The 144,179-nt window shown below is 37.5% G+C and overlaps 5 protein-coding genes and 1 long non-coding RNA gene across 7 annotated transcripts; 2 read left to right on the plus strand and 4 right to left on the minus strand.

Moving 5' to 3' along the window:
* Window positions 1-13,186: 13,186 nt before the first annotated feature.
* Window positions 13,187-62,312, plus strand: LOC310736650 (dynein axonemal heavy chain 11). The gene is made up of 82 exons (XM_083560372.1): window positions 13,187-13,592; window positions 14,368-14,511; window positions 14,956-15,152; window positions 15,295-15,487; window positions 15,574-15,673; window positions 16,177-16,388; window positions 16,515-16,748; window positions 16,832-16,999; window positions 17,399-17,515; window positions 17,592-17,729; window positions 18,434-18,558; window positions 18,678-18,873; window positions 18,976-19,080; window positions 19,208-19,603; window positions 19,690-20,022; window positions 20,142-20,399; window positions 20,548-20,717; window positions 20,943-21,165; window positions 21,376-21,492; window positions 21,661-21,747; window positions 21,861-22,019; window positions 22,156-22,239; window positions 22,904-23,062; window positions 23,292-23,414; window positions 23,513-23,635; window positions 24,337-24,561; window positions 25,051-25,142; window positions 25,243-25,369; window positions 26,020-26,172; window positions 26,362-26,595; window positions 27,975-28,106; window positions 30,666-30,826; window positions 30,929-31,085; window positions 31,194-31,339; window positions 31,429-31,545; window positions 31,932-32,070; window positions 32,205-32,297; window positions 32,456-32,650; window positions 32,828-32,905; window positions 33,022-33,154; window positions 33,271-33,398; window positions 33,548-33,696; window positions 33,805-33,955; window positions 34,511-34,642; window positions 34,793-34,966; window positions 35,643-35,847; window positions 36,889-37,054; window positions 37,140-37,242; window positions 37,344-37,583; window positions 37,994-38,155; window positions 38,277-38,461; window positions 39,175-39,337; window positions 40,058-40,181; window positions 41,487-41,629; window positions 41,746-41,907; window positions 43,021-43,254; window positions 44,490-44,636; window positions 44,732-44,845; window positions 44,968-45,111; window positions 45,632-45,814; window positions 46,649-46,750; window positions 46,900-47,034; window positions 48,383-48,556; window positions 48,773-49,008; window positions 49,165-49,287; window positions 50,808-51,012; window positions 51,168-51,332; window positions 52,809-52,949; window positions 53,068-53,238; window positions 53,950-54,072; window positions 54,287-54,480; window positions 54,679-54,827; window positions 55,160-55,287; window positions 55,450-55,677; window positions 56,605-56,796; window positions 57,628-57,747; window positions 60,101-60,340; window positions 60,431-60,613; window positions 60,766-60,881; window positions 60,993-61,105; window positions 61,514-61,654; window positions 61,756-62,312. Exons 1-82 carry the CDS (start codon window positions 13,371-13,373, stop codon window positions 62,001-62,003), a joined length of 13,401 nt encoding a protein of 4,466 aa, XP_083416498.1. The 5' UTR covers window positions 13,187-13,370; the 3' UTR covers window positions 62,004-62,312.
* Window positions 62,313-63,082: 770 nt separating this feature from the next.
* On the minus strand, window positions 63,083-109,365 carry rapgef5b (Rap guanine nucleotide exchange factor (GEF) 5b). Its single transcript, XM_083559244.1, has 26 exons — window positions 108,936-109,365; window positions 105,222-105,284; window positions 104,800-104,906; window positions 101,914-102,035; window positions 101,066-101,219; window positions 99,845-99,932; window positions 92,371-92,422; window positions 92,175-92,245; window positions 90,492-90,617; window positions 85,998-86,119; window positions 85,309-85,409; window positions 72,542-72,620; window positions 72,045-72,189; window positions 71,696-71,793; window positions 69,783-69,813; window positions 69,008-69,086; window positions 68,684-68,833; window positions 68,418-68,515; window positions 68,195-68,317; window positions 66,090-66,268; window positions 65,571-65,661; window positions 65,427-65,477; window positions 65,211-65,298; window positions 65,033-65,097; window positions 64,875-64,929; window positions 63,083-64,072 (listed from the first exon to the last, which is right to left on the minus strand). The coding sequence occupies exons 1-26, from the start codon at window positions 109,098-109,100 to the stop codon at window positions 63,954-63,956; spliced, it is 2,622 nt and encodes an 873-aa protein (XP_083415370.1). The 5' UTR covers window positions 109,101-109,365; the 3' UTR covers window positions 63,083-63,953.
* A 2,449-nt stretch (window positions 109,366-111,814) lies between these two features.
* LOC310723445 (ferroportin) lies at window positions 111,815-120,647 on the minus strand. 2 transcript variants are annotated; one of them, XM_083536502.1, is made up of 6 exons: window positions 118,833-120,643; window positions 117,744-117,863; window positions 117,492-117,614; window positions 117,087-117,341; window positions 116,250-116,906; window positions 111,815-112,490 (listed from the first exon to the last, which is right to left on the minus strand). In XM_083536502.1, exons 1-6 carry the CDS (start codon window positions 119,011-119,013, stop codon window positions 112,231-112,233), a joined length of 1,596 nt encoding a protein of 531 aa, XP_083392628.1. In that variant the 5' UTR covers window positions 119,014-120,643; the 3' UTR covers window positions 111,815-112,230. The 2 variants fall into 2 exon arrangements, 1 of the variants encoding a protein (XP_083392628.1); XR_014532689.1 differs by lacking the exons at window positions 111,815-112,490; window positions 116,250-116,906; window positions 117,087-117,341; window positions 117,492-117,614 and having other exon boundaries at window positions 117,722-117,896; window positions 118,833-120,647.
* LOC310723516 lies at window positions 117,506-124,298 on the plus strand. Its single transcript, XR_014532709.1, has 3 exons — window positions 117,506-117,623; window positions 120,658-120,717; window positions 124,174-124,298. It is a non-coding gene; the product is annotated as an uncharacterized lncRNA (long non-coding RNA).
* On the minus strand, window positions 122,062-129,625 carry LOC310723350 (sodium-dependent neutral amino acid transporter B(0)AT3-like). The gene is made up of 12 exons (XM_083536255.1): window positions 129,038-129,625; window positions 127,252-127,392; window positions 126,831-126,968; window positions 126,413-126,594; window positions 126,219-126,329; window positions 125,534-125,646; window positions 125,123-125,251; window positions 124,865-125,021; window positions 124,156-124,360; window positions 123,455-123,614; window positions 122,953-123,115; window positions 122,062-122,774 (listed from the first exon to the last, which is right to left on the minus strand). Exons 1-12 carry the CDS (start codon window positions 129,216-129,218, stop codon window positions 122,580-122,582), a joined length of 1,875 nt encoding a protein of 624 aa, XP_083392381.1. The 5' UTR covers window positions 129,219-129,625; the 3' UTR covers window positions 122,062-122,579.
* A 129-nt stretch (window positions 129,626-129,754) lies between these two features.
* Window positions 129,755-138,291, minus strand: slc6a19b (solute carrier family 6 member 19b). Its single transcript, XM_083536375.1, has 12 exons — window positions 137,927-138,291; window positions 134,808-134,948; window positions 134,478-134,615; window positions 134,120-134,301; window positions 133,026-133,136; window positions 132,732-132,844; window positions 132,479-132,607; window positions 132,232-132,388; window positions 131,378-131,582; window positions 131,085-131,244; window positions 130,643-130,805; window positions 129,755-130,404 (listed from the first exon to the last, which is right to left on the minus strand). Exons 1-12 carry the CDS (start codon window positions 138,123-138,125, stop codon window positions 130,252-130,254), a joined length of 1,851 nt encoding a protein of 616 aa, XP_083392501.1. The 5' UTR covers window positions 138,126-138,291; the 3' UTR covers window positions 129,755-130,251.
* Window positions 138,292-144,179: the final 5,888 nt, after the last annotated feature.

Here is a 144,179-nt window from a genome sequence, read left to right on the forward strand (position 1 = left end):
TGTGTGTGTGTGTGTGTATGTGTGTGTGTGTGTGTGTGTGTGTGTGTGTGTGTGTGTGTGTGTGTGTGTGTGTGTGTGTGTGTGTGTGTGTGTGTGTTGCTTGGAAAATTTTAATAAAGCTTTGGTGGAAACTAAGACTAATAAGTCAAACTGAGCAAGAAGCATTTTACATGTAATAATTAAAGCCGATATAGAACAGGCTGAAACCTAGAACCAGATCTTATAATATGATTTGTCCAATCCAACATGTCACTGAAAAAAAAATATTCTTCTCCTTATTTAAAGTGAAGATATGTAGCAGTGCAACACACTGTGAAGCACTGGCATGAACGAAAGCCATAATCAAAATTGTGAAATAAATTGCATTCAATGCTGTTATATGCTTACTACGTACCCATTAGGTGATAGATCTAAGCATTTCAGAATAAAAGAAAAACACAGCACAAGGTGGCTCAAAATTAAAATGTTCTTACCCAGCAGAGCTGTAGAGAGCGGCATTAATGCCAGTACTCTATTGAAATCTAAATGCACTGGAATCATTAGAAGCCTGGCCCTCCTTCTTCCTCTCTTGTCATTCATTGGGCAGGAAACCAGATGACTGCTGGGAAATAAACAGCACATCAGTGACTCTGCATTAATGTAAGACAGATAAGAGACTTTCAAGTGTTTTAGAACTATATAATTAGCCATTGCTTTCTTAGCATTTGAATGGGCACTTAAACTTTGAAAGCTCTCATTGTCTTGGGTTACTGCCCTATACTCTTAGCATCAGTTAAGCCTTCCATTCAAGAGGAAATCAAAGGTCCCAGCATTAAAATTAAGGAAAAGAGACCCCGTCTTTGTAAATCAAAGACAAGTGGATCTCAGCTTTTTTTTTGGTTTTTGTTTTGTTTTTACATCACTTTATTGTTATTTTAATGGTTTATCTTCAAAAGGAGCAAAGAACAGGAACCTTGCCTGGCAAAAATCACCTCACCTAATGCAATTATGTTTCCTTGCGATCACAAGGTAGTGTCAGAATTTGTAAACGGCATAATAAACTCTAAGAAATAAATTGCCTCTTGAACGTGCCTCTTTGGTAGTCTGAAAGGGGGCATTAAACAAGAAAATTATAACGATAATGATTTAAACTTGTGCTTACCATAAAAAAAATGGTCGGCATAAAAAAGACAGAGTTATTAAAACTGCGCCTGATATATTCCTCGAATATTGTACTCAATAGTAATTTTGCAAAAAGTGTGTCCAGTGTATTTCCCTGAGAGATATGTGCACATTATACATAAACACTAGCAATGGCACTGTGCACTTTATCATACTTTCTGGCCAGAGTATGCGAGCAGGTGGTCATGGCTGATGAGCAACAGGAGCAACATCCATGCTCAGGTTTTCTCTTTAGAGCCTCCCTAACAGTGAAAAGAACTTGCTGTGCCATCTGCATCCCTGGTTCTTCAGCCCTGTGCATCACCAATGCCCGCTAGGCACTAATGACAGAGGGTGACTTGTCACCATGCTGCACAAACGACTCCAGCCACTATTTATCATAACCTCCTATTTTCCTGCTTGTTCATGAGCATGATCGCTTGTTGAGAGCTTTTTTTTTTTTCCAGGACCACTTGAGTGGACATGGGTTTGGTGGATCTCAGCTGTGCCTGTGGCTGTTTAGGAGGGCAGCCTGATTAGGGCCTAATGAGGGGGTCAGCTACAGGACAAAATCTGCCTCTGCTGCACTCTCGGCCCTGTTGCTGATGGCAGGGCTAATCATGTGTGAAAAGCCGCCATGTTAGGGTGACAATGCTGTGATAACACATTGCTTTAGGGTCTGCAGAAATGAGGAGCACTAATGGTTCTTTCAGAGGTGGAACAGAGCATGAGCAAATGGTGGCAGTTCATGTCGTAAGGCTTGTTATAGAAAAAGAGAATCAGATTGACTGCCTGATAGGGCTGTAATATACAAAAATGGAAAACACAATATCACAATCCCCTAACTGTCCATCAGCTTCTATTTGCACTCCCATAGACAAGTGTCAGCAATATAAATTGTACAGGCTGTAGGCCAAGCTGCACTTGATGCAAAATAGCGGACAAAATAGTTCTGTATACTCTATATACAGACAGGTGACAAACAGGAAACAAACAACATAAAGTGTCTTAGTCAGGTGTCGGGTAACCATGAGCTGTCAAAGCAGCTTCGATGCACCTTGGCACAAATTGTCCAAGTCTCTGTATCTTGTCACTTATCTGCATGTGTATATTGTTTACATTGACAGCATAATCTTATTCAGGGTTTTTTTTATTAAGACCCAATTAAGGTTTCAAGGGCTGTTTCTCAGGAGTTTTAATACTAATAATTAATATCATGTTTATGTATTAATGAAGAGAGCTGCAGTAAAAGGAAGGGGTTGTAGTGTAAAAGGAATGGGTTGTAGTTAAGATTTCAATACATCAGTATACAGTGAATGGCTTGGACTTTTTATGTAAATAAGCATATATATATATATATATATTAAATAGTGCATATGATTGAATCTTTCCTGCAGTGATTAATAAGTTTCAGATGGCACCATTTCTTTCAACTCTAACTGATTCAGTGTGTAGCCTCTCATTTCTAAAACAGCAATGTTGTCCTGTGGTCATGAAAAAGATGTTTTCTATGTTTCAGAAAGGGCACATGATTGCACTGCATTAAGAAGAGGATTAAAGGGATTGCTGAATTACTGGCATTGGGTTAAGAACTGTAGAATACATTGTAAATATCTGGAAAAATGGGTGAACTGTTTAGTTTGTGGAAAAACCTAAATGATTGTGAATGATTTCACCACTTGGTGAAATCACATCATAAAAATGTACCATTCTACTAGTAATAGTGACTGTAAGATCATTTACACGTGCACAATGCAACAAGAACTCAAGATTGTGACTAGATTTGTTGTGAGGTTAAAAAAAAAAAAAAAAACTACTTCAATTTGGTAGGGAGCTTAAAGATTGCACTGTGGTACAATGCAAAAAGATCATGTGTCTGATTCCAAACAGGCAACATGGGAAGTGCATAAAGCCTACTGTACATGTTTCTAGAACCAACTTACCAACTTTATAATCTGGGGTTCTTCAGTTGAACAGGTCTAGGCTCAGCCACCTTATGCGACAATAAAATGAAGTCAGCCGGGTGCCTGAATATACTGAATTACAAGGATTCCCCATCAAATATTTTTTCTTCCTTGATGGCACCTATTTATTCAGGAATGACAATTCCAAGATTCACTATGCTCAAATTGTTTAAAGAGTGGTTTAGTAATCACATTTACACAAAACTAGGTAATCACAGTGTTCTGATCTTAACCCAGTGGAAAGCTTTTAAGATGTGCTGGGGAAGATGGAGTTGTTTAACTCTCATATAATCAGTGAAAAATTTCATTAGTCAGAAATGTATGCAACTCTGGGCAGAAGTAAATGCTCTAACATTGCATTTGAAACAATGCTAAGACAAATGTGTGCCGTAAATGTGGCGCAACAAAATATTTTTGTGTGCTATTTTTTTTTTCGCCAGCCAGTGTATATGCAAACATTTTCACCCCAAGAAATAAAAGAAAAGCAAAGAAAAGGAACCCCATCACCCTCTTGACAAGCATAGCTGTTTGCTAACATGGCACTCAGTGAATGCTCTAATTTGAGCAGTACTTAGAGTCACACTGAGCATGAGATTATAGCACATTGACAAACAGGCAGGAAAGATGCCTGAGAAGTGCCGAGGGCTTTCAACTGAATTACATGCACATTTTCAACTCTCAATAGGACTCTATCAGGAATTAAATGCAAGTGATTGATGACAATCCTTCTTTCAATCCGAGGATGCAAAAAAGCAACACTTTTTCGATATCATACAAAAGTACATGTATATCATTTAAATTTTAGATGATGTACCATATGATTTTTTTTTTATGTTTTTTTTTTTTTTTTACATCCTTTAAATATCTCATATAAATCACTAGCTAGACAAAACAAAAGACCTTTCTTTCTTGCAGACTGCATAGCGTTTGAACTATTAGCAAAGATCAGTGGGATGGTCACAAATTCTACAAACATTTAGGCTTCAGTTATTATGAACCGAGTGAAACTTCGACCTAGTTGAAAGGACAAGCTGTCAAAGCAAGCTTTCATGTACTCAGAGCAACGGTAATAACTGTCTAATGGCTTGTGAAGTGACCAAATGACACAAGCTCTCATCTCTCTCTTTCTCTGAATACCTAAAATACTCTTTACATAGAGCAGACTATTGCTCCATTTTACACTTTAGCCTGTACATAAAAATCCTATGTGAACTCATAATATAGTAGAGTTAGTATAACTCTATAATAGTAGACCAAAATGTCTCTTAATCGTAAGGAACCCTTAATTTTTTTTTATTATATATACATATGGGCAAGGACTTCTTCCATGTAAGAAATGGAATCAATTTCTAAAAGGTCAAAGGGTTCTGCTTTATTGACCCTTACACTAATTAACCACAAAGGGAGCACAAACTTTTGTTAATCTCTATAAATTCTTCGGGCTGTTGATCTTGACCCTCTGTACATTTAAAAAAAAACCTGGAGGCTTTACATTTTTTTAACTAAAATTCGCTTATGGAGATATGACTGTCTCAAAATGGTCAGCTTTTCCCTGCACTTAATCTTGAAATAATTATTAAATGACATTTTATTTGAGTCCACTGTTTTTTCTAGCTTGTGGACCAACAGTATTGACCAAGGGGAATAAATTATTTCCCTTTTTACCTGCCTGCAAATCACCTCCTGCCAGTCCTAGTTTTGTTCTCGAGGCCAATTAGCGAGCCCTACCTTAGCCTGCAGCTAAAAGGCTACTAAAGGGACTATAGAGGGGCATCCACCTGAGAGGTGTGGAGAGTTCCCCACAGAGCATTCATTTGAGAGGAGGGAGGAGGTGGGGACAGGCAGGTTGGTGGACTTCTGAAGCTTTTACCATCATACTAAAGCTTCATTGTGGCTGCTGGCTGTTTGATCTTAAAATAATTTACTTAATGATCTCACGGTGGGAGCAATTGGTGCTGCTCGATTACTCTGCCAAGTCTAATGGACAGACGAGAAAGAGAGAGAGAGAAAGAGAGAGAGAGAGGGACAGAGAGGGGGAAGGAAAGTGACAGAAAGAGGGGAGGACAGACAGGAAACGGTGAGGATTAAACACTTCAGGCTGGTTACCAGGGAAATTTCCCAGCCTTATAGAACACGGTGAGTTTAGGATTTGAAATCCACATCAAAAGCCACCCCTCCTCCACCCGCCCATACAATCAGTAGGCTGCAAATCTGTAAAAAAAAAAAAATATATAAATTCCTTGGTTGATCAATTTATCAAAAAAATGTATCAATTCTCTAAATCTAATAATACAAAGTCTTTTTTCTCACATAGTCAATTTGGTGTAAACATTGTGCACATTCTTAACCAGAGTTTATTCTGGCTTTGGTGTAGGCATGTGTGTCAATAAGCTGACTGACAGGAAAACAGAGAAGATATTAAGTTGGTTCAGCCATTTTTCCTGCTCCAGCCTCAACAGCATGTGACATCCTAGTCGATTGATTTTTAACTGCAACAGAAAACTAATCGCTGTAACGACAGGGCATAACGTGCACACTGGCACCCCTTCATTTAACACTGCAGCTCAAAATTCATAACCACAAGCGCTTCTTCATAATTCACCATTTTATGTCAGTGAATGAACTGCAATTACATTTAATGGCCAAGTTAAGAACTCATTTTATTTCATGAAGGAAAATCGAATTAAAAGCAGAACTTAATTATTTGCCTCTTACCGAGGGTATGTAAGATCAAAATGTAGGAGACTATCCTGTTTTTATTACATGTATTGTAGTAAAGTGGTGTTAACTTTCTGTTTATTTAAGCCCAGCGTCTTAAAGTCTCACAAAAGATATTCAATAGTTCAGTTTAGTTCAGGAGAATGAAACCCAATTTCACACATAGCACTGATAAATATCCAGAATAAAGGCTGGAGTGTATTCCATCAAAATACATTGACACAATAGAGTAAAATTCAAACCCAGATCAATTCAACACATGATGAAGAAAAAAAAAAAAAATGGATTAGATATTGAATAGAAGGTGACCAGAAGCACAGATTTGGTCATCCAGATCAATCTGAAGAAAAGCGGATAGGCCATTCATGATGTCAATGTAGAGTTAATATACAATGTAAAACAATCTATTTAAATTACAGTTTTAATGCCTATTATATATTTAAATATCTGTTTGTTTTTTTTAAGGCAGTTTATAATCAGATACTATTTGTAGGTCCCCTGGTGGTCTAGTGGTTAAGATGCAGCGCTCTCACCGCTGCGACCCGGGTTCGATTCCCGGTCAGGAAACCAACCCCAGCCACTCTTAGTGCCGGTCCCAAGCCCGGATAAATTGGGGAGGGTTGCGTTAGGAAGGGCATCCAGCGTAAAACATGTGCCAAATCAAACGTGCGGAGGATCCGCTGTGGCGACCCCTAACGGGAGAAGCCGAAAAGAAAGTTTTTTTTTATAATCAGATACTATTTGTCTCAGTGTCTGTGGTGCTGCTGCACCATCACATTGTAATGAAAACATAGAAGTGCATTTAAAGACTCTGTAAAGATGACAACTAAAGTTGTACAAAAAAAAAAAAAAGAAAAAAGTTTCAATTAATTTGTGAATCATTCACACAATTTAGAGCTTGAGCAGTGGAAAGAGGCTCTTGTTTGAATCCAGCAAGTAGCTTATGGAGATGTTGCTGATAATAAAAGTAATTTTCATAATAAACATACAGTTCTTGAAGTACAAATTTGACATTAACATTGGTTTTCTGTAAGTTAATTAGTTTATAAGTATAGAGTGAGGAAAGGCAGAGTAATTATATTAGAACTTTACTTCTGGATGTGATACATGCAGGTTTTGCCAGATCGCCAATCATATATGTATAAATTATTTAGTAATGACATGTTTTCAAATCCCTGTTTATCTGTTGCCCTAACATGCTTTCTTTTTCTTTCTTTGCTGAATGTCATTAATCTTTTTCCAGTAAACCCTCTAAAGGTTTTATGCTGAACAGAGATACTTTATCAACAAGTGATTTACACTAGGTGCTTTCATAAGGTGACACATTTCTGAAAGAATGTAGTCATATCTGCCAAAATGTCTGGAACTGTTCCATTCACAAGCCTGCTAGTAAAACTCTTATAACACTCCCAGCTCAGATCCCCCAAACACACACACACACACACACACACACACACACACACACACACACACACACACACACACACACACACACACACACACACACAATGACATCTTCACTCCACCAACCTATGGCAGAAGTCAAAGTGTCAGGCTTTTAGGCTGACAATAGATGTGCACTTGAACATTCAGCTCGCTCTGAGTGTAGAGAGGAAAACAAACACTTAAACAGGATTGGATCACTATTCAGCAGTGGTGGATGAAGAACACAACCATGTACTTGAGTTAAAGTAGAGATACACTATTGCTCCAGTAAAATTGCTCCCTTTTACACTTCAAAAGTACAACAGTATTTGCCTTCAAATGTACTTAAGTATTTAAAGTTCTATGATTTATTATGGCTATAATTTCCTATGATAATTTTTGTCACAAGAATCTTGCTTAATTAACTTAGTTTATGTGAAAAGACTCTAATGGTACTCTCAGCACACCAATCTATTAATAGAATTATATTAATGAGTCAATCACTGATTAATATTTATTAAAGTCCATAACCTTTTCAACAACTTCAGAAGTTTAAAGTCAGAAGTTCCTTCCATCATTTTTTCCTCTCAAAATGTTCTGCTTGCTGTTGAACTGATGTTGAACTGTATGTTGGTGCTAAGTGGGTACCAACAAGTTAAAAACACAGCAAGGGCTCTACCCTGTTCCGTGGCTTGACCAGTTAAGTTTTTATCCACTCATAACTAAAAAGGAGCAACTGATTGAGTCAAAAGTAATATGTTTGACTCTGAAATGTACTGATGTTAAAGTAAAAGTCTCCCCAAATGAAAATACTTCAGTAAAGTTCAGATACGTGAAAATCTACTTAAGTGCAGTAACGATTTACATTTACTTCATCATTGTCCAACACTGGTATTCAGGAAGGCAAAAAGCTAAGTGCTATGAGATTTGTGAGGACCAGCTAACGCTTTTACATTTTAATTATTCATTGGTTTCCGTGTCACCAAGGATGACTTTTTAAGTAAAGTAAAGAAATTTCAGTAGAAAGTCTTTGGTGCCACCACCAATATTCTTTCTGCCACTGAATACCACAGACATTTTATTGTTTTTTTTCTTGTTTGTTATTGATTTTTTAATCTTCAAGCACAATTACTTAACATTTAAACAGGAGATTTTATCCTTGTTTTTATTGCTTTATATTCAGTAAGCTACTCGCTATTATAATTCATTGTCTCTGGTTCCTTCCACTCAAAATACAGTTAATATATTCTCCCGGTTAACTAAGGAGACTACATTAATTAGAGGCACACTTTTATCACAGTATAAACCTAGCCCTAACCCTAACTGTATATTTTCTACTTAATTCTCTGATATAAATTGGGAAAAACAGATGACCTTTGGCATTTCTGTCAGCATTACCCATGATCCTCTGCCTCTGTTGCTACGGAGACAGAGCCAACAGCAGGCAGTCGTGCTGAGTGACACAAACAAAAGGGGGAAATTCGTGTCCATGAACACGAATCAATAGAATAAAGTTCGTGACTATATCCGTGCCATGATACTACGTTGTTCATTAATACAGTAACAAATAAATGCATTAAAATGGTACAGTAAATTGTGAAAAAGATATATAAAACTCTACCTTTCAAACATATGCGTCTCATCAGCAGTACATTCACCCAACATTGTTTGTTGATGCTTCATGTAATAGAAAACCTTCGTTGCTGTTCTGATGCATTTTAAACATTTATTGACCGACTCTGGGTTGAGTTGGTGAATGTTGGATGAGACCATTGAGGGTGCATATTAAACTTTTCCCACTGAGGCTCAGTAGCATCTCTGATCTCCCTCCACCAAGCTGGGGAGCACTGGCTCATAAATCACACTGTGAACTGTGAGTGGAATAGCTCATCGGTCCAGGATTAGGAGCTCGAAAGGCCACGTGTTCTCTGACTAATGCCAAACAGAGCTCGGAGAAGGATGAAGAAAGCCCAGAACCGGTGTCAGAGAGATCTTGGGCCACACTCTGTCATCTCTAATGGGAAAGCAACAACAGTGGCATCTGCAAGACGTGCATGGCTGAGATTAAAGCATGCAATGCATATGTTTTTGTGTATTTTGTTCAAATTAGCTTATTATTTCATAATAGGTGTTCTTATGGGAAATAGTTTCTTGTATTAATTACTAACATGTGTTAGTATGCGGTGATACTGTGGGAGCTTAGTTAATGCTGCCTTTTGGGAGTAGAAGCATTGCAAGTGAGTTCTTAGCACATGCTGATCTGCACACACACCCCACACACACACACACACACACACACACACACACACACACACACACACACACACACACACACACACACACACAATTATAATTTCTATTTATATATATATATATATATATATATATATATATATATATATATATATATATATATATATATATATATATATATATATATATATATATATATATATATATATATGCATACATATACACACACACAAATAGCAGGAAGAACCTGTCTGGTCTGGAGAGAGAAAAAAAATAGCATTGTGATGTTCGAACTTGTCCTATTGCATGTGTTAAAGGGGCTTTCATTAGCCTATCGTGGAAGCATTTAAATCTGTCATATCTTCTGAGAGGATCTCTTAAACCGAGTGGAGCAGGAGGGGTTGAATCAGCTTCCGCCCGGGAGGGCGCATCCATCAGCGCGCGCTCGAGGCTGCAGCGCTGCCGCTAATTTGTCCCTTTTTCCTCTCCAGCTTGCCTGCACTGCGGGGAGCGCGCGCACCAGCACACTGCCGGGGGCTGCTGCGACCTGTCCGCTTCCTCTGTGTGTGTGTTTGTGTGTGTGTGTGTGTGTGTGTGTGTGTGTGTGCGCGCGCGCCCGTCGATGTCCATCAAACGTTTGTAAAACAATCTCTGTATAAGTTTTCATTTTTTACCTTGTTACAAACTTTTTGCAACCAAGGCCCTCGTCAAGTGAAAAAAAGACCCCACAGTTCACACATCTATTATATGAACATAACTCAACATGTTATTTAAATTGCTCATTGGCAATTAATGGAGTCAAATAGGGTTTCTATTCTTCTTCTTCTTTATTTATTTTAACTTCTGAAATGATGCCTGTGTATTAAAAGAACTATTTTTAAATTATATTAATGATTCGTAGATTATAGACTTGTTTTTAAGTCATTCAGGTTTAGAATAAAGTTTATAACGTGATTTGTAACTACTCAAGAATAATATATTAGTATTTAATAGTATATTAGTATATTATAAGAATAACTATATTAACCTTGATAAATGTGATTTCCAGTTAGGGTAATGATATTTATGTAAAAGAGAAAGAAATTCCTGGACCCCATAACGTTTATGAGGACCCACAGATCCCACATAAAAATATTATTGCTCCAAAATATACTGCATTTACATACTATTTACTGTTTTACTCCAGATAGGTCTGACTTTTTTAGATAAAACTGTAAAGTCAGCTTTAAATTAATTATAAACATATCTTAGTAAAATGCTAGAAAATGAAAAAACATTTTATATAATTTGATAATATTCAAGAAACATCTCACTTGGAAGTAGAACTAGAGAGGATTTTATTCAAATACATTTTAAGCAATGCATCCTGTCAACATTTTAACAGAAATATCAGGATAAGTGACTATATATAAACATGAAAACCTGATAAAACCTCCTAATTGCCCAGTCATAAATAATACTAGCTAACTTAACTAGCCAGCTAGCTGTAGTTATCTGAAATCCATCCCATATCTACCCTGAGGATAATATATAACTCAAGAAATACTTCCATTATTTAATGAAACCAGACTAACATTTATTTACACTATTAGCAGTATAGTAGTTACAAGATAATTCATAGTTATTATTAAATAATATGCTTTAGGCAGAGGCTCCCCACCTCTGGGTTTATTGTGAATAATAACACATTAATTAAATGGTACTGTTCCCACACAGGCACCCATGAATAAAACAGGGCTTACCCTTCTCCTAAAAACTACAATTACAATTATTTTACAATTAATAACTGAATAATAATTCAAACCCTGTGAAAATATAAAAAAAAATCAGAAACGTGGTTCACTAACATTAGCTTTGCTGTCTAGCCTATAGTTTCTGTGTAGCAGCCACATTATCTTCTAATCCTGGATTGTGCCTATAACTGTGGAGCTTATTTAGTAATATGGAAGAAGAAAAAACACTCTGTTTATGGGTTGCTTATCACTCTTCAAATCAGTGTTTTACAGAACTATTGACTAAGTTTGTCTTTTCAGTAAAGAAATGTGCATTTGCGAAGTAGAGGAACCAGAGGAACCACTTTATACATATTGCTCGATTACAGCCTTACACTAAAATATAAACCTCACCTCTCCTCACGAATCAACATTTCACTACAATACTACAAAATACAAAAAAATCAACTTGTGTACAAATATTTGCTTTTTAATTAAACACATGAAATGTCGTTTAGATCTGTTGCTACAACGCTGGGAAACTGGTCAATTCTGATCTAATCTTCACAGCTATTGTCAAAGTGGAAACAAGTTGTAAGGTTCAACGTATGGTCTGTAGAAAAACTCATTCAATCCGATTCAGAGTAAGGTTTTAACTCTGTGAAATCTTTTCAAACGCATTGGATGTCACAGAAATTGACGCAGGGACTGTCCTGATTTGAGCTGATACAGAAAATAAGATTTGAAAACGATCAATCTTAATGTTTGTAGCAAATAGTAAAGTCACACAAAAATTCCTATGCCTGGGGTCTCTCTGTTACTGTAAACAAAACCTGGAGTTTTTCACAGAGTGAATTCACCTTGCATGTATAAAATATTGTTTGTTGTCAATTCGTATTTCAGCAGTTTTTGTATGTCATAAAATAAGAATTAAATAAGAATAAATAAAAAAAAACAGGGTTTGCATGATAAATTTCCCATATGCATGTAGCTCGGCAGTAGGTTATTTATATTTTGGTTCAGTATAGTATTGTTCCATTTTGAAAGAATAAACTCACTGCAACAAGATGAGACACAGTCACAGTGGAAAGGTTTTTTTTTTGTCATATTGTGTGCAACATATGAACATATTTCTAGTCATGTTGTAAATGATGTAAATGGCGACATTTGCGATAAAATGAAAGTTTTGAAGGGAAAAAAAAAGCTTCTCACAGAGCAGTGCAGTGAAACGGAGGAGGAAGGACTGCCCTCCTGAGGACACTTCTGATACTCGGGGCAGAGTTTCTTTTAAACTGTTGTACATCACAAGTTACATTAAAATAAACAAATAACCAAGTCATCAAATACAAGTTATTTCATTTATTTTAGATTTAAAAGTCCATACAGTGATATAGTTAGTAATCCATGTCTCATTTTCGTTACATGTAGTGCAACCTTTGACTATTATAGATTAGATTATTGAAACTAAATATGATTCAACCTTAATTATAGCTTTGTAGTTCATCCAAAAATTTGCAAAACAAAATGTCTCTTTATTTCAGTATTTCATAACTTGTAGACTAAATTTCACCCCTGTTAAAGAAGTTCTGAACTTCTTCACTGGGGCAACCCGGAAATGTTTGGTTAAATGGTATATTAGGCCCCTAGAGGGCAACAGCGGTGCACTCACAGTCCCATGACTGTGCGTGTAACTTATCTGTTTCTTTTATTATATTTTTTCAATAATAAAATGTATTTGATAAGACAAAAAAAAAAAACAAAAAAAAAAAAAACAATGCTACAGAGTATCAGGACTCCAAAAGGAACTCAATGTAGAATGTTATGAAAAAAAAAAAAAACAACCTGACGCCTCATGAATGGAAGACATTCTTGGGAAGAAGCCCTGTCCCCACCACAGTGGGTTAAAACTATAAAAGCAGCTATTGGACAAACCCAGTGTGTTTGAACTAGTGCCTAAACGGGGTCTATTTCTATGGCAACGGAACGCTATCCCGCCCCTCACAGCGCGTGCGTTTTTCTTTATTTACCCCTGCATCTCGCGCTTTGGCCAAAAGATTAGCAAAATGTATTAAAAACAAATAAATAGTACACAGCGTTCTTCATAGTTTATTGTCTAGTGAAATAGTTTTGGTCAGGTTTGGAACGGTTCTGGGACAACATGTTTGAAGAGGATGAAGAAGCTGAGCCTGTGTTTTCTGATGACGACAGAGTGCAGTTCATGGGCGAGAAGATTTGCCAGATGTTGAAAATCAAAGCAGAGTCCTGGAGAAAGATGGTGATGATGGAAGAAAACCAAATCCTTCTCACTGACTACTTTGAAGCACGAGCTAGGTTTTTGTTTTTCACTTTTGCTTCAGGTGTCCTCACTGTCTCCACTAAGGTAAGTGTGGCCTGTGCTGGAAAAATGTTTGTTTCCTATGAAAACATGCTACCTGTAGAAATCCTTGTGTTTCACTGCTTCTGCACCACAAAACTTAACAATCTGATATATGATTATTGATTGGAAGGTTAGAGGTTCAAGCCCCAGCATTGCCAAGCTGCCCTGTTGGCCCTTGAGCAAGGCCCTCCAGGGACACTGTATCATGGCTGATATTAATTTCCTCTCCAGGTGTGAACATGTTTAGGATGTATTATTTGGCAGTTGTCTTATCATAGATCCACCATGACCCTGACCAGGATAAAATGGTGACAAATTATACAGAATATTTTCTCTAGGTTTGAAATCTCCCAGCTGGCTAGGATGTAATCTTTGATTCACCTCTCAGGATCAGGCAAATCTTTCCATACATAATGTATCCACTTTTTATGTCAAAGTCTGACTGCTGCTTTTATCAAACGAGAAGAATCATCAGCTGTGGCCAAATGTGATATCCTACGATGTAACACAGCACATAGTTCTCTGTAGTTAAAGAAAACGTCAATGGAAAAACAAAGATCCCAACTTCATGGCAATCTTAGCGGATTTAACGCAGTGATCAATGTGCCCTTCGTGAGCTAGTTGTAGTGCCTCAGTGGTTCTGGGTTGGTTCTAGCATCAGCAAATCTTTACTGTAAATATAATTTACACTTGTTTACTGTAAAAGTACTGGTAAATTTTACAATGTATTTATACTCTCTTAATGCTACATGACATACTCTTGTTGTGTGTGCACCAGGTTTCTTCTCTCCACGATTGCAAGAGGTTGTATGTCCTCAAGAAGGAAAACGTGCCCATCCTTTGTGAAAACTGCAGGAACATATTTGTCTTTGGCGTGCTGTCACCGTCCATGTTTCTACAATTGTCAACAAGTGTGGACCAGGTAATGGACAATTACAAGGAAATCTAGGTAATGTTAGAAGCCAGTAGGAAGTAGCACATTTAGTTTTAAAGCTCTAGTGTACTAGGTTCGAATCTGAACTCGGGTACCTTTGGCATTGGGCGTGTTTGTGTGGATTTCTTTGGGTTCTCCAGATTGCTTCCCCCTCTCAAAAACATGCCCGAAAGGTGTTTAGGTATGATAAATTGCCCCAAGGTGTGAATATATCTTTGGAATATTCTTACCTCTTGGCAATTGTCCCATCATGGATCCACCACGACCTTGAATAGGATAAACTGGTAACTGAAATTATACTAAATATTTTCTCTAGCCTTTTTTTTTTGGTTTAAAATCTTCCAGCAGGCTAGGATTTTAATAAATGTCTGATTCATCTCTCTGTATCAGACATATCTTTCCATGCATAATATGTCAATGTTTTATGTCAAGGTCTACCTGCCACTTTTATCCAACAAGGAGAATCATCAGCTGTGGCCAAATGTGATATCCCAGGATGTAACACAGCACATAGAGAATTTATCAAACAAGGCCTCTGTAGTTAAAGGAAAAATCTATGGGAAAACTGTGCTTCCTGTGCCTACTCTGACAGAAAGGATAGAAGACTTTTCAGAAGCATCAATTGTTTTGTAAGATGGACTTTTATACTTTTATATATTATCAGTGTTGATGAATGTGATGTACATGTAAATGTATATGTGTATGGCACATTTTGTAACATTTTTCTTTTCAGTCTGCAATAACACAGTCCTTTAATTTATACACATTCAGTCAAGGCTGTCATGAAAGGAGGTCCATGATGCATGCAGTTGAGTCCATGATCATTAACTGGGCCCATCTGATACAAAAAGTCTTAAAAGAAGATTCTGCTGAACTCCTCTTAAAAGGGCTGAACCCAGGACCGAGGACTGAACTGGATTTTTGGAGGTCAAGAAGAAACAACATAGAAAACATACATGAACAGGTTTGTGCAGCTATGAGCATTTATACAGCTTTTACTCACATCATTTATTTGTAATGATGCAACTGATTTATGTCTTCTACTCTCAGCTTCAGAGTCCACCTATTCAGAAGATGGTGAGAATCCTGGAAGTGGCAGACAGCAGCTATTACCCATCTTTTAGAGCACTCACAAAGGATGTCTATGATGGTGATTAGGTTCAATCTTACATGATCTTTTTTTTATTATTGCATAATGGCCTGTTGCAACAAGCTTGTGCAGGTAGTGTAGCAAAATAACCAGTAATGCATGCACTTTTTGCTAGGTGACTAGGCTCCTGGTCTTGGCATGCAGTCCATTCATGTTCTCCTCATTGCTTTGTGGGTTTCTATGGGTTAAGCACTTCCTTTTTACCTTCAAAATCTCCTAGTAGGTGGATCGAATCCTTTAGATTGCCATTAGGTGTACGTGTGTGTGTGTGTGTGTGTGTGTGTGTGTGTGTGTGTGTGTGTGTGTGTGTGTGTGTGTGTGTGTACACGCATGGTGTCTTAGAAAGGATTAGCATCCCATTTAGTATGTACTTCCTATACAACACAAGTGGTCAGGATAGGCTCTAGACCCCTTAACCCTGACTATTACAAAGCTCTTACTGACCAATAAATGAAATATTATTAAATAACTGACACTTGTATATAATACATTTTTATATAAAGCATTACAGGAAGCAAGAGATGTGGATCTTTACCTGGAGCAGCTTCAGCCAGTCTTGTCCTGTTTTGAAAAGCGGGACTTCTCATCCATCCACACATTTATACCTCCACTCTTTCATGTTATTTTCCTGATTTGGACTCATTGCTCATTCTACCGCCAGCCTGCTCGAATTGTAGTTCTGTTTCAGGAGCTGTGCAACCTCTTCATTCAGAAGGTAATATGCTTGTAATTGGACTGCAGGTTGAATTTACTATTACATTTGCTTGAATGATCTACAAAGCAGAATATTGATGGTTTACAATCAAGCATTTGTAAGCATTTTCTCCTTTTCATCAACCAGGGTAACTCACACCTGTGTGGACAGGAGCTGGTACGAGGAGAGACAGAGGAAACCCTGGAGAAGCTTCAGGCTGTTAGGAAGCTTATTAGATGTTTTAAAGAGACATTCTATACTTACAGAGAGAAGGTGGCAATCTGGGCCAGCTCCAGAGGCGTACACAAGTGCTGGGATTTTCCATCTGCTTTGGTCTTTAGTCACTTTGACTGTTTTACGGCTCGAGTGCAAAAGTTAGAGGTGGGATACTTTTTTGGGTTTGTGGCACATTTAAGGTCCATTTCCAAATGAATCAAACTAAATTATGGATTTGTATGTTGCAGGATTTTTTCTTCACCATCATCAAGTTACAGAAATTGGAGAAAGTAATTTTTGGTGGAATCAAAGGAAGAATGTACACTGAACAGGTCTTTCTACTGTACTCTGAGTTTCAGCAGCTTTGCAAAGGAATCATGGACAGTGATCATAATCCTTTAGATTTAGCATCTAAGGTATGCTTCTATAACCAGTGAACGGTTTGTTGAAAGTGTTATAAAATCTAGTGTTAGAGTTGGGGTGGGTTGTCTAGGAAGTATAATATAATAATAACTATAATAATACAGCCTCACTTGATAAGATATGGTGTATAGTTTGCATCATATGAGCATCTGTTCCATGGTGATATTCTGGTTTATTACAGTAGCAACACAGAAAGAGTCCTGTTAATAAAGGATACAATATGCTTTCTTTGTGCCTCTTTTTTAAATATTATGAAAATATATTTCTTTGATATCAAATATTAAAAGATATTGGTACTGCAATATACCTAGACAATTGGTAGAGAGCACATTTTTACTATTTTAAACACAACACCGAAATTACATGCATTCTCTATTTGTTTTTATGTGAAGGATTTTGATGAGGATTATACACATTTTAAGGAACAGGTTGCAGACTTTGATAGACGGCTTGGCAACATTTTTTGCTTGGCCTTTAGGGACTGTTCAGGATTGGAATCTATTTTTAAAGTAAGTTCCTATCAATAGTCACTTATAAAACCAAAACTGATGTGTAAACACTGACACTTTTTTTGTTTATTCAAAGCTGCTAGCTGTGTTTCAACCTCTCCTGGACAGAGGGATCATTAAGGAAACATTCACACCCAATTTCACCAAACTGAGGCACCTTCTCGGTGTTGAGCTGGAAACTTGTAAAATTCTACTTGACGCTCAACGAGAGCAGGTATTGCTCATATACACGAGCACAATAGGTCATATACATATACCGAGCACTTTATTAGGAACACCTCCTATTTCATGCATTTATCTGATGAACCAATCATATGGCAACAATGTGTTACATAACATCATGCAGATACAGGCCTTTAAAAATGTTCACAACAATCATTATAATGAGAAAAACATGATCTTTTCTAAGGCAGTAGGTTCCACTGCTGTCAGTCAAAACAAAAAGCTTGATTTGCAGTGTGCACAGATTCACCAAAACTGGATAGCTGTAGACTGGAAAACTGCTTGGTCTGTTGAATCTCGGTCTGCTGAGCTACACAGGTGGTAGAGTCAGAATCTGGTGCTAGCAGCATCTACGAATCCATTTTGTGTCAAAAGTGCTGGCTGGTAGAGGTGGTGTAACAGCGTAAAGAATGTTTTATTGGCACACGTTAGGTCTGTTAATTATATCTGTTCACAGCATGAAAGTGCACTTGAAAGTGCATGTCATGGACCAGAATCTCAAACGAATGCTTTCAACAACTTATGGAATCCATGCCATGAAGTATTGAGGCTGTTTTAAAAGTAATGAGAAGCCCTACCTAGTATTAGTATAATGTTCCTAATAACGAGTTCATTGAGTGTATATACTGACAATAGTGATTAGCTTTATACACTCCGAGCTTATGAAAGCTGTTATTGTTTGATGTTTGTCTCCAGAGAAAGAATTGTACAGCTATAGTGTGTAAGAACATGCCTGACATGTCAGGTGCTTTGAAAGGAGCCAAAATGCTGAAAAACAGAATCCAGACCCTGTGGCAGAATTTCCAATTTGTGCTTGACATGTAAGTCCAGAATTTCATTTACAAAATATAAAGAAAACATAAATACAATTTACACATTTGCTTCCTGTTTTACGTTATTGTATACATTTCAGTGATAACTAATGAAGAAATGTTTCTAGGAATTTGGAAACAGCAGACCTGAAGCTTTTATATAAAAAATATTTGGAGATGTCCTCACTGCTGGATGAGTATGAAAAGCAAGTATACTCCGATTGGTGCAGTAATGTTGAACAGGTTTGCCAGCTGAACCTTGACCAACCCCTAATCAGGAGAGATTTAATTTCTGGTTTCTTATCAGTGAACTTCAACCAAGAGGTACAGCCCATTATTATAATACATCAGAGTACTTACAAATTGTTTTAACTCGAATTCTGGTTAAAAGCAATTAAATGAATAGATTCATTCTTGTGACCTAAGCTTTTAGCTGTCCTGAGGGATGTTAGATATCTTCGAATGTTGGACCAGACCTGTATTCCTTGTGCTGCCTTAGAGGTGTATGAGAAGAAAGACATGTTTCTCATGGTTTGTAATGATTCTTATAAATTCAAATCTGTAGATACAGACTTTGTTGTCTCTTTGAATATATGCAACATTTTGTATTTAGTTTGTATTTACTGAGACCTTTTTCTTCATTCTAATACCTTGACAGTGCGTGAGTAGTTTGCAGTTGCTGGTCCAGCTGTACAACAAGGTACGCCACATGGCTGTGGAGGCAGAGGTTTCCCTTATGAAAGCTGAACTGGAGGCCATAGACAAGCAGCTGTATTGGGCTGAGACTGACCTGACATGGCAAGACCAAGCTTGTTTGAACTACATCTGCCAGGTAAAAGATATGGTATATAAACTGGAGCGCAAGCTTCAAAAATCCAGGGACAATTTGGAGATGATAAAAGAGCTGATGAAGGGATGGAGCAAGCAGCCAATCTTCTGCAGGAAGGACAGTAAGAAAGACACACTGCTGATGCTAGAGGACAGAGCAGCAAGTGTGCCAAGGAAATACAGTAGCATCAGGAAAGATGGAGAGACCATACACAGTCTGTTACAGGTAGGAAGTGACTTTATAGATGTGGCTACTTAAATTTTTCTCTAAATTGTTATTTATGCATAGAATATTTGTTTTATTTTCTACAGGAGAACAAAAACCTCTATACAGCAGATGACGATTCAGAAGCATGGAAAGACTATGTGGTGTATGTGGATGAAATGGTAGTGGAAGGCTTTTTCAATGCGATCACTTACTCTTTAGAGTTCTTTGTTAACAACATGGAAGGATCTGTTAGACAGGCTCCACTGCTAGAGGCTCAAATGGTGCTTAGTGCATCTGAGATTGTTTTTAGACCTTCTCTGGACTTTAGCGCAGAAGACGGCCTTTATGAGTTAGTCAAGGGACTGCTGCAGGACGTGTTCCAAATGTCCACTCAAATCAAAAGGGTGGCCTCTCCTCTTGATATGAAAGACTATCAGGTTAATATTGTTATTTTATTTTGTTCACGTTTGGTTGTTCATGTTCATACATGATATAGCAGTGATTTAACCTCATTGTAACATGAATGCTTAAATGAATGTCTGATATTTATTGTTAGGGTGATATGGATGATATGCTGGATCTTTTAGACCTACGACAGGAAGTGATGGAACGAGTAAAAGATGCGATCATGAAAGTTTCCCATTATCAAAGCTCGTTTGAAAAGTATACGCACTTGTGGTTGGACGATCGGAATGAATTTCTGAAGCAGTTTCTCCTATATGGACAGGCTCTTACAACCGAAAACATGGAAGCATTTGGGGAGGCTATAGATTTACCAGAGAATCCACCCACAACTGACAAGTTTAAAGAGCAGGTAAAATCTTTTCATTTTGCATAGTTTTCACACAGACATAAATATAAATTCTGTTTTATTGAATGATTTTACGAATAAATTAAAGGGCATCTAGCTATCTAGCAAGTTGGCTATTTAAGTATACATATTTTTCACATTTCTTACACAGATTGACCATTATGAAGAACTGTATGTACAAGTGAGCAAGCTTGAGGATTGGCGAGTATATGACGGCTGGCTTAGAGTGGATATCCGTCCGTTTAAATTGAGTCTTTTAAACACGATAAAAAAATGGAGCTGGATGTTTAAGGAGCACCTCATATCATATGTGACTGAAAAGTGAGAAGAAACCTTGCTGTATTTTCCAGTGAAAGTGAAACCATATTATTAAATACTAAAAAAAAATAGACTCTTTAATGTATTCTTTGACTGTTATCTGCAGTATTTCCTTATACCATGTAAATAGGGTTTACAAGCAGTTTACATTTTTTCATGAGTGACATGAATCTCCCACACTTTTCTTACATGTTTCTCTTTATTTGCTGGTTGATCATTTCTCTGCAGTATTACAGACCTTGAGGAGTTTATCCTCAGGGTTGACTCAGGGTTAAGAGAGCCAGTGAGTTTTGGAGATTACCAGGCCCTGGTGCAGGTGATGGGCTGCCTGCTAGCTGTCAGATCAAGACAGCCCAGTACAGACCAGATGTTTGATCCAATCACAGCTGTGGTCAGCTTGCTGCAGCAGTATGGAGAGACACTCCCTGATAATATCCACACTCAGCTAGAGGTACCAGTCTACATATGCCTATGGTAGTTCTAATACGATAACAGGATGTTTCTTAATCAGTTTCTTACCAGAACACTTCACTTGTGTGAGCAAATATTAGCGTAGATGTATCTTGGAGCCTTTGGTTCACATTGTAGTGATTACATTTATTTAGATTTGTGCAGTATGACGTAATATTTGTCATCGCTAGATTTTCTTTTCTTTATTAAGGAGTTACCTGAGAGATGGAATAGCATTAAGAAGCTGGCTTGGACAGTAAAGCACGAGGTCGCGTCTCTGCAGAATGCAGAGGTGGCAGTCATACGCAAGAAGTATGCAGCGTTTGAGGTATATGATGTTTTTTATTTAGATTTTTAAGTATGATTCATTTTAAATCAATAGAATGCCTATTTAAAAATAAAAGCATGTTCCTTACTTTAAAATGATCAGTGCAAATGATTATTAACAACCTTTTTTTATTCTCTCATACTTGATGATTTATATCACTCCTGGCAGATAAAACTGCGTCAGTTTGAAGAGATGTTTCGAATGGAAGCTCCCCTTCACCGCAACACTAAGAGCCCTTACACTCAACTAGATAATGTATGCCAATTCCTGTTTAAGTAAAATCATTGTAATCATCTTTATTCCACCCACAATTCAGAATATTTCTTTGCACAATGACTTTGACCTGTCTTTGTTTTATGGTTCCTCAGTGGAACAGCGAGGTGGGGAGACTGGAGCAAGAGGCAGTGATGCTGCAAGAGTCTTGCAAACTGTTTGAAGTGAGCAGCCCAGATTTCAGGCAGCTCGGATTTTGTCGGAGACAGATCATCGTGTTAAAGCAGCTCTGGGACCTGCTTCTGTGTGTTCAGGTCATTCAGTCACATTTATATTAGCTGTGGTTTTATTACTATTCCAAAGCTGGGACTTTTTTTTTTTGTTTTTGTATTTGCATCCTGTCGTTTAATGTGTCTACACTAATTATCCTTTCAATATCTTTCTCCACAGAGTATTATGGATGTCTGGAGAGAGACACAGTGGAGAGAAATTAATGTTGAGCAGATGGATGCAGAATTAAAGAGGCTTGCAAAAGTGAGCGACTGCTTTGGTATTTTTCTATTTGCATTCATAATCAGTAGTAACCTGTATTTTATCAATGAGCTTGTGATGTAAGTCTCCCAGAAAAAGGTAAATCTTTCTAATCTTTTTTTTTTTTGCCACTGGGTAAAAGGTTTAACTGAATGTTTTGATGATTAGGAAAGGGTTGTATAAGATGTTTTAGTTTTCCCAGTGAACAGGTCTCATGTCTATTACATGGCTATGGGGATTTTTTTACTGTTTTACATATCATTTACAACCATTATTATGAAAAAAACATCTGAAAGAATATCTTTTTGAATATAAATATTCATTTTGGTAGTATAGTTTATAGGAGTGGAGTAGAGTTGCATATTATTATGGCTGTTCTGGTTGCTTGTGCAGGCCTAATACCTGACTAAAATACTGTATATTGGGTTTTTTTTTCTATATATTGTTTTAATTTGTCACAATGTGTTTATCTTGGCTAGATTAAAATGATTAAATTCAGCTGAATTTTGTTTGAAGAATGTCTGGACCGAGGCAGCTCAGGTCAGAAATAAATTTGATGTAGTATGTAAGAAGGTGAAACCTATGCAGAACAACACATGTTCTGTGATCTGAAGGAAAGTCCTTTTAAAATTATGAATTTGAAAATCAGTAAATGTGTATACTCCAGGAAATGCAGAGACTTGATAAAGATGCCCGGGGTTGGGATGTGTATGCTGGACTGGACCACGAACTGAAAGATCTGTTGACTGCACTACGGGCTGTGACTCAGCTACAGAATTCTGCTATGAGAGAGAGACATTGGGCACAGCTGGCAAAGGCCATAAAGGCAAGTGGATTGTAGTAATAATAATAATAATAATAATAATAATTATATATATATATATATATATATATATATATATATATATATATATATATATATATATATATATATATATATATATATATATATATACATACTAAAGATATGTGATTTACAAAACTGTAATTTGTAAACTACTATTGTAACTTAAATCGAGATTGTACTAAGATCACATTGTGGTGTGTTTTCTCAGATTGACTTTACCGTGACAGAGAAAACAACTCTTGCAGACTTACTGATTCTGCAGCTACACATGTATGAGGAAGAGGTGCACAATACAGTGGCTAAAGCGGTCAAAGAATTGGCCATTGAAAAGGTTCTAATTCTTTGGTTCATGCATGTTAACAACATCCGTGATACACACCTGCTTCAGTATAGAGTTGAGCAAATATATGTCTCCTTCTTTTCGAATAGGCATTAAGTGAGATCAGTAAGACATGGTCCCGGATGGAGTTTACTTATGAAGAGCATTTCTGTATCTTGACACCTGTGCTGAAGTGCGATGATGAACTCATTGAGAAGCTGGAAGATCATCAGGTATACTGTAGTCTAATTGCTTTATTGTTACAATAAATGTAACCTGGATCCTGAAGATCATATATTCATTGGGATGCAGCAGAGTAAAAGCTGTGTGTTTAGATGTTAAGCTGAAATGAAATGAGCGATAATTTATATTATAGTATGGTATTTTTAAATAGCTTATCAGGAGTGCTCGCAAGCGGTTGCCGGGAAATGAGTACTGTGTTTAGGGCTTATGTGCCTTCTCTGCTGTGCTGAGGCGAGGGTGGACAGATCTTCTATTGTCAGCCGCCTTCATTCAAACGTCTGATTTATGGTGTACAGACCATGCATTAGTGTCTTTATTCACAAGCTGCATGCGTAGGGGCTAGATCCAGCCAAGCACAATGCTTTTCACAATGAGTCAGCCATATCTCAAAGCTCTTTACTCCCACATGGAAAAAAACAGGTCAAACTAAGCCCCAGGTTGTGAGAAAATTGTTAAACCCCAAAAAAAAAAAAAAAAAAAAGTCTAGCATCTTGAATTGGTGCTTTAGGTATAGCAAGATTTTAAGTGGTTGTGGGAATATCCAATTGGTCTTTTTCATCAGGAAGTTCCAATTTTAAAGGAAATGTACTGATGATCCCAGGACACGCATTAAAATGATATTCATTCTGACATTTTGTACAGCACTGTACATCATCATCATTAGTGTTTGTGTAATCTTGTTTCATATCAGGTACAGTTGCAGGCCATGCTGCAGAGTAAGCAGGTGGAGTTCTTCCACAGGCAGGTGCTGGATCTGCAGGGCCAGCTGACTCAAGCTGACACAGTGTTACTCATTTGGTTGGAGGTGCAGAGGACATGGGCTTACCTCGAGAGCATATTTATGGGATCGGATGACATTCATTACCAGCTCCCTGAGGAAACACAGCGATTTCACACTATTGACCTTGACTTTAAGGTGACATCACCGACATTGAGAGGTCATACGTTAGTGTTTTAAACTAAAGAAAATATGTCTAATGTGAATATGGGCTAAAACTGTAAAATTCTAATCCATTGTTTTGCTTTTAAATGTCATCCAGTCTGAACGTTATCATAGGCATCACTAATGCTACATACTGAGGTTACCAAAAATAAAAACAAAAAAGAAAATTTAAAAAAGACAATACTTAGCTTTAGCTAGGTTTTTGGAATTAATGGCTTTTAGAGATACACCTAACTTGCTTACTTCATCATGTTAAAGTATTCTAGGCCCAGGGATGCTTATCCTCAATTTTGAGTTTGCAGTCTGGTGCCTTTTATACCTTTTAAACACTCAAATGATTTACACTCCTGCATATAAGGATCTAGAACATGTTCTTTTATTTTTTTCAGTATAAACTGTGCGCATGATGAAACTGCTAGCATGTGACTGCTAATTTTTAACTCCCATTTATTTTGTGTTTAGGACCTGATGTTTAAAAGTGCAGAAACAAAGAATGTGATTGCTGCCACCAAAAAGCCACATCTTTTGGGGATACTTGAGGATTTGCAAATAAGGTTTGCCTCTCAAAAGTAAATTGTAAAGATATCTGCTACAGTTTTAGAACATAATATGATGATAAGACATCAGATGATCAGTCACGTTTTTTCCATACAGACTTGCGGTGTGTGAGAAAGCACTTGCTAAATACCTTGAAAAAAAGAGAATAGCTTTTCCTCGCTTTTACTTCATCTCTTCTGCCGACTTACTGGATATTCTCTCCAAAGGCAACCGGCCCAAAGAGGTACAGTTCTAGCAAAAGAAAAACCCATACCCTTATAAGCACGCACATTAAATTAACACATCTAGGACATCATACTTAATCATTCATCTCTTACTAGAATATAAGTCTCATACAATTTATGGAGATTCATTCCAGAACAGCTTTAACGTTGAGTAGAATCCTCCATTCTATTTTGTACATAGTCTATCTGCAGCTTTGATTCATTGGTGCTGATTATAATTTTATATAAAAAAGAGTTCTCCCTTTCTTCTTGTGACCTTTATATGTTTTGGTTAAACTTTTTTTGTTCATAACACTAATAATTAGAAGGGCATTATTTCTCACCAGAATATGATTATGATCAAAGAAAGACATTTTTACACTTGGTTTGACTCTGACCCCGGTCAGAACTCTTCCTAAGCAGATCCTCCCACATACCTGCTAGTGTTTAGTTTCAGGCATTCAACCATATCAGGGTCAGAGTGCATTGTCTTGCTCTCATTGTGAATTGATTATAATTAGAAGTACCAGTACATCTGTAATTCCATCATTATGCATGCATCATTATATCCTTTCTTTGTCTGCTTTTGCTCTTGCACTACATGTGTTACAGCAAGCAGCTTCTCTTGATCTGTTAAAAATGAGTCAGTGAGCTGTATTATTTTGTTCAGGTCACCCATCATCTGGCTAAGCTGTTTGACAGTATTGCTGACCTGCATTTCTGTCAGGATGATCACAGGATAAAAGACATGGTGGCTGTAGGGATGTTCAGCAAAGAGAAAGAATATGTGCCTTTCTATTCGCAGTGTGACTGTACAGGTCCGGTAAGTCTTGTATCTCCATGAAGATATCACGTGGCCATGACTTTTTTTTTGAGACAGGAGGTCATTTTTGTAGCTGTATATTTTTCTACATATTTTTGTAATTATTATTACCTCATAAGATTTAAGATGTTTTATCTCTTTTAAAGTATTAATAGTGATTACAGGTACTTTTCTAATGTTCTGTAATAGGTTGAGCTGTGGCTGACCAACCTTGAAGAGACGATGAGAGAAGCAGTGAGGAGGCACATAGCTGAGGCCGTAGCTCAGTATGAGGAACGGCTGTGGGAGCAGTGGGTTCTTGAGCACCCAGCTCAGGTTGCTCTCACTGCTTCTCAGATCTGGTGGTCTACTGATGTAGGCCTGGCTTTTCAACGCCTGGTGGAGGGCTTTGACACAGCACTGCGGGATTACAGCAAGAAACAGGTGAAAATGATCTGACCTTAGTTTTTAATTAAACGTATATTGTTGCTTGTGTTTCCAGTGTAGAATTTACGTTATATATTGTAACCTACATTAGAGTAGATAGCGGTACAAGTAAAATAAAAACGTCAACAAGATGTTAAGTACGCGTATATTAAAAATGAGTCCTTGGACAGACACTTGATCTTTATGATTACTCAGCATCTTATATATACCATAAAGCGGTAAAAATATCTATGGATTCAAGTGTAAATATTGGAAACAGAACTGTTATCTAGGTTGCACTAAACACAGTAGCAGCAGCATGAGGGAAGAAAGCTCTTAACAAAATAATATAGCTTTCAGTATCTACAGTATTTTCTTTTAATTTCTGATTTCATCTCAAATCAATCTCTTTATTTTCTATTCCTAATCTGGTAACTAATGTTGATTTTCTTTGTTAAAGAATGCACAATAATGTAGATCTGAACACAATTACATATGCTAGACAGTTGGCCAAACCTGAAATGCAGGTCTTCTAAATGGCATTGTTACCAGGCCATGATCTTATTATGACTCATTTATTTTCTCCTGTCTCTCATATCTTTTGCAACAGTGCCTACATTCACATTAGAGATAGAGCTGTTGCAAGGAAGAGGAGTAGGGGGGGGTGGGCAGTTGATGGAAATTCTGCAAGCTGCAAAATGCTTTTTCATCCTCTCCTGTGATGAAGTGTGTATTGCTGAGCCATGTAGGCTGTAGTAAAGCAGTGAGGCAGTCCTCACTGTCTCTGCAGTGTCAGGAGCCGTCTGTCTCTAGAAGTATGTAAGGTTAGCATGTCCTTGCACAGCACAGCTTGCATAATCTAACGCTTTTCCTCCGGGCCCTTGAGTGAAGTCACTGTCAGACATCACAGTGATAAATGCAGCCCAAGCTGAGCTGCTTTTACATCTAATATACAGGGGCTGGGGGTGCGAGATTATATTGCATTTGCCTGTAACAGAGATAACCACACACACACACACACACACACACACACACACACACACACACACACACACACACACACTTATGTATCTAAACATCCCTCTACAAACACTCAGATAAATTCCTCCACAAATATGCACAAACACATATACACAGTAACACCCTGTTGATAAATGAGCTCCATGCTCATTTGGCCTCTTGACTGGAATATATGACCTTGCTCCATAAATGTGGAGGGATTTCTCTGATGAGTATGTGACCCTGAGTGCCTGTCGCTGCTGTTATTACTATCCACTTCTCTCTGGCATGTAAATTGATATAATTACTGTAAGCACAGGCCACAAAGCTCACTGTATGCTCACACAGCCCATTACTGTGCCCTCATAATCTCTGAAATATCTCCCCCACATCTTCAGATTGCTCAGCTTAACTCCCTGATAAACATGTTGTTGGGAGAACTGAGTCCAGAGGACAGACAGAAGATCATGACACTCTGCACTATCGAAGTCCATGCCAGAGACATAGTATTCAATCTCATCGCACAAAAGGTTTGGTCATGTTTATAATGGGTCAGTAGTAATGCTTTAGCAATGTGTATTTGTTGAGTAATATATTTAGATTTGTGTTCATTTATGGTATAGACTCATAAGAAAGTATTCCCTTATTTGGTAAAGATGGGGGAACATTTCTGGTGTTTTTTTTTTTTTTTTTTTAATCTGAGACCAAAAATATAAAAGAACCTTTTACAAAAAGGAATTGTCTAAGAGAATATATTACTATTATTTAAAACTATTTAATTACTATTACTGCCACAGGTCAAATAAAATGACACAGAATTTAAAAAAGGGAAGCCTAATTCTTTGTGGAAGTTATTAACTCCTAACACTACTCTAAATGAGTTCTTCATTTAAGAAAAGTACACTTGGAGGGTAAACGTGTTAAGCTTCTAGCACAGGCTCATAGACAGTGCTAATATTAAATTAAAACATAAAAATCTGACACAATTAAGTAAATATATAAACAATGAAACATTCCATAATTCACTTGTACATATTCTTTGGTTAAATAAATATATAAAAATATAGTATACATTTTATATATATATATATATATATATATATATATATATATATATATATATATATATATATATATATATACAGTGAGGAAAATAAGTATTTGAACACCCTGCTATTTTGCAAGTTCTCCCACTTAGAAATCATGGAGGGGTCTGAAATTGTCATCGTAGGTGCATGTCCACTGTGAGAGACATAATCTAAAAAAAAAAATCCAGAAATCACAATGTATGATTTTTTAACAATTTATTTGTATGATACAGCTGCAAATAAGTATTTGAACACCTGTCTATCAGCTAGAATTCTGACTCTCAAAGACCTGTTAGTCTGCCTTTAAAATGTCCACCTCCACTACATTTATTATCCTAAATTAGATGCACCTGTTTGAGGTCGTTAGCTGCATAAAGACACCTGTCCACCCCATACAATCAGTAAAAATCCAACTACTAATATGGCCAAGACCAAAGAGCTGTCCAAAGACACTAGAGACAAAATTGTACACCTCCACAAGGCTGGAAAGGGCTACGGGGAAATTGCCAAGCAGCTTGGTGAAAAAAGGTCCACTGTTGGAGCAATCATCAGAAAATGGAAGAAGCTAAACATGACTGTCAATCTCCCTCGGACTGGGGCTCCATGCAAGATCTCACCTCGTGGGGTCTCAATGATTCTAAGGAAAGTGAGAAATCAGCCCAGAACTACACGGGAGGAGCTGGTCAATGACCTGAAAAGAGCTGGGACCACCGTTTCAAGGTTACTGTTGGTAATACACTAAGATGTCATGGTTTGAAATCATGCATGGCACGGAAGGTTCCCCTGTTAAAACCAGCACATGTCCAGGCACGTCTTAAGTTTGCCAATGACCATTTGGATGATCCAGAGAAGTCATGGGAGAAAGTCATGTGGTCAGATGAGACCAAAATAGAACTTTTGGGTCATAATTCCACTAAACGTGTTTGAAGGAAGAAGACTGATGAGTACCATCCCAAGAACACCATCCCTACTGTGAAGCATGGGGGTGGTAGCATCATGCTTTGGGGGTGTTTTTCTGCACATGGGACAGGGCGACTGCACTGTATTAAGGAGAGGATGACCAGGGCCATGTATTGCGAGATTTTGGGGAACAACCTCCTTCCCTCAGTTAAAGCATTGAAGATGGGTCGAGGCTGGGTCTTCCAACATGACAATGACCCGAAGCACACAGCCAGGATAACCAGGGAGTGGCTCTGTAAGAAGCATATCAAGGTTCTGGTGTGGCCTAGCCAGTCTCCAGACCTAAACCCAATAGAGAATCTTTGGAGGGAGCTCAAACTCCGTGTTTCTCAGTGACAGGCCAGAAACCTGACTGATCTAGAGAAGATCTGTGTGGAGGAGTGGGCCAAAATCCCTCCTGCAGTGTGTGCAAACCTGGTGAAAAACTACAGGAAACGTTTGACCTCTGTAATTGCAAACAAACAAATATTAACAATGACTTTCTCAGGTGTTCAAATACTTATTTGCAGCTGTATCATACAAATAAATAGTAAAAAAAATCATACTTTGTGATTTCTGGATTTTTTTTTTAGATTATGTCTCTCACAGTGGACATGCACCTACGATGACAATTTCAGACCCCTGCATGATTTTTAAGTGGGAGAACTTGCAAAATAGCAGAGTGTTCAAATACTTATTTTCCTCACTGTATATATATATATAATATGGTAAAAATATAGAATATTTGAAATGTGGTCATTTAAACAAAAATGCTAACATGTAGAATGTTCCAAAACTTTTTAGCAGTAGTTTATAATAGAATATATGAATAAGAATTTACTACATGACCAAACGTTTATAGACATCTGACCATCACTCTTATATGTGGACTTTCCTCAAACTGATGTTTTAAAAATAAAAGCACACTGTGTGATGAATAGTTGGCCTCAAACATTTTGCCATATAGTGTATTTCAACAGAGAGGAGTTGGATGACAATTTTTACAAGCTATATAAGCGGGTTTTGGCTGTGACTTAAGCAGTTGTCCTCCATTTCTTCCAGGTAAGCAGTGCCAGTTCTTTTGCCTGGATATCACAGCTGCGTCATTATTGGGATGAAGAACAGAAGCACTGCTTTGCTAACATTTGTGATGCTCAGTTTCTGTACTCCTATGAGTATTTGGGCAATACACCACGCTTGGTGATTACTCCTCTTACAGACCGGTACTGCTACTTCTGGACGTCTCTTAGCCAATGGCTAATAATGTTTAATTAGTCACAAGTGTTGCGCTGCCCACTGAATGGTGATGCTATGTTCGCACACAGGTGCTATGTGACCTTAACCCAGTCTTTGCACCTGATGATGAGTGGAGCTCCAGCTGGCCCCGCTGGCACAGGCAAGACTGAAACTACTAAAGACCTGGGCAGGGCCCTTGGTGTGATGGTGTATGTCTTCAACTGCTCTGAACAGATGGACTACAAGGTAATGGCATTGTCAGTTGTTACACAAATAACTGCTCTGTTGGAATCAATCAGTATTGTGTCGTTCACTCACCATTGGAATAGTGTTCTGATCCGACGCTTGTTTTAGTCCATAGGAAATATCTTTAAAGGTCTGTCTCAGACTGGCACATGGGGCTGCTTTGATGAATTTAACCGCATTTCTGTGGAGGTGCTATCAGTAGTGGCAGTACAAGTGAAGACTATACAAGATGCCATTCGTCACAAGAGGAAGAGGTAGGAATCTGCAGGCAACTGATTCTGTTTTACTTATTCATACTGTATATCCAGATCAAGTGCTTAAATTAGGTTATTTTTTTCTCAAGGTTGTTCTTTTTAGATGAGGAAATGAGTTTGAAGCCCACAGTTGGGATTTTTATTACCATGAACCCAGACTATGCTGGACGAACCGAGTTACCTGAGAATCTCAAAGCGCTCTTCAGGTACAACAGTATCCTCAGATATAAACTGACAAATGAATAAATATGAAAATAAATGCATTTGAAAAACATGGTCAAATATTTAGAAGTAAAAGGAAACTTATGAGGAAGAAAGTTGTAACATGAGTTATACTAACATTATGTTTAGTAATGTTCAGCATAATTGTTAATTTGTTCTAATTTTGTAATTAATAATTCGATTAGCAATAGAAGTAATATAGCCAGATTTGGTTGTTGGGCAGGATAGATTTATGATGTGAAATTGACTTACCAAAATTTTTTTTACATTACTAACATAAAATAATGATTTACCTTTGCACCATCATTTCTATTCATAAATGTTCTGCTTCCTGAGATCTAAATTTTGTGAATGCTAAATGGTTTTGCAGGCCGTGTGCCATGGTGGTGCCGGATTTGGAAATTATATGTGAGATTATGCTGATGGCTGAAGGCTTTTTGAATGCAAGGGTCCTGGGCAGAAAGTTCATCACCCTATACAACCTCTGCAAGGAGCTTCTCTCCAAACAGGTGCACTGAAATGCATATTGTCATATTAGTGAATGACAGTAATTATGTAAATAATAAGAAGTTGAAATGTTGAGATCAGTTACACTGTATTGGAATCTCGACGATAGTAACCATGATTTACTGCAATTGGACAGAACCATTACGACTGGGGCTTGCGTGCCATCAAGTCTGTCTTGGTGGTTGCTGGCACTCTTAAAAGGGAGGATAAGACAAGACCAGAAGATCAGGTAACGTTTGTCTCTAAAAAACTAATTTTAATAATTTACTATAATTCAAAATAATTCAATAATTCCTGATTTGATGCCAATTGCTTGGCTTGTACAAACACGTGGTCCATGGTTGGAACATGAGACATAGTTGACATTTGGTTTCTGCACATGAATAGGTATTGATGCGTGCTCTGCGTGATTTCAACTTGCCTAAAATTGTCACTGAGGATATCCCAGTGTTCCTGGGTCTAGTTAGTGACTTGTTTCCCGGCGTTGAGGTGAAGAGGCGAACTGATCATGATTTTGAGCAACTGGTTCGGCAAAGCGCCCTGGAACTCAAACTCCAGCCAGAGGATCCCTTCATTCTCAAGGTTTAATCTTACATATATGTCTTTTAGCAATTCTGGGAAATATTTCAAACACATTATCCAGTTGTAAAATAAAAAGAGTTTAATAACACAGAGATAAAGTAACTGTCATTCTAAATAGTATTTGCATTTGTCCTTCATGGACAGACTTAATTGAAATGCAGTGGATATTTGTTGTAGGTAGTACAGCTTGAAGAGCTTATGAGTGTCCGTCACTCTATATTTGTGGTTGGAAATGCCGGCACAGGGAAAAGCCAGGCAAGTGTGTTTATTACATTTTTCTAAGATTAGTCGACCCCTAACCCCCACCCTTCGATGTATATTTTGTTGCTCAACAGCCAAAGCTGTTTAATTAAATCCTTGTTCTCTGACAGATCCTGAAGACTCTCTATAAAACTTACATCAACATGAAAAAGAAACCTGTGTGGAATGATCTGAACCCAAAGGCAATAAGTAGAGACAAACTTTTTGGTTTCATCCATCCTGGAACTCGGGAATGGAAAGATGGTGCCTATAAAATATTTCTTTAAAATACTTTATATCGCAGTTTGTTTTGTGTGATGTTGAGACTGTACATTCATGCTAAAAAGCTGTGATTGATGGTGACCTGTTTCGTGTGGCAGGCTTATTATCATGCTTAATGCGAGAACAGGCCAAAAACTCTCACCCTGGTCCTAAATGGATTATTCTGGATGGAGATGTAGACCCCATGTGGACTGAGTCTCTCAACACTGTCATGGATGACAATAAGGTTTTGTTTTGTTTGCCTAATGCTTTCTGATAGATTTGCTTGTAAATTGTGAATAACTATAACTACTAATTGCAGAAATGTTTTGCGGGGTTATAGTTCATGATGCGTAACCAAACATGTATAACAATTCTGCTTTCTCTTCTACCCAGGTGCTAACTTTGGCCAGTAATGAGAGGATTCCTCTGACCTCCTCAATGAGACTGGTGTTTGAGATCAGCCACCTGAGGAATGCAACACCAGCCACTGTGTCTCGAGCTGGCATCCTATATGTTAACCCACAAGATCTCAGCTGGAATCTGTGAGTCATTTATTCGAACAACAGTCTGAACGATAATAGTGTATGAATATGTGCAATATATGATATAATATATCATGATTATGACCCTGATTCCTATACTTTCTGTAGTTACGTGACTAGTTGGATTGACAGAAGAAAGCACCAGACTGAGAAAGCCCACCTCACCATCCTGTTTGACAAATATGTTTCTCGTTGCATAGAGCAAATGAGAAGCTCTTTTAAGACTATTATCCCAATCCCGGAAAACAGCATGGTACAGGTAATAAAAAAAAACACATAACCAGGCCTGTCCACTTATTTTCAGACCACCTGGACAGTTGATTATTCGTGCAATCATTTTTTCACCCAGTCAAGTGGTTGCAGTGCATAGTAGTGGATCATAAAGTGGTTTTCTGCTTAATTTGCCCATCCTCCTCAAAGTCTGATGTATTGTGCTTTTCTGATCAACACGGTTGTAACGACTGGCTTTTTAAATTACTCTCAGCAGACTAGTCTAGCCATTCTCTTTTGACCTCTTTTATCAACAAGGTGTTTCCTAGAGAATGACTGTTCATTGGATGTGTTTGTTTAACACAATACTCTATATAAACTCTAGTGGATGTTGTGCAGGAAATCAGAATTTTTTTAATTACTCAGATGAGGCGAATTCTCTATCACATTTTGTTCGTTCTAATGTTTGAAATGAATGAGAATCTTTTAACTTGTATCTGTATGCTTTTATGGTATGTAGGTATACAGGTGTTCAAGTATACACTGGGTGTATATTTAATACAAGTAAGCATTTTTATGATTTTCTGTTATCTCTTTCTTTGAGACTCTGTGCTTGTTGCTGGACTGTTTGCTCACCCCTGAGAACGTTCCAACCGACTCTCCTCGTGAAATATATGAGACCTACTTTGTTTTTGCTTGCATCTGGGCTTTCGGTGGTGCTACATATCAAGATCAGGTAGAAAATAAATATGTTATAACTGTTACATGTGTTTTCTTCAATTGAGCATAATGTATTGATGTAGGCTTTATGTCTATAAGAATTGGTGTATCAAATATGTAAGGAAGTTTTACAAAGTTGAAAAATGGATGTCACATTTCTTTGCAGCTGCGCGACTACAGAGCTAAATTCAGTCAGTGGTGGACTAAAGAGATGAGAAGCATTAAGTTACCAGCACATGGCTCCGTGTTTGATTACTACCTGGACCCTCAGACCAGACGATTCTTACCGTGGATTGACAAAATACCGGCTTTTTACACAGATGCAGAAAAACCATTGCAGGTCATTCAAGTGATATCAAAAAGTTTTTGAAGTCCAACAAAAGTGTTTTTTTTTTTTCTTTCTGAAAGTCTTTTTTCAATTCCTGAATAGCATGCTTTGAATAGTTTTCTTTTGTCTACCAGTTTGACTCTTTGCTGAGAAAATTCACACCCCCGCAGCAAGCAGTTTTAATTTCACACAATAACAGGCTAATTTAGAGTACTTACCACATTAGAGAGGGTCAGTGAGCAAAGTGAAAGACAACAGCAGTCCTAGCCGTGAGGTTAGTTTGCTGTCAAATACAACTCAGTACTGGGTCTGATTACCAAACCAGGGCACAAAGAGAACACTCTCTCTCTCTCTCTCTCTCTCTCTCTCTCTCTCTCTCTCTCTCTCTCTCTCTCTCTCTCTCTCTCTCTCTCTCTCTTTCTCTCTTTCTTTCTCTTCCTCTCACACTCACTCTCTTGCTGTCTGATCTTTATCATGAGATCATGTTAGCATAAATGATTAGGCAAAATCCAGTTTATTCTTCCATATTTTGAAGGGCCATGTGATAGCTATATAACAAAATTCAATATAAAAATGTTTTAAAAGAATTTAAACCATTTATTTAAACTAAATTTCAGTAAGCCAAGCTCTTATAAAATGATACATATTTAATATTAGAGTTTATCTGTGCCATGATTTGTATATCCAGGCAATGCTGGTCCCTACTGCAGAGACGGTACGGTTACAGCACTTCATGCGCTTGTTACTGGAAAGCGCCCAGCCTCTGATGCTGGTTGGGGGAGTTGGCGCTGGAAAATCAGCTATGGTTAAACACTTGTTGTACACACTACCAGATACCTTTGTATCTGCCAGCGTGTCTCTCCATCACTACAGCACATCATCTACACTGCAAAGTGAGTCCTGTCTTTCCTCTTTAGGGCACTTTGAACCTCCTTTAAACAGGTAGCACAATGCCTCCTATTGGCCTATAATAGGAATTTCCATTTTCTTGCAAAATATTTAATAAGAATTGGCAAGTGAAAACTTTTCATTATGCCTTTTCATCACTGCCTTGAGTAAAAGTACTACTACTGTGAAATTACTTCACTTGAGTAAAAGTACAGAAGATTAAATGTCATTTGATGTAAAACTATTCGAGTCATTAATCAAGGACTTGCTATAGTTAGGGAATACATTTTTTTTTAACTAACCACATAAGCTATGCTGAAGATAACCTTGGCACTATTTTCAGTAGTATATACCAATAAAATGTAACCCTCAACTGGCTGCTATTAAGGTTTCAGTGGCTAACCAGGTTTAAATGGAATAGATGCCCCTTACACCTTATCCTGACCATCAGAGTTTTTTTTTTACTGCTAAATCACAGTTTTGGCTAGCTAGTTTTACAAACCGAGCTACATGTTTCCGAATGATTGATTCTGAGCCGTAAATGGCAATATAGTTTTTGAGTGAAATAATTTGCAGATCATTATCATTGCTGTTTCCTTTAAAGCATTTAAAACTATAGATACCTGATTAATTTGGCTTAGGATGCTCATCTATCTCCACTGTCCTAGACATCACTGCTGCTGACTAAGCATTTGGCACCTGAAGACTTGTGGCAGGAAAAGCTTTATTTTGATTGGATCTGGAATTATAAATAAAAAATTCCACATATTTTCTTTCAATTTGTATACAAACCATGAATTGTAATTTACTCTGCAATGTTGATCTACATAAAAATTTTTAGTTAAAGTTACACAACTTATTATTTAATTATACTTTACAGAACCACTACAGTAAAAACTGTACTTAAATACTGCCTTTAATGTACTTGTTATTTGTTACTACAATTAGTAATCAGCTAATTAATAGATTTTACTTAATACAAGTAAAATTATGCAGTTGTAGGCCAAGAGTTTCAAACATAATTGTATTATTTCCCTTATTTTCAGAGATGCTGGAGAGACCATTGGAGAAGAAAGCAGGCAGGAAGTATGCTCCTTCAGGAAATAAGAGGCTTGTCTACTTTGTTGACGATATGAATCTGACAGCCACAGACAGTTATGGCACAATTCAGCCTCACACCCTCATACGCCAGCATTTGGACTATAAACACTGGTTAGGAAAAATGTGTGTCTTTATATATGTCAGCTTTTATTAATATAAAGTACAATTTCTTATTCATGCTGTTGTTCCTTTTTAGGTATGACAGTCAAAAGCTGTCTCTGAAAGAGATACACAACACCCAGTATATCGCTTGTTTGAATCCTCAAGCAGGCAGTTACACAATCAATCCCAGGCTACAGGTACATTTTAAACTTTTTTTACTTTTATTGTTTTTTTTCTTTCTTTTTTACGTTTTAAATTTGTGCAACTATTAATTGCATCTGTCTTGTATCTCTTGCAGAGACATTTCTCTGTTTTATCAATGAACAACCCCACCCGTGAGGCTTTGATCTCCATCTACAGCTTTATTCTCAGCCAGCATGTACAAAGCCTGCCGTTCAACGCGGCTGTGGCCGCGAGTGTCACTTCTGTTGTACAAGCAGCGATTGCTCTACATGACAGAGTGATCCACCATTTTCTCCCTTCTGCTAACAAGTTCCACCACCTCTTCAGCCTGTGGGATCTCTCCCATCTCTTTCAGGTGAGTTGAGTAAATGCATTAACCATTTATTTATAAACTTGAAGTGCACTTGTTGAGAAGACATGTACACTTATTCATTTGTGCAAGTATCTAGTCAGGCAATTGTATGGCAGCACATACAGGTACAGGCTTTAGGTAATGTTTACATCATGAGGAAAAGAATCTAAGATCTGTTGGTGCCAGATGTGCTGGTTTGACTGTTTCTATACATTCTAAATATGGTTTTGAAATCTTGTTATAAACATTTCTGTTTCAAGAGCAAAGTAAGGCCCTACCAGTGTTCCTAAAAGTGTTCAGTGAGTGTAGGTACCTATGCAACTTTCAAAGCATGCCATCTTAACAACATAGACATAAAGAAATTAAAGCAGCTGCCTAATTTTGTATACAATTCTGTGTATGTGTGATTTCAGGGCCTGTTGCTATCTAGACCTGAGTGTATTAGGCATAGCTCTGATCTGGTCCAGCTGTGGGTGCATGAGTCAAGGAGAGTATATTCTGACCAGATGGCTGACACTGCTGACCTGCAGCTTTTCCACCGGCTCCAGGCAGAAGTTGTTCAGCAAGTGTTTGAGGTAAGTAGAACAAGTACATACATGATATACAGTATATATGTATTTTTAAACATCATATATAATGTAAACGAGCATGTCCTACATTTTCCTGCATTTGACCATTTTGTAAACCCGCTGTCAGAAGCAGCTTGAGCTACAAGAACCACTGATATACCTGCATAGTAGCAAGGGGGCCATGGTGCCTTGCTATTGTCCTGTAGAGGGATGGGAACAGTTAAGGAGTATCTTGACAACTGCCCTGGATACCTACAACCAGCTTCATTCCAACATGAATCTAGTGTTGTTTCAAGAAGCCATGCAACATGTGTAAGTGTTTTGAGAGCAGCCTTGTTTAGCATCTACTACAGTGAATAATTCTAATCAAAGTATTTTTCTTCTGGTGAATATACTGTAAGATGGTAGATATAAATTTGGTTCAATGTTAGTTTATCATGTAATGCATGTTTAAAGTCATTTTATTCCTGTGCTTTTGTGGGTTTTCACATGCACATAGGTGGATTGACTAGGATTAATTAGTTGTAAGTGTTAGTGATCTAATCCCAGTTGTTGCAGTGATATGGCAGGATTCACTAAATCACTCAATTGTTATAACTGCTTTGACCAGAAAACTAAAAAAAAAAATATTACAAAATTATATATACAAAAGGTGTCAAAGGTCTTCAGTACATTCAAACGATCCACACAAAAGTTTATTCTAACTACTGTAAATATGTGTCATAAATCAAAAAACACATATTATAAAGTTTACGTAAGTGTAATAAAATTTTTTATTTCTTTATTTTTTATTACATGTAAAGTAAATGCATGTAACAGAAGGTGAAACTAATACTGTATTTTGCAGGTGCAAATTAAAGAAGTAAAGTCTATTGTAGGACAACTCAGCTAGGGTGGTTGCAAAAAGAAAGTGTAAATAAATGAAGAGAATTAAGTTGAAATCTTTGCTAAAAATGTCATGCTGTTTGGTGTGGATATTTCATTTGTTCACCATTGCTGAGTTACTTTGTAATTAAACCATTCAGCTGTCGGATCAGCCGAATTCTGCAGTGTCAGCGAGGCCATGCTTTGCTGGTAGGCGTTGGTGGCAGTGGCAAGCAGAGCCTGACTCGTCTGGCTGCCTACTTCTCTGATATGAACACCTTCCAGCCAGTCCTGCACAAGGGTTACAGCATTCAAGACCTGAAGGTAGTTACCCCAACAGATTTCTGCGTACCTGCTAACCACTAGAGGCCTAAATGTAATAGATTGTGAAATGTTAGATCTTAGCCATTAAGTAAGTAATATCGGAATTGGTCATTGAAACTGCATTAAAAGTTTATCATACATGTTCAGAAAAGACCAAATCAATGCTGCAATAATATTGTGCTCTAGTTGTACAAACAGATATGACAGTTTCCATCAGTCAGAGGATAAATTTAAAATGGCAGTGATTCATTAACAGAGATCATGTTTTCTTTTAGACAACATTTCCCCTAATCAATATCCATTCCTGCTCTGTGCATACCATTGATCTCATTTAGTCCTGCCTGTACTCGACAACGAAGGACTGTCAGATACGATTACAGAGTCTGAGCAAATATTTCAATGCCCTATTGATGAGGCTGCTGCTATCGTTTAATTCATCATGGCGTGTGAATCTCGGGCTATTTGGGCCTGCTGCATTGATCAACACACTTAACACTCTGGAGACAGCAAACGCAGTGCCCTTTATACATTGTCCCATCATTCCCTTTATCCTCTCATGCATTTTCAGTTGTTTTTTAATTGACCTTTAAGACAGTGAACAACAGTAATCAGGTGGTAACTGAATGTAAAAATCTTAGTTAGATAGAAAACATATTTAATCCAAATAATATAGGTTTGTCCTTTTGTATAATCCTGTCTAATCCTGTTGTGCTCATTCAGGTGGATCTAGCAGGTCTCTGTGTAAACACCGGGCTGAAAAACCTTCCTACAGTGCTGCTGCTTACAGATGCTCAGATCCCTGATGAGCGATTCCTTATCATCATCAGCACCCTGCTCTCCTCAGGTCAGACTTGTTTGGTTTTTATCATACATTGCAATGCATCCTTATCTTATCAAATTGAAGCGTCTCTTCTCACTGCCCCCTGAGACACTCATTCCTCATACGATAATAAACACTCTCATGCCACACGGGGCCTCATTGTGTGCTTGTCTGATGAATGGGAAACACATGTAAATGTGGCTGTGGAAGTGAAGTAGATTAACGGTGACTGAGACAGGCTGCTATGGCATTGGATCAAACCTTCTAACACACAGATGGTGCTGCTCATCTGTCACTGATGTCAGACCCAGGGGTCAAAGACCTGCTCTCGGTTTGTGAATTAGAATAAAGCACTTGTTTTTTTTAAGGTTTTAAATTCTGAACGAATTTGTAGACCTGCAGTGAAAACATAACTATTGCTTGTGTTTTGCTACTGTTAAAAAGAAGTCTCTAAAATGGATGTCCATAAATTTTTAGTTATATAGAAAGAATGAAGGCTGTTTTGAAAACAATATATATATATATAAATAATATATTATAAAGGGAAGTATCCCTTTAAAATTTCTAATCCTCATTGACACATGCATATGTCTCATGCTTTGTGAATACACTGGTTGACTAAAGATACCAAATAGAATACCAAAGGAGGCTCAGTTGGTGTTAAGGCATCCAGTGTGTACCATGGGCACATTTTCCACACCATTACAGCACCACCACCAGCCTGAACATTTGACATAAGGCAGGTTAGAGCCACAAATGTTCGATGTTGATACAAAGCCTACCAGACAATCTGTATGCTGCAAAAAAACTGATATTTTTCAGACCTGTCAATGTATTTCCAGTTTATATCTGTCCAGATTCTGATGCAAGGTTTGACATATTTTTGTTGTCTATGCTGCTTTCCTCCATGGTTGTAGAGTCTCATCAGGACGGCATTTCTAACTGCAGTACAACTGCTCACTGGAGGAGATTTTCTTTGTAAATTTATTGTTTAAAATATGAAATATGCAGTTTCTGAAATATTTGAACCATACCATGATTACAAACAGTCACTGTGGTAACATAAAAAAAAAAACCTCTGACAATATTGCATGTTTTTTTTTACATGGATTGTACTTGCTGTAAAAAAAGAGTAAGTAAAAGAAATAAGAATAATTTTTGTTTATACAATTCCTCATACTTTGCAATGGCTATGTAAAAGCCATTTGCTTTTCATATCTTAATATCATATCTTAGAAATAATGATGGAATCAGTTTCAAACTAAAGCTGAGCATAAAGTAATGTTGTGTAAATTTTTATTTAATTTTTTTTGCTGTCTGCTTTTGCAGGTGAGATCCGAGAGCTTTTGTCAGATGAGGAGGTAAACAGTTCAGTGAAGGCAGTAAAGAGGGAAGTTCGTGAATCTGGCTTGTTAGACACCACAGAGAATTGCTGGAGCTTCTTCAAAGAACGTGTCTATCAAAATCTCAAGGTCTTACAACATGGATTGCCCCATGTAGTCTGAAATGGGTCTGATTACTTTAAAAAGTTCAAATAAGGTGTTTATTAATTTATGAATGTTAATGTGCTAATGTGTTGTGTGTGTAGGTGGTGCTGTGCATATCTCCTGTTGGAAACACCCTCCGAATGCGTGTGCGCCATTTTCCAGCTCTTCTCAGCTGCACTACAATGGATTGGTTTCACGAGTGGCCCCAGGAGGCACTGCAATCCGTCAGCCTGCAGTTTATAAAGGAACTTCCTGGCATTGAAGTGAGCTGTAATATAAAAATACAGTGGTTAATTTGGGAAATAATTAATAATAATATATATATATATATTTTTTGGACAGATATTAGACTTGAGTTGACGTTTCACGTTCGATTTTAACTTCTTCAATGTCGTCTCTTCAAACTATACAGTTTGTACGAGGTCCTTCATCATTAGTTTCACTTTAAAGTGAAGACAAATGGGTGATCACATGCACCATGAGCATTATGACAGACACAGTTTCTCTTTCATTCTCCCTCCCTCACAGTCGCTCTGTCTGTAATGTTGTTTTCTGTGCTCCAGTGGAACAATTACTAAGCAGGATCATTTATGCTAATGAAACAACAATGATTAATACACACAGACTGGCCCTCTAAGGAGCCACAGCTGTTTCAGGCATTGCCAGACTCTCTCTGTGTGTGTGTGTGTGTGTGTGTGTGTGTGTGTGTGTGTGTGTGTGTGTGTGTGTGTGTGTGTGTGTGTGTGTGTGTCAGATGACTCAAGACCAGCTGTTAGCATACAAATTCAAAATTCATTTTAGCGTGCATGTAAAAGTTTTGTTGGATCCATTTAGATTATTTTACTGATTAACTGAATTATTTTTATAGTGCAATAATTGTACATTTACACAGTGAAATTTGATATTTTTACTGTATCAAATAAGGTTTATTTGAATTGATTACATGAGGAAAAGTTTTTGCTAAAGGTATTTAAATATCACAGTCTACTGTATTTTGCCTCTAATGATCCATCTAAAGATGTACTGATTTTTTTATCATACATATATAAAAATATATAACACCGGCTCAATGAAAAATACATCAGCATGAATATTGCAAGAAAGTATGAGGTTATGAAATGCTAGCCACATTCACCTTATTCCATACACTGTGTTTCACCAGCTATAAGCTATTATTTTCCCAACCTAATCCCTCTCTCTCACTCACAGCACCTAAATTTCAAATTGAGTAAGTCCAGTATCCACAAACTTGGAGATGAATTTAGGATTTATGAAGATGATATTTCAGACCCGTCACAGGCAAGGATGTTAAAGAGTGCTTAATCCAGCCAGCTTCCACTCATGCACTCTCTATCTCTGCTTCTCCTTCTTTACAGCCAGCCATTCAGGAACCCATCAGTCTTTTCATGGCCCACGCTCATGCCAGTGTCAAGCAGGCGAACGAGCGCTTTCGGCAGAAGGAGAGGAGGCACAACTACAGCACACCCAAGAGCTTTCTGGAACTGCTCAGATTGTTTGGTGTTCTGTTGGAGAAGAGAGACATGCAGCTGCAACAGAGGCTTAGCAGACTAAACTCAGGTCTGCTGAAACTGAAGACCACCGCCTCACAGGTAATCTTCCCCAAATGAGTGCTGTAGTGCTGTAGTTCTGTAGTCTCCCAAAGCTGGAGGTGTGGATAAGTATAATTATTAGCATAAGAAAGATCCTTTAGAGCTTTAGAGGTCTGAAGATCTAGAGCAAATTACTTTCCATGCTTCTTTGAGCTCTTTCCTCTACAACAGGCATTAAAATAAATCTTTGCTTTGAATTCTAGCATGACAAGCATTTTTTAACTTTGAGGTTTAGTAGTTTAGCATTTTTCTCTACAAGAGGCTATATTGGTTATGTAACATCAGTGTTTTGCACAATCTAGGTAATGTAAAATACACCATATGTACTGTATATTTGAATGCACAGTTGAATTACAGCTTTCCACACTCTTGACATTCAAGCAGTCAGTTTCTCCAAATATTCACCTGAAATACATTCACCTGAAAAACTTGCCTCTTGTAAAACTTGTCAAAGGTGTTCTTTGCCAGTTGGATATTTCTTTCTGACCTCGCGATCCAGTTCATGCTAAAGCAGTTCAGTAGGATATAGGTGCGGTGAATGAGCAGGCCATTCCATGATAGATAACACTCCAGCTACCATTGCAGAGCTTTGGGTTATTACCATGTATGTTTAAACTGTTTCCATTTACCCACAGTCCAGACACAATTGGATTGTGTTAAAGTATGGAATGGTAGAATGTTAGTTCAGTATTCTTTTCACTTGAAATAAGTATCCAACCTTCCCCTCTCTAAAACAACCGCAATCCTTTTAGCTTCCACCTCCAATTTTTAAAACATTTTTTATGTTTTCTTTATATAAATATATCATTTACATTTTTAGCTTAAAGTATGCACTGACAATATGCATTTCAAATCCAATATGTGAAGTTAATTATGTTTGCTGCCGAAGGGACCTGAAGTAATTCACTTCTCCTGAATAAACACATCATAAAACCATTATAACAATATTGGGTCTTGTCAGTTAAACAAGGCTGTTGCTGGGTTTTACAAGATTTTAGAACAGTTGTGGGGTGACATGGTGGCACCTGCAGCTTCTGGGTTTTAGATCCAATGCAGAGATTTGCTTGTTGTCTGTATAAAATATGATGTTTGTGTAGGTTTCTTTAGGGTTTCATTTTTTCCAAATCTGTCAAAAAACAGGTGGTCTGGAGACCCTAAATATCTCAGAAATGGTTGTGTTTGGGAGGAGATTTGCTTTCCAGTGATAACATTGTGGTAATGCACATGTTTACTAGGTTGGAGAGCTTATGGCTAAACTGAACTCCCAGGAAGTGGAGCTGAATATGAAGAACCATGCAGCTGAGGCTCTGATTGCCAAGATCGGACAGCAGACAGAAAGAGTGAGCCAAAAGAGAACAGATTCTGATGTAGAAGAGCAGAATGTAAGCATTATTGTGTTTGTTTATTATGCCCAAATCCTGTTGTCAGTTTGTGTGCAGATGAAACATATATTATAGTTGTGGCTGTTTCTGTTCAGGTGGCAGCCATAAAGGCAGAAGTGACACAGAGACAGAGGGATTGTGAGCATGACCTGATTAAAGCTGAACCAGCTTTAGAGGCTGCCACTGCAGCTTTAGATACTCTTAACAAGGTGATCAGTACACATAAAAACAAATCATAATAAAATATTATTTAAGCCTTTACCTTTCTGTAAGCCATATTTAAATGTTGTGTCTGAGTGCTGCATTCAAAATTGACACTTTTACTCCACAGGTAAACCTTACAGAGTTAAAGACATTTCCCAATCCACCAGAGGCTGTAACAAATGTGATGGCAGCCGTGATGGTCTTGCTGGCCCCACGTGGCCGTGTTCCTAAAGATCGCAGCTGGAAGGCTGCCAGAGCTTTTATGGGCAAGGTGAGCTTGTCACAGTAAATCCCCTTTACCTCGAAAAAAAAAATCCCCAAAACACTATTCTGATTCATGTTTATTCTAACCCATATGCAAGCCTTGAACTTGCAGACCTCTATCATTATGAGCAGTGCATTAAATGTGCAACGTTTTTCCAGACAGGGCTAGTTCTGAATTGGCTATTAGATGAGTGAACTGCTTTGCCATCCTTGATGTGTACATAGGGTTGAAATATAATTTAATATAGGCGTCATGACTGTGGAAGATTTTAAAAATAATTTCAGCTGTGTATATTCAGACATTATGGAAAGCTACAAAATTATTCTATAGAAAAAGAAATATACTTTACATTTGTGGAGGCATTAATAGTTGATTATTTTAGTAAATAATAAAATAATTATTATTACAGTAGTTTATTTATTAAATGATTGAGACTCTGATAGAGAGACATCAGTCTGGATAAAGGCATCTGCTAAATGCTGTAAATGTAAATAATTAGCTAAATAACACAGACTTCTTCTTGCAGCTGGATGACTTCCTGCAGGCTTTGGTATACTATGATAAAGATCAAATACCTGAACAGTGTCTGAGTACAGTGAAGCAAGAGTACCTCAGTAATCCAGAGTTTCACCCTGAGCATGTTCGTACCAAATCCTATGCTGCTGCTGGTCTCTGTGCCTGGATTATAAATATTGTGCGGTACTATGAGGTGAGAACGGAAAACCAATGCTTTAAATTTTACCTGATAGGTCCATGTAGATTGTTTTTAATTTGGTTTGGTTTGGATTGTTTTTTTCTAAATGCAAAATATACATGTAACATACATTCACCAAACACTCACTGAGTACTTACTGAGCACACCTGTACACCTACTCATTCAAACAATTATCTATTTAGCCAATCATGTGTCATTGCATTGCATAAATTATGCACATACATCTCAGATAGTATCTTTGAGGCAGATTGTTTACAACAGCAGAAAGCTCTGTCAGGTTCTTCTTCCATCAGCCAAGAACAGAAAGCTGAGATTTTATTGTGCTCAAGCTTTAAACCAAAATCGGACAGTGGCAGGCTAAATAATTGTAGCCTGATATTATAAATCTTAATTCCTGCTGAGGCACACAAATGGTAGGGTCAGAATTTGGCAACACAATCATGATTCCATGGACCCCACCTGCCTTATGTCAACGGTTCAGGTGGTGGAGGTTGTGTAATGGTGTGGGGAATATTTTCTTGCCTTTTTAATAGCAACAAACAATCTCTTGAGTATTGTTGATGACTGTGTGCACACTGTATGTCAATTTACTGTCTTTAAATGGCTACTTCCAGTATGATAATGCACCACGTTACAAAAAAAAGTCGTCTTAAAATTTTTAATCCTGTCACCAGAAGAACACCTTCGAGATTTGGTAGAACTTGAGATTCATAGCTTAAAAGTGCACCTGTAAATTTTATGTGATGCAATCATGTCAACATGAACTAAAATTGCAAAGGAAAATTTCATGCAATGGGAAGGCCTACCCAGAATAGATTTGTTTTTCAGGTCTACTGTCAGGTTGTGCCAAAGCGTCAGGCTCTTTCTCAGGCCAACACTGAGCTGGACAATGCTACAGCTAAACTGCTCACCATTCGAAAGAAACTGGGTGTAAGTATTGTGTGCCATTCATGTTTAGCATTAATGTAAAACTACAGTTTAAAAAATTTGTATTAAGCAGGAACATACTTAAAATTGTAACCTGTATCCTGTGTATTAAGACATGTTCTTTCTTGTGTTTGTGTGTGTTTTATATTCAGGATCTCGACAGGCATTTGCAAAATCTAACAGCCCAGTTTGAGAGAGCAGCAGCTGAAAAACTGCACTGCCAGGAGGAAGTGACCCGCAGCAGACAGACCATCGTGCTGGCTAGTAGATTGGTGGGAGGCTTGCAGGTAGTACCATGAGCAAATAGGCTTAGGGTCAGCATCTGGCTACATGACATGCTTTTGGGGTACTGATACGGATTATAGTTTTGGCTAGAAACAGAGATGCTGAGTTAGGAAGGAAGGGTTGCACCATGACAAAACAGCAACTGAACTGGCCAAGAGGTCAGTGGACACTGGCCAAATGGAGGTGAGAAAAAAAAGGAGACCAAAAGCCTACTGGCCTTTTTATTTACTGTGCCAAAATTGCAAAATATGTATATGGTTGGCTTTGTACAAAATACAACCAGAACATTACAAGGTTATTAGATAATCTGGCATGTTCTACTGAATATACAAATCATTTTATTATATTTTATTTAACTGCAAGTATTATAAAAACAAAGGTATCAGTATAGAACTAATATACTTGATTCCAAATGAAATGTTATTACAGGTCAGTTGCAATTGATTTATTTATTTGCACTTCCTGTTAATATGTTAATAATAACTTTTCAGTTTTGTATCATGTCAAAAAGTATTATATATACAGTGTATGCTTACGTTTTTCCTATAGAACACTCAGACATTTGTCACCCGGATTATCCAAAATCTTTACCGGTGTTAATGTGAAATAAAATTAATGTAATATTTCTTTTAGTGTTTTTTTATTTCTTTCTCCAGTAACATTCTACTTCCTTATTCAGAGTAATGAATAGGGTTAGAATGGGACAGCTTGGCCTTTATGCATATCAAGACAGATGATTTGTCTTTATGCTATTGACCTGGAAGCAATAGTGTTTAGACTAATAAATCAGCCCATCTATATTTAATCATTAACTCACTGCAAAGACTCAACAGCTGTTGGAAATTAAAAACACTTCAGCCAGGACTGAGTGATATTCCAAGCAATCCATAATACATTAGGCAAAAAATGATAGTGATTTTTAACTGTCTGACAATTTATTATGTGACATGTTCTGCATGCTCGACCTGCATAGCCAGTGTTAGGCAAGATTTATCGCTGCGGTAGCATCTCAGCCATATTATTGAAGATCTAAATGAGGGTTAAATTGATGCGGAGTGAAAATGTAACTACACTTTCAAAGCCAGTTTATGCAATTTGCAATTGTATACTTTATTGCTTATGTTTTTTTAGTGTGTATGATCAATGGGGAGGGAACATAATCAACATATGAGACATACATTCATTTTCCTCCACCCGTGACAATTAATGCAGGAAAGTTGTCTTTGTGGATATTAACCATATCAGGTTCAGCTTATTGATGGATTTCTTTCTGCCATATAGTAACACTTCATGTCTGCTAAGGTTTAAGAAAATTATGAATTTTTTTTTTTCTCAACTTCCTGTCCCCAGTCTGAGAATGTACGGTGGTCAGAAGCTGCGCTGGACCTAGAGGCCCAACAGAAGACACTGTGTGGGGATGTGTTACTGGCTGCAGCTTTTGTCTCTTATGCTGGATATTTTACACAGCCTTACAGGCAGCAGCTTCTAGAATGCACATGGATGCCTTTCCTTGAAAAACTGAAAGTATGTGTTTGATGTATTGGTTATGTATTTTGACTGATTGATTGTTTCTCATTTCTGCAAAATGTTAAGGATTTTCCACCCTGTACAAAATGTAATTTAGTTCCACATACAGAATTCTATTGCTTTACTTTTGTATATGTGCATACCAAAATCATTGAAGCAGTGATCTGAATAGCATCACTGTGTGTTTTCCTCTCCTCACACCTCATGTTCCAGCCCCTCATCCCGCTGACAGAAGGCCTGGACCCTATCCTGCTGCTGGCTGAGCAAACAAGCATTGCCGCCTGGCACAACCAGGGCCTGCCGCCCGATAGGCTGTCTGTGGAGAACGCTGTGATCCTGACATGCAGCCAGCGCTGGCCACTCCTTGTAGACCCTCAACAACAGGCCAGCAAGTGGCTCCGCAACCTCTATGGACCTGGACTCAGAGTGCTGCAGCATGGAGAGAAAGGGTAAACAGGAATATCCTTTGCATCACCTTCAGCTTTTGCTGTTGATGTTCATCCACTGCATAGTGATACACAAGATTCATATAATTCCAAACTGACTATAGTATCATCATCCATAATTTTCTATTTCCCCCCTTTTTAATTTATTCAACTATCTAGATATCTGGATGTGATTGAGCAGGCACTGATCTGTGGTGAAGTTGTGCTGATTGAGAATGTGGAGGAAAGGCTGGATGCAATCCTGGGACCTCTTCTAGCCAGGAACACTACAAACAATGGAAGGCAAGAGATTGAGTTTGATAGTTTTTATTTATATTGACACGTAATGAAACTGAAACTACATTCTAATAGCAAAGTGTTTACATCTTTTTTTTTAAACACAGAAATATATTGGCTAGGTAATTATTTTTTTGCATGTCATGCTTAGGAGGCAGGTTTATCTGGGTTTTCAGTTAGGGTTAAAAAAGCCGATAGCCAGATGTGACTTAGTACAATATGATAGCTTACTGTTTAAATTGTAGATGAATTAGTGTTGCGTGAGTTGAATTGAAGTGGGGGCAGCTGTATTGATCTTGTTTTCGAGGCGGGTGATAGATGTGCGTTTGTTTGCTCATATTCTTTGTGTGACTTGAATATGAAGCAGCTTTCTTGAAGTGACTGATCAGCCCTTAGGCACTAGAGGGACTTGGACAGCAAGTGGACTTTTATCCACTCAGAGAGAGCTGGTGATTGTGGAAAATCTTTAGAGAAATACATTTTAAGTTGTGATGGAACTTTCGAAAGCACCTAGCTTTGGTTCTTGCCATTTATGTATTGGTGCTTTCTAAAATCTTGGACAGATATCACAAAATGAACTGCTTTTCAACACAGAGTTAATCAATGTTAATCATCAATGTTAATCATAAAAAGTGGTGTAACGTTAAATATTCGGCTTCATCAGCATTTAGTTATGAAGGTTACATTCTCTGTACCTGAAGTACTCTCACACCTGTGTCTCATGACCCGTGGCAGAGACTCCGTGTTTAATCTGACTATAAGTTTATTCCTGCGGGTGACCCACACTCCACTCTCCACCCATGATCAATTCAGTCCGGCCGCAGCAGCCGTGATGAATCTGGTGCGGTTCCACAGCTGAAGTTCATTAATAATTGGAATGTTGCAGAGTGCAAAGTAATGAATACTAATTATTCCTTTCATGTCTGACAGAGGAGCATGAGCCAATCCATCAGCTGGGACTTTAATTTGGTGGAGTAATGGTTCTATCAATAGTACATTAATTCCGTCTTGTGAAGATATAGAGTTGAAGCAAACGCGGGCTTTGGTGGAAGCTCTGGCGTAAGAACCAGGGCTGTTGGCTGACTAGTGAGGGGGTAATTAGAGAAAAATTAAAAGCCACCAGGTCTGGGCAGCCAGGCTTGATATAATTGAAATGCAGATTGGGATAAATATTGGCTGCTGGGAATATGATCTTCCAGGTTTTATTTAATATCATTTGCCTTTGGTGGCTAGCAGTTACATTTGTCATCTTTTTCTGTTTCCATCCAATTAGAGAGCTGGAAAAATGACACTAAAACGACATGCTGTTATAGATTGTAAACTATTTTCACAGGGTAATTTAGGTGGCCCTAGTTTGTGGAAAGATTTACAATTCTTTAGGGTACATTTTTGCTTTTAATAATAGAAAATGTTCATTTTACATTAACAGGTTAATATTTGTTTACCTTTATTTTCACCTTTTTGGTCATATGATCTTGTGTTTTGCACCTAGTTAATGTGATTTATGCTCTACGATGTGTCTACAGGTTTATCCGGCTGGGAGATAGAGATTGTGAGTATAACAGCAGGTTTTGGCTTCTTCTGTGCACAAAGCTAGCCAACCCTGACTTTCCTCCTGAGCTACAAGCCCAGACCACCCTCATTAACTTCACAGTGACGCAGGCTGGCCTGGAGGAACAGCTCCTGGGACAGGTGGTTAGCCATGAGAGGCCTGACCTGGAGACCATGAAGGTTTGTTTGACACCACCACACAACCAAACTGCATGCTTACTGATTAAATACTTGGTTATAGTCATTAAAAATTTTAAATAATTATATGCATAAGCACCAACCTAATCTCGATATGATTAAAGTTTATTTATAAAGTCAGTGCTTTTCCAATACAGTTAGAGCTGAGCACTCAGCAGAACATGTGTCAGATAGAGCTGAATAAGTTGGAAGATGAGCTGCTGAGCAGGTTGTCTGCTGCTGAGGGGAGCTTTCTGCGAGATGCAGCATTGGTGGAACAGCTGGAGAACACAAAGAACACTGCCGCACACATCCAATACAAGGTGGGAAAATCCTTTCAAGGAATTCATGGCCCTGGATTTCAAATATAGTATATACAGTACATCTAGAAGTATTAACAGTGCTTCACTTTTTCTACATTCCATATTCCAATATGGATTTATGGCATTATTTTCCTCAAGATTCTCCAAACAATAACCCATAAAAGAAGTGTGTTTGAAATCTTTTCAAATTTATTACAAATAAAAAACAAAACAAAAAATCACATCTACATAAGTATTCAGATACTTTGTTGCAGCACCTTTGGCATCAATTACAGCCTCAGGACTTTTTGAGTATTGCACACCTATTTTTGGGCAGTGCCATTTCGGTGCACAGCCATTTTCAGATCTCTCCAGAGATGTTCAATCGGGTTCAAGTCTGGGCCACTTAGGAACATTCACAGAGTTGTCCTGTAGCCACTCCTTTGTTTTCTTGGCTGTGTGCTTAGGGTCATTTCCTGTTGGAAGATGAACCGTCACCCCAGTCTGAGGTCCAGAATGCTCTGGAGCAGCTTTTCATCAAGGATGTCGACACTGCTGCATTTATCTTTTCCTCAATCCTGACTAGTCTCCCACTTCCTGCCGCTAAAAAACATCCCCACAGCATGATGCTGCCACCACCATGCTTCACTGTAGGGATGGTATTGGCCAGGTGATGAGCTGTGCCTGGTTTTCTCCAAACATGACTATTGGCATTCAGGCCAAAGTGTTTAATCTTTGTTTCTCATGGTCTGAGAGTCCTTCAGGTGCCTTTTGGCAAAGTCCAGGTGGGCTGTCATGTGCTATTTATTGAGCAGTGGCTTTTTTCTGGCCACTCTACCATACAGGCCTGATTGGTGGAGTGCAGTGATGGTTGTTCTTCTGGAAGGTTCTCCTCTCTCCACAGAGAAAAGCTGGAGTTCTTTCAGAGTGACCATGAGGTTCTCTGATCGCTCAGTTTGGCCGGGCGGCCCGCTCTAGGAAGAGAGTCTGTGTTTTCAAACTTCCATTTATGGGTGATGGAGGCCACTGTGCTCATTGGGACCTTCAATGCTGCAGAAATTTTTCTGTACCCTTTCCTAGATCTATGCCTCGATACAATCCTGTCTAGGAGGTCTTCAGACAATTCCTTGGACTTCTGGCTTGGTTTTTGCTCTGACATGCACTGTTAACTGTAGGACTTTATATAGACAGGTGTGTACCTTTCCAAATTAAGTCCAACTAACTTAATTCACCACAGGTGGACACCAAGTTGTAGAAACACCTCAAGGATGAAACAGGATGCACCTAAGCTCAATTTTGAGTATCATGGCAAAGGCTGTGAATACTTATGTACATAAGATTTTTTTTTTGTTTTTGTTTTTTAGTTGTAATAAATTTGCAAAGCATAGAGTTATTAACTGTATTAAATGTTATTTTTTTTTATGCTTGGCACAAACTGGATCTCAACATGACTGCCTAAGTTGGTATGTAAGTATGAATTTCCCGTGTTTCATGCAGGTCATAGAGGCGAGAGAGAATGAAATGAAAATCAATGAGACCCGTGAGCTCTACCGTCCTGTAGCACAGAGAGCTACTCTTCTTTATTTTATCATTAAAGAGTTACACAACCTTAATCCCATGTACCAGTATTCGTTTAAGGTAAAACTTCAGTATATTCATCCCATTTGTATCAGTATCTGTTTTGCCAGAAAGACAACAGAATTTACACAAAATTAAAGACTTAATATATTGCAATTTCTCTCATTTATATTTGTAGGCATTTAATACAGTATTCTACAAAGCAATAGAACAAACTCCAAGAGATGAAGATGTGGTGGCGCGTGTCCACTCCCTCACTGAGGCTGTCACTTACTCTGTCTTCATGTACACCAGCCAAGGCCTCTTCCAGAAGGACAGACTCACCTTTCTGACCCACACTGCCTTCCAGGTGATGGGGCGCGCCATACTGGCACATTTACCAACCCCTACCTCTCTGTCACCCTTACTTATCCAGTGCACTGCCATCTACATCAATCATTGCACTTTTCTTCCCCTACATTAACTTCAATTAGGCTCTGTCACAGGAGCGCACCCTGTTTCTATTGATTAACTCTCAGAGTCAAATCTTGCTTCTCCCTCAGGCTGTCAGCACTGACAAAGCCTTGACAGAAGGGATGGAGCAGGATGCAAATCCCTGTAAGAACAGCACCTGTTTTTCCTGCTGTTGTCTTTGTACATGTACTGTCATCCCCACAAACAACTTTAAACTTATAAAACCTGGGCCTGGTTTATTCTTTAGGATCTACCAAGTACAAGATAAGTTAATATTTTAAAGCCATAAAATCATTATTACGTAAAAAAAAAGCAGTAGAAATATAACTTTGGGTCTTTGGTTCGAAAAGTGAGCTTAATGTTCTTCTAAATTCAAAAATAATAATAAAATAATAATAATAAAATCCCAAAGGGCCTATGTGATTTTGTGCAGTGAAATCATCTCACACTATTATTCTGACAACGGCCTTGAATTCATATCAGCATTCCAATTCAACTAATTTATTTATCTATGTACAACAAATGGGGCAATGGTTCTTTACCAAACAAAGATACAAGTATCATCCCAAGTCACTGTATTGTAATCATAATGATCTGTTTTCATTAGATTCTCCTGATGAAAGGGTCCATTGAATCAGAAGAGCTGGATCTTCTTTTGCATTTTCCAGTAGAGTTCAGCAGTGGAAGTCCTGTCAGCTTTCTGTCTGCTCAGGCGTGGGGAGCTATCAGGGTAAAAAATATCGGAGTATTTAAAAATACTTATTACTGTATGTTGTCCGTTCTGGATAATGCAGGGTCACTCACATGTTGAAATATCAAATCTTTTGATATGGAAAAAAACAAAAGCATTATCAAGAGCTTATAATTAGGTAAAAATTGGCCTTGAGATTCATGAAGGTGCCTTACAGTATATGAAACTAACATCGTCTCAATACCCACCTCAGACTCTGTCAGCGCTGGAAGCATTTCGTGGTCTGGACCGGGATGTCGAAGGCTCACCTAAGCGCTGGAGGAAGCTGGTTGAGTCTGAGTGTCCAGAGAGAGAACGCCTACCTCTGGACTGGAAAAAGAAAAATACTCTGCAGAGACTCACTATCCTCAGAGCCATGCGGCCTGACAGGATGAGCTATGCTCTCAGGTGGGAATTTTTAGACAGTGTCACTGTACGATATACAAGCCTCAGACATAACCCTTTAGAAAGTAAATATTATTTGTAAATGACTTACACTTTTGCAATGAATGACTTTTTACTCTACATATATAGCCAACTGATTTACATTGGACAACTGATATCTAATACAAATATACCTTTTTTTCTGTGGCTATTTAATGGTAGAAACTTTGTGGAGGAGAGTCTGGGCTGTAGATATGTGGAAACAACCAGGATAGAGTTTGAGAAGTCTTATGAAGAGAGCAGTTCATCAACACCAGTTTTTTTTATCCTGTCTCCTGGAGTCAACCCACTAAAAGATGTGGAAACACTTGGTATGTGCTATAATAAATGTGTTGTTCCCACAAACATAGACAGTAACAAATTTTACCTTAACCCACTTTGAAGGTGAAGCTTGTCATACAATTTAAAGAAATATCTTTGAGGAAATGGTTTACAATATTGGCATTTAGTTTATACAGTATGTCTAGATACATTTTTGAATATTTGCATATTTTTTCACCCAGAAATGAAAAGAATTAGCCAGAAGTAATTTCCATACTTTTGTCAGGAATACACGGATTTTGAAGGTTGGCATGTGTGACAATGTGTTCTCACTCTGTGTGTGTGTGTGTGTGTGTGTGTGTGTGTGTGTGTGTGTGTGTAGGGCTGAAGCTGGGCTTCTCCATAGACCAGGGGAACCTTCACAACATCTCAATGGGACAGGGTCAGGAGAGTGTAGCTGAGAAGGCTCTAGAACTGGCAGCTACAAAAGGCCACTGGGTCATTCTACAGGTACTATACCACTCTTCTGCAACTCTTATACTCGATACATTTGGTATTTATGGTCCAACGGACTTGAGAATGCAATTTGTTTTAAATTAAATAATTGTAAATTTGATTCTTTAGCATAGAGACATTTTTAAAGAAAATAAAGGGATTCATTTTTTGTAACAGAATGTGCATTTAGTGGAGCGCTGGCTGGTTCATCTGGAAGGTCTTTTGGAAAATATCGGAAGAAAAGCTCACCCACAGTACAGAGTTTTCATGAGTGGACAACCTGCTCCCAGCCCTGAGGAGCACATCATTCCCAGGGGCATCCTCGAAAATGCGCTCAAACTGACCAATGAGCCACCTACAGGCATGAACGCCAGCCTACATGCTGCACTGCACAACTTCAGCCAGGTCAGAAAGCACCAGACATGGCTCAAAACCTAGTCCAAGACTGCTATATGCGCAGTGGTGTGGGAAAACTGGTCAGATTTCACTGGGGCTGAATTCTGGAAAAAGCCTGAATTAAAACCTATTGCTCATCTTTGTTTTGAGAAAACATAAATATATTTTATCAAAATGACAAAGAATATTTTAAGGTTATTTTGTTCTTGTCTTGGCAGCCTGCCTGCAAAGAGGCTTCTAGGTAACAAATACTAAGCTAAAGTCTGCCTAATGGTATCTAAAACCATGTCAGATTTCATCACAGTTTGAACAAGGTTTTAGATACTTACATGACAGAGTGATATCTAGAAGCCTAATCAGGAAGTAATCAGATGCAGTCTGTTGGAAATGTCCATGATGCTCATGCATTGTGACTTTCTCAAAACACAATAAAACAATAATACACTATGTATAATTGAGAGCAGTCAAGAATAGATAAACAGCATAATAAAAATTAATTTATAACCAGCCAATTAGTCAACAGAATAGAATATAACTAATATTAGCATGAACAGAGATTAAGGAGTGAAGGCACAGCAATGCTTATGCTTAAATGCTGTGAGTCTTTTTCCACTGGAAATGTATTATTTATTTTTTCATATTTTTTCACATAAATAATATGCTATAAAATGCAAGTGTTTTTCTTTGGAGTACATGCACAAGAGAAACATAATTATGCATAATTTGAGCAATCGAATTTCCCCCGGATGCCACACATATGAAAAACTCTGCATGTGCATGTAGACAATATATACACCCACATTCAGATTCAATTTTTTGTTTTGGCAATTTTATTAATTACAATACATTAAACACTGGAAAAGTGTATGCAAATGTTTATCAATACCACTTCATTCCATTATAACTCCTTGTTCATTTCTGCCTGTCTCTTGATAGGAAACAATGGAGATGTGCTCTCACGAGCAGGAGTTTAAAGCCCTCCTGTTCTCTCTCTGCTATTTCCATGCTTGTGTCAGCGAGAGGAGGAAGTTTGGCCCTCAAGGCTGGAATCGCTGCTACCCATTTAACACAGGAGACCTCATCATCTCCATGAATGTGCTGTATAACTACCTGGAGGTTCATTTAAAAGTAAGTACAATGTATGCCCCTATCCATGAGAAGAAAGTTTTTTGCTTAAATTATGTGCTGAAATGTGTTTGGTCATTTTTGTGGTATCATATGAAAAAAAAAACATGGCTCGTTTTATTCCTTTGTGAGATCGAGGGCCAGAAGAGTGTTTCAGTGAGATTTCAGAATATGTTTTTCTCTTCTCTGCATCATGCTGGTTGAAAACAATTATCCTGCCAGCACAATTCCCTCTCCCTTCAAAAAACCCCCCCAAAAAAACAAAAAAAACCGAATGTCCTTCATTATGTTAACCAAACACTAACCTGTACATGCGTATACAGGGGATTCATTAGGCGGCCAATGAAGCGTCACACTAAATGTAATTACACACACTGCGCGTGACATCTCGCACCACTCCATAAGTGATCACTGCAATTAGGCCTGATGAAGGAAGCAATTTGCAAAACAATACAGATACAAATGACTGTGAACTTCCAGCTTCTGTCATCAGCTCGTAGGCTTCCACTCACACTCTTTTCTCTCCTCCAGACGCCCACATCTCTGTGGGTTGTTTTTTTTTTTTTTGTCACACCATTCCAGTATGATCTGACATGACTAGCTGTCAGATCATAACACACTATGAAAGTCTGAGGACTACACCTGATACAATAAAAATAATAGTCTGTATAATTTACAAACAACGGAAACAGCTAACTTGTCTCATTTATCACATATTTATATATCAAATATATTTTATAAAATTCCCAGGTAGTAATGACAAAATAAATGTGTAGAATAGATTATGGCCCATTAGTTTGCACAATTCTAATTGTTTTTGTTTGTCTGGCTGAGGTGCCATGGGAGGACCTGTCTTATCTGATAGGAGAGATCATGTATGGAGGACACATCACTGATGGCTGGGATAGGAGACTCTGCCGCACATATATACAGGAGTTCCTCAATCCTGAGATGGTAAAATTAATTATGATAATTAGTATTAGAAATTATAATAATTCTCTCAGCAAAATGTTATATGTATGCAATGTATAACAGTATATTCTATATATAACTATACATAGTATATACACCCCCCCCTCCCCATTTCGCTTCTGGGAATGTTTTTGCTTCAACATTATAACGTCTTAATTCGTATCTTAATTAACGTCTTTTTTTTTTTTTTTTCCTAATTTGGTGCAGTTTCTCTGGTTGTTGAGTACTGTTAACAATATAATGATTCTAAAATATTATTAGCTTTCATGTATCTATAGCAGGCAATTTTCCTGGTTATTGCTTTCAGTTATGTAGGAAGGGGGAAAGCTATTACATTTATCAATAAATCCTTTAATAAATCATTTTATAATACATATACTCAGCTCACAAAATGTTTATTTCACAATGAAAAAAGTAGTTATTGTTTTCTATATTCACAGCTTTTTTTTTTTTTTTTTAACAAAAACGACATCAATTATTTGTATCCCTTTGGGTTGCACGAAATGCAACAGATGTTTGATTTCTAGTTTAATGTCAATCCATGACTTTCTGTTTCACTTGGGTATAAAAATGAGGTGACACAAATGTCAAATTCCCATTCCCAAATTCTTCATTCATAAACATGGAAAAGAATACAGACCACAGAAATTAAATAAAACAAAACTATCTTTATCAATCAGAACTGATTAAAAACAAGAGTTACATGGTCAAATATTATTAGGAAATGCAAAACTTAAGGTGTAAAAAAAAAAAAAAAAAAAAAAAAAAAAAGGTCTATTCTAAAACCTGTGGTATGAGCAAAAATTGAGAGTCTATAGGAGAGGATTGGGAAAAGTTCAGGTGTGCATATGGGATTGGTTTCAGGAGGTAGAGGGGGAACACAAAGTATCAAATGTAAGGGTGCCAATAATGATATATAATATATATTTTGTGATAAGGGTTTTACTAAGAATGTCATCCCTCAGTTATCAGTGTGTAAATAAGCTATTTAACTGCAAACATTTTATCCCATATAACCCTTTTGTGCATGTTGTATGCCAGCTTCTGAGGAGAAACTAGCATTATCCAGGATGAGTTCTTAATATTCCAGCTGAGATGACATTTAATCAGATAAAATAACTAAGGAAATATATAACATTCTGCTCACAAAGACATCTATGTAATAAAGTATGATTATATTACTTACAATTCGCCACAGCAGCGTGCGTCAATACACTACAACTGAAATATGATGCTTTACCAAAGCTGCAATAATCATTTTGGCAGGGTGATTATTGTAGCTGGCAATAAAATTACTTTTTAAAATTATTGTGTCTAAATAGAAACTTGTTCTTCTTGTGCAACTTCAAAGTTCCTTGTGTTGTTTAGTACAATCACAAAGCTCCCAGTCTGGGGCCCTGCTATCCAATCAGAACCAGTCATCCTAATAGAAGCCTAAGTACTAATCCTAGGTACTTCTATATAATCCATCAATAAGTCTTTTAGTAAATCACAGTCAGTTATTAAATAAAGCACTGACGTCTTTAATAAATCATTTCTTGAGTGCTAGTTAACAAATTCTAGTTTACAACAAGAAAAATGTAAACACCTTGAAACTTTGATAGTGATCAGTGCTATTGAAAATTCTTTAAACTAAGTAAAGTTATAGGCAATAAAACTATAATGTCTGGAAATAAATGCAAAAATCGAACAGAATGCAATATACTCAAGATATATAGGATCAATCTGCAGTGTTGGGGTTCAATGTTCAGTTTTAATTTTATTTATGTTTACTTTTTTAACTTTGGTTTGATTTAATTGAATAATTCCGTTTTTCATTTTTTCCTTCATTGCGTATATTTGTAATATCTACATGTGGATGTTTTTATTTATTTTATTTTTTAGTAAAAAAGGTTTAAAATATTGGTTGCTTAGTGGCACCTAGTGGTGTCCTATTGTATAACAGAAAACCTGATACTCTAATGTTTCGAAAATGTGATTGAATTAATGGTACTGTTATTTACAGGGAAATGTCTGTGACTGATCTTGCCACTTAACCTTCATAGTATTGATCAAATCTCACTACACAAGCTCATATTACTGTTGTTCTCATCTGAACAAGAAATTTTGGTAGTAATTTTTAGCAAGTTTACTTAAGGAAAATGAACAAACAAACAAACAAATGTGAAACAAAGAGATTGGATTTGAGCCTAATGTTGGCATTAGAGATTGTGCATGTTTGTTTAGGACATTAATTAATGATGCATATTGATCCTTCACTGTCCATAATAAATGCGTAAAGGAATATAAATACTGGGATATGATGCTGGTTATGTGTTTATTTTCCACTTTTTAGTTTGAAGGAGAGCTGCTCCTCTGCCCTGGCTTCTTAGTTCCTCCTGATCTGGACTACTCTGGCTATCACAGTTACGTGGACGAGAGGTTGCCCGAGGAAAATCCAAGCCTCTATGGCTTGCATCCCAACGCAGAGATCGAGTTTATGACTGTTACATCTAATGCTCTCTTTAACACTCTGTTAGAACTACAGTGCCGAGACTCAGTGGAAGAAGAAGCAGCACAGAGCATGGAGGAGAAGGTACATGATTTATGTTCTTCATGCATCCATTCAGGACTGAATAAAAACAAATTATAATCACATTTTGATTTTAAATTATTCTGACTTCAGGTGAAACGTGTGCTCGATGACATTCTGGAGAAACTGCCTGAGAAATACAGCATGTCAGAGCTGCTCGCTAAAACAGCAGAGCGCAGTCCATTGGTTCTGCTCTGTTTGCAGGAGTGTGAGCGCATGAACCTGCTGATATCTGAGATCCACAGCTCTCTTACACAGCTGGCCCTGGCCCTCAAGGTATCTTTCGGACTTTCTGGTTTTCCATAAGAAGGATTGCATGAAGGACCCTTAAGGTGTTAACAAGCATTCTGTTAAAAGGCTGAAACGTTGTTGATTTCTCATTCAAAAATTCTAATATAATGTATATCTTGCATACTCGTATTCTTCAGGGTGAGTTAAGCATCTCTCTTGATATGGAGATTTTGCAGACGGCTCTTTACTACAACCGAGTTCCTGAAAGCTGGATCCGACTGACCTACCCCTCTACCAACACACTGGCCCAGTGGTACAGAATTCTTCAACCTGCTTTACATCCTGTTAAATGTATATAGTAGAATGGGAAGAGGAGATGTTTTACTTTCAGGATGGTGTGTTTTAAAACATTGCTCTACTCCAGGTTCAGCGATGTGCTCAGTCAGTGTCGAGAGCTGGACACCTGGACTCAAGATTTTGTGCTTCCGGCCGTGGTCTGGCTCCCAGGACTGTTCAGCCCACAGGCTTTTCTGACTGGTAAACAAGACTTCCCATTAACATACTTATTAATTTAGCTAATTAATGCTATGACTAGCTAAAAAAAAGCAGTTTTGCTCATGATGGCCTCCTCACAAGGTCAAATATTAGTAATCTTGTGGGAATATTTGATGCCTATGAGGTAGCTGAGCACATGTTCAAATGAAATTAGATTTTTAACATTTTGTCATTAACAGAAATGTTGTCAGTAGTTACGTTTCTCCATTAGTAGATTATGTTGTAAATGTAAAGGTTCACAGGTTGTCTCCTGGGCAGTGACACAAAACTCCTCCCAAAACCCCAAATTGTTATGAATTCCTCTTATTAGTGGGCATTATGTCATCATGAAGAGCAAAAAGAAAATTTGCTGACATGCACAATTTAAGAAGGTGATCTTTTGTGTTCCAGCGGTCATGCAGAGTATAGCTCGTAAGAACAAGTGGCCACTTGACAAAATGGCTTTGTCTGTGGATGTGACGAAGAAGACAAAGGATGATTACGGCCACCCACCTCGAGAAGGTGCTTACGTTCACGGGCTCTACATGGAGGGTAAGTGAGAAGGTCAAGCATCAGATAAACCCTGATAAGGTTCTATGGAAGATGATGTGCTGTTTTGAGGACAGCTCTGATTTTCTCGGTGTCTCCCCCAGGTGCTCGATGGGATACGTCAGCAGGGGTGCTGTCAGAGGCTGTGTTAAAGGACCTGACTCCGGCCATGCCAGTGCTGTATATCCGTGCACTACCTGCTGACAAGCTGGAGCTCAACAACACTTATGAATGCCCAGTGTACCGAACCAAGCTCCGTGGTCCCACCTTTATCTGGAGCTTTCACCTCAAAACACGCCACCCGCCTGCCAAGTGGGTGTTAGCAGGAGCGGCCCTGTTGCTTTCTGTGTGAGTCAACAGTCCATGGCACTATATATACATTGTAAGAGTTACTAAATGCTTCTTAATTTAAGAACATATCTAAGATCTGTATTTTTAATTAAATCTGAATTAATCTTAATATTTTTTCTAATGTTCTGATGTTATACAGTGGTCCCCCGGAACTCACGGGGGTTACGTTCTAAGACCACCACCCCTCTCCCCTAATTTACCTATGGTACCTTCATAAATTCATCTAGACATCTTTAATACAATAATGTGTTCAAAATATTTTTTTATGGAATTTGTTAAAGCAGTTTAAAATGTTATTCCTAACATAATCCGGCCATTTGACTAAATGAGTACAACTTCTATGGCTAATATAATATAATATAATATAGTGGGTTCATTAGCTTGTGTGTGAGAGATGTGGATGGATTGTGCAATCTTCCCACAGTCGCAGAGTGTGTCAAAGCTTTGTTGAAAGGACAGGAAAATGATAGATCAGCAGAGCAGGAAGGAAATGATAGGTTTGAGTAGGCCGTACCGCAGTGCCTCTTCTCTCAGAGAGCTGCAGCATGCTCACAGCAGGCAGTAATGGCACAGTGGGGGGGGGGGGGGGGGGGGGCGGCTCTGTCACAGCATCTGCTCGGCCATTTAGGCTCCTGCTCCAGCTGAGACAAAACAGTAAGCAAGCTGACTGTTACAATGCGTATGGAATGTGCTTTTTTTCCCCTCCTGTGGCCTCCTACAAGCCCTGATGCGTCACTCACATAGGATTTTTTTCCTTGAGGTTTCAATACCCATTATAAGTGTTTCATTTCAAATGAGAGCTATAATAGACTTCTGTACTCCACTCAGACAGTAACCGTGTGTGCTTAAAAAAAGTACATTTAAAGCCTGAAACCATCAACCAAGACTGGGAAAATAAAAACATTCACAGGCAGTGATGTAACAGTCCTAAGTTTTAATGTTTTCATTCTTTTTCTTTTTATTTTTATAAATTGACTAAAAAAGCAAATCATCATACAAATGGTGCTTCATGAAGGCCTGAAAACAAACATGTTGCCTTGCTGTCAATAAAAAAAAAAAAAGAAGAAAAAAATAGAGAAACAAAATTAATTTAATGTATTTACAATGTTTACACGTGTTAAACATGCACTTTTGATACTGGTCAGTCAGTGGCACTGCCAAATCATGTAGACCAGTAAAGTTTGAACCAAACCACACACTGCATTTCTCAGGTGAAGATCTACGGCCTCCTTGTTATACTATTACTGAATTAATCGGTGTTGCTGTTTTCCCCAAAGATGTAAATGCACATCTCGATTACATCAAGCCTCTGTTCTCATAGTGTACTTTTAAAGTGCACGATTACTGAAACCTTTACTTTAAATTTGTAGTGAATCTCGTTAGATACGAGTAAGTAATTTCATTTGTACTGGTTACTTATATTGCTACTGCTGCTAAGTCCTGAAAATAATCTTGCTACAGCAAACACTGCTGAATTCCGTTTTATTTTTCTGTTCCTGATTGTCTTATCTATTAACATTTTCATGCATATGACATGACTGTTTTAGGCTTGTCAATAAGAGATCAGTGTACTCCAATATATCAGTTGATTTGTAATACCCTTTTGATTGCCTTGGCTAGGTTAATAGCCATCCCAGGTTCTTTAGTGCCATTACACATTTATGCATTTGTAAAAAACTAAAAGGTCCTTGGCTTCTTGTGATTCTCTCTTCCTCTGAAGTGTGCAGTCTGTGAGGCTCAGTCTCTCCCCCTTGTGGCTCTCCGTGCTATTTGTGCCTCCTTCTCAGTGTCTTGGCACCAAAGAGGGATCATGGCACCACCTCTTTTCTAAGTCATTAAAACACATTAAGTAATGCGCGCGCGCGCGCGCACACACGCACACACACACACGCACACACACACGCACACACACACACACACACACACGCACACACACGCACACACCCACGTCCTAGACTTTTGTCTCCAGTCTGTGTGAAAGCTCAAACAGAGTCTGCTGATTGTCAATGATGTGTAGATAGTTGGTGTAGGCTTTAACTTCGGCACTCTCCTTCTGGGTCAACATGTTTCCTTAAAAAAAAAACAAAAAAACTCGTTTTACTGTAAGTGGTAACAAGTCAGTCGGCTCTTATACCTACTCCGAATCTTATTTATGCTTATGTTTATTAGTTGTACACACATACTACTCATAAGCTACCATTTTGAAAGAATGCCGCTCAGCTGAAGCCCAGTCACTGTTTGATGTTTTTGTAGTATATTATGCGAGTTTATTTATATGAAACTAAGCACAGTACTTATTCTTAAAGCTGTCCATGTTCCGAAAATAATTCCATTCAGACTTGTTTTTTTTTTTGTTTTTTTTTAATATATAGATTCAGAGGATACGTTATAAATGTATCCCTAAAAGTTTATCCATAATCATTAGACAACACAGAGGTGTTGATGGCAAAAAAAACCCTCCCCGAGACTACATGAGAATGAAACTGTGAGAGGAACCGGTGAGGAATCCATCCTAATATGGGTGGCACCAGTGCGATTCGAAACAAATCACTTCTATAACTGTGTTATAAGAGCTCTGGTGCCTGAAGGAAAAACTCATGTAGAAACAGTGAGAACGTGTGAGAACTACACAAAATCCTAAAGATAATATTTGAGCCTCTGTAGCTGTGCCACCTTACATTACTATTATTATTTATTTTTTTATCAAAGCTAAATATAGCAGTGATTAAATCACCCACTGATGTCATCAAACGTCATAATCTGTAATTATGGCTGCTGCTCAGTGACGGAAACACACTAATTTTTATAATTATTTTGCTAAAATTAACTTGAAAGTGGTGAAATATTCAAATGGAGCCATTCAGCAGCTTACCCATGTGGTCTGTCTGACAGTGCCTTATGACCCGCACCATGTCTGCCATCATGCGCTGGAAGGTGGAGTTGAAACAGTTTAGTATCACATAAGTATAAAGTGCGTTCTGCTGAGGTCTATGCAAATAAGTGATTGATTACAGGGTGACATTAACGTACCAGTTTCTCAAAGTTGACCAGATTATCAAGAAAGGTCTTGTTTCCCTCGTGAATGAATGTAATATCTAACCGGAAAACAAAAAAGGCTTTGTTCAAGGCTTTGAATTTTGCACCATAGAGCATTATTTTATGATATAAAAGTGTTTAACACTGAGCGAGATGAATGGTACAGAAGCACCTTTCAGTAGCAGAGGTAGAAAAGGGATTTTGGGAGACTTCATCTTCTTAAAGGCATCTCTGTAGGCTTTGTGGTTAAAGGATGGGTCCTGAAAATACACACTGTATTTTACTTGACAAGCTATATCTAAACCTGCATGTGTTTATTTATTGAATTTATGTGACTTAGTGAATTATGATATAGACCCCTGAACACTTTGCACTGCCAGTTACTCACTGTCAAGCTCTCAAGCTCAGAGAACAACTTTTTGAATTTCCCAGGAACTTTCTAAAAAATGACAGGAAAAATAGAGAATTATTATTATTTTTTGTACTATGAAAGAGCGTGTGTAGGTGTCGATCGTGTAATGTGTCCCCTTACCTCCCACGTGTGAGTCAGCCGGCTGACAGCTGGAGTGTTCAAACCCATTATAATGGCAAAGAACGAATTCAGGTTCTTCTGTGCTTTACAGCTAGTGGTGAGAAATAAGATTAAAAAAAAATTTTTCCAGAAAATGAGTCAAACATTGTCAAAAAAGTATACATACATTTTAATGACATATATTTGCTATTTATTATATTATATATATTAATATATTATACTATACAACATAACACGTCAGCATCATTCATGCTCGTCATTGTGCTGCGACTGTACTGTATGCCAAATAATAAGCTGTACGTTATTTATTATACACTACAAAACTGTATGTTTCATTTTACTGAGAAATTTGTACTTAGTTACGTATAACTGAACTCTTAGCGGAAGTGGTTTAGGTGACTGCTAAAATTTACAGTATGTAAAATATATTTTGGAATTCTCAGTCACATCAATGTGTGAATGAAGCTCTGAAGGCTTATATGGAGTTTTTTTAGAGTTGTGAATTAAAGGTTTACTTACTGGGCTGCGATCTTGATGAACTTCTTAAAGAGCTGCACACGTTTGCAGAGTGTAGGACACAGCAGCACTTCAGTCATCACCCACTGCTGAACTTCGTTGCAGCGCTGAAGCAGCAGCTCCAGCGCCGCTGAGTGGCCAGAACAGGAATCACGGCTCAGTGTAAAATTCACCAGTTCTTGCTGAGCAGGCAAAGTGGAAAGATGAGTGAATATAAACTACTGCAATAATGTCAAAACACACAAGATGTCAGTTGTCGAATAAGAAATGATTAAAACCAGATGAAGCATTCTGCTACACAAGAATATAAAACAGTACAGCTGTAAAATAGTCTAGACTCTTTCTTTCCCTTTCACTTACTACTTAAGAAAAAATGCAGCAAAAGAGAAACAAAAGCCTCTGTCCTAAACACTTTCTTGTATCTGAAAGCTTGTACAAGTTAGTAGTGCACAATCCTTCCAAAAAATGCTAATCATACACCACGAAGAACTCTACTGTGTGCTGTTACTGATCAAAATTCTAACTCCGAATTACTCTGAAGTACCCCTGTTCATTTTCCATAGCGATACAAAATGTAGTAAAAAAGTTCGATAGGGGAGGAATGCTTATTGTCTCAGTACTTTGGTAAAATTATGACCTGGTCGGTCAGTAGGTTTTTTAGGTAGGTAGGTAGGAAGGAAGGGTAGGTAGGTATTGCAAAGTACAGGTACACAGCAACGAAATACAGTTTAGCGTCTGCCAAAAGTGCAAATAGTAGCAACTGGGACTTACATTCTATGACCCCTCGCGAGCAACAAAAAATCGTAAGGTTTTGACTCTCCTTTTGATGGTTCCTTTTTCAAGAGGAATTGTACATGTACTGTAAACTCAACAAATATTGTGAATTACTTGTAATAAATGTTTTATTTACTACTTTAAACCAATAATACAATAATGAAATAGTTTTTCAAACATTTTTATGTAATTTTATTAGTACAAGCCTCTCCAGCCACTCTTCAGAGTTACTTGAGTTACTCTTAGTCTGGCTCCAAATGAAAAGTCGCGAAATATCGAGGTCTTAAGTATTGAAGTTCCACTGTATATGTACAGCAAGTAAATAAAAAGGCTATAATAGTAAAAAAATGTGCAGACACTTTTAAAAAATACTTTTAAACTATTTACTTTTTAAAAAAGTAAATAGTTTTAATATTTGTAAAAAATAAAAAAAAAAAGGTTCGGACATGTTGAAATCTTTGTGTCTATCAGGTGTATAGTGCATTACATACATTATTATTATTATTATTATTATTATTATTAAAATAATATCAGAACTGCACATTAGTACTCAGGATTTGGGAAATAACTGAAGTTTTTATTGTGCTGCTCAGACAGGTGTGTGTGTGTGTGTGTTTGTGTGTGTGTGTGTGAGAGAGAGATAGTACACACCAAAGCCAAGTATTCTCCACCACTTGATTATGTGTCACAGACTCAATATTTCACTCTTAGATTAATGTAGTGAGCAGTATAAATGCACAAAACCTACACATACATCATTTGAAATACCAAGAGCAAAGTCTTAATATAAAAAATACATAAATAATCATACAAATTAACTCGAAAGTGCAAGAAGCCGTATTTAAAATACACAAATTTGGTAGGTAATAAAAGAATCTGGCAGGTCTGCTGCCTGCATTACCCTGTTTACACAAGTCCCAGTTTGTCTATTTATTTAATTGTAATTGATATTGTTTGGTTTCCCCCTGCCTCCCTCTCCTCTAAAAATAAAAGAAATATCAGTAAAATAACAGGTAAGTACTGTGCGGAATCTGTAACATTGGATTCTACGATAAAATTATGTTATCGTCCCCTAATAGCAAAAAATATATATATATATACTACAAAAATATTAATATACTAAAAAAGTCTTGTGAATCAATCAGCTTTAGTTCTAGTGCTTTTAGGCAGCAGGCAAAAAAAGATACCAAAATTTAGCATGGATATTTACAGTATGAGATTTGCTCCTGAGCAGTTCTTTGAAAACGTTTCGTGTGTGTGTGTGTGTGTGTGTGTGTGTGTGTGTGTGTGTGTGTGTGTGAGAGAGAAAGAGAAAGTTGCCAGACCCATCATACCTCCTTCAGATTTCTAAAGAGACTCCAGTCACAATTGGTCAGAGCCACAGCTACATCCCATGTGTTCATACTCAGCATCCTAAATGTCGGCTGTTGCATCTGTCCATTATCTGTGATGAGGCTCTGCTCAGATGTCATAGGAGATGTAGCACACGGTCAGTGAGCAATAACTGAGTTATTTACAGGATGCACTTCAGTGGAACACAAAACAATATTCTCTTACAGGGATCTCTGTCAGGTCTCTTCTGCACGCACACAGTCTGCTCACAGCACCGAGGGAGTCGGAGTACACACACTGCTGCGGCTGGAGCAGCACCTTCCCTGAACACACACGGAGGGGAAACAATAAAGATTTTCGCCAGCAGGGGGCAGTCTGGTGTAACATTTCTCATCATAACTCCCTACATATTTTTGAACACTGATAAGATAATAGAGAGAAAAAACTAATGACACATTTATTGGTCCAGTTTTGATATTGTAGATTTGTACCTCTGGAAAAGATGACTGCCACCAGCACCATGTCGTCTTCTGCACACTCTAATCTCTCAGCCACTGCTGCCAGCAGCGCCTGTGCAGTTACCTCACTGTGGGTCCTCAGACTCACATATGAGTCCATGGTCACATAAACGTGACACATAACTGAAAACAAGCAAACGGACACACACACACGATTATTTTACAATTTTTTGTGTTTAATTCTGACCCATTTTAAATCCACAACTGCTTATATACAATGCTCTATCAACTGACCCTTTTGGGACTGTAGAAAGACACAGTGAGCCAAAAATAAAAGGGAATATTTTATAAGCCTACCTTCCTTATTCTGCCTCTGGGCCATGTATGTAGGCTGCCAGGTCTCTTTCAGACTCAGCTGGTGGGAAAGTGCTTTATTCTGACAAAGGAGGGAAAAAGCAGCATTGGGGATAATGATTGTATGAAAAATGTCAGTGTATCGAGACACGGCTCAGAGTAAGACTCAGAGGCAGAGAGCTGCAGGGCTGCAAAAATCAAATTAGGTAGAGATTTATTTGGTAATGAAACTTAAATTTGGCATGAGACATGTGACGTTTACTTTGATAGTTGTAATCTATTTATATTGTGATTCCATGATTGGGGTTTTGTGTGAGTGCCACAAGTAAAGTAAAGGTGCAGAACATTTTAAAAATTTAAAAAACACTTTATTTATGATGCTTTGTTTTTGTTTTTAGCTTTATGCCATTATTATAGATGTTAATGAGGCACAATTTGGTTTTGTGTACTTGTGTATTTACCTGTTACTTCAATCTCGCAGCAAAGAGAGAAAAAAAGTATAATGCAGCATTTTAACAAAGAAACCTTGTAGAAAAATCTGTCCGAGACGTGTGGACACACCTTTTTGTACAGCTACAGTAAATGCATGTTTTCTTGGAACCAGTACCGTTTCATTTCCAAAAAATTACCAGATATAAAAAAAACTCCCAATCATGGAATCAACTGAAGTTTTCACATTCAAAGCCTTTCAAAGTATAAACACCTTAATTTAGGAACAAACACACAGATTCTAGTTTAGGTTTAAATATGTGTAAGTGAAGTTTGAAGGTTCACTCACCTTTCGCTGGGGAGAATAATCATCCACCGTGCTGAGGAAGAAGAGACAAAATATTTTTTAAAAGATGTAGTTACATACCAAATCTTTCGATTATTAGGAAAAAAAGACATTCATCATCAAACAAAAAGCACACAAGGCTTTTTTTTTCGGAGCCTCCTTATGTTAGTATACGGTATCATTAACACTGTAATCATCATCATCACTGGAAGTTCAGTGTGCAGACAGCAATTTACACACAAGAATCAAATCTTGTCAAATCAAAATTGTATGTTTGTATGTATGTAAGTGTTTGAAGAGGCTCTGTTTAGAATAAAGTCCAAAAGAGGATGCTGTTACAGGACAGTAATCAGTTATAGGGGTGGAGTCAACATGAACATAAATCAGTCTTAGTGAAGTGGATTATTTTAATATCCGAATGCACTTGTTGCTTTATTCCATTTACTGCTTTCACACCACAACAATCCCCACAGTCATTTTTTAAAAACTAAGCTTCATTGTTTATGAACAATATTGCCTACATTTGTTCTGTTTATAGCTCCTGTCCATAAAACACCTATGTTCTTGTCATATTGCATTATAGCAGCAATAAACACTCGTTCTTTTTCTTTCCTCACAGTTATAAAGTTCTGGCACTAGAGCCTCCTTTCATAAATATCACAATCACCCCCTCTTAGGAAGCGTCATAATTAAGCAATTACACACATTTAAAAAAATCTGTTTTAATCTGTTTATTGTATCATCTAAAAAAAAAAAAGCCTTTGCATAGAAACGATAATATATTGGTACAAGTACACTGGTAAAAATCTTGTAGCCGAATTACTGTCTGACCAATCAAAATCAACTACTCTGTGATATACATTAATTGGTATATACAGTATACTAAATACATAACTGGCAAGGTGCTCGATTTACCTCATATAATTGGTTTATTGGAAAATGACTGACGCAGTTTACACAAACATGAAAACATGTCTATTTTTATTCCTGCCACAGAAATGCCATGTGAAATTTATTTAAGGTTCTTAGCATTAACCTTCTGATATCTGACTAGTCTCAGAGGAAATGGGTGCAGTACGGCTGTCTCACAAATAAAGCACAAAGCCTCCGTGGAGCTGCTGAATGCTGCCTGTTAGCTCTGAGAGCGATTGGCTGACAATCAGCTGATTTGGTGGCGTGTTGGTGAAAAAGGGTGGAGAGAAACCGGGTGCAGCCAAAAGGAGTGTTGGATATTAATCCAGGAAAATATTACGTCATCATCAATAACTACAGAAGCACTTTCAATACATGTTGGAAATGAATAAAAAAAATGTATAATACAGACCACCATTTTTTTCTACTAATATGGTTATTAAAAGACGCACTGTTTGCTTGTTAAGAATAAACAGACATGGCTGCTTTGCACCAGTGCTTATTAAACAAATGTGTAAAACAAGAGCATGCAGGCCATGGAAAAATGCACAAAGGGGTTAATTGAGGGAGGGCAGTTTGCCTTGCTAACATGCCTGATAAAAATAAATAAAAAATAAAAAAAATGAATTTGATTGGTTTTCTTATGCCATTTCTGTTACTAAATTCTTGAATTTTTGAGAACTTCTGCTCATATGTGTCTCCCAGACTACAGACCTAGAGAGAATACAGACATGGAAATCTTCACATTTTAGCCTGGTTCATTCAGAGATGAATGAATGAGATTAATCTTTCTGTTATATGAATAGGCTCACTTGTTTCAAATCCTCATGAAAACTAAAGAGTGACATGTCGAGTGCCCCGGCTCTGCCGTTAATTATGTACTTAATGTTCGGAAGCACATCTATCCTGATTTAGACTGGTTTTTAAAATGGCAGTAATGAATCCATGCTTATAGGAACCATTGTTTGTGCTGTACACAGCTCAGTGGATTGGAGAGCACCTACTGTCTGCGTTGCATGCGGAGAAGTTTCTGGAGCTCCTTCACCTCTTTCTCCAGGGTCGGGTATTCATAAAGGTCATCCAAAACGTAGCGGTACAGCATCTGGAATAATGAGACAAACCCCACTCTATTTAATCGAAGAAAGTGTCATGCTGTTTGTTTAGAACTGTAACACTCATTTGGCAATATAATATGAGACTGAAACCCCGAGCTACATTTACATTTTCACTTCGTCTCACCTCATTAGCCAAACATGCTGCATGTCCGGCACATCATCTAGCATTAACAATTCCGATCCTCCGGGAAGCGTGACATTTCCACACTGCCTGATTAACCACATTTATGGCTCCTACCTTCATAAAGACTTTGGTGTGTTCGCCCTCCTGCAGTATGTCATGACAGAGTGCGATCCACTGGGACAGCAGGTGCAGGACTTTGCGCTTCCTCAGCAGAGTCTCTTTAGCGTCTTCCTTCATCCTGCCTCGCTTTAAACCATAGGTGGGCAGCAGAGCAGTTAAGGCATCAAAGCAGAATGGCATTACAAAGCTACTACGTGCCTTTACACAAACGTAAGAATATGGAAGAGCCTGAGGGCATGCAGCGTTACTCCACCGTTGAGAAGAGTGCGGTTTAAATAGCCTGCTCGCTGTGCTTTCAGGAAAATACTACAGACTGGAATTGTGGAAAGCCAGAAAGAAACCCTATGCGCCATTGCATTTGCATACGGTGTCCCACACAGAAACCCTATGCACTGTAATTAGATATGCAAATATTATTCAAACAAGTCTGCTTATATTATAATACCTGCAGAGACAGAGATCATCAGATTATTAGGATAAGAAAAGGATATTGTCCTAGAAGTGCTTGGCAAAGGTCGTTGGTCGACATGAACACTGGGTAAGTCAGCAAAAAGTCCTCAAGGAGACTTTCTGAAAATAACAGACAGAAATTTATCACGGACAAATATCTGTTAAAGACATTCTGTCAAGACAAACTACTGTACACAATGTAAGACTGAAACTTGTATCATTTTGGAAAAAAACAGAAGAACACTAGTGCCTGCTTTTTATACAACATTAAAAAGAGACAATTTCCTACTAGAAAACATTCTCTATGTGTGGCTGCTTTGTGCCTGAAAGCACTTTTTCAGCAGTGACCTTGAGTTGAATTGAGGCTTTTCTTAAGTCTTGCACAGCCAGAAGTGATCTCTATCAAGAATGCATGCCTGGAGATGCTAATGCGAAAGTTTGGCTTAAGGGAAGATTGGGAGAAATCGAATCAGAGGAAAAAATACATTTTTAAGTTCTAAAGGCAATGAAATGCCTAATGAAGGCGGAGCTTAAAGAAAGTGTGGCATTTGGATACACGTCTTTTTGTCAGCAACATCTGATTGGCAGCAATGATACGGAACCAGATACATAAAGCGTGCAGGATGGCTGTGTTCAAGGACAGATAACTCACTGGATATAGAAAAACAAGCATTATCAAATTTGAACATGTTTTAACACTTCTGGATTCTCAAAACACATGGACTACAGAAAAATCGCCAGTGTTCGTGCTTGTTCTTGCAATGTCTCCAGATGTGTATCATTTTTAGGCATTATAGCTGGTATTGCACAACATAGGAGTTATCCCACAAGACTAAAGCTTTTTGAACCGATTTTATTCAATGAGTGGAGTTCACATTTTAACACAGACTTTTAATGTAGCTGTCCTGTGCACTGATCTCTCTCTCTCTGCTACCAAATCATCAGTTCTGCCTCTAGTGGGTAATGACTCCTCACAACCTTGCTCAGCTTTAATTTGCTCCTCTGGACTTTTAGCATGCTCCCACACATCCATCTATCCTTCAACCCGTCAATACTTCACACTGTACAGATCCATTAGGACGAGACAGCACATGTGCTCCCTCCCAAATCATTTAGTATGTCCTCAGTTCCCTTCCCCAAGAAACCTGCAAGAAACTCAATACCTGAACAGGAGCAGGATCAATTACAGAGCTTAAACTGTGTATAGCCTCAGATAAGTAAATAAAATTTTTTTATAAAAAATGAAGAAATAAAAGTATATATATGTGCATGTGTCTGTGTGTGTCTGTGTGTGTGTGTGTGTGTGTGTGTGTGTGTATTTCCTCATAAATCATTAAAATATAATGAAAGACAAAAAAGCATTTCAAACATAAGCAAAAAAGAATATTATTCAAACCCCCTTATTGGTGCAGAGATGAACATGTAACTATTTTATAATTTTATAAGATCTTCTGCTTATGGGAAAGCATGTGGCAAAAGCAAAAAAAAAAAAAAAAAACTATTTTCTTCTAATTGTCTTAACGGTCACAATAACCGAACAATAAAAAACAAAGGTGTCTAGTGGACCCCTGGTATGAAAAAACAAAAAAGGAATAATCATCCTACACATCGCCACAATCTTGTCTTTACATCTTGTTCTAACGGTGATATTTTTCACTGGATATTTTTATACCCTAATTCAGTCATTTAGTTTATGCTCGATTTTATAAAGAGTCAGAGTAAAATTTCTCACATACTATTTATGTACTCTGCAGTGAACTTTCTCTGTAACACTAACAACATTTAAGAATTTACATTAACACAAACCCTTTATCCATGTATATTTCTACCAATAATTGTTGCCATTGCTGACTTGCACATTTTGCACGCTCGTCAGTTTTCTCCTTAATCTGCAATATTTAATCCAATTTATTATCTCTAGCCATTAAAGTGTGTTGTTCATGATTTAATGTAGCTCTAGTAAATCCTTGGAATGCAGTGTATGATTTGACTAGGTATTAAAAACCTGTATTAAAAAATATGATCTGAAGTGGTCTGACATTTACTGTAGGCTATTATAAGAGTCTTCAATTAAAATTAGGCTGATTGCACAGGCCATTAAAAGAGTGAGTGAAGAGAGAGAGAGAGAGAGAGAGAGAGAGAGAGAGAGAGAGAGAGAGAGAGAGAGAGAGAGAGAGAGAGAGAGAGAGAGAATCAAACATGAGGTTCCATAGTGAAGGTGACTGATGACCTGACTTTACTACTGATGCTCTTCCTTAAGCTGAAAATCCTATTAGGCACACTGTGTTTGCTGGCTGATGTGTGTGTATGGTATGTTGGTGGTGGTGTAAATTCCACTTTAATTTCACACTCACTTCCCAAGCTTTGTGTTTGCATTCAGCTTCACTAAATCCCTCATACAATTATCACCATACCAACACTGTCTCTCTCTTTCTCTCTCTCTCTCTTTCAGTCTCACACACATAGACATACACATAAATCAAACACAAATCATAAAGTTTATCCCTCCCAAACACATACACACATGTCCATATATACCTGTTGTCATTAGCTCTTTCAAATTCAATAATATGATAACAATTCATTCCAATCCTTATCACATTTCAACGCTACACATATTTGTATCCGGATTGTCTATGTCGTTTAAGATGTCTCATTTAATTTGTAATCTAGACTAATCCTGCTAATCCAGAGTTCAATCCTGATCCACACCCAGTTTCCACTCCACACAGGCCATTTTGCTTGATATAGATCACTGTGTGGTGCTCTGTTCTTCACCAGACTCTGGCTCATTACTCCAGAGTGTGCTCATTTCTGTGGAATTATAATGAATTTTTTATAATCGAAGAAACTAAGAGGATCCCTGGGGAACACAGCTAAACCTTTCAAAGCTTTTAAAAAAAAAAGGGGATAAAATAGTAATAGCGATGCATTAATGAGTGCTTTTGCTGACAAATATGGTAATGGTGACACGATTTTCACATATGCATGACCTTCAGTGGCACGATACACAGGAAAATATTCTACAAGAGCGGGTAATGATTTCTGTGAAGATACAAAATAGAAGATAAACTAATCTCAGTTTGCACTGAATGAATAGATAAGCAATGTTTAGTCTTCTTACTAATCATCACACACACAGCCTGCATTTTTTTACATGCCTCACATATCTAGCTACAATTTTCTATACCCTCAGAACTTCTTCTTCTTCTTCTTCTTCTTCTTCTTTTGGCTGCTCCCATTAGGGGTCGCCACAGCGGATCATCCGTCTCCATACCACCCTGTCTTCTATATCTGCCTCTTTTACACCAACTACCTGCATGTCTTCCCTCACCACATCCATGAACCTCCTCCTTGGCCTTCCTCTTTTCCTCCTACCTGGTGGCTCCATCTTCAGCATTTTTCTACCAATATAATTCATGTCCCTTCTCTGCACATGTCCAAACCATCTCAATCTCGCCTCCCTCACCTTGTCACCAAAACATCCTACATGTGCTGTCCCTCTAATAAACTCATTTCTAATCTTGTCCATCCTCGTCACTCCCAACGAAAACCTCAACATCTTCAGCTCTGCTACCTCCAGCTCCACCTCCTGTTTTTTACTCAATGCCACTGTCTCTAATCCATACAACATCGCAGGTCTCACCACAGTCCTATAAACTTTCCCTTTCATTCTTGCAGATACTCTTCTATCACAAATCACTCCTGTCACTCTTCTCCACCCACTCCACCCTGCCTGCACTCTTTTCTTTACTTCCCTAACACACTCTCCATTACTTTGCACTGTTGACCCCAGGTACCTGAACTCCTCCACCTTCTCCACCTCTTCTCCCTGCAACCGCATCACTCCACTGCCCTCCCTCTCATTCACACACATGTACTCTGTCTTACTCCTACTGACTTTCATTCCCCTTCTCTCCAGCGCATATCTCCACCTCTCCAGGCTCTTCTCAACCTGCTCTCTACTCTCACCACAAATCACAATATCATCTGCAAACATCATAGTCCAGGGAGACTCCTGTCTGACCTCGTCCGTCAACCTGTCCATCACCACTGCAAACAGGAAAGGGCTCAGGGCCGATCCTTGATGCAGTCCAACCTTCACCCTGAACCAGTCTGTCGTACCTACTGCACACTTTACTGCCGTCACACTGTCCTCATACATGTCCTGCACCACCCTCACATACTTCTCTGACACACCTGACTTCCTCATACAATACCACAACTCCTCTCTCGGCACCCTGTCGTACGCTTTCTCTAAATCCACAAATACACAATGCAGCTCCTTCTGTCCTTCTCTATACTTCTCCATCAACATCCTCAAAGCAAATAAGGCATCTGTGGTGCTCTTCCTCGGCATGAAACCATACTGTTGCTCACAGATGGTCACCTCTTCTCTCAGCCTGGCTTCCACTACTCTTTCCCATAACTTCATGGTGTGACTGATCAACTTAATTCCCCTGCACATCTCCCTTATGCTTAAAGATCGGTACCAGCACACTCCTTCTCCATTCCTCAGGCATCCTCTCCCCTTCCAGAATCCTGTTAAACAATCTGGTTAAAAACTCCACTGCCATCTCTCCTAAACATCTCCACGCTGCTACCGGTATGTCATCTGGTCCAACCGACTTTCCATTCTTCATCCTCTTAATCGCTGCTCTCACTTCCTCCTTACTAATCCTATCTACATCCTGCTTCACCAACTCCACATCCTCCAACCTTCTCTCTCTCTGATTTTCCTCATTCATCAGCTGCTCAAAATACTCCCTCCATCTTCTCAACACACTCTCCTCACTAGTCAACACATTTCCCTCTCCATCCTTTATTGCTCTAACTTGCAGTACATCCTTCCCAGCTCGGTCCCTCTGCCTGGCCAATCGGTATAAATCCTTTTCTCCTTCCTTAGTGTCCAACCTCTTATACAGTTCCTCATATGCCTTTTCCTTGGCTTTCGCCACATCCCTTTTAACCTGCTGCCTACTCTTCTCATCACTCTGTCGATCCCACTTCTGTTTTGCCAATCTCTTTCCCCTAATGCTCTCCTGCACTTCCTCATTCCACCACCACGTCTCCTTGTCTTGCTTTCTATTTCCAGATGTCACACCAAGTACTTTTCTAGCTGCCTCCCTCATCACTCCTGCAGTAGTTGCCCAATCATCCGGCACCTCTTCACCACCACCAAGCCCCTGTCTGACCTCTTCCCTGAACCTCACACTACACTCTTCCTCCTTCAGTTTCCACCATCTTATTCTTCTTTCAAACCTTACTTTCCTCCTCTTCTTCTTCGCCTCCAAAACCATCCTACAGACCACCATCCGATGCTGTCTAGCTACACTGTCCCCTGCCAACACCTTACAGTCTCCAATCTCCTTCGGGTTGCATCTCCTACACAGAAGATAATCCACCTGTGTGCACCTTCCTCCACTCTTATACGTCACCCTATGATCCTCCTTCTTCTTAAAATACGTGTTCACCACTGCCATTTCCATCCTTTTAGCAAAATCTACCACCATCTGCCCTTCCACATTCCTCTCCTTAAAACCATACCTACCCATCACCTCCTCATCACCTCTGTTCCCTTCACCTACATGCCCATTAAAGTCTGCCCCAATCACCAATCGTTCTTTCCTAGGTACACCATCTACCACTTCATCTAATTCACTCCAGAATCTTTCTTTCTCCTCCATCTCACAGCCAACTTGTGGAGCATAGGCACTGATGACATTTATCATCATCCCTTCAACTTCCACCTTCACGATCATCACCCTATCAGAAACTCTCTTCACCTCCACTACACTCTTACTGTACGCTTCCTTCAGAATCACCCCTACACCATTTCTCTTTCCATCCACACCATGATAAAACAGTTTAAACCCACCTCCAATGTTCCTGGCCTTACTCCCTTTCCACTTGGTCTCCTGAACACACAACACATCTACCTTTCTCCTCTCCATCATATCAGCTATCTCTCTCCCTTTACCCTTCATAGTACTAACATTTAAAGTACCAACCCGAACCTCTACTCTCCTACACTGCTCCTTTTCCTGCCGTCTCTGTAGACGCCTTCCTCCTCTCCTTCTCCTCCTTCGGCCAACAGTAGCCCAATTTCCACCGGTACCCTGTCGGCTAACGATACCTGTGGCGGTCGTTGTTAACCCGGGCCTCGACCGATCCGGTATAAAATTCTAATTTGTGATCCGCATATTTGATTTGGCACATGTTTTACGCTGGATGCCCTTCCTAACGCAACCCTCCCCATTTACCCGGGCTTGGGACCGGCACTAGGAGTGCACTGGCTTGTGCCCCCCTAATGGCTGGGTTCTATACCCTCAGAACTACAACAATATAATGATTGTGCTTATAGGGCAACGTTATGTATGTTACTAATACTCGATTACACCATAATTAGGATCCAAAATAACCAGGAAAAGTTCACATGTTCACTGCTTTCAAAAATGTTTTGTAAAAGTGAATTCACACATTATATACATAAAAAACACATTGATGCTCATATTTAATTAACATACATAACCTTCTCTTGGGCATAAAAATGCAATGAAAATGAGTCGCATGTGGTGTGAATTGGACAGAAGGTCATTACAATATGCTCACATGTGCCATGTCCAGTGTATATAATAAATTACACATTCATTTTGCATAATTGTGCTCTCCAGACAAAAAGAAAGATCACATCCACCAACAGCAGATTGCATTTTGTGTATAATACAATAGGCTGTGCACCTTGGTAAATATAACTTAGTAGATGAAGCCAGATGGTCAGTCTATTTATCAGACTTTGAAGATGCCTTCTGTTCTTTATTTCTAAACAGAACATACAAGGTCCTCCTTCATATTCCAGGGTAATATCTGTGTATGTGAATTGGGAAAACTAGAACATCATAAAAGCCTATATAAAACTTGTAAAATGATTAAAGAAAACAGGGAAAACTTCTAATTAGTCACCCATGCACTTATAAATTGTGAGTGAAAATTACAGAATTTCAATGTAGTCTCAGAATTTAGGACCCCACTGTATATTTGACAAGAACCACCTGATGTATGAATCTATGCAATGTATCTACACAATGTTTTATGAGAAAGAAAAGAATTTTCATGTTCATTTGATGAAACAATTTTTCCCCTAATTCAGCTGAATTTTAGCCAACAACCAATCAATATTAGCTAATATCTAAATATTTAGAAAAATATATGAAATATATTAAGTTCTAATAAAAATAAAATTTCATATTGAAATGTTTTAAATACAAATTGCACAAATACATGTACAAATATTGGTGCTGCCATATTTCGGGGGTGGAAAGGTATTCAATCCACTGAATATTCAACAATTCTTAGACAGCCACAATCTAGAAATAGGAAAAAAAAAAATGCAGGATGTGAGGAGGACTGGAGACTGACAGAGGGATGATGAAGGTCAGAGCTCAGGGGCACTGCGATACTGTGGAGTCACAATGGGCGAAATAAGTGTGCATGTTACGCATGCAAACCCACGGTACCTCTTTTGGATTTTTTTCCTTAAATTGTCTCAATTTTCCCAGCAGTTAATGTGCTTGTGCATGTGTGTGTGTAATCAGTGACTCCAGTCTGACCTAAGCATTTCATTACGTTACACTGGCATCCATATGGACCTGGCTTACTGCTGTTCATTGACTGCTGCTCAGCAATTATCTTCAGCAGGCCTTGAGCAGCAGCCATCCAACCTGAACTCTGCTGCTATGGTGACTGAATTCATTACAGGAGGATAAAGGATATGTTGTAGCAGCATCTCAGCCCATAATACAGCCAATACTCCTTTTCATAGAGACTGTAAATCCAGATCACCACCTTTAGGGCTTTCCATAAAATCACTTCCAGAATCCCTTGCATAATTGTCTTTGCTTTAAATTAGAAAGTCTTTCGAATGCGCTTGTGGAATCAAAGCTTATGTCCTTCACTATAAATGAGGTATTTAAGACCATAGTTCAGTTTGTCAATAATCATCAAGGCTTGGACCGCATATTAAGAACTGACAGCTCCAATCTTAAGGCTCTGATTTATGAGCCTGATTTCACTGAGTTATATTATTGCCAAAGCCTCAGGCTTCAGTTCTATAAAGGGCAGATCTAAAAAAAATATTCAAAATATTATATTTTAGAAGATATCCTCACTCATTCAATGACAGTATGCTTGAACAGAAAAAGTAATCAAGTATAATTTAATAACCCACAATTATAGTTAGGGTTTCTCAAAGCGGCACTAGATTTACATCACTTGAACAAGAATGCGCTTTAAACATATGTATTTTTTATCAAGTATATTGGTTTTGTGGCCAATCAGGTTTTTTAAGAAGGCATTATTAACAAAAGAGATTATTATGAGCTTCTGTACGAGTTCTGGCAGGTCAAATAAATCTGTCTTCTCTTATCAACATAGTGCTTCCATTCACAGAACTGTCACTCACTCAGTGTTTGTATTTTACACCCATTTCTGTATATCTTAGTGTGAAATCCCAGGAGATCGGTAATTTCTGAAATAACACCAATAATACAAAAATACACAGAGAGCACACTTCATTCCTGTATTTTATGTGAACATTAACTAAATCTCTTGGCCTGAATATGAATGAAGTTTGTATGATTTGCTGACTGGATACCTTTTTGAATGTCCAGCCAATTCTATTACAGTGGACGGTGTGTATATACAAGCACAATAAATAAAAATGGCATTAAACATTTTTTTAATGTAGTTTAATCTTTAAAATTAAATATTTAAAAAGTTTAAAAATTTATGCTGTTGTGTTGTAATGCTGACCCTGGCATAACATGAACATTATGACTGCAGGATGTGTTTCATAAAGATGACCAATCGCTCCACTACACCCCAATCAATGCCAGCAAGCCTTGCCTATGTACTTTATCCAGGATATTCCTTTCAACACAATCCAGTTTGCCTGTAAGCACAAACAATGACAGCATGTAAGCCGGACAATTTTCTAAAGCACATCCTCAGCTGCGTGAAATCAATATTCCTGTGCAAGCACACCAAGAATGACAATCATGCACCGCATAATAGCACAATACTGATGAATCCTGTCTCTCTACACCTTCAATAGCCAACACTCAGAACTTATTAGGGGGAGCAGCAGAATCAGTTCTTCTGACTATTCATAAATTACATCAGTCTTTCTCCCCCACACAGCCTAGCAACACTGAGACTCGGTTATAAATAAATAAAAGGAAAAAAAAGTAACCTTCTTCTAATGATGTGGTACATTTTAAACTAATACACATACACAACCTTATGCATACAATATACAAAAACACACAGCATACCGTACACAACCACATATAAGAAGAGCATGATATGATTAGGCTAATCTGGCAACATTTGGCTATTTTATCATGAAGGTGAAAGTGATATAGTTCCTGTAAGAGCAGTCAAGGCTGAATCATCTGCAGCCATAAAGCACTTAAAAAGAAAAAGCTACAGCCACAGAGACTCAATTTGAGAGAAAAGAAAGTGTGTGTGTGTGTGTGTGTGTGTGTGTGTGTGTGTGTGTGTGTGTGTGTGTGTGAGTGTATGTGAGTGAGAGAGAGAGAGAGAGAGAGAGAGAGAGAGAGAGAGAGAGAGAGAGAATACAACAGCGATTAGCCATCAATGGCTTTAATCAGGTTAACACTCATTTAGCTGACCTGATGCTGAGTCTAGCACACCCCTATAAGCTAAAGTGAGCTCATTCTTTCTACATGAAACAGAGAGAACCAAGGCTGAAAATCCAACTGTATAATCCTGTGCAATAATATGAAAAATGAACAGTCATGTTGTTATAGGAAAATGAGTAATACATTTACACCATGTTTACACAAGATGATCATTTTCCAATACGAGCGCATACTGAAATAGTTTATTCCTCAAACACCACAGCAACTTACCTATGATCACTTAGGAATACTAAAAGGTTTTATCTGTTTATAGCAACATTCAAATGTTGTGCAAAACAGGAGAGAACGTATCATCCAGATACAGCAGCAATAAACAATAATCCTGTAACCTGCCTCTTTTGCTCTCTCCTAAAGTTAACAAGACAATGAAACACAGTTTGTCGTGTTTCCGAGCCTAACTGTTTACAAAGCACTGACACTGGAGACTCACAAAAGTGTGACATAAGCGTCTTGTCACAGAAAACTTCACCATATCTACAACTTAGTCTGTTTAACAGCATAAGCACGTAGGCCATAAAAATCCCTGTGTACGGTTCTACTATAGAAATGATAACATCAATATTTATGTGGTTTATCCTAAAGATGCCACGACTGTCAGCGCTTCTGACTAATTAGATATGAGAATATTAAAGAATCGTTTTGGTATTTTGGGATGACAAACAATATCTGGGGCAGCAACTGACAACGACAGAATGAACAGCTTACACCTTCATATTAAGCATCCACACATCACATATGTTCCTCAGTTCTGCTGAGCCCATGTATAGAGTTTAAACTACATGGTAACCGGGGTTCCTCGAGAGAGTTTCTGGATCAATACTGTTAGATTAAACATTACCACAGGAGAACAAGGCGATCAGCAGAACTGACACACATGGCCACACACAAACTCTTGCCACATTTTTCATTAACTTCGGCAGGTCGATATCCAAGAGCACTGAAAGCACACCATAAAACATTTACATACAATTCATGCTTCCAGTATGCATTTATTCTGTAATACCACTTGCAGGATTTTCCATATATTATTTTAAGAAAATGTTTTCAGAGTATTAGAATCACAACAGTTCCTGTGAAACTACATACACTATAATAAGCAACGGTATTGAGACATCTGTCATTTTCCAGCCATATGTGCTTTTCCCCAAACTGTTACCACAAAGTTACAGGCACACAGTTGTATAGGATATCTTTGGGTGCAGTATCAGTAAAAAGCTTCCCTTCACTTGAACTATGAGACCAAAGCCTGTTCCAGCATGGCAATGCCCTAGCACACAAAGCAAGCTTCATGAAGATATCCTTTACATGGTTAGGCATAAAAGATATTAAGTGGCCTGCTACAGAGCACTGACCTCAACCATAGTGAGCACTAATGAATTGGAAGGCTGACTGTACCCCAGGCCTCCTCATCCTACATCAGTACCTGACTTTACTACTGCCCTTGTGACTGAATAAACACAAATCTCCACAGGCAAACTACAAAATATAGTGGAACATCTTAGAAAAGCGAAAGTTAATATAAAAGCAAATGGGGGATAAATGTGGAATGGGATGTTGAAAAAAAGCACATATGAATCTAATGGTAAATTGTCCATGTAGTACCTTCTCGTCCTGTCAGGGCTTAAAGATCTCTCTTAACTGAGACAAACAAAACCTGGTGCAGAAAGCGAACACACGCACCCATATACACCCACAACAATCAGGACAGTGACCTTCAATTAACATCTTCAGCTTATAAACAAAAACAGAGGGTGTTACAAACTGTTTAATTAACACTAAGCTTGTGTCATGACGAGTATGATATGATTTATAACTCAAAATCTTACTAGGGAACTAGGGAACATTTTTTGCAGGATTTTATGTTTTATAAAACTGGAAGTGGTTTATTTTTGAAAGCAGGAACATATCTTTATATTTTCTTTAAGAACTACAACCATCCCTTTAAGACCGCCTTTAAGATCCTTTATGTTTTTTTGGTAAATGTGTTTTTATTATTTTTAAATCATTCAGTTGATAGCTATTGTTTTTTAATTTTTTATTTCATCATATTTCGATCAAACAAATATATTTCAAGTCGATGGATTTGTCCATATCGTGTATCTTAACAGAAAGACAATATGAATTATCTTTTCATATTAGGAAAAAGTGATTAAGGGACAATAATCAAGTCATCGGTAGCTGATGTTTATGCTAGTTTTCTAATAATGCATTTACCCTGATTTTCGAACGTGTGCTGTACTTTTTGGATCTCGTTATAGAAAATACGATTTCTTAAGATCTATGCTCCTAAATCACAGCCAAATATGGCTTGTGTTTCAGTCCCTAACTCTGTCCCTCACCTCTGCTGGAGGAAAGATATGGACAACTTCATCGGTACGATCACCAAAAATATTTCTAACATTAAAGCAGCTTGGAATGTAATAATAATATTAATAATAATAACTAATAATAAAAAGAAGAAGAAAAAGAAGAAGAAAAAGAAGAGGAAGAAAAAGAAATGAATTAAAATTATATTTAAGAAAGAGTTTTGTTGTTACTTTAATCTAAATGGAGTGTGTGCAGGAAAAAATGATCAGATATGTTAAAGATTATTTGATAAAAATAGAAGTGAAATCCAGCGTTACAGAGCTGGTTTCAGCAGAAGCAAACTCCTCCTTTCAGACAGACATCCAGTCATTACGGTCATTTACAGAGGATTTCCTGTTAATAGTGCAATGTTCAGTTTAACCCTTTCAACTCCCTGGAGCTGTCAGTGAATTCTGACATAGGACATTTTTGCCGTAATAGTTACACCACCGCTACATAAAATGTTATGCTTTACAGTAAATAATAACAAATAAAATAATGAGCTAGCCTCAGCAGTGCAGCACATAAACATCTTGCTTGTCTTTCAACTGAACATGGGAGACACAACTCTGCCTAGAGATATGCTTAAGTCATGAAGCAGGTACAAACCTTGCTCTGTTGACATTTTATGGCACACTCCTCATTTGTAAACTAAGCAAAAGTAAACTTAGTGCAGTTGAAGCTAAGCGTAATGTTCCAACTGGCCTCTCTAGGGTAACGTGTTTGTGATGAGAGCCCACCTGTCTGTCTTGCCTGAGGGCTCCCGCTGTCCTCTTCCAGCGATAGGTGGCTCAGCAGGTGCTCCAGAACCTTCTCGGGGCTGGCGGGCACACTGGCGTACCTGTGAGACAGAGACGAGTCACTGGAGTCTTCCTCCTCGATGGAAGACAGTGAACGGCTGCTGCTGCACCACTCCTCGTCCTCCGTGCCATCCTCGTCGATGTAACGGAAGTATGGGACATCGAAAGTAGGTATCGTCACCCGGTCACCACTGCTACTGTCCGAGCCACCGTCTTCATCCTCATCTTCCTCCTGCTCTACCAGCGCTGCCAGCATCACCCTGCCCTCCAGCAGACGCTTGCTGCCCATGCTAGCGTAGGCTCTTACCTATCACATTGACTCAGGAGCTCCGGGAGTGCCCGTTGAGTTCTGAGGACAAGCTGCAAGCCTTGACCAACTTCAGTGGGAAGAGCTTGCTATGAGAGCGCCAGTACAAATGCAGCACATACTAACCAAATGGGTGTTTGTTTAAAAAGAGAGAGAAAGAAAGAGCGTGAGGGAGAAGGGAAGGGAAAAGACAGAAAGAGTGATGCGAGGGAAAACGAGAGAAAGAAAAAAGGGAGAGGTTGCGAGAGAGAAAAAGTGTGTGAACTCACGAGCCTGTACGCACCCGTGTGCGTGTATGTGTGTGTGTGATCATGCAGCTCACCTCCTGGCAAGAGAGGAGGGGGAGGACGAGGAGGGTGCTTGCTCTGACGTAGTCCTCTGAAGCAGCAGCATCTCTTGACTCCGTTCTCTCACACACACACGGACTGCTGCGTCACCGAGGGGCTGAGGAAAAAGAGAGAGAGAGAGAGAGAGAGAGAGAGAGAGAGAGAGAGAGAGAGAGAGAGAGAGAGAGAGAAAGAGAGAGAGAGAGAGAGAAAAAGAGAGAGATAAAGACAGGAAGAGAGAGAGAGAGGTGGAGTGTATCACCAAGGAGATTCCATTTCCTCCTAATTTCCATCAATATAGACCCTCCTCTGAATACCCAAATTACACCAGCCGCATCCAACAGCATTTTATTGAATCATCCGCCAATACAATGATCACCACATTTATATTCATACAAAAATGTATGCATAGTTCATTAACAAAGGTGACAAATAATTTCTGTAGTCTGGCTACTGTAGTTTGTAGTGTCATGTATTGTGTAGTTTTTTGAGCTGTGTGCATGTTTGTGTGTCTGAGTGTGTGCACATGTGTGTGTGCGTGTGTGTGTGTGTGTGTAATTGTAAGTGTGCATTTATCAGAGGCGTTGCCCTTGGAACAAAGGAATCAGGAGGGGTATGGGTCATGCTATAACTCTGCCACCTTACCACTTGGGTGGTATCAATCTTACACATTCGCATAGTCCATCACACACACATGCCTATGTGCCCATTTATAACTTTTTATCTATTTATCCTCACCTAATCATGTATATACATACATATTGCAGATATCCAGCAAAAAAATAATGGCCCAGACAAATATGGGATGATTTACAATTTTTCTCTGGTGTGCTTTAAGCTAAAGAGATTGCTAGGAGATGGTTATATGTGCATTGCGCCTTGGGGCATTGTCATAATATATTCAGCTCCTAGCCTTGTCCTGTGTGTTTGAGGATGTTTATATAGCAGGGAGAGGACTGTTTAAATAAAAATTCTAACCTGTGTGGTGAAGAGAACTGCTTTGTGCAGCACATCAGCACATAAACTGGTTTGTTGTACTACTGCACTAGAAATATTATTCAGCTGTGTGTGTCATTGTAGTACTGGTAGTGGGGACAAAGAGGCATTTATCTCTTACTTAATTAAATGATCAGACTCATTGTTAAAGCTGAGAATCATTGATGCACCTGTGTGTGTGTGTGTGTGTGTGTGTGTGTGTGTGTGTCTGAATTTACATTTTAATGTGATATTTTAATGCATACTGCTCATGAACCATAGATGCCCTTCAGTCAGCTTCTGTGTGTGTGTAAGTGTGTGTGTGTGTGTGTGTGTGTGTGTGTGTGTGTGTGTGTGTGTGTGTGTGTGTGTGTGTGTGTGTGTGTGTGTGTGTGTGTGTGAGGACAGGTGTGATTAAGGTCTTCAGTGCAATTGGAAATTAGAGCAGAAAAGTGCATGCTCTTCCAGCCTGTCTGTCTGCTTATTTATACACGCTAACACACACACACACACACACACACACACACACACACACACACACACACACACACACACACACACACACACACACACACACACACACACACACACACAAAGTATTGATGAGAAGTACTTGCATCTAGTCCATCAGCTGCAAATTTTGCAGCTGCAACTAACCCACTAAAGTGGCTGTTATTGGAGCAATCAGCTTCTCCCCACCAAACAAACTCCATTAAAGCTGTCACAGACAAACACTGCTGTCTATAGGCACTGTGATCACTGTGAGATTTTATTCAGGACAGTAACACTATTAAAGAACACAATCTAGGACAACTCCACAAGCCCACAGCTCAACACATTTTGGCATTGGAAAAATAGTTGAATAGATAACAGGGCACTTTTCAAGAATTCTGTAATTGTTTTCATGGACTCTTAAAGGCTTAAACCTGCTTCCACCACAAAATGTGAAACCAGCCAACCAGCAACTTGTCAAACTGCTGATACAGTGTAACACATTATGAGAAAAGTGTTATCTGCCACCCTTCCATACACACAAGCTCACAGATGACAATTATTGGCTAGTTTCGCTCTGATTGATGGTGGTGGCACAATCAAAATTCAAACTTAAGATGGAAAGAAGATACAACGAAATGGTTTGGGACTTTTTTACTTTTCTAGTAATAATATCAGGATAGCTCTAGATGTTTGTTAGCACACTTCCCAGGTTCCAGCAGGAGGATTCAATTGTTTTTCAAAAAAAGAATAATTCGAGATCAAATCAGACAGACAGGGTTACAAAATATAGAAATTAAATATAATTATAAAATATGTTTCATTGGTACATTTTTGGTCTGTTTTCACAAAACATGCCTATAATTTAGAAGTTACTCGAACTAATCATTCACAGAGCGTGTTATTAGTGTAACATTAGTGGAAATTAAACCCTGTGACATCTGAAATATTCTAAAAGATCAATTCAGAGAAAGATCAATAGAAAAGACCACAGAGGTCATCTCTGTACTGAGCCTCTTGGGAAGCACTTACATCTCTATTGGTCTTATTTTGCTTCATCATTGAAGCTGTCAGATGGAATGATAGGGTCATGTACACCGCAACTACATGGAAGCTAATGCAGAAGATTAATACCTTATTGCATAACTATGACTAGTTTTATATGTTATGGTCTACGGCTCTTTCTCTTGTCTAGTCAGTTTGGATTAGACTGATTTAGAATGTCTGCTTTCTGCTCTCTTAAAAGGAAGAAACATGTAAACTATTTGAACCATGTTATGCAGTAGCTAAGCATTATTACATATTTCACTTCCCCACTGTGATCAGCAGTAAAGACATTAAAATGTACACTTCCATAACACAGTAACACTTCCATGTCTATGGGGTAGGTGGTAGCTCAGTGGTTAAAGCAATGGGTTACTGATCCGAAAGTCTGGGGTTTAAGCCCCAATATCACCAATCTACCACCCTTTGGGCTCTTAACCTCTGTGTTCTAGGAGCACTGTGAAATGGCTGAGCCTGCACTCTGACCTCAGCTTCCAAACCTTGCTGGAATATGCTAGGAAAGAATTTCACCTTTCTTTCTATTTCTCTTACAATATGAAACAAATAACTAATAGCTCTGCCATTAAATGTCTTGCTATATTATTATACAAATGTAAAAATAATAAATCAAGCTTCTGGTAATCAGGTGGTCAAATAATGTGCTGTGTCTGCCATCATCTTTTTTCATAAACAATCAATTCATGGAGTGAAGTTTGCAATCAATAGAGTTGATTCATGTTAAATCATATTTCACACCTGTCAAAACTAAAATACTGTGCCTATACGAAATAAATAATGTGCTGCATGCCAGTGTGAAGTGAGAGCTGAGAAGCACACAAAGGTCAACTTCTGTGCAGACAAGATTAAACCTTGACATCTGTTTAATCCCAGACTTTACAACAATGTTAGCTGTTGATGTCTGAGTAAAAGCAGAGATACCCCAGGACTGTATTCAGTATGAATGGTATGCACTTTTAAAGTGGGAGTATAAATCAAAAGAGCAGACTGCATTTACATTTCTGTGTACTTGACTATAGCCATCAACACCAGTGCAATGTCATGTTATAACCAAAGACAACATATTTGAATAAAAGAACATGCACTTTATCTGGTTCAATAGGATTTATTAGGGTAAATTATGAATTTTAAATAGAATAAAGAATACTCTGTTTCTTGCTATGCATCATACTGTATATGTCTATCTTTAAGTCAACATTTCATTATAAAAGCACTTTTTTTATATATTAAAGCAAAGCTTGTTAATTAAGTTGAATGTGATGTGTATGTCTATAATATACATAAAATTAAGATCGAACTAATACAGCCAATGAAAATATTTTAAACAAGTTAGATCATTTGTGCGATACATATTTGAAGAGGAATCAGATTCAGGTGGCAGTGCAAAAACAGAAACGTGTTAACACTAGTGTGTATTATTTTTTACATGTTTTGTAACAAGTCTCCTTGCTTCTGCCAGGGTGCGCAATAAATCTCTACAAAGGAAAGGTCGGCAAAAAACGATTTGAAGCCTGGGTATATTAGTAGGTAGACTTGTTTGATCCAGTCTTTGTGGCAGTTAGGGCGAATTTTGACAAGAAATGATGAGGTGGGAGCCCAATAAAATTGTCCAATCAGAAAGAAGCATGTGATAATAAACTTTGAGCTCAAAAAGTCCATGGAAAAAAAAAAAAACATTGTAAAAAAGAAAAACATGTAAATGAAAATCACAAGGTGTATTTCTTAAATAAAAACCATTTCTGAATGTTTTTTGATAATAAAAAATTCCAAACTGAACTTCTATTCATTCATATATACCTGCATCCTGAAATGTACTGTTTATTTCAGGATGCAGGCAAGAAAGCAATCAAGACATAGATTTTTTTTTTATACAATAAGTACTATTAAACATTAAACTCCATTTACAGCGGACGATGATGTCAAAATGCATCTGTAAGGTGTGTGTATATCCACTCACTCACCTCAGCTGGTCGTTCAGTGGGTTTAAGCGGGCTATGGAGGAGCCGGCATCCATCCTTGGCCAGTCTCTGAACTATTTCCATGCGACTCATGTCCTCTCTGTTGCGTAATCCAGGCCCCTGGCCCTGCTGAAGTGCAGGAGATACAGAGAACACATATCTCAGACCACAGTCCCATGCCATTGAGGTTCAGCACATCCAGTGTATCAATCCAGAAAACTGCTTCCTTTTTTTTTTTTTTTTAAGTAAGACAGAGTTCTGGTTTCTATAATCCAGTGCAGGGAGTCACATGCAACATCTTATACAGCTATAGGAGACTCTCTCTAGATGTTCAATAAGAGAGAACCTGCATTTGTCTTTCCCTTAGTCTCCCTCTCTCTCTTATTCAAAAAACAAGAGTGAGGGTGGCCAGGAAACATCTGCCAGTGGCTCCAGTCGTGAATAGGAAGTTTAACAATGTCCTGAAATTGGGAAATTGACCAGCATTGACTTTAGTAGGGTATGTTACTATGTAATTGTAAAAGGCAAAAAGGTGTAGAAAAATGCAGAGAATAGCAGGTCCGTGGTCATATACACTATATAATATTTTTCCTGCTTAACGGAATCATCTAAATATATATGAAAAGAATAAACTTTCAGAGAAACACACCAAAAAAGTGTTTATTAATCAAAGATGACATGTGGGGTCACATGGCTACATTGGGTCCTTGACCTGTTTAAGGTCAAATATTATATGTCTTAATACAAGAATCAGCTGAAAAAGTTAATGAATTGTGAGGATGGTAGAGGTTTTACAGTCTATAATCTATACAGTATTTCATGATTGCTCCCTTAAACAGTGCTGCTCCATTAACATACACACCTGCGCATATTCCCCCACCCACACATACCCATATGACCAGTAGGCTTCAAGGATGTAACACTTATGACCTCATCGTTAAGTATGAGGGAACCACAGAGGAATTTGTACTAGTCACAAAAAAAAAAAAAAAAAAAAAAAGAAATACAATCACTCCAGCCTATATAAAGGCGTTTAACCTCATACTGGGCTGAATTGTTAAACATAAATGAAACACTTGACATTCCTGGACACTTTGTCTATCTGATACACTTTGTCTGTCTGAATATAGACAACAATGAACAATATCAAGTGGCAAAAGGGAAATACTTGAAAGTCTTGCTTACCCTGATGTGTGTGAAAGATAGAGAGGCGTATTTTATTTCTGATGAGCTTAAAAACTCAAGCAACTTGTTCGTTTCAAGACACATTGATTATACACTTTATAGTAAATGCTATACTTAATAGTAAACTATACATATTATTACTATATATGGCACATGAACATCCATTAACTTGGACATACTAGACTGATTTTGCTGAAGGCCTGGGTTTCTAAAACAAATGTAATTTTTGTTGTACATTAATTAATTTTTTTTAAATCGAAATCTATTTAATATGAGTTCATTTAGAGCTTCTTAATTAAAAAATCTGGGTGTGAAAAAGTTTTCGTACAAAGTTTTACCAGGTGTATTTACAATATAAATCATTATGTATGACTTTATGTACCAACATCAAACATTGACATTGCTTTTGCTATCGATTTCTAAAAAGTGAAGTAGGAGAATACATGTATATATTCACACATATTTACATAGTCACACTAATATCCTGATTTGTATTTGTACCTTTTGCTTAGTGGAAGACAATGGGCAGGGTTGGAGTTCAACAGAGTGTTCTGGGAGAGCATCCCTAATCCCTGTAAAAAAAAAAAAAAAAAAAAAATTAAGAATTAATTCTACTTCGTGGCAGTAACAATAAACTACAAGAACATAAAAAAACATATAGTTAATCCTTTTGTTTAAAATGTAAAAGATTCCTTACTTGATTTGTACCTTCCTTTTCGGGCCAGTGCTGCTGTCAGTTCATTCTGCACCTGTTAAAATGAAACATTTAGCCGAGGAGCCTCCAGCATCATGTACAGCACATGTCTGACATTATTCACCCCAAGCAAGCTTAGAGAGCATGTTGCAAAGAACAGCCAGACTGCTGGACCAAATCCATTACAGTGTGAGTAGTTAGGGCATATCATTTTAGAACATCAGGTCATGTTGATAATCAGTTTCTGCTGCCTGGCCAGGATACAGAAAGCATCAAAAGGAGGATGAAGTCTCCCCCTTAAAGTTTTATAAATCAGAGATGGAGTCTTGCAGGAGGTGTAGCCTACTGTAAGAGTGGCCGCTTTGCGTTTAGGCACATACAAACTAGCTGTGGCAAAGAAGTGAAAGACAGATTGTTGTAATAACAATAACAACCGTAGGTCCATGGTTAAGTGAGGTCACTGCTGTGTGCTTATCTCTTAAGTGTTCATAGCCTTAATTGAATAAATCCAACATTCTTTGCCTACCGCTTGTGTTGTAATTTCTTACACAGGGAGTTCACAGCTCTTGTAGCTACATTACATGTATGATTCACATAGTACAGCAGCTAAAACATCACTGCATGCACATTTGAATGACAAGACCACCAAACATTAGGTTGAATCCAATGCTTATAAATCACTATATAATTAATAAGGGCTACCAACTAACGTGGTATATTTTTGGCTAAGTTACAGGAGCACATGTTTATGAAAAGTAAGACTTTTAAGTGCATGACAATGCAGGTATTGCATTGTTCTTGGTTCATATCTAAACTTGTCTGTGTTGCTGTCGGCATGAAGATCCCTGTTAGGCCCTGTCTGTGTGGGTTTTTCTTTTGGTTTTCCAGGTCAGGTTCCTTCCAACTCCCAAATAAACATTCAAGTAGGGGAACTGGTTACACTAGCACAGTAAATTAGTGTGCACAAAGCTCAGCATTGGACCGGTACCTTATTCAGCCTGTTTTCTTATCCAGCATGTACCGTTCCCAGGATAACTGAAGGATTACATTTACATTTGCGGCATTTAGCAGACTCCCTTGTCCAGAGCGACGTACAAAAGTGCTTTGAGTCTCTAGCCATGAATAAATCTACACTGGTACACTAGATTACCAACTTAAGATAAATCAGCCTACAACTCTTGATTTTTACAAAGCAAACTTGGAAAGTGCTAATTTAAGTGTTTCAGGAAGAGGTGTGTCTTCAAATGTAGTTTAAAGATATCCAGGGACTCCGCTGTTCGGACATCTAGGGGAAGTTCATTCCACCACCGCGGTGCCAGAACAGAGAAGAGCCTTGAAGTATAATATTACTAAATATTACTGAATAACAGATTACTGAAAATGGAGCAAGGACTTATCAGTACTGGGGGAAAATATTCTTTTTTCTTCAATAACCACTTTTATTTGGACCCAGGTGAATCTGGAGCCTATCCAATGAGCATGAAGTGCTAGGTGGACTGGTACCACCTTCTCTCAGAATGAGAGGTAAGTACACTTCAAGGCTCTTCTTTGTTCTGGCACCGAGGTGGAGGAATGAACTTCCCCTAGATGTCCGTACAGCAGAGTCCCTGACTATCTTCAAGCGACGACTGAAAACCTACCTCTTCCTGAAACACTTAAATTAGCACTTTACAAGTTTGTAAAATTCAAGATTCTACATATGTATATATATATATATAAAGTTTGTAATCTTGTGTACCAGTGTAGATTTATTCATTACTAGAGACTCAAAGCACTTTTGTACGTCGCTCTGGATAAGGGCGTCTGCTAAATGCAGCAAATGTAAATGTAAATGTAAGACGGGAGAATTTGCACCAGATTGCACCAATCCATTGCAGAGCACCTTTCACACATATAAACACACTTGCTCAAACCAATGGGAGACCTTGGAGCTGTGAATCAGAAATACTACCTGCTGTGCCACTGAGACACCCTGAAGATAAACATGTCCTTTAAAAAGTTTCTGCTGTTTCTTTCTTTCCATTCTCATGAGGATGGCCAGTGATATCTGTAAAGCCAATCTGTCAAGATAGACTTAAGGGCAAGTTTAAAAAGTATATTGCTAAAAAGAATTATTTAAAAAGAATTATATAAAAATATATTAACCTATTTTATAAGTCACTGCATTATAGCTTGTCATTGGGATGGCTTTTGTACCACAAATATATGATTATCACCAGAGACAATGAATTTACTATTACATTTTATGTGCCTGTGGTCCTTCATATAAATGTGCACTTGCTTTTCCAGGAGTCAGCAATATGCAGAAAAGTACAATTCTTTTTAGTAAAATAGTCTCTAAGGGTGTTATTGTTTAATATTTCATCTATTACACTATTGAGAAAATAATACATGTTTACAACAGTGGGCTCTTTTTATAAAATAATAGTGTGAATCCAGGTGTGTAACGGCAAGTAGTGAAAGCGAGTGAAACTCTGCTTAGTGGCTCATGAAAACTAATTTCCCAGGAGAACAAACAGCAAAAAAAACAGTAGAAGTTGACACATCTAACTGGTTTAGCATCGCCCACCTGGTTGCTTGTTTTTTATTAGAATTCATTTAAAATTTACTTAAAAAAAAATGCTTACCAACTTGCTTTAGTTTCATCACTCTAAATAGTTAACAGTCTATGTAAAAAAATAAAGTACAATTGTGTAATGTATGTTGCCTTATTAAAAGCTTAAGCACAAGAAAATTAGAAAGCTTTCCATTATAGTGCTTTATTTACAGATATTATCACGCATTCGCACACCTATGGAAGACCGAAGAGCTCTGACACCCTGATAACAATAATGTCCACTGTTTTTGTTAAATAATGAATGATGCCGTAGTAAAAGGGAGAGCACAAGAAAGCCAGGAGCTATTATGCTCCAAAAATCTGACTAATGCATGTGTGTAAAGATTTTATAAAGATGTTTCCCATCAGTCACTGTATCTCCGTATTCCAAGTCACATGCTACACCAAAACCTGTTTCCTGTTTCAGATATTAAGCGTTTCTATTTAAGTTAAAGTTAAGACTTTCATTTTGAACATGCTATATACTGTATATATGAATAGTCAAGGTTGTCTGTGCCTGTTGCCAGGGTGATTTCAAGCATAAAATCCCACCTTAAAAAACAGTCCTGCAACATTAGAAAGTGTGCACAGTATTGCATCTATAAAGTACAATCAGTGCACTTTTAGTCTCTCAGATTCAACAAGATCTACAAGTACATGTGGCTTTAATCATGGAGCCACTCAAGAACAAATAAGCATGTACTGTAATGCAGCAGTTTTAGTCAGATAGTATAAAAATGGTAATTTATCTAAACAGTGCTTATAGTGTTTTGGTTGTCCTGGTAAATCATAGAAAGTACTCGAGTAATTTGATTACAAAAATTAATCGACGCTTTGTTTAGTCCTTTAACTAAACAAAAAGCACTGTGTTTCCCACGGATCATTGTTACTGACGCACCGCCCGCTAAACTCTGGAGCGCTCTGGACAGGAAACACAGAAGACGTTGCAGAATAAAAAATGAAAGAACGTGGAGAAAACAGCGAGGGCCGAGGAGAAGATTCAGGCCAAAGAAAACACCAGATAGTTTCCAAAGATTGGAATAATTTCAATCTAAAACATATAAATAAGGAAACAGCACTTTACGTTGTTTTCTTTAAGTAATTTGATAGTGATTTTTATATTTTTATTTATATACTGTATACCCAGCCATTAGGGGGGCACAAGCCAGTGTACTCTTAGTGCCGGTCCCAAGCCCGGGTAAATGGGGAGGGTTGCGTTAGGAAGGGCATCCAGCGTAAAACATGTGCCAAATCAAATATGCGGATCACAAATGAGAATTTCATACCGGATCGGTCGAGGCCCGGGTTAACAACGACCGCCACAGGTATCGTTAGCCGACAGGGTACCGGTGGAAATTGGGCTACTGTTGGCCGAAGGAGGAGAAGGAAAGGAGGAAGACGTCTACAGAGACGGCAGGAAAAGGAGCAGTGTAGGAGAGTAGAGGTTCGGGTTGGCACTTTAAATGTTGGTACTATGACGGGTAAAGGGAGAGAGATAGCTGATATGATGGAGAGGAGAAAGGTAGATGTGTTGTGTGTTCAGGAGACCAAGTGGAACGGGAGTAAGGCCAGGAACATTGGAGGTGGGTTTAAACTGTTTTATCATGGTGTGGATGGGAAGAGAAATGGTGTAGGGGTGATTCTGAAGGAAGCGTACAGTAAGAGTGTAGTGGAGGTGAAGAGAGTTTCTGATAGGGTGATGATCGTGAAGGTGGAAGTTGAAGGGATGATGATAAATGTCATCAGTGCCTATGCTCCACAAGTTGGCTGTGAGATGGAGGAGAAAGAAAGATTCTGGAGTGAATTAGATGAAGTGGTAGATGGTGTACCTAGGAAAGAACGATTGGTGATTGGGGCAGACTTTAATGGGCATGTAGGTGAAGGGAACAGAGGTGATGAGGAGGTGATGGGTAGGTATGGTTTTAAGGAGAGGAATGTGGAAGGGCAGATGGTGGTAGATTTTGCTAAAAGGATGGAAATGGCAGTGGTGAACACGTATTTTAAGAAGAAGGAGGATCATAGGGTGACGTATAAGAGTGGAGGAAGGTGCACACAGGTGGATTATCTTCTGTGTAGGAGATGCAACCTGAAGGAGATTGGAGACTGTAAGGTGTTGGCAGGGGACAGTGTAGCTAGACAGCATCGGATGGTGGTCTGTAGGATGGTTTTGGAGGCGAAGAAGAAGAGGAGGAAAGTAAGGTTTGAAAGAAGAATAAGATGGTGGAAACTGAAGGAGGAAGAGTGTAGTGTGAGGTTCAGGGAAGAGGTCAGACAGGGGCTCGGTGGTGGTGAAGAGGTGCCGGAGGATTGGGCAACTACTGCAGGAGTGATGAGGGAGGCAGCTAGAAAAGTACTTGGTGTAACATCTGGAAATAGAAAGCAAGACAAGGAGACGTGGTGGTGGAATGAGGAAGTGCAGGAGAGCATTAGGGGAAAGAGGTTGGCAAAACAGAAGTGGGATCGACAGAGTGATGAGAAAAGTAGGCAGGAGTACAAGGAGATGCGGCAGCAGGTTAAAAGGGATGTGGCGAAAGCCAAGGAAAAGGCATATGAGGAACTGTATAAGAGGTTGGACACTAAGGAAGGAGAAAAGGATTTATACCGATTGGCCAAGCAGAGGGACCGAGCTGGGAAGGATGTACTGCAAGTTAGAGCAATAAAGGATGGAGAGGGAAATGTGTTGACTAGTGAGGAGAGTGTGTTGAGAAGATGGAGGGAGTATTTTGAGCAGCTGATGAATAAGGAAAATCAGAGAGAGAGAAGGTTGGAGGATGTGGAGTTGGTGAAGCAGGATGTAGATAGGATTAGTAAGGAGGAAGTGAGAGCAGCGATTAAGAGGATGAAGAATGGAAAGTCGGTTGGACCAGATGACATACCGGTAGAAGCGTTGAGATGTTTAGGAGAGATGGCAGTGGAGTTTTTAACCAGATTGTTTAACAGGATTCTGGAAGGGGAGAGGATGCCTGAGGAATGGAGAAGGAGTGTGCTGGTACCGATCTTTAAGCATAAGGGAGATGTGCAGACCTGCAGTAACTACAGGGGAATTAAGTTGATCAGTCACACCATGAAGTTATGGGAAAGAGTAGTGGAAGCCAGGTTGAGAGAAGAGGTGACCATCTGTGAGCAACAGTATGGTTTCATGCCGAGGAAGAGCACCACAGATGCCTTATTTGCTTTAAGGATGTTGATGGAGAAGTATAGAGAAGGACAGAAGGAGCTGCATTGTGTATTTGTGGATTTAGAGAAAGCGTACGACAGGGTGCCGAGAGAGGAGTTGTGGTATTGTATGAGGAAGTCAGGTGTGTCAGAGAAGTATGTGAGGGTGGTGCAGGACATGTATGAGGACAGTGTGACGGCAGTAAAGTGTGCAGTAGGTACGACAGACTGGTTCAGGGTGAAGGTTGGACTGCATCAAGGATCGGCCCTGAGCCCTTTCCTGTTTGCAGTGGTGATGGACAGGTTGACGGATGAGGTCAGACAGGAGTCTCCCTGGACTATGATGTTTGCAGATGATATTGTGATTTGTGGTGAGAGTAGAGAGCAGGTTGAGAAGAGCCTGGAGAGGTGGAGATATGCGCTGGAGAGAAGGGGAATGAAAGTCAGTAGGAGTAAGACAGAGTACATGTGTGTGAATGAGAGGGAGGGCAGTGGAGTGATGCGGTTGCAGGGAGAAGAGGTGGAGAAGGTGGAGGAGTTCAGGTACCTGGGGTCAACAGTGCAAAGTAATGGAGAGTGTGTTAGGGAAGTAAAGAAAAGAGTGCAGGCAGGGTGGAGTGGGTGGAGAAGAGTGACAGGAGTGATTTGTGATAGAAGAGTATCTGCAAGAATGAAAGGGAAAGTTTATAGGACTGTGGTGAGACCTGCGATGTTGTATGGATTAGAGACAGTGGCATTGAGTAAAAGACAGGAGGTGGAGCTGGAGGTAGCAGAGCTGAAGATGTTAAGGTTTTCATTGGGAGTGACGAGGATGGACAAGATTAGAAATGAGTTTATTAGAGGGACAGCACATGTAGGATGTTTTGGTGACAAGGTGAGGGAGGCGAGATTGAGATGGTTTGGACATGTGCAGAGAAGGGACATGAATTATATTGGTAGAAAAATGCTGAAGATGGAGCCACCAGGTAGGAGGAAAAGAGGAAGGCCAAGGAGGAGGTTCATGGATGTGGTGAGGGAAGACATGCAGGTAGTTGGTGTAAAAGAGGCAGATATAGAGGACAGGGTGGTATGGAGACGGATGATCCGCTGTGGCGACCCCTAATGGGAGCAGCCGAAAGAAGAAGAAGAAGAAGATACTGTGCGGTCAAAAAGTCCCCCACAATGGCCACGTTGAGTAGGTAGTGAAGCACGTTTTTAAAGCTGACGATAAATACAGGGAAAATTTCAAGCAGCTTTTCTGAAGACAAGAAAACCACATCACGATGATATTTTGCGAGATTTAATAAATAATTCCGAGTAAGAATAATTGAGTTTAATTAAACGAATATTTTCCCATCACTTCCTCCATGCTGCCACTGTGGAGAGAATTTTTATATGCACTGTATTTGTATTTTGATGTAATATGGCAATTAAATGCACTAAATGGGTTTAGTTTTCACCGATATTCTTGTGTGATTTCAGCAATAAAAAGAAAAAAACAAATTACTTGTTTATTTTAAGAGACCCGTCCTATTTTCTCTTTTATTTAGTATTGCTATTTAATTAAAAAAGTGCTTCTTATCCAATCACTCAATTAATCGATAAAATAATCGTTAGAATACTCGATTCCTAAAATAATCGATAGCAGCAGCCATAATAGAAAGTATGATAAGCAGCAGTAGTTCAAATTTTACATTTTAAGAAAAAATACGGTTCTGATTTAAACATTAAGAGTTTTTACTTCACCTTTGATGTTAGGTGCGCCAATGCTCTCACTTGGACAACATCCACTGGGCTACAAGCAGGAGAACTTCTCTCATGGTCTCCCTCACACCTGCAGTAGAAGACATATACACAAAATTGAACAATTAAGCATAAGCCATCATGTATGCTATAACAGCATTATAGCTAGAGCAAATACAAATGCCAACATCTGTGTGTATTCCTTTCCACATTGTGGATGTAATGCAATGCCATTATCTGGATCTGTGTAGTGCTCTAATTATTTCTACCCGTATTGGTCTTTAAATCAGCAATGGAAATTATCTGGACAGAGAGAGAGCCACAGCATGTACTTAAAACATTAATTTAGGTCAAATTATGCAGTACTGTCTGTGCAGCAGTTAACCAGCTCTACTACATTCCAGTATATCGAATATATCAAGGAATATATAAGAGAACTAAAAACATGATTAGTGAGACACTACTATCTGAATCTAAGGTTAACTCCTATACATATGGTGGGGTTAAAAAGAGAAGCATTCAAATGGGCTGCTACAAGTAATAAACTGCATATCCATACAAAGGCCTTTAATTCATACCAGTATCTATTTAACAGGAAATCTTCCTGTGAACAGCCTGTATGTAAAATGAAAGCATACAAGAGGACCATTGAGGGAATAAACAGCATAAAGAAGAAAAAAGAAAATGAAAAATGCATAAAACTATAACGTATAGACACCTGCTGGTGAGTGCTGTAACTGCAATTGAGTCGCAAAGGTGTTGATCACTGCGTTTTCATACTTTTTGGAGACACTTAATGTGAATTAATGACAATTAGGAGCTATATGAACAGAACCACAGTCATTCAGTGCTACTTATGTCTTTGTTGTGTTAATGTGATAATATAATACAATCATCAGACATACAAAGCAGTACAGGTTCATTGCAATATGGTTGGGTGGGGAAGGACAACATTTAATTTATGCCAGACTATATCTAAAAAACCACAAAAAACACTCTGAAACGAGCCTAAAAAATGAATATGTGCAAATACATAATAAAATGGTTCTAATACATTCCTCTCCTAAAGTGTGAGGTCTGACACCAATTCTAATCTGTCTTTCACAAGTATAAATATCAGGTAATTAAATCTGCTCATATTCCTCTGTACTGAAAGATAATATACTGTAATTTATGTGAAATATAGTATTATAGAATATCAAGCAGATTTCATGTAGTACTTACCGTTTAGGTGTGGCCACAGGAGCCATGCTTAAGAGAAGCTTCACTCCATTATGCCACTGGATCTGATTTCGAAATTCACAGCTTTGGGCTTCACACTCCTCAAAGGAGAACTGGTACAACGTTTCAGAGTCTTCAAAAACTGCCTGCCTTTCCACTGTAACACACATTATTAGTCAATGTTAATGTGTGTACATGAAACATATCAAGGGAACTTAAACCCCTTTATAATATATAATGCAATCCCCTCTCATTGTAAAAAGTTTTACCACAATGGTAAAAACTGATTCTTTTTTATAAACATTATTATTATTATCATCAATATTGTCACTACAAGTATCCATCAGTGTGTATAATTGGGTAATGCATATGTCTACTGAGAAACTCTTGGATGACTTGAGGTATTATATTTTTGATTATTTTCCTTTGTTAACCCATTTAAGAAGAAATATATCTCAGTATCCCATAACATTTCTGTTTCTAAAACCTTGGTTAATACTGACCAGTTATACTATTTTTTTTAAGACAAGGAAGCAAACAAGCTACTTAATATGCCTCATATTACCTGAATTTACCTTACACCTATTATTTTGATACTTTAAACATTCACAAAAGGAATGGAGTTGTGGACAAGTATAACTAGCTTTAACTTTTGAACATCTTAGTTTGTAGCCTTAATGAATGGTCTCAATAACAAATTATACAATGTTTTACTAGTTAGGCAATTAGCAGTCCTGGATAGTTAGCCAACTACCTAGTCCATATTGCTGTTCCAATACAATGTCATTTGAACCTGCCTTGAATATTTTATTTACTAATAAGTATGCATATGTTAAGTCTCCTGCATATACCTGAAATCAGGATGCCCAGATCCAGCAACACATTCCAGACTCTAGAAGCTGCATTTCTGTTTTTGACAAACACACACTGCTCTGTCAGCCACTGCACCAGCTCCTGTCCTATAAAACACCTCCTGTAGAAAACAAATAGACACCACATGGTAACCAAAACTGAGTGTCAGAGGTCAAATCATAATTACAAAACCATCAACCCCAATATGAGCTATTATTTTCTAAATATAGTTTTACACTATAGGCACAAAGATTTGTGTAAACATGAGCATAAGATTTGTACTGTATGTGCTTTTGAACTATCCTATTCTGTCTGAATTTGCTGTCATAAAACCTCCACTCTTATGGGAAAATGTTACTCTAGGTTTTGAAGTGTGGTTGTAGAGATTTGTGCCACAAGAGTGTTACCATGTTTCTTAGAAAATAAGCCCTAGTTCAGATCTTTAGCTGGCATTTACGGTAGTACTAAAGGTCTGTTGCAACACACGATGATGTATTGAATTACAAACCCCATTCCAAAAAAGTTGGGACACTGTACAAATTGTAAATAAAAACAGAATGCAATAATGTGGAAGTTTCAAATGTAAATATTTTATTCAGAATACAACATAGATGACATATCAAATGTTTAAACTGAGAAAATTTATAATTTTAAGGGAAAAATAAGTTGATTTCAAATTTCATGGCATCAACACATCTCAAAAAGTTGGGACAAGGCCGTGTTTACCACTGTGTGGCATCCCCGCTTCTTTTTATAACAGTCTGCAAACGTCTGGGGACTGAGGAGACAATGTTTAGGAATAGGAATGTTGTCCCGTTCTTGTCTAAGACAGGCCTCTAGTTGCTCAACTGTCTTAGGTCTTCTTTGTCGCATCTTCCTCTTTATGATGCGCCAAATGTTTTCTATGGGTGAAAGATCTGGACTGCAGGCTGGCCATTTCAGTACCTGGATCCTTCTTCTACGCAGCCATAATGTTGTAATTGATGCAGTATATGGTCTGGCATTGTCGTGTTAGAAAATGCAAGGTCTTCCCTGAAAGAGACGACGTCTGGATGGGAGCGTATGTTGTTCTAGAACGTGGATATACCTTTCAGCATTGATGGTGCCTTTCCCGATGTGTAAGCTGCCCATGCCACACGCACTCATGCAACCCCATACCATTAGAGATGCAGGCTTCTGAACTGAGCGCTGATAACAACTTGGGTTGTCCTTATCCTCTTTAGTCCGGATGACATGACATCCCAGTTTTCCCAAAAGAGCTTCAAATTTGGATTTGTCTGACCACAGAACAGTTTTCCACTTTGCCACAGTCCATTTAAATGAGCCTTGGCCCAGAGAAAACGGCTGCGCTTCTGGATCATGTTTAGATATGGCTTCTTTTTTGACCTATAAAGTTTTAGCTGGCAACCGTGAATAGCTCGGTGGATTGTGTTCACAGACAATGTTTTCTGGAAGCCCATGTTGTGATTTCCATTACAGTAACATTCCGTCTAAGGGCCCGAAGATCAAGGGCATCAGTATGGTTTTCCGTCCTTGACCCTTACGCACAGAGATTGTTCCAGATTCTCTGAATCTTTGGATGATATTATGCACTGTAGATGATGATAACTTCAATCTCTTTGCAATTTTTCTCTGAGAAATTCCTTTCTGATTTTTTGCCGCAGCATTGGGGGAATTGGTGATCCTCTGCCCATCTAGACTTCTGAGAGACACTGCCACTCTGAGAGGCTCTTTTTATACCCAATCATGTTGCCAATTGACCTAATAAGTTGCAAATTTGTCCTCCTACCTGTCTCAACTTTTTTGGAATGTGTAGCTTTTATGAAATCCAAAATTAGCCAATATTTGGCATGACATTTCAAAATGTCTCACTTTCAACATTTGATATGTTATCTATATACTATTGTGAATAAAATATAGGTTTATAAGATTTGTATATTATTGCATTCCTTTTTTATTCACAATTTGTACAGTGTCCCAACTTTTTTGGAATTGGGTTTGTATAAAATATTATTATAATATAATCATAATAACAATTATAGTAATACAATTTTCATATATAATAATTATTATTATTATAGTAATTTAATATTAATATAATACCGGTAATATAAATTATTACCCAAATAAATACCCAAGCGGGTGCCTTTGTATGAGAGGTACGGTAAACAGATGACCAGTCGTCAGCTCCCACTGGGGTTTCTTAGATAACAAGGTTAGCTGATGACTAAGATGGTGATAATGGGAGCAATACGAAGTGGATGATAAATAGATTTTTGTACCATACATAAATAAATGTACCGGTAGATTGTAGTACATGAAAATATAAAACATCCCTAAAAAATAAGCCCTACCGTGTCTTTTGGAGCAAAAATTAATATAAGACTCGGTCTTATTTATGGGGATGCCTGGTACTAAGGTCAGGTATTGATGGCACTGATTAAGGAGGTCTTTCAGCATTTTAAGTCATCTCAAAGCTGTTCAACAAAGTTCAGGTCGGAGCTCTTTAGCAGGCCACTCCAAACCATATCTTCATGAAGCTGGCTTTGTGACCGGGGGGCATTGTAATGCTGAAACAGATTTGAGTCTACTAGTTCAAGTAAAAAGGAAATTTTATGCTATCGCATCCAATGACATCCTATACAATTGTGTGCCTCCAACATTGTGGTAACAGTTTGAGGAAGAACCAGATATGGCTAAAAAGCTCAGGTTTCACAGTACTTTTGACTTTAGAGTGTAGATGGGGATCGGAAATATTAAAACTATGTAAAGCGACTTTATTACAGTATATTAACTGTGATTATAATATACATTTCATTAAATAATCAACTGTAACCTATTTTAATACAGATAAACATTCTGATTTAAGCTTTGCCTAAACTTACCTGATGATTCTGGCTAGTTTCACATGGGCCTTCCAGTTTTCTTGTCCATTAGATAAAAAAGCATTTCTGAGTGCATGGCCAGCACAAGACACATTTTGCACACAAACCTACAACACCGAGAAATAATATTTACACAAAAAAATTTGTAGAGCACCAGACAACAATGTTCTCTGAACATGTGGTTTTTATCAGATGACAGCAAAAGAACCCAAACAAATGCACATCTTGAAGTAGAAGACATTCACAAGTCATCAGATTATACAAAAAAAAATAAACCCACAGCTGATTAACATGATACACACAGCAAAGTCTAGTACAAACTTGTTGATGTGCATTCGGACATACCCGAGGAGGCCAACCAGAATTTCAGGTCATGCAAAGACCAAAAACAATCAAAGTGCATACAAAACAGTTTGCTTTACCTGTTGCGTGGTGTCCGAGACGAGACAGCTGATGGTTTCAGGTGGCTGCTCTTCCGATGCAATCTGCCAAGGAGAAACAGAGGTTAAACGCACGGTAAACAATTGCGCTCTGTCTCTTTGAACAATATACACTGTCTGCTGTGTCTAAGCTTAAATAAGCTCAGCTGTATACAGTAGTTTACTTATAAACACAGCCAGATTATCCTAACTATCTAGGCCATTCACAATTGTGTCAAATGATGAATTACACAAGAGAAAGTACAATTCACAACAATTAAACAACTATGCTTAACCCACAAACCCCTTAATCTTGCTGACCATGTCAAACTTACATCCCTTACTTTCTGTCAGTACATGCCTTTTAGATACACTGTAGTTAAAAAATAAGTTATTAAAGGAATATAATCTTACGATAATGATCCAGGAGTTCGCTAATTGCTCTATGTTATGCACGATAATTCATTCCCTCTTCTTTCAGGGTGTTGCCTATTTATGTAGTGCTCGTATTCTTAACAATACTGAATTGCTGAACTTTACACAACAGTGTTGAAACAATCGCCTTAGAATTGATACCAAACAGGTTTTGCTTCAGCTCTAGTTCAATTCAAATTCACATATGCAAATGGGGCATGCAATTTCAATAATGTATCAGTTTGGTATTTTAATGTTTAATTAAGCAATAATTACAGAAATCCTAAGGACTACTCACAAATCGCATCAGTGTTTTAATGAGGTCTTAAATGCGTAGTGAGAAACTACTAGCTCATGCAGAATTGCGTAGTTTAACATTTCAGTAACTACGATATAAATGTTATATTGTTTATTATGCCAAGTAGAATAGATGTCCTACCTAGCAATAGTTTTGTGTCAGTGATCTTTCTGAGAATCACCGATCGTGATCACAAAGACTCACAAAAAAACATCATTCTGTGTACATGTTGTAATTCCATTTTCTGAGATATATTTATTAAATATTAACACACTCATTAGAAAATCACACAGTGTTACTATGTCCTGCTTCATGAGTTAAGGACGTATCATAATTCATTACTAATGACTACATTGCTAGCATTGTTTTAAGTGATATTTAACCTCATTACTTATTGCATAGTTCATAATGAGCTACTAAACTGCTTGCTGTAGTTGTACTTATCGCATTGATTAGTACCTGGATATGGTAATATATACACTTTACCCTGCACGTGTTAGTGCTTATCTTGCGTTTAACACTCTTTTGCATTAACATCATGCAAGAATTATTGATTAGTAAGGGCGACGCAGAGGTTTAGCTAAAGCAAAAAAAAAAAAAGTAATATGTGCAGGACAAACACCAGATATAAATAACACTGTGCAGGTGGTGAAAGGTAAATGTGTTATTGTGAATTAGCCTACTTTTATCCAACAGGTAATATAATTAAAAAGCTTAAGTTTTCTTTGAACAAGCCTTTTAGAGCAACTGGTTAAAAAGAGAAATTTGCCCTAAATGAACGTAATTGCACTAACTTTGAAGTGAAGTGTTAAGTTACATTTCATACGTTAAACTTTTTTTCTAAAAATGCTTGAATACCTGCTCATAACGGGTCATTGCTACCTAAAGAGAGCAGCAATTTAGTTATTCCACTCTGTCCAGCTCTCTCACCTTGTCATGTGTATGCTAAAGTCCTAAAGCTTCAATATTTTTAAGCTCTCACTGGCAGTCAACATCATCCTGCTGTCATCTCCTAGTTCTCTAACTAAATAAGCAGATTCTCTGTCATTACTCAGCACAACTGTGTTGTTCAATGTTCAGCCAAAAGTATGTGGGCACCTGACCATCAGACCCATATATGAGCATTTCCTCAAGTGTTGCCCTAAAGTGGTACATAATTATATGAGATGTCTGCGTATGCACTCGCATTACAGTTTCTCTTCCGTGGAACTAAGGGGCCCAATTTTGTTCCAGCCTGGATAATGTTCTTCTAGTCATGAAGACATGGTTTGCCAACACTGAAGTGGAAGAGCTTGAGTGGCCTACACAGACCCTGACCACATCCGCACTGTACACCTTTGGGATTAACAGAAATGTCAAGTCAAGTTTATTTCTATAGCGCTTTTCACAACAGACATTGTCTCAAAGCAGCTTTACAGAATTTAACAGTCAAGGTGAATGGTGTGCATTTATCCCTGATGAGCAGCCATGGTGACTGTGGCAAGGAAAAACTCCCTTAGATGTTATGAGGAAGAAACCTTGAGAGGAACCAGACTCAAAAGGGGAACCCATCCTCATTTGGGTGACATCAGGAGTTTGATCATAAATCTTTCAACAATACAGAACACTGGAGAGAGAGAGAACTAACATGAGCACTGGAGTAGAAGATTATAAGTCATGTTCTTTCTACAGTCTTATACAGTCATTATGGTTATGAATGCCAGACCTACTTGCTCAGAACATCAGCTCCTGTGGCTAAATGAGTAAATCCCCACAAGTAAACTCCAAAACCTTGTGAAAAGCCTTCCCAGAAGAGTGGAGGTTGTATATTTATTTTGTTACTATGTATTAAGGCAAAGGCTGAAAAGAAATCTGGAATAGGGTGTTCAACAAGCACATGTAAGTACCATTGTAATGTGTCTATAGGTTTAGACTATTTTGCTCTTCTTCTATCTACCTATCTGTGGCTGGAGATTTCTTTAAATGAAAACAGACCACTCTGTGCAGCTGGGGATGGTTCCACATCAAGAGCGTAAAGCTTCATGAAGTTTCTGGGCAATTTAAGAACCATGAGGATACATTTGGTCTGTGATTAATATCAACAGTCTACTACAATGGCTCAGGACGGTAAGTTGCATGAACAGTTTTTCATTTAAGCATCTATCACTGATCGGTACACCTCAACAATGATGGACCTGTAATGAATGGACATTCGGTGCAACCCAGATGATGATGGGTTCCCTTTTGAGTCTGGTTCCTCTAAAGGTTTCTTCCTCAATCCATTTTAGGGAGTTTTTCCTTGCCACAGTCACCACTGGCTTTCTCATTAGATAAACTTAAAATGATTTTTTTAAGGGTACTAAATTAATATCAAAATAAAAATATTTTAGACAAGCTCTTTATCTTCGTAAAGCTGCTTCGACACAATGTCCACTGTTAAAAGCTCCACACAAATACAATTGAAATAAATACTTCTAGACTTTATTATAATGTTACCAGTTGGTGGGAAACAGTGAGAAAATCTATCTATGTTTTTTTGTTAGTGTTGGGAAAAAAAAGTATAACAAAGCTCCAAATTAGTCGCGTATTAAACACATTTGTACCTCAACTAGCAATGTCCGCCTCGTGACGTCAGCGCGGCGCTCATAAAAAAAACGGAAACACAGCATCGATTGGCAACGCATCAGAATCGCAAAATACACTACAGATATTTCAACACAGCAGAAATGTTCCGTGTGTTTCAAGGTAGAGGTTTTCTTCCCTGAAAGCTGTGTGAAGGTGTTGCGTGTTAAAATTTACTAGTTAGTTTTGTAACTTTGAGGCATGTGCATCTAAATGTCTTCGATAGCAGATACTACATAAAATACGAGGACAATGAGTCACGTGGATGAGACGAAATCTCTCTCAATGAGTGTGTCATTGACGCAACATCAGAGAAGGTAGAGGAACTGTAGCGCTTGGTTTGTGCAGATCCGAGGTGTTTGCATGCATAATGTTTGGAGAAACAGGTTTCCGAACACACTTACCACCTCGAAGCTTTTTTTCCTAGACAACGCTGTGGGTTTGTTCAGCAAAGGTGTGTTCTCCTGGCCTGGACTCAGCCGAGCTTGCTGTTCTTTTACTACCTGACTCCAGCGCAGGTATAGTAGGTCACTCTTGGCCGACACCGGGCTTTTCTCTAACATCGCCATATTCACTGTTAAGCCAAGATCCTCCAGGCGATAACGTCCTCATCCATTCACACAGCAACAAGTTGATCAAAATTCAATCCGACCCCCAGTGAGGTTCTCTGTTGTAAACCTAACCATTTACTTTATCTCAACAGGAAGCTATTTAAAATAATCCCAAAATATTAAATTTATACTCCATAGTTTGACTTCTTGTCCGAGATCCCTGTGTGTGTAATCGTCCCTATGTATTAAATGACAGAGAAGTGGGAGGGGCTCGCCCGTGTGTAAGTAAATATAGGCGTGGCTCTAGCTTCAAAAAGGTAAAGTCACGTGATTTGTTTCATGACGCCATTATTCACGCTGCGACTGCGTTTCGGCATTCGCATGCTGTTCGCATACAATCACAGCTCGCACAGTTCGCACAGTTCGCATACAAATCATTTTGTCTCAATTTATTTTACTCTTTTTTTTCATATCCAGGATCACCTTAAATGAGTCTGTAATGGTAAAAAACACGGCTGTGTAATAGTAATACTCCATATCAATGCCATTCATAATAATAGTCAAAAGAAATGTCAAACATTGGTGCCACTTACGATGTGACAAAGCATCACAAAATGAATATAATTTTAATAAGTAAAAAAAAGAAAAAAAAGAAAATAGTTAAACCTTTCTTAACAGGGTTTTATGATTGTGCATATGTACAGTATGTCTCTGTATAAAACCCCAATTCCAAAAAAAAGTTGGGACACTGTGTAAAATGTAAATAAAATCAAAATGCAACGATTTGAAAATCTCATAAACCCATATTTTACTCACAATACAACATAGAAAACATATCAAATGTTTAAACTGAGAAAAACTATTAAATAATAAGGTAATTTAGAATTTGATGGTTGCAATACTTCTCAAGATGATTGAGTATAAATAATGATCTATAATAATGAAATAATGAAAATCTTAAAGAGTCTCTCGGAAGTAAACATGGGCAGAGCTTCACCAATCTGTAAAGAAAACTCAACACAGTTTCCACAACACAGAATTGCAAAACAGTTGAATATCTCATCATTCACACTACATTATATCATCAAAAGCTTTAAAGAATCTGGAGAAAACTCTGTGCACAAGGGACAAGAGCAAAAATCATTATTTCAATGCCCATGATCTTCAGGCTTTCAGGCGGTGCTGCTTTATAACAGCTGTGATTATGTAATGATAATCAATGCATGGGCTTATTAACACCTCCAGAAATCATTGGCTGTGAACACAGTTTAACGTGTCATCCCCAAATGCTGGTTCAATCTTTATTATTTAAAGAAGAAGGCATGCATAAACATGATCCAGAAACCCTGCCATCCTCCCTGTGCCAAAACTTATTAAGGCAAAGTGGAAAACTTTTCTGTGGTCAGACGAGTCAATTCTTTTATTTCTTTTTGGAAAACATGGATACCATGTCCTCTGGATTAAAGAGGAGAGGGACCATCTGGCTTTTTAGCAATGCTCAGTTCAAAAAGCCGCATCTCTGATGGCATGGGATTGCATTAGTGCCTGTGGAAGTGGAAGCTTGCACATTTGCTAAGGTTGCAATGCTAACTGCATACTACATCTATTCCAATAGCATGACTTGAGAATCTTGTATAGGACAAATATAAAACAAAATTACTCCCCTAAAACCTTAGCAACTGTTCTCCTCAGTTCCCAGATGTATATGGACAGAAGACATGATGCTACACAGTGGTAAACATGACCTGTTGCAGATATCAAATTCACAATGACTTAATTTTTTTTCTTAAAATGAATATATTCTCAGTTCAAACATTTGATATGGTTTGTTTTATTGTGAATAGAATATGGTTATATTAAATTTGCAAATGATTGCAATCTGTTTTAAAATGTATTTTACAGTGTCTCAGCTTTTTTGGAATTAGGGTAGTACAGTGCATCCAGAAAGTATTTACAGCGCTTCACTTTTTTCCACATTTTGTTATGTTACAGCTTTATTCGAAAATGGATTTAATGCCCCAGTCTGAGGTTCAGAACGTTCTGGAGCAGCTTTTCATCAAGGATGTCTGTGTACATTGCTGCATTCATCTTTCCCTCAAACCTGACCGGGATAATCAATGGAAACAGGATGCACCTGAGCTCAAATTTTGAGTATCATGACAAAGACTGTGAATACTTACAGTATGTAAATGTGAAATTGTTTTTATTTTTATTTTTCGTTTTTTTATTTTTAATAAATTTTTTGCAAAGAGATTTGTATAGAGATTTGCAAAGATTTTAAACAAAAGTTTTTCATGTTGTCATTATGGGTTATTGTTTGTAAAATTTTAAAGGAAATAATTAATTTAATCCATTTTGGAATACGGCTGAAACAACTAAATAAATAAAACAAAAAAAGTGAAGCGCTGTGAATATTTCGGGATGCACTATACATGGAGCATCCATAAAATGACACACAAAAGAACCGAGCAAACACTGCAAAGTATGTGTGATAAATACAAGAGTTGTGTGTTGGTAAGGTTTAGCCTTTAGAACTTCTAAGAAATACATTACATGAAGTAAGATGAGTGGATTGTTGGATAAATACAGTTTTATTCACAAAGGTATATAAAACCTGCTTTACCAGAATAAAACATGAATGATAGAAAAAACTGGTAGGAAATTTTATGACCTTTGTTTATTGTGTATATGTTGTTTAACAGGTGTGGAATTTGGGGATTTTCCTGGTGAGTTGAAAACCATGACATTGTACAGTGCAGCTTTTCATTTTGGTGCCGGGTTATATTTAACAACAAACAACTGTGGCTATGTCACAAATCCATTAAGGATCACATCCTGTTTATCCACCGAGTATTCCATTAAAATCCAGCTATTAATATTGATATTAGATCTGGATGAACTGTCCATTTGAGAACGCAACAGCTCTCAGAAAACTTCACAAAGCTACAATGCTTCCATCAGCATCCAGGAGGTGGTGCTGTTTTCTCTTTTGAGACACCATAGCTGCAGTGCTAAGGCTGAACACCTCTAAATGGTGCGAAGACAGGCAGCTGCATATGGAGATATCCAAAGAGAAGTGAATTGACACAGTATGCGTGACACACATCAGTTTCAGGGACTGTATCTTTAAATCATACACAAGTGAGGATTAAGCCTTGAGGCTTTGTTTTCTTTTTGCCTTCCAGGCATACACGAAGTACATGATGTGGCCTGCAGTAATGAACAACACAGAGATGATAACGAAAATACCAAAGTGTTGTGGCTGCGGTGCAGAGATCACCATGAGGAAGTGTAGGAGATCCATCATGTAGTTCAGGGAGCTCTGGACTCCATTTACAATGCCACGCTCAGACTCACAGATGTTTTCCTGCAGCAGCTGAGTTACTGTTAGGTCAAATGACCACAGGCCTATAAAAAGAAGAGCAATTGGCATAGTAAAGGAAAGTGTAGTAGACTACATGCAAGTTAGCAGTTTAATTACCTGACTGCATCTGAGGCCTCACAAGTGCATCTGTTTTATTCTTACTCATTCCATAACCAACATTTGTTGACCAATCACAACAAGACAAAAGTGATTTTTTGATGAGATCAGGCTATACCAGAGCAAAAAAAATTTTTTGGCAATAAATAAATTGCCTTATAGATTTTTTTTCCCCAGGTAAATCTGTCTCTCTGCCTTACCCCATAGCACACATCTAAATCATATGCGATACTATTGTCGTATGCAGAAAGTGACCAGTTTTTACAGATATTCCTGCAAATATTGAAATATTGAAGTATGACTATAAGCATCCTGTCTAGTTTTAATCTAGTTATTTTGTCAATTTTAAAGGGACATCCTGCTCTTGGCGCTGTCATTGTGATGCCCCATTATTTTGTTAGGATTCGAGGGGCTTTTAGGTTTGATCCTTTTTGTTAATGTTTTTTCCTTGCATTTCCACTGTTTACACACCAGATGTCGCCTGTGTCCCCCATTAGCCACCTCCTGTGTGTATTTAAGTTCCCTTAGTTCCTTTGTGTAATTTCTTTGCTTGTTTGTTGGTTATGTGGTTTTGTTTTACTGTCTGCAGTGCTATCTCAAGCGTACGGTGGCTGAGAAGTGCAAAACACATTAACAAATCCGAAAACAAATTAACAAATTAGAAAACACTAACAAATCCGAAAACCAAATAACAAATGCAAAAACAAAATAACAAATCCGAAAACAAAATAACAAATGCAAAAACAAAATAACAAATCCAAATACACATTAACAAATCCGAAAACACAACGACAATTTAGACAAACCGGAAAAGGTAGGTTTGTGAATGGAACACTTACCGATCATTAGACAAGACACCTGTCATTCAAGTTATACAGGAAGTGAAATAATATAACTTTGTTTCTTGTACATGTGTAAATTTCTCCGTTTACTTTAAACTTTTTTATTTTATTTCGATTAGTGCACCTTTAAATATAAGAAAATAAGTAATAAGTAAACATTGGCAAGCAAGGAGAAACTGGAATTAATTCAAAGCTACTTTGGGGAAAGACAATTATATGCAGTGATGTTGGAGATGATGCAGTATGACATAAAGATTAGTTTGTACACATTTACACATACGTTCCAACTTTCTCCTCCTGCAGACTGTTACTTCAGAATCTTTATGGTCTGATATCCATAACTGGCTTTACCCAAAGGTTTCACTGTGAAGGACATTATCTTTGGACTTGTAATGAACAATAACAAAGACGACTTTCTTGTTAATAATATACTTCTAATGGAAAGATTTTATATACACAAATCGAAATACTTGAATATTATTATGTTATAATGAGTTTATTTCTTTCATAAAAGCCCTTAAAGTGATTAAAAAGAAAAATGCAATGAATCATTTGTCCTTATAGAACAATATGATTTACAGAATAAACCATAGCCCTCTTTATTTTTTTAAATATTTTTTTATTGTATTATTATTATTATTATTATTATATTTAAAATATAATATTTTATTTATTTATCAATTTTTTTCCCTCTTTACCCTAAATATATGTGTATATATTTTTATTTTCACGCACCTGTTCTGTGTATTGTAATGTAAATTGTACTTGTTATTGCCCCGTTGTTTGTACATGGCTAATTGTTTAATAAAAAATAAAAAAGAAAAAAAGAAAATTAAAAAAGAAAAAAAAAGACTTCCTGTATATTTTTGAAAGTCAGGTGTCTTGACCAATCATCGGTAAGTGTTCCATTCACAAACTATACCTACCTTTTCCGGTTTGTCTGAATTGTCGTTGTGTTTTCGGATTTGGTAATGTGTTTTCGTGCAACAGTTCAGACAAACCAGAAAAGGTAGGTATAGTTTGCAAATGGAATGATATTGTGATTTATGGTGAGAGTAGGGAGCAGGTTGAGAAGAGCCTGAAGAGGTGGAGGTATGCGCTGGAGAGAAGGGGTATAAAAGTCAGTAGGAGTAAGACAGAGTACATGTGTGTGTGAATGAGAGGGAGGGCAGTGGAGTGATGCGGTTGCAGGGAGAAGAGGTGGAGAAGGTGGAAAATTTAAGGTACCTGGGGTCAACAGTGCAAAGTAATGGAGAGTGTGTTAGAGAAGTGAAGAAAAGAGTGCAGGCAGGGTGGAGTGGGTGGAGAAGAGTGATAGCAGGAGTGATTTGTGAGAGAAGAGTATCTGCAAGAGTGAAAGGGAAAGTTTATAGGACTGTGGTGAGACCTGTGATGTTTTATGGTTTAGAGACAGTGGCATTGAGTAAAAGACAGGAGGTGGAGCTGGAGGTAGCAGAGCTGAAGATGTTGAGGTTTTCGTTGGGAGTGACGAGGATGGACAGTATTAGAAATGAGTTTATTAGAGGGACAGCGTATGTAGGACATTTTGGAGACAAGGTGATGGAGGCGAGATTGAGATGGTTTGGACATGTACAGAGGAGGGACATGGGGGATATCGGTAGGAGAATGCTGAGGATGGAGCCACCAGGAAGAAGGAAAAGAAAAAGGATGTGGTGAGGGAAGACATGCAGGTAGTTGGGTTGAAAGAGGCAAGTATGGAGACAGATGATCCGCTGTGGCGACCCCTAATGGGAGAAGCCGAAAGAAGAAGAAGTTTGCAAATAGAACACTAACCGATCATTGGACAAGACACCTGTCATTCAAGACATACAGGAAGTACAACAGTTTCTCCTTGCTTGCTAATGTTTACGTCTGGTTTTTTTTCTTGTATGTAAAGGTGCACTAATCAAAATAAATAGTTTAATGTAAACTGAGAACTTTACACATGTGCAAGAAACAAAGTTATAATATTTCACTTCCTGTATATCTTGAAAGACAGGTGTCTTGTCCAATGATCGGTGAGTTTCCATTCAACTATACCTACCTTTTCCTGTTTGTCTGTTTGTGTGTTTTCTAATTTGGTAATTTGTTTTTTGATTTGTTAATGTGTTTTGCACTTCTCAGCCACCGTAATTCATGCGGCCCTGTTTAAGTTCTTGTTTAAGAGTGTTTTGTGTTACTCTACTATTTCCTGAGAAGAGTTTGCTTTGAATATATTTTTGCCATATTTACAGAGAAGTACTTTGTTTGAGATTTTTCGAGTTCTTTTTAAGATTTTGGGGATTTTTTTCCCATTTGTAATATAGACTGACTTTGAGTCTGCTTTTGTTTTAGTTTTTTTAACCTGATTTTGTGGATTTCTAGAATTATGTTTACACATTTACAATTTTTTTTTTCAGGATTATGGCTTCAGCAGTCTTAATAAACCAAGATGATGTCAAGAAAATCTTGGAGAACAACTGGTTTTTATTTAGTTAATCAGAATAACATTACTGTTAACAAATGTATGATAATTCATTTGAATTTGTGTGTGATCATGCATAAATTTAAGCACAGTCCCATGCGCCATTATAGCAGAGTGTGCAACCCTTTGTACAAGTATTTCCATTTTTTTATTTTTTTTTCTCTTTCTCTCTTTTTTTGAAATGTAACTATTTATTTTCACTTGAATTTTGTTTCTTGCTTTATCAAATAAATGTTAACTTTTTTTGCTGCAATTCATTGGTGGTATGTATCCACTATAAATAATCTCATCAATATCAACAACGTTCAACACCAACTACAAATTCTAAGCGTTTAAGGTGTGAGCTTAAGGTAAATACTCTAAGCATTCATTCTTCTCACCAATTCGAGCTGTGATGACTCCTAGGAACAACAGAATGATGGACATGTAAGACTCAGGTGCAGGCCCTCCTGGTGCATTTTCAAACAGCACAGTATTGTTGGTCCAGTGAATTGAGGAGCGGTCAGGCAACAGGGGCTGGTTGTTGCCCCACTGAAGCATGTTCTCATGTCTGCTGTGTCCTCCTCCATTTATCTCTCCCAAGTCTGGAGCATTAGATTCTTTTAGCATGCTAAGGTCAATAGGGCTGCCGGGAGCAAACACAGAACACACGCAGAACAGCAGACAGGACAGATGCAAGCAGCTGGAGATCATGCCTGTTTTGATCAGACCATAGGTTTTGCGGAGATTGGTGAATAGAACTGTACCAAGCAGGCCAGCCATGGCTGAGACGCCCATGAGAAAGCTGAGAAGGGATCCGCTGATGCCTTGGGTATATGCATAACCTGTGGTGATGCAGTCAAAGCCCAGCACTGTGGTATAGAGAAATGCCAGGCCCACTCCTGCCAGGAAAACAGGCTGCCTATAATAAGTTTTCCAGCCCTCCTTGCAGGTGCCAAGGAGCCTGTGCAGGTGATGCAGACATGGTGTCTGACTGGTACTCCCTCTCAAATGCCTCAATGAAATTTCACCTGCATAATGTAAAACAATAGTTACTACTCATGTGTAGCAGGTGTGACTTCACAAATACAAATTTCATTCTTTACACTCTGAATGTAAATTTAAAAGAATGCCATTGACCTAAGTTTGATCTAAATTTGACTTCCTTTTAGATTAAAGTAAAGTCCACACACCTTACAGCATATAATTATTTGGCTAAATCTCTCTCTCTCTCTCACCTTTTGACATCTTCCTTTCATTCCTCCTCTCCAGATAGCACTTCTCCTCTACTAAGGGCAGTTTAAGTGAAAGCTCTGGTACTATGTGATATACTCTAGAGAGGAAGACAAACTCCACAATCAAAGAGACCAGATTCCAGCCCAGGATGAAGCCACAACCCGCCACATTTGAGGCCAGGGTCATTACCTGACCCACAACCAGTGGAGCCAAAATGTTCGTCACTTGGTCAATGCGTCTCATCGTGGCATTCATCCCTATAGTGGAATTAAAGCAATTTCCTTGTATATGGTCAAAAAACAGCTAATGGTGATGTTATTAGAATGATGCATGCACATCATATTAGGTTGTAATAAAATGTTTGTTTCCATTATAAATATTTGAATGATATGCACATAGTCTCTTACCAGCTAGGTGGCCACGGTTGTATCCGGTTATGACCACTATCCAGTCTTTTTGAATGGCAATGTTGAGGGCTGTGCTGGCGAGGTTCGCCACATCTGCCAGGATGATGACCACCGTATAACAAACTGCCTTATGTAAGTCATGCGATGCAACATGTTACATTAGAACTGCTTACGATACAGTACTAAAAGTATAAAATGTACCAATATTAACCCATGAATGTGTATGTAGAGTAGAGAAACCGTAACAATTACTCACAGTCAAATAACCGTCCCAGGTTTGCTCAATCCACTTTTTGTATGAGAATACCAATATCAGCACAATGCTACAGACTGTCACTGAGATGTTTTGAATGAACATGGATGCATGAGCCACTGCAGTAAAGAACATAGAGGACTGTTTCAGGCCTTAAAAACAGAAGTACATCAAACCTTTAGTAACTCATGACATTACATTATAGCATATACAAATGTCACAGAAAATGTATTGGTTGCACAAGTATTAAACTTTTGGCTGCAATTACAGCTGCAAGTATTTGGTATTGATCTCTCAGTTTTGCAGATCTACTGCATATCCTGAAACTTTTCCACATTCTTCCTGGCAAATGGTTCAAGCTTTGTCAGATTGGCTGAATACTACTGGTGAACAGCACTAGTCCTGTCTTTGCTTGGGCAAGTCTACCCCATTCAGGTTCTCAGTTTTGAATTGCTACACTGACGCTTTTGGCAGTATGTCTTCAACCCTGTTATCCAAGTGTTTTGCAGACAAAAACAAGGTTGCTTCTCAGTTTACCCTGTATTTGGCTCCATCCATCTTGCCCATAAACTTAAGCAGTTTAAGGGGCCCTTCTGAGGCATGTTATAGAAATGTATTACCCTACAACATGCTTCTACTAATGCTGTAGTGCTTTTTGCAAAGGGCAAACGTTTGGTGTCATCAGAGCAGTGAAATGTTTTCCACAGCTATGCTAATTATTAATCTTTTTTTTTTTTCCTTTTTCCAATATTAGCTTCTTTTTTTTTTCCTCTCCATGCCTAAATAAAGCAATTTTCTGGAATCTGGGCTATGGTCACATAAAACTATCAATCTTTCCAACTCTTTTAGAGTTATCTGAGTAATGTCCTTTTTTCTTTGTCACTGATTGTTGGTGGATTGTGCAAAATTCTATATATTTTTTTATAATGGATTTGATAGTGCTCTGTGGGATGTTCAAATTTTTTTATTACCCTGATCAGATACTGTCCATTTTCTAATAAATTCAGGGTATTATTATATTATGATCACGTGACACCGTAATTGCACAAATTACACAGAATGGCAAATTTATAAAATGCACAACCTACCTTTGTTTCTTGGGTTACGGTCTACCCAGTCTCCAAGTAGAGCACCCAAGAAAAGCACAGAACCAGCCACCACCAGCCCAAAAATAGCAGTTAGCAGTAAGTTATGTCCATACAGCTCAATCAAAAAGACAGAGATGGCGAAGTGCCACATGCGATCACCCTGCCAGATGCAAAATGACATGCGGCAGAGAATAATGACAAATACAACTAAGATTAAACAGTGAATATTTCTGGGGGACGTTTTCTGTTTCTGTGAATATTATGTTATTTTTTTTTTTCCTTACCCACATTGATAATGCTCCACTGACATAAATGAGGGACTTGGGGCCTGTGATGTAGCTGACCGCTGATACCGTGAGAGAGAGATTTTGGGTATTTTTTGTTTTATTCAATATTATCTTACAGTTTTATTCAGTAATTCATCTAAATTATAAAACAAATATTATTCATGAACCTAGTTGAAAGTATGTTATTACAAGATTAATGAAAACCTGGACAGGCAAAACACATGAATCTGGTATGCTGGTTATTATTTTTATTTTATTTACCTCTGCTCTTCTCTTGTGCCACTTTGATGTCATTGTTCTCATGGTTCACTATTACACCAGCACACTGAGGTAAATCTCCTGTCACTGACATGCTACAGAAGACAAATACATCTTACCACAATACCACAAACTGTCTCTCACTCTCTTTATATATATAAGCTAGTTTAGTACATAAAAACAGTGTGGATTTCTTTTTTTTTTCACCTTTCTGCTATTAACCAGCCCAAATACTTCAGAAAAACAGGCCTCTTGACTGACAAACTACTATTTTTTTTTTTTTTACATTTTAACGTTTTCTAATTTGTTATTTCTAAAAAAAGAAAAATTCCACTTAGCCAAATAATAAACACCTACATTAACCAACATTCATATTCAATAAGTAAAACACCTTACTGAACATGCTTGAAGCTGCTTCTTAAAAAAATTCATAATGACCAGAAGTTTGTATTTTGTCTTCTCTTTATCAAATATTAATTGCTTGCTTGTAGTTCATTTTTTGCTTATTTTCATTTTTTAATTTTTTTTATTCATAGCTTAAATAAACATTATATGACAGGGGTGCAATTTTTACACAAATGTCAATGGATACATACATTATCTTGCTTTGTTACTGTGCTAACATTATATGCAGCACATTAAAGCTAAACAAACTATATTATGCAATGTACCCAAATAAATTCCAGATCTAAAATATTTATTTTAATTTACCTCAAGCATAAATTGCCAAAGAATAATCCTTGAAGCCAGCCGATATCACCTTTTGAATACGAGTGTGCTCTGGCTTGTTCCCGCTACACATCCAAGTCCTCTGTCAAGATTGTAGTGTCTGCCATGTGTTCCTTTTACAGGGACATGACCACAGGCCTAAACATGCAGTCAGAGTAGGACAACTAACTTAACAGTGTATGAGGACATCATTGTATGAAAGTGCCAGAAAAGCAAAACAGGGCATACAGCTTCACAAATGCAGCATATTCCAGAGCATGTGACCACCATAAGAGACAATGTCAGTGGTGACACCCCCTGAGCATTACAAACAAGTGGTGGAATGAGAGCCACCTTATGTCTTTATCTTCTATAGAGCTCCAATTAAATTATTTTTAGGACAGTATCTATTATTATACTTGCTTTTTATTTCACGTATCTTACAATAATTGCTTAGTATTAACTCCTGTTCTTTTAAGTTCATGTTATTTATGCACTTAAGTTAATTATTTATTTATTTTTTTGGCTTGTTTATGTCCAAACTAATATTTTTTTATCTCATATCTTTTTAGATAATGATTTCTTGCAGATCTGCTGTGTTCTTTGGAGCAGTACAGCTTGTTTACTTGTTTGTAAGTCACTCTGGATAAGTGTCTGCTAAATGACTCATTGAGGTAATTCACGATATAGTCACGAAATGTAATCTATTGATTCTTGTTAATAGACACAAATTACCCCTTTTTTCTCGTGTCACTGAAGATGACTTTCTATGTAATGTATTTTAATAGGAAGTATTTTTGGTGCCTCTGCCAAAGTTTTCTTATTGCCACTGGATACTACAGATGCTGTATTGTTTTTTTTCTCTCGTTTGTTATTGATTTTTTAATCTTCATGCACTATTACTCAATATTTAAGCAGGAGATTTTATCCTTGTTTTTATTGCTTTATATTTAGTAAGGTACTCGCTATTATAGACCATCATCAGTGGTTCCTTCCAGTCAAAATACAGTATATTTATTCTACCGGGTAAATTAAGGAGACTGCGATAATTACAGACACACATTTAGCAGTATAACCCTTACCCTAACCTTAACCCTTACCCAAACCGTATATTTTCTGCCTTATTCTTTGATAAAAAATTATTTAAAAAGATTGCCTTTGTAGTTTTTGTCAGCATTACCAATTATCTTCTGATCATGCTGAATGACACAAAGAAAGAGAGAAATTCGTGTCCATGAATACGAATCAATAAATTAAAGTTCCTTACAATATCAAAAAATGCTGTGAGACTGTGTGGCCCTCTCACACAAACATTTGGAAAGATTGAGAAACTCAGTTATATTTTGTTCCTCAACTCTTTGCAAGAAAAGTTCTTTGCAAAAGCTTTTAACGGAACCATTGAAGATAGTTATTCTCTGCTATGGCTTATTATTAATGCAAGTTAAACTCAGAGCTCTCGGTCTATTCTCTCTTTGACAATGACTATAGATAACATGGGGGAGTGTAACGATACAGCTCTACTGTTCTACACTCTAATGAAACATGTTATCTAAATGATCAGAAACACAGCAAATATATAGTCTCCATAAGCTGTGATTCACTATACACAAGACATGTACTGCTGATAGAGCACTAATCTACAATCAACATAAGGTGATATCAGACATCCTGTTTTTCTCCTCTCTGGTCTGAACAAATGAGTTCATTCATTCTGATATTGTTAAACAAATAGAGAGTTTTAAAGGTTTTTTTTTTTATTCTTTATTATAATTATTTATTCTTTATTTAAATTATTATGATTTGTTTATTCTTTAAGATGTCTATTACAAAAATTTAATTGCTTTTAATAATTAACTGAATGATGGGGCAAGTTGTTTTATTGATACCATTTTTCTTGTATCATAGCAATCATCACTTTTATTTGAACCAAAACAAACAGATCCATCTTATCAGACAAGGAAGTACACAGGGACATATTTGTTCAGTGACCAAACAGTTTATTACTTTTTTTTTTTTCTTTTTCAAAAACTGTCTAACCTAAATGACTCCCTTTTTCATTTAATTCAAACATACATATACAACATTATAAACTTCCATATATTCCAAAATATTTCAGAATGCTGATAGTTTAAAGACAAAATATGACAAAATGAACAAAACAATACCCCAAAACCATTTATAAAAAAATTATAAAGTTGCTGTGCAGATTTTGTTATTTATTGCGCAGAGACTGGAGAAACATTGTCAACTTAGAGAATAACCTAATTATTATGCATATAAAGTATTATTATATATTAATTTATATAATGTATTCTTAAACAAAGAGCAGTCCATTTACATTACTTAAGTAATGTTAAATACAGTATTTGATTTAAAAACAAAGGACACAATACATATGATGGCATTATATAATCTTTTTGGTGTCAGTATACAAAACACAACCATACATTTGATGTTTTTATTATCCATAATAAAAAGTAATATTTATAATAGCTTATGTTTCTACCTCGTATCCTTCATTATCATAACATCTTGTAGCTAGTCTGTCCACTAGGCGCTTATGTAAAAATTTTATAAAGTGATAAAGTGCCCAAAGTGGAATAAGTGAGCAGGGAACAGCAGCCAGGAGAATACAGATGCTGTAGACCCAGCCAGGATATGTCAGGATTTCAGGAGCAGGAAAATTCACCTGGGAGAGTAATAAAAACATCAGATTATTATCAAGTACATATGCACTTGTAGTCCCTATCCAATACCACTATCTAATGCTTTATTAATTACACTGTACCTTAATGTCACTGGGTTGAATTGGTGTAAATATGGAAAACATGGACATTTAGTGTTACAAGAGTGTTTGAGGTTCTTACATAATCAGGGTTCCATGCTTCATAGGTGGGTTTTTGTTGTGCCTGTACAACCAAATAAGCGAAAAAGACCACCAGAAGCATCAAAGGACTAATCACTCTCCATGTAGCTTGCCAGTACAGGTTGGGTCTGTGTCCTGTCATCCACTCTATATCATCACTGAATCTGACAGGGTAAAAACATGGTATTAATCGGATGTTCTGAAAAAACAAGTGTCCCGTACATTAGCAGATAACTGAGTACAGAAAAAAACAGACAGTGTCTTAGAAAATCTAATGCTGCTGTACCCATATGAATACCCTGATCACATAATGCTATTGTAATGTTACTGTATATAATCCTCTCTTGGTCTTGTCTGAATAATATTAACTAGAATAGTTCTTTATGTGCATTACTGTAAATATGGCCATTGTATGCCTGTATTAGACACATCTTAGTAGCGGTCTAAGTGGTCTTTGGAATACATAATCCTACAGTACATTCCATTAACAAGTTAGCAAGCACCTGTTGCCTCCATAGATGTAAATCACGGCTGTGATCTCGAAAAAGGCGATGACCAGCAGAGGCAAGGAACCTACATAGTTATTAAATATGGCCAGCCAGTAGTTTCCAGATCCCATAGTGAAGATGAGTGCCACAATGAAGGAAACCAGGCAAATAAGACCTATAGAACAAAAAATAAATAAAAAACATTCAGTTGGTAAAATTGACGGGATTTTATACAACCCTGGGCAAAAAAAAAGATTTTAATTGTCTTAACAACAAATCTTTAGAACAAAATATCCCAGAATATTTTTTGGAAAATTTTGTAAACACAGATTTGTTCATTTTAATCATAATCATGACTTGGATTTCGCATTCAAGAAGCCTTTAAAAATTAATTTCTCTGTTTCTAGTTTTTCCGCAGACAGTTCACTACAGCAAGTAAATTGTTGTACAGGAGAGTCACAGGAGTGTATCTGTTTCATTCTTGCTCATTTCCAGACTTATTATTTGTTGTTGAGACCTTTAATATCTTAATATATGACAAAGACTATTGTTGGATTTTTCAATTATGTAAAAATAAATAAATAAATACAAAGATATTTGCCCAAACCCTCCCTTATCAGAACTTCTACCATTTAGAACTTTTAATAATGTAGCTTCATAGCTTCTTTTAGGTCAAAAGATTTTCCACTTAATGTTGTCCCAGTCTCTCTATTTACCTGTGAAAATCTCCTTAGGAATGCACTTGGGCACTAGGTGAAGGTCCAGCAGAGGAGTCAGGACTCCCTCCAGATTTCCAAACATTGACGAAAGTCCAAGACTGAAAAGCATAATGAAGAAGAGAACGGCCCAGACCTGAGACCCCGGCATCTTTATCACGGCCTCAGTGAACACGATGAAAGCCAAACCTGTGCCTGAGGCACTCTGAGGAACAACAAACAAAAAGTAATGAAAACACACTTACCACTGCATAGTCTGCAATCAAAGGTCTGCAGGTGTACAACAATCAATACATTTAAGTGGTACTTTTATTTCTTAAGTATATGCCATGATGTATTGTAGGTGTATGGGTGGGTCTACATTCAGTATTAAAGTGGGCCCGCGCCTGTTATTTGAATTGTTATTTAACATAGAATTCATTATTGATTATCGATTATTATTAGTAAAGTTTTTCAAATTTTTTTTTTTAAAGACATACATTTAATATCTGGAAAGAGTCTCGGTAAGTTTTTACCATATCAGAGTGTTCTGAATCAAAGTTTCAAAGTGTGCTTCCCAGTTTCGCTCTAATTTAACAAGCTGCTGTCATAACTTCTTCTGTGAAAGGTAGTGCAATAACTTCTTGAGTATATATATATATATATATATATATATATATATATATATATATATATATATATATATATATAATGGCATGTGTAATAATACCTGATCAAGCAGTGCTTGGAGATTGCATGTTCTCAGATTTAGTTGCTGCACCATGCGTGGATCTGTAGCATTAAGATGTTCCAAGTATGAATCATAATTTTCCTCTGTTATATTCATATCCGGAATATTAAAAGCATTCGTCAACTCCTGAATATTACTGTGAAAAACAAAAAAACATTTTTGCTTTAATATCCAGCAATAACATTCTACATTCTCTGCCACTTTTTCCTAGCTCACTTCATGCTGTGGAGTGCTTACCTGTTTACACAATCATTATAGCTGGACAGTGCTTTAAATCCCAGGATGGAAAAAATTGGAATTGACGCATAGATTGAGGTAGCACTGTTGATGCAGCCAACAATCAGAGCATCTCGCTCACAGTTGTTTCTGGAAAGAATTTTATAAAATATTTATTTTATTTGACTGTTGTTTTATTATTGTATTAAACTTTTTAGACATTTAGCTCAAAAATACACTGGCAAATGATTAAACTTCTGTTTCAGACAATTTGGATCCACAATTTATAACAATGTCTGTGCAGTTTATCTCTACAGATATTAATGTTTTCCAGTATGTTACATGAAGTGTATTACTGCATTATTATATTTATGTAATAAATTAGGCAATCACTGAGTGGAACAGATCTATATCTACCGAATAAGAGCTTACTTTTGTGGATTATAGCTGGAAAATGCAATAAGGCCTCCGAATGCAAGAGACAGAGAGAAGAATATCTGAGTTGCTGCATCCAACCACACTGTTGGGCTTTTCAGGGTTTCCCACTGTCAGGAGAGAGAAAGTTTTCAGCAAATATATTATTTATGCACGGCCATTTTTACAGAATGGATTTCTCTTTTCTACTTTTCTCAATGTAAACATCTAGACAATACATAAATCTTGCTTCTGATATGTAAACATTTTTGTTGGATAGAATTTGGTCAGTGATTCAGGTGTGCTGTTCTAGTTAATGAGATAAATGTCATATATAAGAGCAGTGTTGTTGAGGTTTGGAGTTTCAATACCACCACCCAAATTATCAGCAATCACAGTATCAGTATCAGCAAAGCCCTAAACCCTTAACTACTTTGCCTTATTGTAAGTTGCACTGGACGCAGGCATATTAATAAATTAACTACTGATTAAATATGATGCTTCAATTTTTAGATGAAGAAAAAAACAATTAAATAACTAGTTAGATTGTCTTGTTACATGGCAAAGTGGTAAGCTCTAGGTTAATTTACCTAGCACTCACTAGCTAAGCCCTTTATTTTATATCAACCGACACATCGTCAAAACAACAAGTGCACAATAGCTGTAAAAAAAATAAAATAAAAAAATAACCCCCACAACTTACATTTGGTGTAAAGAGGTGGCGCAATCCTATAGTAGCTCCTGGCAGAGTTAATGCCCGGATCAGAAAGATGGTGAGCACAAGATATGGGAAGGTAGCTGTGACATACACGGCCTTCAACCAAAGCAACAGATTTATTTAATGATGAATAAATAAATGTTTGATTTAATAAAATTTACTATGAAGAGAATACAGACCTTGCCAATGGTCTCTATGCCTCGGATGAAGCAGATATAGACAATACACCAAGCTGAAGCCAGACATACAACTAGCCACCACTGAAGATCCCCATTAATTGTAATGTTAGGAGTGATATTCAGTGTCTCTCTGTACCAAAAGTAGTTCACTGGAGTGCTCTGCTCACATTCCATAATGTATCCTGTAAAAACATGAAGCATTTATAAAGCCTAACGACATGGATAGCACTAGTTGCCAGTTCAGCCAAATAAGCATTATTAAAAAAGATTTAATCAAAATTAAATAATTGTTGTGATTTTTCCAGTGTAAACATGTAAGATTACCCACTCCCTGCCCCATGTGGAAGAGACACTACATAGAGAAGCATTTTTGTATCAGAAAAATAATGTCTTAATGTTCATACTGTTTCTGTCTTACCAGTGCGGTTAGCATTAACCGGACACGACTGCCATGGCAGTGGGTTTTGGAATGAATGGAAGAAATACCACAGAACCCAAGCCAGTATAGTGTTGTAAAACAAGCCAACTAAAAATGACACAGTCATTGAGGCCACACCTGCACACATACACACACACACACACACACACACACACACAAACACACACAAAGGATTGAGTTTGTATAGTAAGTACAACAACAGTAGAGATATGATTTCAGTGCAGTTCACAAATCAAATAAGTCCAGCATCATTAATAGACATAATTACCAAAACAGATCTTTTTTCAGGACGCTAATCTCTACAGTCAAAACATTAAACCTGTACTACATTACAGTCATTCATACTGTGTGTACATAACCACTGTGCACATAGTTCTTCCATAAGACTAAAAGTACCCACCTACTCCTCCTAGATAAGGTGAGATTGAGTTCCAAACCCCTATGCTGCCCATGCGGAGTCTCTGACCAATAGCCAGTTCCATATGAAGCAGTGGAAGCCCCTCCAACACCAGTGCTATGAGGTATGGGATTAGAAATGCACCTAGATACAAACACAATACATTATTATACTTCTAGTTTCTCATGAACTGTTATTATTAGCACATCAGATTACTAAGATTTAAAGAAGCAATAAAGATTAGATGTATGAAGCTAAGTTCTTCTTGTGTTATCCTTGTTTTTAACCCACTAAGCACGTGGCATATGGAATGGTACCTTTTTGTTTTTGTGAAATCTGATAACATGGGCTTATCTTTAACTCCTGGTAGTGTAAAACATTAAAATAGGAATACTTTCCATCTAAAGGCTACATGATTCACCTGATAGACAATTAAATTTGATCTCAGAGCATTTAATGATCCCATTTAACTGATTCGACTTCAGTGCCATAAATACAGGATATAGAAGTGTAAATAGATGTATTAACTGTTTAGGTACTTTCAAATGTACTGTACACAGTGCAGGGGTGAACCTGGTTTCTATATTTACATATGTAGACTTATATTTACTTTAGACAAAAAGCTGGTACTCCATGTATGAAAGGTCCTAAAAGCTCAAACATCACATGCAACAGAACCATATCCCTTTATATAAGAGACTTTGATAATGATGAAATGTATACAATTTTGCAGTGTGTTTGTACTTTAAGATACATACAAAATGAATGCATTATGAAATGAAAATACATCATTAGTCTTATTTATAAAGCAATCAAATGAAATACTCAACATTATATTTTATTCATTCTTAGAAATCAGTGAGTCTGCGAGTATTCAAAATAAAGTCATTTTTATTTGTAATCTAGTTTATTGCTTTTTAAACAATGTTTCATTTTTCATGTTCAGTACCTGACAGGAACCAGTCTTTTACAAGCATGTACACACTTTCTACCACATGGTTTTGCGACGTAAATAGCTGCTTGTATGTTTATCTACACTTACTAAACCACAGTTTCCTCTTAGTAATGTCACTGCTATACTTTGGTGCAGACTAGGCTGGTAGGATGAGTTGAGTTTGTCTTATATGCAGTTTTATAGCACTATGCTGCATAATGCATAACCAACTTCTGAACCTAATCTCTGATTCCCAATAAGAAAATCTTTTTTAACCCACACATCGATTTGACTTTATATTTATACCCAGAAACATTTATATATATTTTCCTACAGAATCTTAAATATATATCAGTAATGGACTACATTTATATCTGAAAGCATGGGTTCCAATATATCAAGTGCTAGTGATGGTTATGTGTATAGAGAAATGTTTTGCTGTTAGTGTTCTTGGACCCCCTCAGCACAAGTTTATATATTTTTTATGTTTTTTTTTTTTGTTGTTGTTGGTTGTAATTCAAGGAGTCAAACTAATATCTAACATACAAATATTAACTATTTACAAGTTCAATTATACGCATATATTATGATAATAAATTAGATTTATAACAATATATCACTACATTTGGTCACATTTTAAAATGATGTGGATGGTAGTATCATTTAAAAGACCTAGGAAGGAAGTAGATTAAATTCATTTTCAGTGTCTGATTAATTAAATGTATAAACCACAGACAGAGATTAAAGAATTGGGAATCAACTAACATGAACAGTAAATAAATCATTACATGAAAACATAAAAAGCAACGGTTTAATTAAATTAAATCCTGTCCTACATTCGCAAAAATCTCTTACCTCCTCCATATACCTGACACAAGTAAGGGAACCTCCATACGTTCCCCAAGCCGACAGCAAATCCAATGCACGTCAATAGGTACTGAACTTTATTGTCCCATTTGGGTCGTTCATCAGTCTTAGTGGCCTCTTCGTGAGCTTGGCTCAGCTCAATGTCTTTGCTGCTGAGGGCTTTATCCATCCTTCAGTTTCCTTTTGCAGTTGATTTGTGAGTCACGATCCAGCTCTGACTTTCATTTCCTCTTCACACCAGCTCTTGCATCTCTTTACATTGACATTTTTGTGGGGTTGTTCTTCAGATGAAGGGGAGGAGTTTTGGCCCTTTTTGTTCAATCCCACCGTATGCTGCAGAGTACTGCTTTTTTTTGGCACTTTTTCAGCATTCTGAGATATGCCAGGAAGCACAGACAGTTACCATGGATAACACTCCTACTCATTTGTTTGCTATTCTGTGGTTGACCAGAGCATCTACAGAAATCTACGGGTTAACAGCTTACTCATTGGCATGACCTCACAGTTTGAAAGAAGGATGTTAACTATGGGCTTTCTGGCACTTTTGCAGAGCATCTAATCTACAGGTTAACAGCTTACTCATTCTCATGACTTTAAAATTTAAACAATGTTATCTATAGGTTTTCTGGCACTGTAACAGAAGGATTACTGCAATAATTTGCACTAAACTGATGACTGAAAATCTTAAAAAACAGAAAAAGGAAATTTAGTTTAATGATGTTTATTTTAGTAAAATGCTGCTTATTCTAAGAAAAAAAGGACAACACAATACCAAAATGTGTAAAGTGTTTTGAACAAATATGAATTAATTACATATATTGACTTAACATGTACATTACCAAAGTCAGTCTTATAATGCAAATATTTTACAGTGAAAATGTTCAAAAGGTACAAAATAAATAAGGTTCTCTAGTATATACGACAACTAAAAAATTAATTGAAAAGGCTTTCATTTGAATATCACAAGCACAATTTGACAACATTTCTGATGCACTGTACTCATACAGCAGTATTAAAAGTAAATATAATTTTATGAAACCAGCAGAGGGTGTGTTTCTCACAATGGTCTATTATTATAGTCAGAATTGTAGAACAAAAAATCCTTTACAATGGTGACATAAAAGAAGTAGTACAATGATCAAATTACCAATGACCAAAAAAGATATATTTATGGGACTTGAATTACAAATTGTGCTCTTAATTTAGACATCAACATCCTTGTTACAGCAACGGTTCCGTATGGCCCTAAAAATTGCAGCAATGGGAACAGCAAGACTAGGAATCCCAGCTAATATAAAAATTATTACATAGATCCAGGAGGGGTAAGGTTTCTGTTCCAAAGTGGGAAATTTCGGCTGTGAAAACAAACAGATGAACAAAAAAAGTAAGGCTAGCTGCTGTATATGAAACATTTCTTCCTTGATACTAATGCATCACAGAAGTGAAAAGATTGTCTGCTAAATGACTAAATGCAAGTAATGCTTACCACAGCAACTCATGCAACTCATAGCAATTTTACTAACAAATAGTTATTAACTTGGCTCATGCTATACTTTAAGATCTTATTACGTGTAGCCTCTTGAATAACCTCACCGAGTCAGGGTCCCAGGAAAGGTAAAAGAACTCCTTGGAGATGGTGGTAACAAAGTAGAAGAGAAAAATGAACAGCATGATGAGAGGGCTGATAAATCTCCACGTGGCCTGCCAGAAGATATTAGGTTTGTGGCCAATCATGAACATAAGGTCTTCATTGAACCTGTTGGGAGATTTCATGGTCTCAGATTTGATGTCACTCCAATATGCAGTGGTTTACTATTAAAACTGCTGACACTGTGATGTTTTTAAACCAATGTATGCTGTAATTTTCAACACACAGTCTTTTTCTTTGAGTACCCCATAGGCACAAATAATAGGTATTGTAATAGCTATTTTACCACAGCATCAAAGATGACAGGGTATACTACAACAGTGTCCAAGAAAGGGACTATTTTTTTGTAAAGATAAAATTGTGATAAAAAAGTGATTTTTCACTTACCTATCTATTCCATAAATATACACCACTCCAACCATTTCACAGAAGGCAATAATGAGAAGAGGAATTGAACCAGCAAAATTGTCAAAGAGTGCCAACCAGTAATTCCCTGACCCTTGGACAAATATTAATGCAATAAAAAAGCACACCAGACAGGTGACTCCTGAAACAATAAAAAAAAAAATCATGGGTTAATCCATGGCTTACTCCTGGTTCGAGGTTATATTTACATTTATAATAATCTATTATTTTTGTATGATTTTTCAGTTTATATTTGAACACTTAGAATACCGCACCTGAGATCACTTCCTTAGGCCAATGTTTGGGGAAGACGTTTAAATCCTGCAAAGGTACCAGGACTCCTTCAATGTTTCCAAACATGGAAGACAGGCCGAGGCAGAAGAGCATAACAAAAAAAAGGACGGACCACAGTGGAGACAAGGGCATCTTGGTGATGGCCTCAGTAAAGACAATGAAGGCCAGACCTGTACCCTCTACACCCTGATTAACCAGAGAAGCATGGATGTAAGCAGTCATATTCAACATATTATACTATATAGAAAAAAGGTTGTGGACACCTGATCATATGATTTGTATGTGCTTTGTGAACATCCTATTCCACATTTTGTCCCTATTTGCTGTTATAATGACTTCCACTCTTCTGCGATGATGTTCCAAAAAATTATGAAGTTTGGTTGAGGATATTTGTGCTCACTCAACCACAAGGGTGTTAGTAAAATCAGGTAGTGATGTAGGGTGAGGAGGCCTGGTATGCATTGTTAGTGTTCCAATTTATACCAAAGGTGTTCAGTAGGATTGAGTAGCTCACTTCAACTCTTCCAGAGCAACCCATGTAAAATACATTTTCACAAAGCTGGCTTTGTGTACAGGGGCACTTGACAAATACAAGTAAATATAAATTTTTAATCTACAACATTTAAAGACAACCTTTGCAATTATGTGCCTTTAACTTTGTGGTAAGAGAACCAGATTTGGCTGGACAAATCATGTGTCCCAAAACTTTTGTCTATATAGTGTATTTTAGCTTAAACATTTTGTGAAAGACGAATTCAATCTTAACCCAATGATACACAATTTAGAAAATGCAAATTATAAGTACTAATAATTTTTTTGTGTGAAAATTTTTTACCTCACTCAGGAATGTGTTTAGGTCGCAGGTCTGAAGATTTAAACCCTGAATGATATTGGGATATGTGGCATTAAGCCCTGTAAAAACTTGCTCGTAGTTACTTTCATTGATGTTTGCTTCTGGCAGGTTAAAGGTGTTTAGCAAAGTCATAATATTTCTGCAGGACAGATGCAAAGCACATAATTAGATAACTTCTTTCTCCAGGTCCAGGTATCTGCTATTAAGTGTTAAGGAAATAAGTACATACGTTGCCAGACAGTCATCATATCTCTCTGTGGCTCTGAATCCAATGATAGTGTAGATTACAGTGGCAGCAAAGATTGATGTAAAGGCATTGATGGTGGAGATGATCACAGCATCTTGCTCACAGTTGTTGCTGAAAGAAATTCATATAATATGGACATCATAGGACACAATACAGGAAGATATTTAATATTTCAAATATATTCCAGCAGTTGACTCTACTTCTGGGGCTTAATTGATGGTACTTTTGAACTTACTGTACTGAGTTGTAGCTGGAGAAGGAGATGAGGCCACCAAAGGCCAGTGAGAAGGAATAAAACACTTGAGCACCTGCATCCAGCCAGGTCGATGGGTTTGCTAATTCATTGAGCTACACACACACACACACACACACACACACACACACACACACACACACACACACACACACACACAGATTTTTTTTTTACATATGTGTGCATGACCACAATATTATTGTAGTAAATAATGATTGCCATATTTACTGAATTTCACTTGTAAAAAGCAATGATTTTCTGTTAATTTATACTTACATCTGGTGTAAAAAGAAATATTATTCCATCAACGGAGCCTTTTAGAGTCAGTCCTCTGATTAGAAAAATGGTGAGAACCACGTAGGGTAACGTGGAGGTCACATACACTGCCTTGAAATGAGATATACAGAGTAAATATATAGCTGATTCATTATAAATTATGCTAATCACCTCTTGGGTATACAACTAACTACTAGAACCCTATATTTGGAAAGTTTAAAAAGCACAGAATGCATGGAAAAAGCTATTTAAATCAATTGGATTAGTTTTAATCTGTCATTTAAAAGAAGAAAAACTGTGAATTTTGATTAAGCAATAACAAACGTTTGTTAGTCAACTTTATTATATGCAGCTTTTTTATTTGCATTTGAACGAATCCATCTGAAAAGTCTACCATCTCTATTTTCATTGCTATAAACTTATTAAACTTTGTGTAGTAAATCTTCATGGGTCCTTATTCTTGCATAACATTGCTAAATGTTATTGTATGCAGTAAAATGCTAAAAGAATTAAAAACTTGCCTGTTCTGTATAATATGCTTAGTAATACATGGCATGTGTGTTTGCACTTAAAAAAAGACCTTGCTCTCTTAAAGATGATGAGATCTAAATGTTCTCACAGACCATTTCTTCTGACTACACTAAAGCACTTACTGTTTATAAGCACTGTATCAGTACTTGATGTTAAAACTACTGATACAGTTGATAACGGCTCTTATGTAATGTGAAGTATGTGTAATTTTCAGATAAAGGCTTTTTATTTTTAGCAGATATTTAAATGATTAGTTCATAAGCTTAAGCTAGAAGTAAATCAATAATTATGAAGCTGGAAAAAACAGACAGGATTCTTAGACCTGGTATATATATATATATATATATATATATATATATATATATATATATATATATATATATATATATATATATATATATATATATAATATGTATTTATTTATTTATTTAAACTATACATTTTTTTACCACCACCATAACCTGGTCTACCAGTTCCCCTGGCACAAACGTCTTTCCCATGCTTTTAAACAGTACTTATCTGTTTGACCTGTGTTTAAATATGTTATGCAAGAAAGTAAATACCTTGCCGGTGGTTTCTATTCCACGGACACAGCAGACATAAAGTACGGCCCAGGCTGAGATTAGACAAAGCACCATCCACCAGTGCAGCCCTCCTGATTGGTCAATGCTTGCAGTTGTGTCCAGGGTCTTCCTGTACCAGAAATAATCCACAGGAGAGCTCCTCTCACATTCTGGCTCAAAACCTGTCAATGAAGTCAAGCTTAGAGAATTTTGACATAGGCCTACTGGTTCAACAAATACTGTTCAAGAAAACATGGTCAAACACATTACATTTGATGAATTACAAATCCATGTGTGCAGACAGAAAACGATCGTTCCTATAATCACGCTAATGAGTAGTGCCTTGTAGCTGTGATACCTGTTCTGTTTGCATTTATGGGGCACTGGCTCCAAGGTAGTGGGTCCTGGAACGAGTTAAAGAAGTACCACATGACCCAGGCGATTATAGTGTTGTAATAGAGGCTGACCAATAGGGACACACACATGGATGCAATTCCTGCAGAAAGAATTTCAAGCTGTATTACATGTATCATTCAAACATTTGAACAGGAGGGAAAAACATAATGAGACACCGATTTAAGAATTTTGTTCAACAACTACTTTCTTATAGTTTACTGTCACTGCAAGTATCAAGTATTTTTTACCCAAATCAACTCAGGATAGTTGATGGTCATGAAATTCAGCTCACCTACTCCTGTCATGTAAGGACTAATGGTCCTCCAGACCCCAACACTGCCTTTCCTCAGGCGCTGTCCAATAGCGAATTCCAGGTGAAGAAGAGGAACTCCTTCGAACACCAGTAAGATCAGGAAAGGAATCATAAAGGCTCCTGAAGATAGACAAATAAAGAATAAGTTGAATAACATACACTACTTCAAGTAATGTTTATTCTGGTTAAACATATAATGCAGGATATAAAGGATCAATAATGTGTAAGGTACATTTGGAAATATGTATGACTTTTAATTGGTTTAAAATGTGAATAGTATTTGTTTTGATAGTCCCGTTTAGAAACAAGATACATTTTTCAAGTAAAGGTGTAACTCAATGATACTGTATATATATATATATATATATATATATATATATATATATATATATATATATATATATATATATATATATATATATATATATTTATCAATGATACTGTATCTAACTCTATCTGTATCTGTTTACTGGTCCAGATATTCATATCTCAATTTGTATGTGTTTCGAGATAAAAATGAGTATCTATATTAAAACCAATATTAAAGGTGTGGTTTAAACAAGACAGTTAATGAATGTAACTAAAAAAAAAAATAGCAGTTTATTGTAAACCACAACAAATCTGACCAGGCAGTTACTAATGATAAATGAATGCTGCCATTGTAAATGCATCACTGTGAAGATCAAGCGATCCAATTAATGTGCACATCAAACTTCAGAATAAGTATGATCTCTGTGATTTAATATTTTGAATTGACATCATAGCAAGGATGTTGGTAACAGGTGTGCTGATTTGAGACTTTCATAAACTGCTGATGTCCTGGGATTTTCCCACACAACATTCAGAAGACCCGTATCTGCATGGGTTTTTTTTTGCATTGCACTGCTGCGACATGATTATCTGACTAAATAATTGCAGGAATGTGCAGGTACAGTACTTGTGTTCCTAATAAGCAGTGAGTGCCACGGAATTTTTTTAATAGTATTTGTGCGGTTTAATCCTGATTAGATTTCAGATCCATGATTAATGTGTTTTTAGAATAGGGACAAAACTAAGTTCTGCAATGTGGCAGACTCAGCATGTTCGCACAGAAATTATGTGCACTTGTGAATACACTTAGGTACACATTGTCTTGGTGACATTCTTAGAGAGGTCTAGCTATGAGTTTGCACTCTTATCAGCCTTCAGTACTCTATGTACTGACCTCAATGCAGCAAAGCACTGGCAGTATGATCTGGGGCTAGAGTTTCACATACTCTGGAACATGTGATAGTGGTTCACTCCATTAACACATGCTTTTATGAAGATGTTAAGATGGGTAATAAAATCCTAAAGCAGGTACAGTAAACAACATATCAAAGTGTGAGAATAAGACATTTTAAAATTTTGTTTATTCTGTCACTGAACCATATGTTGACTAAATTTTTTTCTGGGAAGGGTGACTTATTGAAGTTGATGCTAGTTTCTGTTGTTTTTTGGTGTTTTTCCATAGATGAGTTAATATAAATGAAGTTCATTGTTATGGTGACCTTTCTGACACAGTGTTTTTGTAACTCTGTAACCTCTCACATTAAAGGTATAACAAGGAAGCTATAAATCGACCAAGACTGCATCCTACCAGTAAGGATGTACAATGATGGCTAATGGTTTACGAGAAAGCCCATGCACAAGCTTAAAACTTATTAAAATATTAAGTGTTACTTGACACAAATATGGTATGTAGAAAACTATTAAGGAGTGTCAAAAAGTTATAAAATAACTTTTAAACTAGAGTCCTGTGCTAGAGACTTGTGTGCATTTGCATTGCCATTCTGACAAGGTTTGGGCCTCTTAGTTAATTACTGGTAAAGGACAACCTTACACTAAACATACAAACACATCCTATTTAGGAAGATTTGCATGTGTGAAAGTGTACAATTCTGATGTCCCCATACCTTTGGCAACATCTGAATGTTTTGCTAAAAGTCTAGGGTATACATTAAAATGCAAATTTCACAAAAATAAAATCTCTGTTTGGAAAATGAATCATTTGTCAGCCCCACATTTTTGACAAGTTTTTACAAATCCTTAATATAGAAAGAGTGATGCATTAACTTTTTTGCTTAATGTTTGAGGGATCTAACCGTGTGGATATATGTATAATTATCCAGGCCACAAAAACCCGCAGTTAAACTTTATAATAAATTACGAACAGACTAGAAAAAGGGGTATTATAAGAAGGAGCTGTTTTAAGGAAGGACCAATTGTAATCAATTACCTAGGGTTTAAAATCTCTGTAATATTTGATGTCATTCTGGACAATCAGTTCTTTGTTTTTACTAAAAGCAACTTTAATCTTTCTTCTGACTGCAGTGAACTTTGATTACTTCATGATTACAATTCAATATAACAATTTAAGAATCAGACTTTTCTTAAGCTGACTTTTAAAGTGCACATCTTGGCGATCAGTTTAAAAGCTTTAATACAATTATGCCACAGTTATTTAAAGTATATATTCAGCTTGCATCTTCTGATTTTCTTATAATTTTTATAAGTTGTAGAACACAATCTCCAAAACTTCTTTTTATTAGCTCATTACTTTACCTTAGCTTTAAGAATACTGTGGATTTTAAAAAATACCTTTGCATTATAAAAACCTGAGTGCTTCTTATCTTTGACTCCTATCATTATGTCGGAATGTTACACCACTAGCAAGAAAACAGATTCCCTACAACAGCAAAAAAACATTGTAAGGCATCCAACAAATTGTCCTGAACAAATTCAGCTCTCTGTAAACTCCCAAGGAGCGCCTGATCTTTGTGAATTTAATAAAAAGTCTACAAGACACTAAAGAAACATAAGCAAAGTGTAATTGGACTAAATGTTACTAAAATATCTAGTTTGGAGTGCTTTTGAGTCCTGTGAATTAGAAGGTACCCAATATCTGAAGTTGAGATTATACATATGGTTTAATTCTGACTTTTCTAATTGGTATCCGGTCTGTTAAAATAGGATAAATAATTTTTTGAGAAAATGTAAAGTGAGTTTTAAAATTCTAAACCGAGGTTAATGTTTTGTCTGAGGTCAATGTTTTTGTTAATTAAAATGTATGTTCTCACCTCCACCATGGCTCTGACACAAATAGGGGAAGCGCCAGACATTACCGAGTCCCACGCAGAAGCCCACACATGTCAGCATATATTGAGCTTTGTTATCCCATTTAGGCCTTTCCCCTGCCTCCTCGATCTCCAGCTTTTCCAGCTGATCATGGCTCAGGATCCGATCCTCAAGGCCCGGGTTAGGGATCTTCAGCTTCATGATTCTCTGGCAGCTCCGTATGTATCTGAACTAGAGGTGGTGGGGAACTATGAGTAATAGGGCAGTGTTTTTTTGAGAAAGGTGAATTTATATGGTGAACTTTAGCACAACATCAGCAGAGGGCACGTGTATGCTACCCCTTAAGGAGTATGTGCCATGTCAGCTAGATAAGGGGAAGCAAGAGCACCTGACTGAGCCTGATGTATGACAATAATTAATGTCATCACACACACCTGTCTGCACACACATGCGCATGCATGCCAATTAAATGGTCTAAATGGTTAATAAATGTAGATAAGAATCTTTATATCACTTGAGTAGTAACTTTGGTAGAAACAAGGGTCCAACATCCAGGGCAGTTCTGGGAACACTTTACACACATACATAGACACACACACTTGCACTCTTAGTGCACTTTTTCTTTTACAAATAGATGGACCCAGGGTTCAACATTTTATGTCTAAATCACTCATGAAATTAACAATAATAAAGAGAGCAGCATTAATTATTCAGAAATGACAGTTTTCCGGTTGAGGTGTGCTGCTTGTCATCTAATTTTCCAAATCAGGCCATATTTTAGTCCCTCAGTCTGTAGAAGTCTACAGATTTCCATTGGTGCTGCAAAGCTCAGTGTTTTTCTGGAGCATTCAGCATTTTTGACAAAAGATGACTTTTGTCAAAAATACGTTTTTCTATTTCTTTCTAAGATATTTGGGCCCTGCAAAAACATTCTGTAGTAATGCGATTGCTTTAGTATCGATTATAAATGGATAAGCAAATTATTCATTCTGAATTTCGAGAGTGGTTTAATGTAAAAAATTTTAAACAAACAGAACTGCTTTATTTAATTTACAACTAACACTATTATTTTCTCACCCTGACGTCTTGCTTTACTTTTCCTTCCTTTTGTAAAGTTCACATAGTCTCTGCTTTAATATGTTTCCTATAAGACAAAACTTCCTATTCGGAAAATATACCTGCCTGTCTGTCAATAGTGAAAGGATTGGCAAAACTGTTGTCACAAATTTGGAAGTGCACACTTATCTTTGTATGCTGTAGAATAAAATTTTGCTCAACTGGAACTAAAATGCCCAAATCTGTTCTAGCATGCCAATGCATCTGTACACAAAGTGATCTGCATAAGGACATGGTTTTTCAAGTTTGGAGTAGAAGAACTGGAGTGTCCTACCTGGGTGTCCATAGTAGGACACCATAATTAGGACACCATATTAGGACAAACCATAATTTGCTATGTCATTTTCCTCCCACCCACCTGCCTTAAAATGAATTATCTATGCTAAAATCCCCCTGTGTCTGCATACAGTATGTGTACATTGTGCAACAGGATCCATCAAATGTCCCTGTGATTTCTGTAGCTCCATATCCATCATGTCCATGACCAAGATAAAGAATTTACTAGAGATGAATGATTTCAAGGCCAGTACAAACAGAAAACTAATCCAAAATCAAATTCTTAACTGCATTATTCAGTATGCAATTTAATAACAGTATACTAAGCAGTTGTTAGAATTTCAGGGGCTGTAGGTTTTTAAATACCCAGCTTTATACATTTTAATACATATTTATTAATTACACTAAAATGAACAAGAATAGTAATATAGACTCTTTTGACTTGCATTATATTGGGCCAACATGGGACTTTGTTCAGTGCGAGTTAAATTTAAAACCCTTTGTAAAAACTACTGTAAGATTGCGCTGTACTTTATCAGTTATGATGTATTCAGTTGTTCACTGATAATCAAAAACACCAATCAGATTGAGAAGATATTGCAAGCTGTTATCATTACGTTTAAAGATCAGTAACATATTATATGAGTTCACTGAAAAAAATAGAGATAGCATAAGTGAGATATCAGTGAAGGGTTTTGTGAATTACCTTTGCAAGCTGCTCCAGAAAAAAATAAAAATAAATAAAAAAATGTATAAATACATTTTAGTTGATTTGTCTATGTTTATAAATGTTACAATTTATTAAAATTATTCAACATGGCAAGTTAATAGTGCCACACCCTTCATTTATATGACCCCAATTCCAGTCATCCAGTTATCAGTAGTTATTTTGGGCCTGGCCAACTTTCAGAAAGAAGCATTTTAGTGGGAAGTTACTGGCATGCTTTACTGTGATGGTTTTATACTGGCTTTCAACACCTTTTTTATTTGTTTTAAACATTCTCACTGAATGTGTCACTTTTACACAGTTTTTAGGCATTATTACTACAGCTTTCAAAAACAAAGTGGTTGTTTATCAATTCTGTAATATTGTATCACTCAGTGAAGCAGTATTTGAAAGTGGAATGCATATAGTGCATGCGTATATTATGTTTGGAAATGAAGGCTTCAATTCCAGTTTTTTGTTGCATTTGGCTAGGAATTCTGTTAGTATTGGCACTTGATAAAATAAGGTTTTCTTTACTGTATGTTGCAGCCTTATGCTAAAATGGAAGTCATGCAGGTAGTTGGTGTGAAAGAGGATGTAGAGGACAGGGTGGTATGGAGACGAATGATCCGCTGTGGCGACCCCTAATGGGAGCAGCCGAAAGAAGAAGAAGAAGATCTTTGAAATATTTTATACTTTGGTTGGAGAGCACCTGTGGCAAATTCAATTAATTGGACGTGATGTGAAAAAAGGACACGCCTGTCTATATTAGGTTTAACAGCAGAAAAGGCATAAAAATAAGCCAAAGGCCAAAGGATTGTGTTGAGGCACAAATTTGGACGAAGGATGTAAAAAATATTCTGCTCAAGAGGACAGTAGCATCCATAATTCTTAAATTACTCTGATTGCCTGGAAAAATTGAGCAAATGGAGAGAATGCATCCCCACAATTGTCATTTCAATTTCCTTAAACTCAATGGAAACTCTGATTGAGCTCCAGAGATCATGTGTAAAGATGGAAAAGGTCAAACGTCATCACTTCAACACTCTACTGATATGAACTTTATGGTTGTGTGGCCAGAGGAAAGCCTGCACTTTGGCAGTTTTGTAACAGTGTTCTCTGGTGTTGGCAAATGAAGCTGTTACATGTAATTTCAATTGATAATTTTTATTGGCTGATTCACTTCTGTGGAAATATCAATGCAATCTTGCAGACCTGGTATACCTGAAGCCAAGGTTTTTTTTATAAATTGTAACCATAAACTGAAATTTAAAAGGCAAAAATGTATAAGAATCAAGGCAACAATAATAAACAGAACTATCTATCTGAATTTATTATACATTAAAAAAATAATAATAATTTAAATAAATAAATAAATAAATGCTTCCCGTGGGCTCACCACCTGCAGGAGGGACCGTAAGGGACGGTGCTGTGAGGATTGGGCAGCAGTCGAAGGCAGGGGCCTGCTTAGACTGCTGCCCCCGCGACCCGAATTACGGATAAGCGGGGGAAAATGAATGAATGAAATAAATAAATAAATAAATAAATAAATAAATAAATAAATAAATAAATAAATAAATAAAAGTATAATTTATATAACTAAATTGCCTGCGAAGGATAGACAACTGGTATGTTAAATCCAATTCAAATATTTTTTTTATGCATGTGGCAGTAGATTTATTCATGTGTCTACTGCATGCATGTGTCGTCCCTAGATGGTACAGGATGTTTGCGAGATCGGCATCTACTTCTTCAAAGATCCATAAACCATGTGGTGGGACGCGACTGGAGCTGGCCAAACATCAGGATGCCTTGGGATGGGGAGAGAAAGGGAAGCAGTGGAGAGGAATTAGCATAGCTGCTGTTCATGATATTAACAGCACAAGTTGATATTGTGCATGTGATCATATATTCTGGAGCACAAGGTTGTGATGTGATGTGTGTGATGTGTGTTATGTGTAGGCTTTGCTAAAAAGATAAGTTTTTAATCTGCACTTAAACTGGGAGAGTTTAAGTGTCTGAGCCCCGAACACTGTCAGGAAGACTGTTCCAGAGTTTAGGAGCTAAATGTGAGAATGATCTACCGCCTTTAGTGGACTTTGCTATTCTAGGAACTACTAGAAGCCCAGAGTTTTGAGATCTCAGGGAGCGTGACGGATTGTAGCGTGTTAAAAGACTGGATAGATACATGGGAGCCAAACCTTTTAGGGCTTTATAAGTAAGAAGTAGTAGTTTGTAGTCTATTCGAAACTTAACAGGAAGCCAGTGCAGGGACGATAAGATTGGGGTTATATGATCATATTTTCTTGAACTTGTAAGAACTCTTGCTGCCGCATTCTGAACTAACTGAAGCTTGTTTAGCTTGGCTGTACCAGAGTCTTTAAATCCTGTCCTATCCAATGCAATATTTGTATTAGAGGGCATGTATTATTAAAATCTACTTCCTGCTTGTTGTAGGATTTTAGCAATTATGGCAATACGAAGAAAAGGTTAGGCCTGTAACTCTACGTTACACAGCTGCATCACTGCCTGGTTTGGGAACTGCACTGTCTCGGATCTCAAGACCCTACAGAGGATAGTGAGGACAGCTGAGAAGATCATCGGAGACTCTCTCCCCTCCATCACAGACATTTACACCACACGTTGCATCCGCAAAGCCAACACAGCATTGTGGACAACCCCACACACCCGTCACACACACTGTCCCCCCTGCCATCAAGAAAGTGGTCCCGTAGCATTCGGGCCGTCACATCCAGACTTTCTTCCCTCAAGCCATCAGGCTTCTTAACAGAGAACTGAACTGAACTGAAATCACACACACACACACACACACACACACACACACACACACACACACACACACACACACACACACACACACACACACACACACACTTCTATTTCTAAATACATTAAGGCCACAATTTTAAGTCAGACATCTCGTTTGGATTTTTTTGTTTAAAAAAAAATTCAGAAAGTTTAGAGAGCTCAATTTTTGTCCGTTTTTTCTATTCTGGTGGGGACATCCCTATTTTGTCTTACCACCAACCACCTCAAGATGTTACTATTATATATTATCTGCAGATTATCCGATTTTTATGCAATTATAACTGTGTATAACCTTGACAAAGATGAAGATTAAGTTCAGACCATAACTAAAGTGTTGTTTAAAAGGGGGAATTTAACTGTTTTTTAAATGTATTTATTTATTTATTTTTCTATTATTTAGCTTTTCACTATTTCCCATTATCTCTTGTATTTGAATAGACATTTTCTAAGAAAGTAGACAGTAAAAAAGCCTTACCTTACCTCACTTCCTGTTTAACACATTCAATTCTTTTCAATTCTGAGAGTATGAAAAGTTCTACGATTTGGTATATTTAACACTCATGTTATATGACAAGATATATTGCTATATAATATATCTATATAAATATTAGGTAGAAGTAGAAGATATTTGATGTACAACCATGATTAACAACCACCTGAAAAGTTTGGACATTTGGGCAATTCCACAAAAACAAGAATCTGTGATATCTTAATTCTCTTTAACATTTATTTGTCAGCAACTTGAACTAAAATACTCGAAGCTTTCTAAACACGTTGCCTTTAACAAACATATGGAAAAAAAGAAAAAACATTGATCAAAAACCTTTACATTTTATGCTTCATGGAATGAATGCGATTTTGTACATAAAATTTGACTGCCTCCAAACCTTTCCCTTGAAGTGCTGCTAGGGATTTTTCAATGCACTCCATGCACTGGCCTTTACCAGGAACCTTGCAAGAACTGATGTAGTCCATTAGAGTCTTTTCCACAGCCTGGATCGCCTTTGTAACCACTTTCTCTGTGGGTTTTGTGAAGATCCTGAATAAAAAAAAAGTAATTAGTAATTGTGATAAAAGTGACTCAAATCATTTCACCTCTAGCTTTCCCATAATTCCCTACATTAACTGACTACATACCTGCAGAATTTAAGGGTGGAGGTAAAGCATCTTTGTCTTTCTCGTTTTCAGAGTCTGATCCTTCACTGTCCATCAGTACTCTCTCCAGTAAACACAGCAACCACGGATAAAATTATTATAGCTAAATAAGTGGAAAGATATTTTTTAAATTGCTACATCCATCAAATAATCTATAACCAACGTGGTGTTCC

This window comes from Silurus aristotelis (genome assembly GCF_946808225.1).
Source record: "Silurus aristotelis genome assembly, chromosome: 1".
Classification (NCBI taxonomy): Eukaryota; Metazoa; Chordata; class Actinopteri; order Siluriformes; family Siluridae; genus Silurus; species Silurus aristotelis.

Excerpts from the sequence above, each read along its gene's own strand:
- LOC310736650 (XM_083560372.1), top strand. The coding sequence starts at position 13,371 with ATGTTTGAAGAGGATGAAGAAGCTGAGCCTGTGTTTTCTGATGACGAC. Across the intron at positions 37,243-37,343 it reads CAATCAATCCCAGGCTACAG|AGACATTTCTCTGTTTTATC; the intron begins GTACATTTTAAA and ends TATCTCTTGCAG. Across the intron at positions 41,908-43,020 it reads AGGAACTTCCTGGCATTGAA|CCAGCCATTCAGGAACCCAT; the intron begins GTGAGCTGTAAT and ends CCTTCTTTACAG.
- rapgef5b (XM_083559244.1), bottom strand. The coding sequence starts at position 109,100 with ATGGCGATGTTAGAGAAAAGCCCGGTGTCGGCCAAGAGTGACCTACTA. Across the intron at positions 105,285-108,935 it reads GGAAAAAAAGCTTCGAGGTG|ATTGCATCGGAAGAGCAGCC; the intron begins GTAAGTGTGTTC and ends TCTCCTTGGCAG. Across the intron at positions 66,269-68,194 it reads TCTTTAGAAATCTGAAGGAG|CAAGAACTGGTGAATTTTAC; the intron begins GTATGATGGGTC and ends TTGCCTGCTCAG.
- LOC310723445 (XM_083536502.1), bottom strand. The coding sequence starts at position 119,013 with ATGTCATTTTGCATCTGGCAGGGTGATCGCATGTGGCACTTCGCCATC. Across the intron at positions 117,615-117,743 it reads GGACGGTTATTTGACTGTGA|TTTGTTATACGGTGGTCATC; the intron begins GTAATTGTTACG and ends TACATAAGGCAG. Across the intron at positions 112,491-116,249 it reads AGTCATCACAGCTCGAATTG|GCCTGTGGTCATTTGACCTA; the intron begins GTGAGAAGAATG and ends TTCTTTTTATAG.
- LOC310723350 (XM_083536255.1), bottom strand. The coding sequence starts at position 129,218 with ATGGATAAAGCCCTCAGCAGCAAAGACATTGAGCTGAGCCAAGCTCAC. Across the intron at positions 126,595-126,830 it reads GGTTAATGCTAACCGCACTG|GATACATTATGGAATGTGAG; the intron begins GTAAGACAGAAA and ends ATGTTTTTACAG. Across the intron at positions 125,022-125,122 it reads TATAATGATTGTGTAAACAG|TAATATTCAGGAGTTGACGA; the intron begins GTAAGCACTCCA and ends TGTTTTTCACAG.
- slc6a19b (XM_083536375.1), bottom strand. The coding sequence starts at position 138,125 with ATGAAGCTGAAGATCCCTAACCCGGGCCTTGAGGATCGGATCCTGAGC. Across the intron at positions 134,302-134,477 it reads CATAAATGCAAACAGAACAG|GTTTTGAGCCAGAATGTGAG; the intron begins GTATCACAGCTA and ends CTTCATTGACAG. Across the intron at positions 132,608-132,731 it reads TCCAGCTACAACTCAGTACA|CAACAACTGTGAGCAAGATG; the intron begins GTAAGTTCAAAA and ends AATTTCTTTCAG.